The following is a 124,501-nucleotide window of genomic DNA, read 5'->3' on the forward strand; positions in this document are numbered from 1 at the left end:
TTGTGTTCATTACACAGACTTGCATCTCTACTCAGCCGTAGCACATTAAAGGCAAATAAAAGAGGAATAAGTTAAGCTGCAGTTCATCGCACAGCGCACGGTAGGGAAGCTCGCTCCGATTAGGGGCTCGCAGCAGCATTTCCCAGGAAAGGAGCCAAAGCTCCCCAACAGCCCTCAGTGCAAATTGCTAACCACTTCTGCAAAGCTCACTGCGCTTTGCCTTCTTTCCCTTTGTTTTGGGAGCCGTGAACAGAAGTCATGTGAATAATTGCTTCCCACATTAGCAAACATGCCGCAGAGCCAGTGTTGTCCACTTTTTTTTTTTACTTATGTCTGACAAATTAAACAAGGAACACAGGATATTAGCTATTAGCACTAGCCCTTTACAACACGCTGAACAGAGCTGTTTTGCAACACATCCAGCAGCAGAAAAACATGGCTTTAAGATACAGCATCCTAGGAAGCCAGCAGAGTAACATCCAGAAGCACAATGGTCCACAGAACTGGAGGAAGAGGGCCCGAGATATGGACAGATCTCTGCCACAAAGGCACAAAAGCTTGTAAACTGCTGTTGGGGCACCCATGGCAAGTGACTGCAAACTCAGTGTTCCTCAGTTACTTTTAACAGCAAGGCAAAAAGTTGGGCAGTCTGAGGCACTTCTGGCCTTTGCTGCTACCCATACAGGGCTTCACTAAGGCTAGGGAATATTTTTGGGCTGATAATGATGGAGGTGGAAACTGGACACCAAAGATGTTCTTAACACAATGGCTGCAGAAAGCCTCACTGCCCATGCAGGAGGGCATCATTCCATCCACAAGGTCCAGCCATCGCCTGGTGCCAGGTCTCATTCTCCTTCTGCCTCACCAGCCCACAGATACCACCCTCTGCTGCCCCAGTATTCCCAGTTCAGCAGTATTCGAAAATAGAACAGAAAAAAAAAAAAGGATTTGCAAATGCATCTGCATCTGTCCTCTCTATTTTGTGCTTGCTCTCTGTCCTGCAGTTATTTTTAATTATAATTCTCTCCAAAAATAATTTCCAAGACATTTATCTGCTGCACGCTGCCACGATTATCCAGCCCGTGCTGTACTGCAGAGCAGCAGCAGCAGCTGGCCCCGGAGCCCATCAGCCCTGCTCCGTGCCTGGTTCCGTCCGCAGGGCCAGATCCCCACCACCCCCACACTGGCCGGGCTCCTTTTCAATACAATTATTCAAAGGCAGCTTTGGCTTTGCAACGGATCTCGCTGTGGCACAGAGGCAGTTAAGAGGATCCGGCAACGGAGGCAAAGGGCGCGCATTACTCCTCGTTATTTCATTTGTAGTTCAAGGATACACGTATCTGTCAGAAGGCTTTTCCCCCTGCCCTCTTCTCCTGCCAGCTCTTTTATCACCAGCCTATAACCCCTCGCATGGACACAAAGCTGATCCAAGCACGGGAACCATCCGCAAGGCCAGCGGTCCGTGAGTCCAGCAGCTTGCCCAAAGCCACACTTGGATGGCAACTCTCCACACACCAAGGCAGATCCCATGTTTCTCCACCACCCCTCTCCTCCACATCCCTGTGGAACAGGAAAAGTAAATCCCCCACAGTTTACTAGCAGGTCACTCAGCCCAGGAACGCTCAGCTGGTCACACAGGGTGGCCAAGACCGCTGCTTGCCCCCCGTGGCCGGGTCAGCTCTGTGGAGAATGCAGCGAGAACTCCAATAAAAATTTTAAAAGTCTGAGGATTTTTAGCTTCAGGAGTAGTCTCCACTTTCAGGCTTCAGCAACTCAACTCTGACAGAATAAGAATACTGCAGCGCTCCATAATTATTTTATTTTAATTTTCCAGTTTAATATAGAATCAGGGAAATTTGCTTTCAAATGCTAATTTTCTTTTGTTTTGGTTTGGTTTTTTTATGGAAAGTACAATCCTCTGAGCTGGCTGACTCTGATTGTTTGAAGGTTTTGTTTTAAAATTAAACTTCCCCTCAAAGATTTCAATAGCTACAGCATTTCTGGGGCTCAGGTGAGCCAAGAGCAAACACGACCCCAAGGACCCGGTGCCAACTGAGCTGGGTTTTGCTTTGTGCACCTGAAAAAGCAAGAAAGAGCCCAGAACTAAGCTCAGGGAACAGAAGGCAGGACGGTGTGTCTGGCAGTGCTAAAAACTGCAACCGCACCAGGGAGGGCATCTTCTGCATAACTCAGCTGCCTCGGAGCATCAGCTCCGCAAGGAGAGCTGCCCATTGTTGAGGCCAGTATGCCACAGCAGCCAAAAGCAAGTAAGCTGGGGCAAAAATAAAGGATTTGAGGTGTCTCAGGTATCCCAGCTTATTTTTCTATTTCACCCAACAAAGGAATAACTTGGAAGGGCAACCAAGGTCCTTTCTACAAGTGCCCTCAGCACACAATTCAGACATCCACCAATGTTCCTGGGTTTAAATTTTCCCTCAGGCTGCTTAAACTCTTGCAGAGGCACTTTTTGGTACTGGGGTACCATCTACTCTACCCAAAAAAGGATGGTGAAAAACTAAAACTGCACGAACTGCTGCAGATGGAGGGTGTTCCATGTGTGGGAACCGAGTCCTGGCCGGGGGAATTTGGGCCCAGCCGTTTGGTATGATACAGATTGTGTGAGCATGAAGACACAAGACTAGTGAGAAATCACATATTCAAGCATTCAGTGGTGATCTTGGAGCCACAGACCCCACTAAGTAGCTTCAGAAAAGGCAAGCTGTGCTGAGATCTCATCAGCAAAAGAATAGGCTCAGCAATGATCAATCCTAACTCCCAGAAAAATCAGAGATGCTGTGCCCTGCAATTATCCTGAGGCATTCAGAGTGCTCAGAGTCATTTTAATATTGCTTATGCAAAGACACACAAATAGCTTGAAGTACCAGCTGTATAAAGCCAATAAGCCAACGCTTTTCCCCTTTTCTTGGTAAGTGCTATTCTTTGTAAAATCAGTTATGCTAAAAAAGTGTCACCCAGGTAAAAGCAAACATGGATCCCAGTGCTGCCAGCACACACCAGGACCGCGTTTCTTGGAATGAGAAAAAATAAATAATTTATATTTAAAAAGGAAATAAGCTCTTTCCTGCTGCTGGTTCAGTAGAAATCCATTGTACAGAACCCTTAAACAAGTATGGGGCCATTATAAGCCAAATTATTCCATTTTTCCCTACTTCCCAGTGGAGCTTTATGGGGAAGGCACATTTCTGTAAAAGAACCAACTGCATTTCAGTGACACTCGTCCCATTACATGAAATAATGCACATAGCTGCACACACTCCTGTGCTTGGTACAGCCCTGCATGGAGCCCAACGCCAGCACCGCAGTCAGAGATCAAGGATCACTCCTAACAGAGACAGCATGACAGAATTCATTTAATATTCTCCTTGGATTCCAAATAATAATATTGTCAACTAAATAAAAGGCAAACATTCATTTGTATGTAAAACAGTTGGTTATATCAGGGCCATTTATGTCTGCACTGCCTTCCAGCTACAAAGATTTATGACTGAACACCCAAAGGACCTTTATATATTCATCCAGATTCATGCATTTTTTTCATTAACCTGTGTACCAGCATCTTGTACAACATGGCATGAAACAATAATATATTTTTTTTTCTTGTTTTTCAAGCAAAAGCAGAAAAAGTTCCTGCCAACAACAGCAATAATAAATAAGCTCTCCAAGTTGGTTTGTCATTCATAAATACAGATCTGTATTTATATGTACATATGTGTATGTAAATGTATGCACACAGATACACGTTATGGACACATACATGTCCACACACAGTGTTTCTTGTCCTCCCTCTGTCCGTTCTTTTCCATCTCCCATCTCTGTTCTCCCTCAGCCTTCTCACCTTCTTGCAATGCCAGATGCGTTCTTCATTCAGTATCTCCCTGGTGACAGGACAGAACCAGCTGCAATAAATTACTCTGTGTACTTTTTCCATTAAATATATTTTTAAAAGTGAAAGTTTGAAAGACAGGAGTGTATCTGTAGAGTAAGAACAACTGCCTTTATAACCCCAGGAGAATCACTGCTGAATGAAAGAGCTGGAAATCTGGAGGACACGGAACAACACCCAGCTGCTGTTAGGACTGACAGAAACAAAAGGTTTCTTTCGCCTGACCACTTGTCTGGTTTTTCTAATTCTTACCATTTAGGTAGAATATATTACTTTCCTTGTTTATGTTTTCAGCCTAGCAAAGCTGTGTCACCAAAGAGACTTCACATCTGAAGTCATTGGCAGCTGGCTGTGCCCTGAGCCAGAGAAGGACCCCAAACCCATTTCATACTTGGGGACCCCAGGCACTGCTTGGCCAGAGCATCACTAGGGGCAGAGAAAGGGACAGCGAGAAAACAGAGGAACCATCCGGCTCTGGGTGATGGGTATAGCAGCAGGGCACGTCAGGAAAACTCCCAGGTGCCTTCCCCAAAACAATGCATCCATCAGCACCAGAAGCCTGGGGTCCCTGCTGCGCACAGGAGCCAACAGACCCACTGGGACCCCCTCGACACGCTGCAATTCCACCTTGAGAAAATGTCACTCTTCTGGCCAAATGCTCATTGGCAGTGCCAGGAGAGCAGCCAGGAGCCCTGCAGCAGCAAACACCCCATGTCCCAAGCCCCACAAAGTCCCCACTTCATCCCAAATCCACCTGTCACTAGCGGCCATCGCTAGCCAAGCGACCCTCCCTTCCTGCTGGCACCCCACACAGACACCCCCCAGGCTGAGGCACCGCAGGGGCACTTCTGCTCCTTGCGTGGGATTATTTTGTGGAGGAAAATGAGCCTACTGCCTTTCCCTGCAGGCTGCTGGGAAAACTGAGAACAGTTTTAAAGTAGCAAGAAATACACCAAAGCCAGGACACAGCTATAACTCAGATCCTACTGCCTATTGAATTGCATGAAAGTTGTATTTTTCTACTTTAAAAACCCAAACTCCCCAGGAGAGTCTTATTCCTCTTCCTTTTCCACTAGGAACTGCTAATGTTTGTTCTTTGAGGTTGGCAGGGGGGAGGCAGGCAGGAGGTTGAGGTCTTTTTGGAACAGCAGAGCATCCAAGTAGCAAGAGTTCGTATCCCACCCATCCTCACACCTAGGCTTCCATCCGCCACACAGCGCATTAACAGGGCTATTGCTGACATAGCACTGCCAAATTACTGCCACCCAAGCCAGCCCCTCTTCCTCTCCCCAGCAGCCAGGAGGCATTACACCTCCCTGAAGCACTGCGCCTTGTCATTTCAGTGACGGGTTTCCTCCCCACCCTCTGCCTCCCGCCTCCTCCAAGACATAATTGAGCCCCTTAAGTAAGCAGTAAAACAAACACAGAAGCCGGGTGGAAAAGCTCAAGCATAAATCTTTGCATTTTTATACTAGTTTATTCCCTTGCATCCTTGTATTTTTATGTTCAATAACACATGCTGAGGCAGAGCAATCAATCTGGAGTGAAAAGACCAGCCTTTCCAGGAGTAGCTGTGCCTGCATAGCACTTGTGCTCATGCCTGAGAATTTCAGGGTATCCTGGATTTTTTTTTTTACGAGAAGTGGTTCCTTGGGGTACAATTCGCAGCTAGGCTCCATCCCACACTCCTGTTACAGGGGTGCTGGCTAGCACCACAGCTTTATCCACAACCTGGTGCCAGCAAGGGAATAAAGATGAGAACCAGCATCTGGATTCAAGACTACATGAGTCAGACAATCAGGACAGCTACTCAGCTGTTCAGGAAAAGGACTTCTCATCCCCATGGAGTCTCCTAGGACCTTGGTTCCTGTACAGCCATCCAAATAGGGCCCTGACCCCCCATGTGTGTCTTTCTGAGCATCCACAGATGCCAGCAGATGCTTACAAGTGCTCAATGCACTGGATCTTTTAACAGGTCTAAGCAGCTCTCACAGAGCCTGGCCCAGGTTAAAGAGCAGCATGGAGGAATCTCACATTTATGCTGCCATCAGCCAACCCTCCTCTTCCTAAGGTCAAGACCTCACCCAATAAAACCATCTCAGGAATGATCAGCAGGACACTGCACTGCCTTTCCAGAGATGCTTGTGTATCTTTAGCTAATGAGACTATTGCCCAGAAGGCCAGGTAACCCACTTAAGTGATGAAAATTAAGTACTACAGCTTTCCTGCTCCCCATAGGTTACATTTGACAAAGTATTAAGCATAGGGAGCATTCACTCCCATGGGATTTAATGAGTTGGGAACGCAGTTGGCAAACCATTTCTCGTGAGGCATTCATCTCAAAAAAAGCAATGCCAAGGGTAGCACAACTCCCTACCCATTAAGAGAAGCCAGACCTGCTGCCTAGAAGACACTGGTGGTGATGGGAAGGAGCCAGCACACAAGGCTCAGAGCATCCATGTCCAACAAAAGCCAAGGTTAGCAGTTTACAAGTCACATTTGCAGCTTCCCCAGCTGCTCCTCATGTACAACATACCACTGAGACTTGATGATAAATGTGCTGAGCTGTTCTCTGGTGCAGCTTTCCAGGTATGCTGAAAACAGTGATTTTCATGACTAAATGGATGGAAGAGTTGCAGAACATGATGTCAGCTTGCTAAGTGCCTCATCTCAGAGTCACACACACAATTATTCTCTCTACAAAAAAAATCAAAGGCAATCCATCAATTACTGTCTTTTTACCCTACCTGCTTTTCTATTATTTTGTACTTCTAAAATATTGTATGTATTAACTACACTGAATTTACAGCACACACATTGATTTTCCATTAATTTTGCTTTAGCTAAGTCTAAAAAAAAAAAAAAAGCCGCTTTTCTGCCACAAGTCAGGCACATGCCGTCGTTAACAGGATAACTGAGCTCTGCGTAGACCACTTTCTGGCCACTGATGGCCGACAAACTTGTGAACAGAAGAGGCTTTAGATATTATGGGAGTGTGTCTATAGAAAACACTGGAAATATGCACTAAAGACCAGATTTTCAAGTGCAGACGCAAGCACTGCCATTGCATATACCCTTTCAAAGGAAAGCAACACTTTGGGCGGGGGGTGAAGCAAGCATTCAACGCCAGGGATTAGCAAAGGAGGGCCTGGCTTTCTGCTGGGCTGTGCAAACAGGGCTCCCTGCAACCCAGAGCCAAGGTGTTGCACGCACACACCGAGGAAGAGCAGGTTCATCGAGGCACACAGGAACGGGCCATGACCATCCCCGACAGCCAGGAACAGGCCATGGCCATCCCCAACAGCCGCTCATCACGCGGTGCGTGAACAGGCGCCCGCACCCCCGCAGCGATGCTCCGCACCCCCGGCACCATCACAGCAACGCAGCTCCTCCCCTCGCCCATTGCTTTGATGTTTCCAGATAAAAAGCTGTTAATGTAGGTTAACGCATAATTAAACATGTGATTTGCACACAGAAGCGACTTTGCATATCTCCCACTAATACGTAAATATTTTTAAATGGCCAAAGGAGAGAGAGGCAACACAAAAACCTGCTGCTCTCGAAGCTTCCCACCCAAGCCAACGCTGCTGCGTTCCCAGAGCCGCCGTGCAGCCTGGGACACGGCCGTGCCACGACTCAGGGCACAGTGCAGCAGCAAGACCACCCTGCCAGCAGTGGCCTGGACCAGGCTGAACAGGCTGCCAGTGACCGCTCGAGCACCGCATGTGCCAAAGGCTGAGTCAGGCTTGGGAAAGACTGCATCAGCCCCCATCAGATATTTTGCTTTTTTCTTTTTTTTTTTTTTTTTCCAGTTGTGGTTATTCTGTCCTTCGTTTTCCTGGTGTGCAATGTGCTTCCCCAACTGGGGCAGGGTTGACCAGGGCATGGAGCTCTCTGATGGTCCCTCAGCGGGCGCCCACCATCCCTGCTCACACTGGGAAGTCCAACAGCAGCGCGTACAACCATTACCCTGCCACACAGAGCTGTGAGCACACCTTCATAACGGCACAGGTGGATATCAAATGCTTTTTCTTGCAGTCCTATTATTCCACACCATCATTAGCACAAATGGGGACCAGGAGAAAGTCATGCAAGGTTGTGTCTTTTTGCTCCCCCGCACGCCGAAGATTAATTTAGAACATGTTAATTACATTTGCACGTGCCTGAAAGCTAGCAGAGGAGTGCGCAAGTGTCCTGAAGGTAACTGAGTACTACAACAAGAAAGTTATTTTGGCACTTTTCTTCACAGGGTGGGGTAAGGCAGAAGATGGGAAGAAGGCACAGCTCAGAGCATCCCTCCTGGATTCTGCAGCTCCAGGCTCATCCCCATGGCATTCAGCTGCTGCAGCAAAGGGACCCAGCCAACCCACAGCAGTAACCTGCCTCCTGAGGGCTGACAGGGGGATGCCTTCCAGTGTACCAAGGACATTCATCCTCAGGTGTCCTCTACCATACCAGCCTCTTCACTCTGTGATGAAGCTCAGCCCTTGTCCCAGCAGCCCTCCTGCTAAGCAGTGTCCAAGAAGAGACTTCAGTGCCCCTCTGCCCAGGGGACATCCCTTGGACCATCTCTCATTCAACTCTGGTGGGTATTTCAAGTGCTCCGCAGCAAACAGCCAACACGTGCCATATACTCCAAGTAATAATAGGTTGAAAAAAAAGATATCAAGTCTAGTTCCATTCTAGAGAGTTGGGGTTTTTTTGTTTTTGTTTGTTTGTTTGTTTTTTGTTTTAAGTGTAGGTTAAATTATAACTGTTCTAGCAGCTATAATAAGGAACCGGGGAGTCTGCTGTTCTTTAACTGTTGAATAACCACTCGGACTGAGGAACCCTCTCAGCCCGACCCTGCAGCTCAGGGGGTCGATTTGTCCAAGAGCAGTTTCAGCCCCTGATCTCTGCAGAAGAGCCAGGAACACACAAATCAACCTCCTGTTCTTTAAAAGTCATCTCTCACGATAGATACACAACCCATAACGCCTCATCACAGGCATCAAACAGTTAATTATAGTAATAGTTCAGCAGAATTGAGTTGGACCAGCTGAGATCCATCTAGCAGCACCTCTCACCCCTGTGCCAGAGGCCTAGGTGTCCTGCCCTCTCCTGCAGTCCCTTGCTGAGCAAGCCTGGTGTGTATTTTACAAGAGCAACGCCCCCAAATCCTAGCTCTTCCTTCAGGCAGCTTAGTGGTGTGTCTGGAGCTGCCGACGAACCCAACTCCCAGTGCTTCATTGTACTAAAACCCCTTCTGCCCCCAGTAACCCAGCACCGTATTAAGGCACCGCTGTCCGATCACGCGCCGTGTGCCAGCCTCGGCCCCCTTTGCAGGGCTGGCGTTCTCATCCCCGCTGGGACCACTTTGGAGGCCTTGATGGTGGCTGAGCAGGGCTGCTCACCACAGGCACTGTGCAGGCTCGCACCAGCCCCCCGCTCCTGTTCAAAAATGAGTGCAGGCACCCAAGAAAGTGTAGAAACCTGTGGCTGAGGCACAATTTTTATGTAAGTGTTCAAACTAGAAATCATTTTGGGAGAAAATAAAAATTAACTCCCTGCCCACCACACAACGAGCCTGCTCTTCAGGCAGAAACAAGCTTTGTGTTCCATAGCAACTTAGTCCTTGCCTGAGCTGTTCCAGTTTTCCAAAATTCTCTTGGATTTTGTACAAAAGAAAAAGTGCAAACTCTCCCTCATTTTTGACCCACATTCATTTATCAAATTGCAATTAAATTGAGCAAACTTTGCAGAAATTATTTAAACATTTTTGCATTTTCTGTCTTTTACCATCTATTTTAAGGCCGCTCTAGCACTCTTCAAAGCTATGGGTAAGGCAGACGAGGGCTACGGGGTGGATGGAGAACATTGCCATCACATCAGGGGGGCCGCTGGTGGCCAAGGCCATGGCTGCTCCTGCAGCCCAGAGCCCGGGCTCCAGCAAGAAGTGGATCAGCACGACTTCTGCTCGTATCCCAGAGACAGGCTCGATGCGAGCGCCTGCAGCTGGGAAGCGCTCACGTTCAGTTCAGATGGTGGCCCTGCTTCTCTCCTGGCTCAGCTTGGGCAGAAACAGCTCTCCACCCCTTGCCTACCTCAGGGGCAGGAGATGCCTGTTGTCACCTCAGCAACCTCGAGCAGACATCATTTCTCTCTCGCTGTCTTTCAGTGGCACAAAAGCCAGCAGCGAGTGACAGGAGGCAGGAATCTCTCTTAGGTCGCAGATCAAAGCAGCCCACAGCCCCAGCGACTTCGTACCATCTCCACCCACAGCCTGGACACCTCCTGAGCTCTTCATGATGGAACAACTTTTCCAGTGTAGAAACGGGTGTAACATAAGCTTTCCTCCACACTTAGTGAACTCACAGATGAAGCCCTTAGGAGCGTTTTTTCTGGATTTCAGGTGAAGGAGGAACCCTTTATGGTGCCTGCCCAGCTTTTGGAGGCCAACTTACAGTGCATTTGCAACTCAAGAGCAGCTCAGCTTGTCAACTATTTTCTGACAGGAGAAACCTGCATTATTTCCACACAGAAAATTAGCACTCTGGGAAGAACAGAAACAGGAGAATAACCGCTTGACCTTGCTCAGTGACGCAAAGCCAGTGAGTATTTGGCCACAACAGCTAGAGAGAAACTATCAAAAAAGTAGATTAAAAACCAAGAACTTTGCATGGAAAGAGTTGCACTTTTGAGCAAGGCAGAGGAGCCCCACCTGGTTCACAACTGGCCTCCCAGCTCCTGTCGCCCCTTACTTCTGCGGCTGGTGGCGGAGTGCAGGAGGATCTCAGCCTGCAGCTCATGTTCTTCTCTTCCAGAGATCCTTTCTTTGCGTTAATAGGAGGAGCAATAAAGCCTGGAATGATCTTACACTTGCACCGCAGCAAAGCACTCCGCATGCCTGTTGTCACAGCTGTGCAGCTGGGACTTTTAACCTTTTCCTTCGGTTTCAATCACCTGGCCACCATTCCCAGCTCTTTGTCTTCCTTGAGAGCTGCTCCAGAGGGAACCTGCCACCTCTGCAGGAAGGCATTTGCCCTGCCGTTATGCGCAGCTGCCTCAGCCTTTCTCAAGGCTGGTCACAGCACCTTGATGCATCCATAAAAACCCACAGCACATTTCACCAAAAAGCAGCTCAGCATCCCAGTTAAGAACACCAGCATCTCACCCAGAGGTCTAAACACGTGCTACGGAGTGGTGTCAGCCTTATTGCATGCTCATCCCCCCAGGTTTGATCGAACACCCTCAGCCCAGCCCTGCCCATCAAATTTTAATTTTCCTCCTCCTCTCCAGCCCCTCCCCAGACCAGTGAGAGCGGCATCCCAGGCTCCCACAGGTGCCCAGCCAGCGCAGAAAGCGGCCACAGCACCCACAGCAACCAGATTTGGTAACTAATCATCAGGCCAGCACAGGAGAGAAGGGATTAAAGTGGATTTCAGGTCAGCTCTAAGCTGATAAAAGCAACTGCGGGTATCATTCCAGGTAACACGCATCAGAGGCTGGATACTGGAGGGACCACCGCGCATCTGAGAGCAGCTCAGTGGGTTCTGCAGGGCACTGCCAGCTGAAACAGGGAGAGCTGGGGGGACTGAGCGCTCTGTTAGAGCGGTTCCCTGCATATTATTATTATAATATTTATTTAAAGAAACCAACCCTTTCCCTTAGCAGCATCTCATTAAACGTGTCAGGTTACCAGGTGCACCGAGCAGCTGCTGGTGTGTTAGCTTCTTGGCACCTTATTACACTCCTCCACCAGCTGCTTCCAGTTCTCATTCCTTCCCTTGGTGCGTCTTTATTTCCACACTCTGTGCTTCCTCAGCTCTTTTCCCCTGCTGTACCCATCCCTCCATGCCCCCATTGGTAGCTGTGCTGCAGAAAGCTTTAAATCTGGTGCTTTAAAACTCTGCCAGCAGCTGGAAGCGGAGCGGGATCTCGCTCTGAGCCCTTAAAATCAGCTCTAAATCCTGCAGCAGCCTGGCACATGCAACCCCTCAGCCTTCAGAGGCTGGGAACGGCAGGAAGAAAATACAAGGGAAAAGTTGAGGAAAAGCATTTCTTTACCCTGGGCAGCTTCCACCTGCCGCAGAGCGGAGCGCTGGCGAGCATTGCTCACCTGGACGTGATGCTGAGGACACAGGCAGCTGTAAGAGCTGTGGTAGGGACACATGGACCTTCCAACAACCCCTTCACCCCACACAGACTCCCACGGCTTCCCCCTCCTCTAGGTCTGCGCTGACATTTTCACTGCTGGGGGAGTGTTGCTTATCTGTCCAAGCAGCAGATGAGACAATTTCAGGGAGAAACCACACTGCACCTTGATGTCAGCTCTTCCCTTAATAAAAAAAAAACAAACATTTAACAAAAATAAAATAAAACAAAGTTGACCTACCTGGAGATAAAACGTCAGGAAGCAGCAAGAGGGGGCTGCTCTGCAAAGGAGGATGAGCCAGGAGCCAGGAGGAACAGCAACAAGGGGCTCAATATCAGAGCAAGGAGATCCAGTTTTGGGGCAGTGATTGCCACCACACAGGTCCGTAGCAACAAAGAAGGTCCAAGTGCAACCCCAAAGGACCAAGGAGCAAGGCAAGGTACAGCAGCCACCAAGACCAGCCAAAGGAAGGAAAAGTACTAAGAGCCTGAGCTTAAATGGAGCCCCGCCCAAGGGCTGGAGGTCAGTGGGTGAGAACAGGCCCCAGGTGAGGCTGGTTGGGGTGATTATAGCCTGGAGATGCATGCTGACCTCCAGGAGAGCTTTCCTCCGTGGTCCTGGGGGCTTGGCGCTACCCTATGAGCACTGGTGCTGGGGTGTCACCGCTGTCCTCCCAGACTAGCCCGAGGCACCCACCATGTGGGGTGTAACCTCACCTGTCCCGTTTTTGACCCTCTCCATAAAATGCGTTTGGAGGTGATCTTACAGAGGTCCCCCACAGCTGCATAGACAAGATGAGGTTTTACACCCATGCCTTCTCCAAGGAGCCGGGGTACCACAGCCACTGCTGTGGGAGACTCCAGGAGACTCCTAAGCTCCTCTTATACTTTGAGAGTTTGTGTGCCCGATCCCTGTGGTTAATTACAACCTACTTGCGCTAATTACCCCCCTAAATTCCAGGTTTGGGGGCTGAGTAGTTACCAACGTGTTCCCTGCACAAGCCCTGCTTGGACAGGAGCACGTTGCTCTGCTGCTCCCCAGCCACCAGCCTTTCCCAGCCAGGAGCCACAGACCAGCGCTGCTTTTGAACACCCCACGAACAGAGGGGATGGTCCCCAGGCACCTTTTTGGTCCCTGTGCCATCCTTGTGCGCTGTTGGAGCAACTGCTCTCCCTGCCCATGCACAGGCAGATGCAAAGCTACGCTTCTCCCAGACCCAGATGTCCTCTCCCAGCCCAGACGGGAGAGAGCACAGACCTAGGGGTGGTGTGAGGAGGGGAGGGATGAGCAGAGCATCTCCAGGGCCGGCAGCTACCTCAGCCCCCTGCAGCGGTTTGAGTGTCCCACCAGCAAAACTGGCCCAGTGTTGGGGGAGCAGGGTGAGGACCCCCGTCCCCACTTCCCACAGCCGTGCATCCTGCTCGGCAGGGCTCTACTGGCACGCTGCTGGGACCTCTCTCCTCTGGACACCTCTCCTCCAGCTGGTTTGTGTCTATGCTGATCATTTCCACTTGTTCCAGACTTCTCCCCTTCACATTTCTCCTCTCCTTTGCTTTCTGGGCCCCATGAAACTCATCCACAATAAGCAGCTGCTGATTTTCACGCTGCATGTTTGAAATAAAAAGTCCCAACTCTCCCTCCTCCCCTAACAGAAAATAACCAAATAAAAGGAAACCAAGCCCTCCAAGCACGGAACACAGCAGCTTTAATGGGAGCAGCAGGTTTCAGGCAGACCCAGAGAAACCACCCCATTCTCTCTCAGTGGGGAAAGGGGACGGGAGAGGGGCAGGGCTGGGGTCCCCACACTCACACCCACCACCCTTGGAACGATCCTGCGGCTCCTAACGACAGCGCGAGAATACCAGGCGTAGTGCTCAGAGAATCCTGTCTTTTAAAGCCCTCTGGGTGCTTTTAAGGGCTCTAATTCATTAACCTTTCCTTGGCTGCCGCCAGCAAGTGACATCCAGAAATACAAAAAGCAATTAGACAAAATCATGGGGAAAAAAAATAAAAGTCCATCAACATTATTAAACACAGCCTCTCAGGAAAGTGACAGGCGGGGAGAGCAGCTGCGAGCTGGGGAAGTGCAGCCGCTGTTTTCCTCTAATCCAGCCCATTCCCTTGGCCGCTTTTGGAGATGAGGGTGATGGGGTAAGATCGACCTTTGCTCTCACAGGTGACCACCATCCCCAAATTAATCTATTATTGATGGAAAAGCCCAGGGATGGCTGACCTTTCAGAGCCCTCACTTTATTTAAAAAAATACTAAAATTTTCATATGGCCACAAGACAGCTCCCACTGAGAGGGAGACCCGCTGGAGAAGGTCACTTTTGGGGTGGCTGGTCCAGCTCCTGCAGCAAAGCACAGACTGCACAAGGGCAGGCAGGGTTGCCTTCCGTGCTCATTCAGCATGTTCAGGCTGGGCCACTGTCCTCTTCGATACTGCAGAAATTCACGTCCATTAGGACGCAGCATCACATGAGCAGTTGCGAGCACGAAAGTCTAGGATGGCGCACGTGATGGTGACAGCACTGCTCCTGTCTGAATGAGCTCCCTCTAATGTCAACATCTGGTAAAAATCGATTCATTCGTGGAAAAAGGAAGAAATGAGCAATGCTGAACACAAACGTGAGCCCTCAGCCCAGACCCAGGGGATGAGACAGCACCAGGTTTGCATGAGTCCTCTGTCTTTCTAGAAAAAAATTAAACCACCTGTAAGTGCACAGCCTGCTCTGCCCAAGTAACTCAACCGTGATGGACCTGGGGCGTGTGAAGAGGAGTGGGAGTGAAAATAAGGTGGATTTCTAAGGCACTTTAGGAGTCTTTCCTGAAGCTTGTCTACATGTGATGGTCTCCAGGGAGACCAAGTTATTATTAAACCAGAACGTGGCCTCCTTCTTCCAGGATGCCCGGGTTTTGGCAACGCTGCATAAACCCGGGCTCTGGATACCGTTCCACATCTAGCAGGGAAAAAGTTCCCCGAGTCCAGAAACTCCACTGGCTCCCAGACTGGGACAAACTGAAAAAAAAAACAAGTAAAAGGAAACACAAGCTAGAAGGAGGAACAGCTATCAGAAGTCTTTAACAAATAACATCATTCATGGCCGCAGCGGGCTGTGTTTTCCATGTTTGATGGGCTGGGAACTCCTGGCACTCAGCACAATGTGGAGGGCATGAACATAGCAATCACAAAAATGGAAGCCATGAAAGCTCTGTCTTTAGCCAGTGTGAGGTGGAGATCCCAGCTAAGGTTTCTGGGCTGGCACCTACCACATTTGTCAGCTCTCTCGCACGGTGGGCGCTGACTCCTGCCAGCCAGGGCTCCCTGGTGCAGCCTCCCTGCGGAGGGGCTGGCCTGATCCTTCCCAAAGCCTCCTTCACTCCCTATTTCTATATTCCCTATTTCATTTGCATCGCCCTGCAGTTTTCGGGTGGCAGTACCAGACATTCAGCTGTTTCATCCAGATGATGAACACATTAGCAGGCACTTATGGATGTGAGTGGGAAACCACATCACTGGTTACCCCTGGAGAGTGCTTTGGGGGTTGCTAAAAGCTGGTCAGGAGATGTGGGTCTCTGCCAAAGGGTTTCTGGGGCAAAGACAATGGTTAATAGCCAGCTGGGAAAGAACTACCAGGTCCTTCAGATGAGTTACATCCATAGGGAGTCCAACGTAATCACAGCAGGGAGGCTGGTGGCCACCAAGGCTGGGGCTGCAGGAGATGTCTTTTGATTATGCTCTGCCCCAGCTGCCCAGCCCTGCTGGAGCACAGGGAGATGGGCACCTTCTCCTCCCGGCTGCCACCACCACCCAGCACGGGGCTGCAGGAACCAAGAGGAGGAGGAGGGCTGATTACACTCCGAAAAACAAGTAGAGAGCACTAGAAGGGCATTTTCTGACAGTGCTCGTGTCATTATTTAGCACACGCAGAAGAAATGAAATCAATCAAACTGAAAGCTCAAATTAAAACCTGCTTTGACATTGAAACAAATTTTTTTACAGTTGTACCAAAGAGGCACTCTAGGAAGGGGCACACGGCAGCGACAGCCTCTGCCACCCCTGCCCCTCGCCAGGCCCCGTCCCCGCGGCAGCAGCCCCGCTCTCACCCCTGCCAGGCTGGGGAGGGCAGGGAACAGGGTCACATCGCTGCCTGCGGCTGCAGAGTGCTCCAGCTTCGCTCAGAGCTCGCTCTCCGAGCGTTTCACCTCGTGGCTCAGCTCTGCTGCATCTTCGTTGTTTTTCTCTCTTCCTTCCCCATTCCCCACTTTACATCCCCCCACTTTGTAGCATTCTTCCCCCTATTTCCTATAAAAAAATGCATGAATTTAATTTCCCTCAGACGCCCTCTTTGTATCTTCGAAATTTCTTATTAGCCATTCAGCATCATGTGCGTCTGGGTGGTGCTCGGAGCTGATCTCCCTCGGCGCTCTCAGCAGCTGCTCTCTCTAGATACCTTTTTCCAAGTCGAGGCACATGCACGTACTGGGTGGGCTGGTGTTCTGGATGTTGGGGTTTTTTTTATCATCGTTTATGAAACATCTGCTGTTTATAAATTATTTCTTTTGAACATCATAATCTTTTCAGTTGTGTGAGCCAACAAACACCTCTGAGCAGCAGAACGGGGCTGCTGGTGCTTGGAATTGGCTCCTATTGCAAACGCGGCGCTTGGACAAGATGTGCAGACGCTTGTCCCCAGGCACACCCACACCCACACACCCCCCTCCATGGGAAACTCTTCAGAGTCACCTCCAATCCACAAGAAGCCCCAGAGACAAACCACCACATGGGCACAACCTCCAGCCTACACCATTCCTGGCACCCAAGTCCAATATCGACCTCCGCAGTGAGCCAATGCACAAACACACACACACACATGTTTTGGGAACTCATCAAAACGTAGCTAAGACCGTACCAGACAGACTTGTCCCAGAGGGATGACCCCAAAAGCAGATCCCCAAAAGCCTGCGACACAAGCGCTCCACCAAGAAACAAAACCACCCGTGCCCAGCTCGGGTCATGCTCTGCCGTGCAGGGCTGGAAATGCTCATGGGCTGCTGAGGAGCCCTGCCTGGTACTGGAATCCTGCCCGTGAAAAGTTAAGAATACAGGAAATTTATAAGGAAAAGAACCAAAACAAGCAACTGATGCATTGGAATATCAAAGCATTCTCAGCCAGCTCTACCCCATTATTTATGGTTTACTTACGACTTTAATCTTTCTGCTTTGCTTTTTTTTTTGTTTATTTGTTGTTATTTCCTTGAGAGAACGAGAGGAACAAGAGAACCCTCTGGGGGATCAGAAGATTTTCTCATTTTGCTTAGTGAAAAATTCTCAAATGATTGTAAAAACAAGGCAAAACTAATAGAGGATTATCATCTCCAGCGATTCAGCCACTCTCTACCTGAGTGACGGTTGCAGCTTTGCCAGACTGCTACCCCAACATCGGCTCCCAGCTCTAGCACCAAAGCCGAGAAGAAAGAGCAAGCACTCCTTTTTCACCAGGGAAGGTATATTTTAATTCACATTTAACTCTGGACGCAACCATGCTCATTTCAGCCCCAAATCAAAATTTAGACCAGCTCCCTGCACATCACTGCAGGTGAAGGATGCACCAGGTAGTAAAACCCAGCTGGAGCTTTCCCCAGCTGGTAAGAGCTAGCTGGAGCTAACTGGTGGGAGCTTACACCAGCTGGTAAGAGCTAGCTGGAGCTAACTGGTGGGAGCTTACACCAGCTGGTAAGAGCTAGCTGGAGCTAACTGGTGGGAGCTTACGCTGGGTAGTAAGCCTACAGCATGGAGGTCCTGCAGAGGACTCAGCAATTTGGCTGCTTCTTTAGAAGAACCTCTAAGTCCCTCTGCAAAGGCTGTTGGAACAAGAATCCATCCCCGCACTTCCAAACATATCCATCCCTGCACTTCCAAACGTATCCATTCATGATCACATAAGGCTGTTCTGTGGGCAATTTCCTTTTTGGTTTGCTTTTTTTTTTTTGGCGTCACCATTTGTGCCCTATGAACGAAGACCAGAGCGCTGGCACATAACCACTCCTGAGGCAGGAGCAGATTCTGTAAATGCACGTGCGTTCTTCAGAGGCAAGGACAAACTCAATTAGTTAAACACCCACTGAAGGAGAAAATTGCATTTATGCCCTAAGCCTAGAACTCCTGTCTAGGAGTTCTCTTACAGCAGCTTCTCGAGAGACGCATCCCTTTCGCCATGTGATGTTGTCTCAGAAGCCAGTCAGGCAAGGCAAACACAAGAACAAAAATGGATTAGAGGCCTTGAATGTAGGCAGGGGGGAGATGACACACCGTAAGGGCCACACCTCCCAGTCCTTGCTCTCAGGGAGGCTGAGGAGACCTTTGTGTCAGCAAACACCCTTCAGGAAAGAAATGCGTGCAAAAATACCCCAAAATAAGTCCCTTGAATGTCTTCAGATAGTAGTGACTAAAGATATTTTACAAATAAAACAATCAAACGGTGAATGAGGAGCAGGAGGAGAGGCGATATAATGAATAATTAGACAATTAGGCTAATCCTCAGGAAATTAGCTAATTCCCAGGTAGACAGCAGCTGGAGACTGATTAATTTTTATGCCCCAGGAGGTGCTATGCGGGAGATAAGACCTGCTTCAGATTTTCCATCACGAGCTGGCAATGCCCTGGGAAAAGTACATTCTGGGAGCTTCTCATTTTTCACACTGAGGGTGGTAGCACGCTGGCCCAGGCTGCCCAGAGATGTGGTGGATGCCCCATCCCTGGAAACATTCCAGGCCAGGTTGGCCGGGGCTCTGAGCAACCTTATCTGGTTGGAGATGTCCCTGCTCCTTGCAGGGGGGTTGGACTGGATGGCTTTAAAAGTTCCTTCCAACCCTAACTATTCTGTGATCCTATGATTCTCCTCATCTCTTCCCTCCTGGGAGCTAGGTGGCCCCTGGGGTCCTGCCAGGGCTCAGCCCTCCTGCACCGGGGGGTCGATGGAGGGTACGATGCTGCAGGAGGTCACCACGCGCCTCTAGGAGCAGAGAGTAGGATGTGACCTTACACAAATAACTCCACGCAGCTGGGGTGAGCTGAGCTTTAGTGGAGCTCAGTGGAAGTTATAGGATCAGAAAGCGCATGCCTGGCAGGGATGAGGCAATGCTTCCCATGGGCTAAGAGCCAGGAAAAACAGTGGGAGCACCATCTCGCCAGCAGGCATTATTTTTATCTCCTCGAGATGAAGATGAAACGTTATTATCGCATTTATCTTGCATCAATGGAGATGTATTATGGACATAATAGAAGTGGAGTCTGGCGCTCAGATATGAATTCACCACGTCAGATCTGTGTTGTGTTACTCTTCATCAACTTCTTGCATGACATGATTAAGCAACATTATTTTAGTCTTTTACCCTGAACGCTCTCTCTGGGATGGATTCTTTGAGCTCCTGTGATTTTTTTTCTGAGGGTCAACACAGGCACACACAGAATAGGCTGCCCAAGTCACTGGGAAATTTGGCAGCTGGGTCTTTTTCTCCATTAGTCCAATCGTGAACACACTGATTAAGGGCCCAGCCCACCTAACTGGTCATTTTGGATAAACAAAGAGAGAGCCAAGCATCTAGAGCAGTTCCTGCAAGTCCTGGCAGGCATTCCTCTGCTCCCAAGCGGAGGTACCGTAGCACACGGGAAAGCAGCAAAACGCACGATACAAGCACCAGGCTGAGGTTTTCTGTCCCTTCAGGCAGCCAACAGCTGCTGGTTGATGTGGCTCCTCGTTAAATCGCTCATTAACGTGCCAGGTCTGCGTGCTGCTCTAAATCCGGCTCAGGCTGAGGCTGTAGCAGCCCCTGTTCCTGCTCCAGCCAGACCTCCCAACTCTCCGTGCCCAGACAACTTCTAACCCTTTTTAACTTACCCCTCACCGATTTTCCCAGCAGATGAGCTTCCCTGTAGGCAAACTGAAGCTCCTGACTGTTGATCTGCTTTGCCATAGCTCTCAGCAAGCCCAGCCTCCGCCAGGCCAGAGCACGGTCTCAAAATCAGAGCCCCGCAGCCGAAGTGATGGTTCCTGTGACAGCGATGTCGGGTGCCACCGTGCTGCCGTCACGTCAGCAGACACGGTCAAAAGCTTCACCGAAGCTGGCCGTGCACCTGCAGCAGCCAAAACCTCAGCATGGCGAGATGTGCCCATTCTAAACTCATCCTCCGCAGGAGCTGCCAGCAGCTCAGCTCCTCACTAAACCAGAGAAGAAAGGGCTGCTATTTCTTTGCCCCATCCCTATGGCGAGGATTAATTCTAACTCTGATATAAGCTACCAAAAAAAAAAAAAAAGGAAATTGCCTGTTTGGAGGAGAGGAAGTGGTAAGGCTGAGGACACATTTGCTCATTGCACCTGCTTGGGGTGTACGATGGCACAAACATCCCAGAATGAGCTCCTGTGTTTGATGCAACCAAAACAGTTTGAGAGATAATGAACATATCTTTTCCAGGACATGGCCTCCTACATTTTTTATAGTGATGCTGTAACACTGATTGTTTTCCATTTTTCCCTCTCTCCCACTTGAACAGCTTTCCCTTGCACAGCTGCTGAAAGTCTGTCTTGGAAATCTCCAGATGCCCAGGGTTGAGAATCATGAGAGGAATGAGTTTGAGCTAATACCTGACAAGGCAGCCAACCCCATCAAGAAGGTAGGTCTTCTTGTATTTACATTCATTTGCATAAGGTTATCCAGAATGCCAAGCATGGGTCAGCATAGAATCATAGAGTGGTTTGGGTTGGAAGGGACCTTCAAAGGTCATCTAGTCCAACCCCCCTGCCAGGAGCAGGGACATCCCCAACCAGATCAGGTTGCTCAGAGCCTCATCCAGCCTGGCCTTGAACGTTTCCAGGGATGGGGCTTCCACCACCTCTCTGGGCAACCTGGGCCAGTGTTCTATAACTCGCATTGTAAAAATTTTTTTCCTAATATCTAATCTAAATCTACCCCCCTCTATTTTAAAACCATTACTCCTTGTCCTATCGCAACAGGCCCTACTGAACAGCCTCTACCCATCTTTCTTGTAGGCCTCCTTGAGGTACTGGAAGACCGCTATCAGGTCTCCCCGGAGCCTCCTCTTCTCCAGGCTGAACAGCCCCAACTCTCTCAGCCTGGCCTCATAAGAGAGGTGCTCCAGCCCTTTTATCATCTTCGTGGCCCTCCTCTGGACCCTCTCCAACTGGTCCATGTCCTTCTTAGGTTGGGGGCTCCAGAACTGGACACAGGACTCCAGGTGGGGAGTAATGGTGTTACCCCACAAGTGGCCAGCTGGAAGCCAGCCGGAGCCAGGTACCACGCTGCGGATGGCCTGGGAGGTGCATGAGCAGGGCTGCATAAACAGCCTGCTCCATGGCAGCAAGTGGGAATCTAAAAAAACCTCGCTGTGCCTCCACTGCTGGCTGATACGCCCATAAGGACAGTTGTGGTTGCTGTTGATGGGTGCGGAGCTGATGCAGGGAGGGTTTTCAGCTTTGCAAAGGAGCCAGCATGGAAGGATGCTGGGAAGGGAGAAGGATCTGGGATTTTGACACAATCACTGGTGCAAAAAGACCTGCTTAGGGAGCTAACTTTCACTGTAGAGAGCTCTTCCAGTTTGTATTCAAGTCATTCATTGTGTGGTCTCAACTTGACAAGAGACAACACAGTGCTAGGAAGGGAAAATCAGCATGTTCTTCAAATATGCAAAGACATCAGCACGCATTCTCCAGCAGCAGTGCCACCAGCTGTACTACTTGGGGCCATTACAGATAATGGTTTGATTAAGAATTTATACGCGTTCTACCTTGTTTCTACTGCTGCTGGCAGAAGCAGCCCTCTGCTGAAAGCTGAAACCTCACAGCAGAGAAAATTCAGGTTTCAGCTAAAGGTAAACTCACTTTGGATGGAAATCCCTCCACGCTGGAGTTGTTGGACCATCTCTTCGAGGGGAAGGGAGGTCTGCATGGTGAACACCTTGGGCTCCCGTGTTGGTGTGGGGACGGCAAAGGCTCTCACTGAGAACTTACCGTGATGTCCCAGGTGGGCAGTGGAGGTGGGATGTCCCCTTCCAGGGGCTACTGGGGACCCCAGAGGCCAGACTCTCCCTATCTTACCCCCCTCACCTCACCTGGACAGGGGAAAACCTGGCCCTGATCTGTGCCTGGGTGCAGCAAGGATGCAGCTGGAGAATCCAGAAGCCAAACACGTGGTTTGACAGTGTGCTTTGTCTTGCCAAGATGAAAAAGAACCAAACACAGACACATAGAAGAAAATTCAATAATTTTTTTTTCCTAATGAATGCCAGTAGGCTTGCTTTTATTTGGTACTTGAGGCATTTACATATAAATTGCTCTATAATGGCTCTGCCCTCCTTCTCTTCAGCAGTTGTTGTTAATGAGCTGTACAAAAGGTCAGGGGGCTGAGCTGAATGCTGTGGTGCCATCCTGCCCATCGAGCTGAGCTGCAGGTCCCTCCTTTCCCTCCCGTGCTCCCCACTGGCTTGCCCGGCACCCAAAAAAAAAGCACCCAGTCACCTCAGAGATGCAAGATGATTCGTGTCCCGGTAGCAGTTCGTTTTGCATCCCATTCCCAGTGAGATTTGGTCCCATCATGTAGATGATGCTGTGTTACAGTGGCATAGCTTGCAAAGGGAATTAATTCCGTTTCTAACAAGCCTCCTCCAGCCCAGCTTCTTGCTGCCAGCCTGACAAACCCCATCCCGACAGCGTCGCAGAGGCCAGCATCTCCCTGAATGAAGACATTTGCCCCAGGACATCTCAGGGCACCGTGAGATAAAAGGGAAAGAGCTGCCGGTCGGGCTCTAGCACTGGAGGACACAGGAGGCAGCAAGAGAAGGCTGATGGGTGGAGGACAAGCTCCTCACCTGGGCAGGACGGCTGGGGGGACCCTGGGTGCCTCCAAGGAGAGCCTTGCCCTGGGGGCTCCCCAAAGGCAGGAGGAGGGCAGCCGGCAGCCCCATGCTGGCAGGGGAGGTGGGGGTCGGCCCCGTCATCCTGACGCTGAACACTGCAGAGCTGACCTAATTTCTGACATCTCCCCAGGATGCGCTTGTCTCTGGGACTGGATAAGGCTCCCTCTGATCAAAGGAGATGTGTGCTAAAGTCAGCTTTTGTCCGTAAAGAACTAAGGCGGCAGGCACAGGAGGGAGGGGGATGCACCAGGATGGGAGAGGTGGGTGGGAATGGGCTGGAGAGAAACGCCATTATGGGTGACAGGCTTTGAAGTGACGGAGCAGGAAGGCCCGTGACACTCCTCAAATGCAGAAGTGCCTCCAAAGACAAGGCAAAAATAACAAAAGCAAAAAAAAAAAAAGTATAGCAGAGCAGCTTCACCTTTGGGACCGTGGTTCTAGCTGCAGGAGCGGGGACCTCCTGCTTCACCAGCACCTCCTCATCGAAGACTAGCTGGTGCCTACAGCATGCGGAGCCCCAACACCTGCCCCCTCATCGTCCACAGGCTCACGGCAAAGCCCCTTCTCTGCACCGCTTCCATGTGTCTTAACAAGAGGCAATAAGGAGCTGGCAGACTGGAGAGGAGTGACAGAGCACAGGACAGGATATATTTAGGAAAAGGTTGTGTTGTTACCCAGTATCTCCAGGACCCTGGTGCATTGGTGGGGTGTTCGTCCATGTCTCATCTTAGGTCTTGTAGGTGACCTACAACAAAGGAGGCAAGAGCTAGTGATAGGAAAACCCAAAGTTTTCAAATTATCCTAATGCTCCAGCTACTTCTATTTCTATGCCACCCAACCACATCTGCATGCCTGACACGGTCTGCACAGCCCCACCACTCATCCATGAGTCCCTGTCCATCCCAGGGAGGACCACGAAACACTGACAAACCCTCTGCCAAAGAAGAGGAAACAACCCCTCTGCCATGGGATGAAGAGGTTTCTGGGAAACTCCTGCATGGACAAAGTCAGACGGTTCACGTGCTTATTTGTGTCCCTCAAACACAAGGTGCTGCAATGCAATCACAAGATAGATAATCACATTGTATTGAGACTTTTTGCAGAGAATAAGGACTTTTTATCCCAATACTGGTTTAATCCAATGCCTGCATTTAGTAAAAAATACTTACCCCGTTCATTTAGATGAGTGAGTCTGAACTGCAGACAAAACCCTTAATGGCAAAGAAGCAAGGGAGAGAGAACATATATCCTCCACAGGGAACAACTGGCCAAACAACAAAAGTAAAAAAAGGCAGCAAATATCCCTCCTCCTCTGCTCTAAGCCTAACTTAAGCCCTTAGGGGATTTATGTAGGTGTTTCTGTAAAAACACATGCCAGAATGCTACTGGCCTCTGCTAGGGAGGCTGCTGGCAGCACAGCCAATGCTGCTTCTTAACGCTGCGAGGGTTGTATCAGATGAGTATGATGCTCTGTGAGTCTCAGGTTTAAGATCAGAACTACAGCAGTGAGTGAGACTGGGGCATATTTATCTGTAGAAAAATTTGGTTGTCACCCCAGTGTTTTCTCCAGGTCACCTGCACAATTCTCTTCTTCCCAAATTGAAAGATTTTTGCTTAGAGATATGCCCTTGTGGTTAACTGAGAAAAACAATATTCTGAATTCTTCCACGCCAGAATATCCAGCTTCAGTACTTATTGGCAAGAATAAAGAAAATCTCAAACTAAAAAAAAAAAAATGTGGCATTATAATATCAAACAGACAGTCACCCCCAAACTGAACAGACTCAACAAGGACATTCAAAATACCACTTATCTTTTAACAAGAAGACAGAACTAAAACTTATGCCAAAAAAAAAGCCTGAAGAGGTGAAAAATAAAAGAATGATTTCTTTTGTTTTTGGAGGGAAGACATACAACTGGGATAAATTTACAATGATAACCTGAAATTTCAGCCCAGTAGTGAATAAAGAAAAAAGGCAAGCAAGGGCAAAGGCACACGTTGGTGCTGAAGGCGCGCACTTGTCCAAGGCTCTGCCACTCATTTCCAAGCGAGAGAAATCTGCTGAGGTGGTAAGGGGGTGCCGAGGGATGTTTGCCCAATACCTGGGCTCTCCTTCCCACGCGGATGTGCCACGCACAGGGCTTCCTGCTCCTGATAGCTGCCTACAGCTATCCAAAGGGCAGCTTCGAATATGATTCTTCACCGCAGTGGCAGACTGTAAATATCAATACAGAAAATATAATGTCGGGCTAGATACTAGGGAAAAAAGTCTCCTGAGAGATCAGAGGTGGGCAAGTCTTGCAGGTCTCCAGGACACAGGCACACAGAGCCACGTCTGACCAGATCTAACTGTGGTGACAGTCCTTCTTTGAGCAGGAGACTGGGCTAGAGACTTCTAGGAGATGCTTTATAGAATCACAGAATAGAATCATAGTACCATTTAGGCTGGGAAAGACAGTTAAGATCATTGAGTCCAACCGTTAACCTAGCACTGCCAAGTCCACCACTAAACCAGGTCGCTCAGCACCACATCTACACATCTTTTGAATTCCTCCCAGAATGGTGACTCAACCACTTCCCTGGGCAGCCTGGTCCAGTGCTTGATAACCCTTTCCGTGAACAAAGTTTTCCTAATATCCAATCTAAACCTCCCCTGGTGCGACTTAAGGCCATTTCCTCTCATGCTATCACTTGTTAAATGGGAAAAAAGATCGACATCCACCTCACTACAACCTCCTTTCAGGCAGTTGTAGAGAGCAATAAGGTCTCCCCTCAGCCTCCTTTCCTCCCAACTAAACAACTTCGGTTCCCTCAGCTGCTCCTCACAGGACTTGTTCTCCAGACCCTTCACCAGCTTCATTGCTCTTCTCTGGAGAAAATATTAGGGTTTTTTTATTCTTTATCTTTTTTTTAATCTTTCGCCCAACTTGTCCATGAAATAAATCAACCAGGAGGTTAGTCAAAAAGTCTGGAAAAAAATAATTGCTGCAGTATTTAAACCAAGTGGTGCCAAGACATATTTCAGAGACCCAGTACTTCTTGCAGTGTTTACACAATGCTTTGGTAACTCCACTATGGGTAACTTGTGAGTTTAGGAAAATATGGCTGGCACGAATCAAAAAGAAGATGACTTAGAAGAGATACTTGCTCTTTCTTCCTTGCAAACAAACTGGAGATGCCAGAAGTAGAAGCTCCTCAAGACCCGCCGAGGAGCTGAACGCACTGAAGCAACACGGGGACAGCAGAGGTCAGGTCCTGGGAGCCTGGCCACCTCGAGGTACAGAGCCGAGGTTCTGGGCTTGCTCTAGTCCCTCCAGGACCACTCAGCCGCAGAGCTGAGCATCCCCAAAAGCAGTCTCCAGCAGAAGCATCTGTAAACAGCACATCGCTACTGTACGAAGTGAGAAATATTACAGAAATTACCACCAATTTAGTATAATTTAGAGGACAACCTTCCCCAAGGAGAAAATTAATCATTCCTCAGAACAAAAAGATAGGTAAACAGCCTGAACAATAGATTCCCAGAGCTGGTGAGACTGTGAAATCCCTCTTTTTATTAGTAGTATCACAGTACGGCAATTAAAATAATCGCCTGAAGGAAGGAAAGGGAAGTTTTAATCCAGCCTATTGGATGATCCCACCACAGCTCCAGCAGCACTTGGGGTCTCACTGGGAATCCAGACCCTTAAAAAGGCACCAATGGACACAAATGATGGTGATTTCCTTGGTGACCACAGGCAACCTGGCCCAGGTTACAGAAAACCCCAGGAGAAGCAGCCCGTGGTGGCCACGGACACCTCAGCCCTTCCCAGCAGCCAGGGCCCAGCTGGGGACCCACCAAGCTGAGCACAAGCATCCAAGCTAAAGGGGTGCTTTAGGTGACCAAGGACATGCTAGTGACATGCTGGTGGGGGACGCTCACGTCCCCAACCCTCCCACCTCTCCGCTGATGACCGCTCCAGGGACAAGGATGAGGTCCTCTCCCTGCTAAAAGGAACCGGTATGGGTCATAAATGCAAAATACCTTAATGGCCCCAGCATCCGGGCTGATATTTAGACAAACAGCGGTTTGTTTGTCCTTTAAGTTCCCAATAATCTGCATTTATTTTAATTGGCACTCATGGCAAGAGCATTTACAGACAGCAGCTGGGAAGGTGTAATTATGTTACTATCTTAGGCACAGGCACAACCTAAGGGTTTTCTGCTCACAGACGAAAACAAGAGAAAAAAAAAAAGAAAACAAAGAGGAAGAAAAGGGACAGCTATGAAACCACGGACTTCTCGTGATTCAGACCGGACCCAAGCCAGCACGGAGGGCTTTGCACATCGCAAAGACAGCGCACAAAGCCAGCCCTGTCCCCCTCCCAGAGGTGCGGGAAAATACTGACACCTCAGCCTTCTGCCGCTGTATTGTGTCTGCGTGCCGCTGGCTGGAGACCCTCCCAGCCTCCCACACAAACCATGTAAACTGGGCAGCTCGCTGGCGCGGCCGTGCACCGCCACCCCCACTGCTCACTGCAGAGGTGTGCTCTGGGGTTTTTCTAGTTATTTAGCTGGGAAAAAAAAATACATCTCCAAGCTTTCCAACTATTTTCCAAGATCTACACTGGGTGGACGCCCGACGACGTACAAAGGCGTTCTGGCCTGTCAGCGGGCTGCTCTTCACAGGATGAGTTCTCTTGCTGTAAATACAAGACAAAATGCGTTGACTTTAAACTTCAGGGAAGGCAACTTAAGCCAACACCTTGGGCTCATCTAAGAGCACGCACAGAGCCCGCAGGGCAACTCAGCACCACGAGCAGCAGCTCCTCGAGCTGCCGTTACCCAAACCACGTTTAATCACCTTCATACCTCTCATATCCCAAGAGCTGGGTTTTCTTTCCCCTCTCAGAAAATAAACAGCCTGTCTCTATCAGCTTAACTCTGTCCTAGAAAACTTTTTGCCTGTGAACAATAATTTTTTCCACAGATTGTTTTTAACAATATCGCAATACGCCTGAACAGCTGTCTCAAATCCTCTCTGGCCTGGATGTATTAACACTGCAGCTGGAAGCCAGCCTGGCCAGGGTGTTTAAAACTCAAGTGGAAAAAAGCCCCAGGTTAATCATCTGTAAAAAAAAAAAAAAAGACCACCCTGGACAAAAGCCACGGACCAAAAATAAACCGCCACTTGCCCAAATAAACGAGAAGCAAGTGCTAGAATATAAACAGAGGGGATTACCTGCATGAATTGCCACAGCCCCGAGGCTGGGGGGGCCAGCAGCGATGCCCCCCGCTCCCAGCCTCTCCCCCCAACCCTGCTCAGGCATCCTTGTGCCGTTATTACGCCGTCAGCCAGGCTGGATGGAGCTGACTTTTAAAGTATAATTTGTTATTCTGTTACGGTCATTTTCTATATTAATTTTATGCGGCATCAAAAGCCCCTTTCATATGTTAAACTCCATTTCATATGCTAATACCCAATTTATGCAAGGTAATTATTTTTTGTCACATTTTTTCTTCGGCATTCATTGAGGAAGGGAGAGGCGGGCAGCCGGGTGAATTTTGGCACTCTGCAGCGCGGACGGGCAGGACTGCACAGGTAACGCCCTCCCGCTTCCCGGGTGTAAGCCGGAGCGGGCCAAACACCACTGCCTCCGGCCCGCTACGGGCATCCCGGTGCCAGCTGTCTATTTCCTTACTGGCAGCATCTCTGGAGGAGAGCTGGTCCCTCCTCGGAGCAGCTCCTGGTGCTTGCAAGAGCCAGGGGATGCTCCCAGGCACCATGTGGGACCCTCCGCAGGGTAGCGGGTGGGCTGGCAGGCAGCGGGTGCAGGCAGGTGGGCGAAGGGGAACTCGTTGGCACCCAGCCGGCGTGCGAGCACGGGCACCCTCAGCAAGGAGCACCTGGACCAGGACACGCCATGGGGATGCGCTCATCGTTTGCATGGGAAAAATAGGAACAGCGCATCGGCCAGCTTGGAAAAGTCAGCCTCAAAGCTCTGAAACGGCCCCGCTTAGCGCTCTGAAGCCGTTCTCCCTGGGGGGCTCAGGGTAAGGGCCTGCCTAACTGCTCCAAATCATGTGCCAGGGAAGCGGGGATGGGAGATTTACTGAGATGGGATTTTCAAAAGATAAAGTGAGGAGTAATAGAGCAACCCAGGCGGAAATCAGACAAAAATAAAACAGCTCCCCAGCTGTGCTCACAACAGCTGCATTTTTGCCCCACGCTGCTTTGTAGAAGCACCATGGAAAAGTGGCTGTGGCTTGCCCTGAAAAACCGGCTCTCGGGGGATAGGGACACCTGAGGATGCCCCAGTCCCCGACCTGAGCGTGCAGCCCACGTGCAGCACATGGCTTTCTCCTCTCTCCCACCTCAGGAAGGGTTCTGCACCTCGGCGAGAGCACCCACACCTCCGCTACGAACCTGCGACCGGAGCTGCGTTCAACCAGACGCATGGGAGAGAGCTCCCATTTCGCAGCCTGCCATCACCACGTCCTGCCCCGGGTGGCATCGCCCACCCTGGCACTGCTCCGGGGGGCTTGTGGAAGCCGAGGGAGGAGAGGCGGGGAGGGGGCAGCGGAGAAGGGATGGGGAGCATATGCTAAACATAAAAACCACCACAGCAGTTTAGCCTTCACCAGGCTTTTTTAACAGTCTATTTTCTGCTTGAGGAAGCAGGTGCATTTCCCATCCTTGCAGCATCACCAGCCGACAGGCTGTCGGAGGTGTGATGGCTCCAGGACAGTTACGCTGCCTCGCCTTTCACATTCCTGACACATCCGATAATTATGCCAAATGAGCTCACCTCATCTTCAGCCTTCCGAGCCGCACATATTAAATTAAGCGAAAGCCGTTAATGTCGCAGTCGAGGAAGGCGGGAGGGGAGAGGTGCCCACCTGCTGTGCAGTATGGATGGGGCAGGGTCACCACGGGTCCCCCACCGCTGCCGCTTCGGCAGATGAGCCACCTAAAAGAGCGAGGACCAACATAACTCAAACCACCACCTCATACCCACCAGCGCTGCCCACAGCAGGGCTGGGGCCGGCTCCCGCAGCATCGCGCTGCCGCTCTGCCCCTTCCCCAGGTGCCCTGCAGCGTCACATCAGCTTCCCCCCATCTCCCCACCTCTCTTTTCAATTGACCCTTTTTCTCAGACTCTGCACTTCACACCCCAGCCCACCCAGGGGATCTTCCACATCTGTATTTCTGGTTCTCCATCTTACATTTTTAGCATAAAACCCCCCTACGATTCATTCCAATGACACGAACGAGCTCCGCTAGGCAAAATGAAGCTGTAACTTCCTCCAGCTAAACTCCAAATTCATTTCATAATCCTTAGATAAAACCTTATAAGTCAGAATATTCATTACCAACTCGGGCTCCGCGAGCAGCCGGGGTAGGAACGGAACGGAGTCGATTTGACACAGGGGATGTTGCTACAGAAATTAGCCTGTCATAAGATTACAGGGACTAAGTGTTATTGGGTGATAAGGTGTGATGTGTTAATATTAAATTATCTCACTAGTTAAAAAAAAAAAAAAAAGGCCCTGATGAAACTCACATTTATTAAAAGCCCTGAATATGATATTAAAAGATCTCAGATAAGCCAGTTTATTTCTGCGCTGGAGACCAAACTGAATGAATTCTCCAGGAGGGATTTCTTCGAATGGAGCATTACAACAATAAAACAACAATAATAAAAAAAAAAAAAGTCTTTAATAAATGTTGCAAGACTAAAGAAGCCTTGAAAATTCCAGACTAATCTCTCCGGGGAGAGTTCATTAACCCCTCCATTCCCTTTCCTGTTGCATCAAAACAGGGATTAACTAGAGAGTGCTTCCATACAAAACAACGCTCCGTACACCCAAATTCTCTCTCTAGAGCAAGAGGAGATTAACTCTGCCGCTCTGCGTGACAAGGCTGGGACAGAATGGTAATAAAGGTTTCTGGCAAAAAAAAATATAAACCACAAGGATGAAGCTTAAGTGATTTGTCCAAGTCACCGGGACCAGCAAGATAACAATAGGGCCATATAGTATCCAGAGTTTGCTTAAAATTTGATTTGTTGCCGTCAGACAGCAACAAATACGGCTGACACCCAGCCCACATTTGTTCGGAAGGCGCACGGTTACATCCATCATGCACCGTCCGTACCCGCATGCTCTCCAGTTTAAGCCGACACGGTGAAGTCCAGAGCGAAAGGATGAGAGCTAGAGCACGGCAGAATTAATGGGGGCATCGGGAACGGAGGGGAGTTACGAAGCAGCCACGGAGCAGACGTGTGTACACACCCCACAGCGAGTGCCGACGGGCTCTGCGGGGGGACCCCCTGCCCTCCAGACCACGCGGGGAGCTCCCGTGAGTGCCGGGGGGCACCAGCCTCGCCTCACCGGGGGCTTCAGCTGGAGTTACGTATAGGCTGGAAATTAAAAGAGGTTCTCTAATCTCTTGGAGCGACAGATCGAGAAATATAATTAGTGTTAAAAGGCTGCTAAGTTCATTAAAATAAAGCACGAGCCAGTACACTGGAGTAGGAGAGATGGCAGCTCCGCTGGCAGGGTCCCCCGGCCCCAGGTCCCCATGGGCACTTCCCCATCTCTCCTGCTAACAGCGAGTTGTTGATCCCAGGGCAGCCAAGGGATCTCTGGGAAGAGGCCAACAAGTGGAGTCCATAGTCCTAGACCCTCGAGATCTCCAAAGGGACCTGTAGGAAGGGGTCTATAGAGTCTATCGAGTCCTACATAACCACTTGTGGTGTTTGCTCAGATCCCAGCTGGTTTTCCTCATTAAAACCCAGCGTTATTTTCACTCGATGCTTGAGGAGGGCTCAGCAGGGTGGAGGTCATCCCTGTGAGCGGCACAAGGAGCAGCACCTTGCCTGGCAAGGGCAGAGGTGGGCAGAGAGAGGGCAGCCCCCTCCCTGCCCACTGCACACTGTTCCCACAGTGCAGGGTGCCCAGAGAAAGCTGATTTTCAGATCAGGGTCCAAATTATTACATCCACTTCAGTTCCTGAACCTCTAACTATTTTGTCTTCCTGACACCACCACCTGGTTGCTCCGTCTCGTCACATTGCCCCCTCTTCTTGTTCAATCCCTTACTGTGGTACAGAGTCAAACTGAAGGCACAGACCCCCACCTCCTGAGAGCTAAGGCACAGACCCCCACCTCCTGAGAGCTAAAACCACCTCAGGGACACCTCTGCCCCCTGCCCACACACACTGCAAGCTGGCAGCGGGGACCACAGTGGTGCCAGCATCCCTCTACGCAGCCAAAGGGAAGCCAAGGACCTTCCCCACCTTCTGCCCCGGGATGAATCGCAACCCTCAGGCATTAACACAGCTCCAGAGGTACCGCAAGCGGCACGTCCTGCCCGTGACCTGGCCCACTAAACTACCCAAATCTTTTAAAATCCAGCTGCGTTGCATCTCACTCCTCTTTGCTCTGATGCACTCCAGCTTCATGTGGAGCAGAGGAGCTGCGGAAATGAACTTGCGCTGCTCCCGTACCGACTTCTGACCCGCAGACTGGGCCATCCCGAGCTGGCTGAGAGCTGTCCTGAAATCAAACTGCTTGGAAAAAAGAGAATTTTTCTCCCTGGTTACAGCAAATTTTACAATAGTGGAGTGTTCTGTTCTTTCTGTACAAAGGATCACAGATTTTTAAAATATTCTTTCTGTGAAATCTTTTGTGACCTACGAGCAGTATCGAAATGCAACGCAGGGACGCTGAACGAGGCTATCTACCCACCGGGGGATGTGGGAGCGAGCACAGCGTCAGCACTTAACAAATAATAAATAACCATCGTTAATTATTGATCACAACCCCAGCTAATGACGTCTCACCCCTGTGGCTACCACGATATCAACAGGCCCCTTTGATACAGCCTGCCAACAGCTTGCAGCACGCGCTGAGCGGGGACTGGGGAGGGGGTGAGCTGCTGCCCCCCACACACAGCCCGGCTGGCTCCCAAAGGAGCTCTGCACATCCAGAGCACGCGGAGTTTCCAAGGAAGCGGAGCTGTCTACAGTAGCATCCCGGGGCTCGGCAGGGCTGTGACAGGGTGGGAAAGTCTGGAATTACCGTGGATGGTCTGCACTGCTGGGCTAAGCACCGAGGCAGCACCAGCTCTGGCTGTGCCGGGGGTTTTTGGTTGTACAGCCTGGGATCGTGTCCGGGAGCATCCTCTTGACGGCAGCATCGCGACCTCCAGGATGCACCGGCCTCGGCAAGGCTCTGCCTCATGGCCGGCCCCTGCCCTGGTGCCACGGCCCCATCCACACCAGCTCTTTTGGGTCAGAGCAACCCCCCACAACGGGTCAGACAGGGGCCCCTGACACCCACCGCAGCTGCCGCTTGCCCTCCGCACACGCATGGCAGCCAGTCCTGTTCTGGCCTGGAAGGGGGAAGGGATGGCATCGCGCTTCGCCGTCGCCTGCCCGTATTTCACAAGCAATTTGTGCAAGTGTAACACAAGAAAACTCTGTCTCACTGTTCTGACAGCGGGTGACTGCTGCTCCCTTCACGAGGATGTTAGATCCTGTTCGTAAGTGCCAGCCGTCTCCCGACAAAGCTCTATACCTGTGCAGACAGCTAGCCCATGTTTGCTTGTTTACTATTCATTATAAGTGCTCTGGATTGATTTTCCTCATCTTTATGTCTCTGTGGCTGGAGGATTCGTTTTCTCTGTGCGAGCCCAGGGCACTGGACCTTGCTCCCTCCTCCCCAGGGATGCGTCGGAATGCAGAACTCTGCCGTTGCCGTCCTGCCCCCAAAACCGCCTGGTATTTGGGCAGGCAGGCAAACCCACTGCTGCTGCTGAGCCCTTGGTTGCGCAGAATTGTGAGCTCACCATAGACTCCTGGTTGGTTCCAACCGATATTGAAGGGCACCTGGCACACCCTGCCCTGCAAGTACCTAAGCAGATTCACCACGTCAGGGGTGGTGGGACCACCCAGAGCACCATTGGAGGGGGCAAGAAAATAAGAAAATCTTGACTTTTTTCTCCTGAAACCTCATGACCATGTGCTTTTCTCTAGGGAGGAGAAAAGCCTTGAAAAAAAAATCAGAGCTGCAAGACAGGAGAGCAAACAGGGTCTTACCAGGACCAGAAGAGACCTGAGCTCCATGTTCCTGCGACGAGGGATGCAGCAAGCCCACCCACCCCTTTCCTTTCAGTTTCCCAAGCATGCCAACTTTTTAGCAAATAAAAGTCAGAAACATTTGCTGAAGGAAGAGTTAAATACATACTGCAAGTCCTAAAGCAACGCTTCTGGAGGCTTTGATAACTCTGCAAAAAGCAGACTGTGCGACTGTTCTACCCACATTTGTATTTCCCAGTAGAGGCGCTTGTCCCCTAGATAATTTATGAGCCCTCATCGCAACTAAACATCCATCTTTCTTTCAATGTCATTATGACTCTTCCCAAAATCTCCTTGAAAATGTGCATTTTGGTGATTCATTCTTTCGGGAAGCAACAGTGCCAGTTCCAGGAGCTTAAGAACCTGTCAGTCAGACCTTCCCAAAGTGCACGGGATGGGGTTCAAAACCATCTTTCACATGTCTTCCTCTTCGGGACAGCACAGGTTTAGTAGCAAGCGATTCCCAAGTGACGATTTAGCTTCAATAAATGCTCTGCCCCTGCCACCCCAGCCCCAGGCTCCCCTCTCGCCCCCAGCCCTGCCCCATCCTTACAGCAGGGCTGGTGCGAGGGCAGTGCCCGTACCTGCTGGGCAGGTGAGAACGCGCCAGTCCTCACTTTCCCTCCTACAGAAAGGGTAGAGGCATCTTGCAAGCCACATGCCGTTTTTAACCCTCCTTTACTGATTTTTGAGCACCCACCGCTGCTTCTCACGCTGGGGAGTCCTCCCGACACAACACCGACCGTGAGCACGGCCACGGGTTTAAATCTGCTTTTTCTCGGGTGCACTGGGGAAGTTGCTCCAGAGGCACATTCCGGCGAGGGACCCCGACACAGTGACACATCCACCTCTGAGAAATCAGGACAGTGAGGACAGCAGCCCCTGCAGTATACAAGTTTCCCAACCACGTTGTAATCCCTCCTGCTCAGACAAAACGCATTCACTAATTTGTGCTAGAAAGCAGGGAATTAAGTATTCCCCTCCCTCGTTGCGTGGGGAATAGCTCCAGTTTCCCAGAAATCTCCCCTGACTTGTCCCTTAACTAATGCTTAAATAATGCCGCACTGTCCTTTAGGCAGCTTGGGGGAGAATATTAAGAAATATGGACAAATACACACCCATACACAGACAAATATATACACAACACCTTCCGCCAAGCTGCCCAGCCAGTACAGCACGCAGTCCCACTGGTTTCCAGACACCTACAAGTGAGTATTGCGGGACAGGGCGTTTAACCCCGTGGTGGGAAAGGCGCATCCCGACACGTGCAGGAGAGGAGGGCGGCTCTGGGGGGCGCGGATGCCGCAGGGAGGAGATGGGATGGGGCCGCTCAGAGACCAGGCACTGTTTGCAATCCCGCTTCCCGCTCAAGCTGCAGCGTTTTGTCCTCCAAGCAGGAATGGGAATTTTTCCTCTCCTCTCTTCATGCCTTTGGTCCATGGTGCATCCCCAAGCTCCACAGATCTCACGTTGCTCAAGGGTTTAAGGCAGATTCTTGCCGCCTGACTCAAGGGATGTGGGAAATCAGCATAAAATGGGATTTAGAGAGCAGAGCTGTTACCAGGGATAACGGAGTGCAGAACAGGGGATGCCTCTCGAGGCCGAGGACCCTGCCCGGGATCAGACTGTGCTGCCGCCTTCCCGTGCAGGGGATTTCACATCGGCACAACGCAGACGTGGGGAAGGAAGAGGGCATCCAGGAGACCATTTCCCCCCAGTCCACAGCCAGCCCCCTCCTGCCCCGGTGTCCCCACTCAGCTCACAGCCGGGGCACGGACGCCCACCAAGCCCCAGCTCCCACAGGAGGAGATTGGGGAAGCACCCAGTGTGGACGGGCTCTTTTTTTCTCAATGGCATCGATTATTTCTGTACCCAGCACCTCGCTGCCGAAACTGAGCATCCGTTATTACAATATTCCAAAACAAAAATAACCAAAGCAGGGGAAAAAGATATAATTCAGAAACCATCCTGCTCCAAAGCCATGCGCGTTGGGTCAGTGCCATCTAGAGGCAGCAAACCAGCCAAAAGCACCCAAAGCACCCAAAAGCACCCACAGCCCAGGGTCACGCAGCACCCGGCGACTGCGTGGCCCCAGCGTGTTGGGGAGGGGACCCAAGAGGAGATGCTGCATCTCGCCCCGGCGACACAGAGCCACCGGCCCCGCTGGCCGCTGCCCCATGGGATACACCGATGGGGAGCCAGTTCGTGGTCTGGGAGCCCTGGGGAGCCGGCAGCACCCCATCCCACACCCCTGTCCTGTGCGGCATTGCAGTGAGGGCAGCCACGGCCCCGTGCCTGCAAGAGCGGGACCCATGCGCAGCCGAACACGCTCCCCGCTCGCGAGCGGCCCGGCTGTTAATGTGCATGCAGCTGTATTAACAGAGCTGGCTAAACACTGCCTCGGGCCAGAGGAATATTTCAGCATTTCGTTTTCATCCCAAATTAGACTGAAACAGCTAAACAGGAACATTATTTTTTTTTTTTTCACTGATGGAAAGTTCAGGAAAAATATCAAATGAGAAAATGAGAGATGCTGCAGCCACCCCCAGGGTTTATAGCCGGTCTGCAGACAAGGACGGGACAAAGCTCGCACCAAAGCCAGCCACAGCCAGGAAGGGTGACACCAGCTCCAAAACTGGGACCAGACACTGCACCATCACCAAGCCCCACGAAGCCCCCGGTACAGCCCCGCGGTCCCTGCCTCCATCCCCCCTGGAGCAGCGAGGGTCTCCAGGAGCATCTCCATGGTACAAACCTTCCCATTCACTTTTGTCCGCTTCTTTTTTCAAAAAAATAAAGATTTCTCTTCAACATATTTTAAGAGCGAGGAGCCTGCATAATGAAAGAATAAAATTGCCTTCCATCCCTGGAAACGCTGCCCTATTTTGCGATGATTAACTGACGGTATTTGCATACTGCCCATTCCTGGTTACAGGCTCTGGGGGACCATTCCCAAACACTTTCTAATCTCGCTCAGAGCCCGCACGCAGTGTTGTCATTTCCTGACAATCCCCAGCGTGCCTGCATCTGGCAGGCCCCACTTTTGCTTCCTTTTATTAATATTAGTTCATATTTCCGTTGCCGGCTTGCCCGCAGCCGAGCCCCTGCCGTGCCGGGTGCTGGACTAATGAGGAGGACAATGCCTTCCTCACCATGGAGCGTTGCTACATAAATCAAACTGCGTTTGCACAAGCAGCAAGCTGCTAAGCCCCAGGCCCGCACAGGCACACCAGAGCATCATGGTTTTTGCTGGGTTTTTGTGCCTGTGTTCCCAGTTGGGGTATTGGGGCTGCTGGGAATTGTTGCTGCTTTTCTTCTCCTGGGGTTTGTGGGTAAACGTTTCCCGGGACTGGGTCTCCCCGGATGCACCGGTGCCACTGAGCTCCTCGGAGCACCCCAACATCCCAAGGTGGCACCTATCTACCGGTACCTACTGATGAAGCAGCAAAGGGTCAGCCCACACAACCCCAAATTACGCGACACAAACCCTAGACCGTCCCTCGAGGGAAACCCTGAAACTCTGGAGACTTTGCGGCTGGGAACACAATCGGAAACCAAAAGGTTTGGGGGGTCGGTAATCGCCATAGCAGGGTTTTATTAAGCAAATTATTACCGAGCAAGTAAATAAAGCAGCGGGGTTCAAAGCGGCAATCAATAGCTCTGTTCGATCCACGGCGGCCTGAGCACGATCTCGTGTGCGATCCCACGGCTCTGCCAAAGCCGCGTGCCGCGGCCAGAGCCGAGGGGGGACGCCCCATCGCAGCGGTGCTGGACTGGGAGCCCAGTGGAGATAAAAAAAATAAACACCTCAAATAACAGCTAGGCACAGGAGTGGCTCACGGGCCCCTGCTCTCTTTTACATCCCTTTTTATACGCCGGCCCCAAGAGCGATGTCCTCTTCTGAGAACAGCACCAACGCAACCCCCCCTTGGGTTTATTTATGGGCCTGAAGGTGATCAAATCCCCAGTATTTGTTAATAAAGTGTGACAGCAGTGAGACGCCTCTCTGCCCCGGCAGGGATACATCATCGCTCCCTCCGACGCCTGGAATTTATGTGCTGGATTTGCACAGGTTGCATTACTCATCGGGGGCAACAGAAAAGCACGGCCGAGCCCGAGGAGATGAATCCGCACACTCAGGAAGGCTGTGCTGGACTGGCCCAGGCCCCCGGGGAGCAGCCCTGGCTGGGGACTTTGTCGTGGCAGGGGAACGCAAGCGCTGGCCGTGGACACCTTCACCCTTACAGCCACGTACCCATCGCCAGCCCAATGAGCGGGTGCTGTTCTTCCCATCTCTTTTTTTTCTCCACCTCCTTTTTCCTCCACTGCCTTTTGCAAAGGAGACCAGCACCCATGATCTCAAAGGGGAAGGGCCGCTGTTTGTCCCCCTCCATCCAAACACGGAGAAGAGCCCTCCCGGCCCCCGACACACACATAGAGCCCCGCGCTGCTCGATGCTGCTGGAAAGAGTCGGCGTCCAAGATGTCCCGAATTTCCCACGGCACCAGCCCAGCTCTAATCAGCTTTGGATTACCGTAGTCTTCTAAAGTACCAGACTCTGATAACATCCCTTCTGTTACCGACTCTCTAAATCTCCCCGGTCACGCAGACGGCTTCCCCTCAGCCACCCAGCACCAATTACCAAGAAGTGAAATGATATAATCGGGTGGAAGCCAGGCGCTCTCGCAACGAGAGCTGGGTTTTTGCAGCAGCAGCACAACTACAAGAGGACAGAGAGTGAAATCAGACAGCGGTGAACTGAAAACTGACCGCTTTCCCACAGCGTGTTATTAACCTCTGGAAGACACTGCCTCAAACAGCCTCCGAGGTTTTTGCGGTGCAGGGCTCGCGCTGATCGGACATTCAGGTCGATGGTGGGAAGAGCCACGGCCACCTGAAACACGAGAGAAAACATATGCCACGTGGGTTACAGAGGTTTATCCTTCAGGACATAGTGCTGTCTGAGCACATGAAGAATTTCCTTCTTCACCATTTTTTCGCCATCCTTCCCTCGAAGCTGCCAGCACGTGTGGCAGGAAGAACACCCTCCGCAGCAGCTGGTCCTGCCCCAGTGTTTTGAGCTGCCCGGGATGTACTGAGAATCCTAGAATGGTTTGGGTTGGCAGGGACCTTTAAAGCCCACCCAGTCCAACCCCCTGCAAGGAGCAGGGACATCTCCAACCAGATCAGGTTGCTCAGAGCCCCGGCCAACCTGGCCTGGAATGTTTCCAGGGATGGGGCATCCACCACCTCTCTGGGCAACCGGGCCAGTGTTCCACCACCCTCAGAGCAAGAAATTTTTCCTAATATCTAATCTGAATCTACCTCCTTCTATTTTAAAACCATGTCTGATTTTTCAACAAGTGCCCACAGGCTCCTCACTTGAGCTCCTTCCACAGCAGGATGTCCTTCTGTCTCCAGCTTTCCAGAAGGTCCCATTTTCTAAGCAGGGATGTGTTTGGTGAGGAGCTGCACCTACTCCAGCACAACCGCAGGGTTACGGCATGCCAGGGCCGGCTCTTCTCCTCATCATACATTGGAAAGTGGAGATCTTGAAAAGCAAAAATTGAAGCTTTTCATCAGCTCTCCTCATTCCACTTCACTTTGGGTTTTAACAACCTTGCAGAAGGGTTTTCATCAATCCCATTGCCTCGAGTGGTAAAACTCAGGTCACGTGGGAAAGAGACGGGGCCCAAAAATAACTGCTGCAGCCAGAAAACAGAAATAGGTTAATGAATATTTTTTTTGAAGTCTCTTTCTTCCTGCCAGCGTGGTGCCCGGGGTGCATCCCGCACCGCGGCCAGGGGCATGGGGCAGCTCTGCGCTGCGGCAGCCCCCAGAACAGAGCAGCACGAAAGCAGAGCCTGCCATCTCCCACCGACCCGGGTCGAGGGCCGTGACAATGGCCCCCAGTGACCACGTTCTGCAGCACTAACTGGTATTTAAAAGCCGCTATGTGCCTGAATCCCACTGCAATGCATTGGGAGACCAAGGTGCTGGTACAGCTCATTGTCTCCTTAGCAAAATACAGGCAACATCGGGACATTTTGGTACCCAGGGCTATAGAAAAGCTTCACCTCCTGGGTCACATCAGTGCCCGGGCAGCTCACAGCGAGCACCACAGCCTTCAGGGAGGGTCATGTGGCAGGGCCACCACTAATGAAGCGCGGTGTGCCCCAGGAAGGCTCCTCTGCTGACCCTGCGCTGGCCATTTCGCGTCCTCGCTGAGCACCGAGGGCAGAGGGCAGCCAGGAACAAAGAGGACTTTACAGCCCAGCTGAGCGCAAAGGAAATAAAGGAGAAGAAAGGACCTGACAGAGCGTGGCGAGAGAAACTTCATAGGGTCTCGCTTTCACCCCTTTCCTCCTGCCGTACGGTGAACGGGAAAGGACAAAGAGAAGAGCCCGGCGCCTCCGCGGAGACGCTGCGCGCTGGCTCTCGCTGCGACACGCAGGCGTCAGCGTTGCCACCACGCATCACCTCCCTCCGGGAAAGGCAGCCAGTGGTTTTAAACTCCTTAACATTTTCACAAGATTGCTAAGGCAGATCCCCCGGGCCCCCAGCCAGGCTCCCGCCAGACCCCGCAGGAGTTTTGCCTGAATACTGCAGGTTTGTTAGAACCAGAATGTTTCTGTGCGTTCACATCTGAGCCTTTTCATACACAGCCTGTAGCTGCAAGTTTTGTCAGTGAACGGCCCTGATGAAGCCTTCCTGATTTTACCCCCACTTTAATATAATTGGTATTTCTCTCCCTGTAACCCAGACAACTCCTTTTTTTTTTTTTTTTACGCCATTTCACACCAGCATTGAGGATTTACTTTTTTCTCCTCACAAAAGGGAAACATCAGTTTTTCCGCCTTGTGCCCCAGATGCTCCTTCTCCACCTGAACAAGCCCCACTGCTCTTAAGGTGACAAGATGGACCCAGAAATCCCAAAGCCAAGATGGGAAGAGACCAGAGACCCTCGTCCTGCTGCATCGCACTCACCAATCCCGCTCCCAATGGGCTGGGAAATGCAGCTGGAAAAAACAGGAGGGAGTTTTGTAGACACCATCCATGCATTAAATTGCTGCTTGACAGAGCCTGGCCACATCGATGGAGGTGTAGGGGCAGCCCTAGATGGGTTTGTGGGGTTGGGGTGACCCCAAGCTCTTTGCCAGGTCCTTCTGCAGGGCAAGGGGTGAGGACCAAGGGAATGACCAGCTGGAAGAGATGCTGAAGCAGCGTCTGAAGGAAGGAAATTCTTCTTTGTGGTCTCTTTTAGGTCATCAGCCATCCCAAAAGCCTGTGACTGGTTTTGAGTGGAAGAGGTGATTTGGGGCGGTTTGCAGGTACCCTTGGGGCACAGCAGAAACCAAGCAACTGAGCAGAAGCGCACCTCAACCACGCGGCCTCACGTGCCCTTTCCGAACACCTGTGTCTTAATCACTTCAGAGAACAAATTTCTGATGCTGGAGATGCAGCTAGACTAGCCGGGGTGTCTTTTGTGCCTTCCCAGCTCATTTTGCCACTGGCTCCTTCAAAGCAAACCGTAAAGCCCAAAACATTTCCTTTAATGCTCTTGATTGGAGTCTGATGTGAGTGGTGGGCTCTTTCATCTGCCGCTTCTTCAGAAAAGGATGTGGATGAAGAGATGAAAGGGAAAGGAAACCTCCTGTACGTACGTATTGCACCAGGAGATGTGCTTGTTCTGCACTTGCTCCAGCAGCGTGGCCCACGCACCACAGTTCCACCTCGCTGCGCTGAGCAAGGGGAGGCAGCACCCGTCCTGGTGGGGACCGGGCTGTTCAGACCCCAGGCCATCAAAGGTATGGCCAGGACGGTGGCAAGGCCAGCCAACCGGTCCCCAAGCAAAATCTCCTCTCCCCCTGCCCATGGCTGTGAGGGCTCCAAGCGTCCTCTTGTGCCGCTCTGCGCGCTCAGGGGCTGCTTCCCCACCCCAGCACCATGCGCCGGGCAGGATTTCAAGTGTTCACTCAGCAAATTCATCCTCGCCCTGGGCTGTGTGCATGCTGAGTGTCAGAGGAAAAGGGGCTCCTTATTTTCTCTGGCCTTCCCCAGCGTCAGAGAGCTGCCACCCTTCCACCAACCCCCGAGACTTGCTGCACAGAAAGCACCAGCCAGGGCCAGGCACGCGCATCTCCGTCCTAGGAACAGAACGGGGGAGGGAGAGGAACAAACCGGAGAGGAAAGAGCAGGATGAGAAGACTTGAGAAGACATGAGAGCTGGCAGCGCTCTCATCTATCACCGCAGGTCTCAGCCTCAGCGCTCGTTAAAGCCCTGGGTCTTCAAGTCATGCGAATGAGAAGTGGTAAAAAAATAAAAAAACCAACAAAAACAAAAAAAAACAAACCCAAACCAACCTCTAATGGAACGGTTTCTTGTAGAACAAAGAAACAGCACTTCTGTTGAAAAGTGAAAAAAAAAAAAAAATCTGGTTTGACTTGAAAATCTTTTGCTACAGTAAGTGAAACAGAGAGGTAAATACATTTCATTTAGGTTTTATCCCTACAACTCATTCTGACATTTACATTGTATTAAAGTTTTAATATTAATCCTGTGCTGCTATATAATATTTAATATGAAAATTAAATATATATATTTAAGTTAATATTTCATATGCTAAAATCCAAATGGTAAAATCCCTTTGCTCCATCAAAGATAACTTTTAATTAGTGCCAGGTACATTTATCTGAGGCTACTGAGGCTCAGGACCAAAACCAGCACCAAATAAAGTCCCAGTAATGTTTGCAAGAGCATCTGGGCAGCTCTTCACTGACCTGTATCGATGTGGCGACCAGGCAGAAGATGACCCTTCTTGCTCCTCACACCTTTGTGCATCGCACCCGCGAAAGCAGAGCAGGAGCGGCGCTGTGAGGAACACGTGGAGAAGCGGGACGAGGAGGGATGGGCGATGGTGTTTTGCAGGAGAAGCGTCAGCTGCGTAGGCAAGTCACCTCCAGCCGCGGCTCAGCCGCTCTGGGCCACCCATCGCAGAGGGTCGGCGCCCCCAAGAAGGGAGTTCTGCTGTGGGGCAGAGGGTTTGGATCGGACACCACTGCTGTCCCCATCATCTCCCCCAGCCCATCACCAAGATGCATTTCTTAACCGTGCCCATTAACGAGGCAAGCAGCCACGGAGCCCACACAAGAAATCGGGAAGAACCGTGCAGTCTTACAGAGAAATCGCTGCCGGGTCCCACGCACTCTGTCTGCCCCGCGCGCCGTCGTGGCCAGCAGAAGAGGCAAGCTCATGCTGAGGGCAGTGGTCTCAAACACCCCAATCACAGACCCCTGCCCATGCCACGCACAGCTCTTCGGGTCTTGGGAGACAGGCGAGTGCCCACGTTTCCTTGTAACCCACAGCTCGTTGGGCACCCAAACACCCTGGGGCCACCCAGGACTTACCTCCCAGACACACAACCACCCCACCCACGGCACAGCCCTTAGCCCTATCCAGGACCAAGGGGTTCAGGTGTTACAGCCCACTGACGCATCTCTGAAAGGCACAGAAAACTGAGGTTGGAGACAGGGTACGGCAATATTCCCACAGCCCCGAGTTGTTCCAGTGAGCATCACCTCCAAGCCTCTCCTGAAGCCTCGAGCCTCCAGTCTCCACCCTCCTGGAGACCACCCTGGCTTCCTTCATGCTGAAGGACTGATTTGGGGTGATTCACCGCGTGCAGGCAGGACCACGGGCATCCTGCCTGCCCCTGCCCAGAGGCTCATTCCCCCCAGATGCACGGAGCTGCCCCACAGGTCCCCTTCTCCCCACAAGCTCCAGTTTCTCCAGCCACCTCTGCTTAACTGGAGGCCAGCTTTGAACTGCCTGCGTTTCACAGGGCCTAATCTTCAAACGGAATGTATTTAACAGGGCCTGATCGTCACAACGGCTGTGTCTGAGGCCCTGGATTTCAAAGCAGCTCCACTTAATGGGACTTTGTCTGGAAGCTGCAACCATATAATTGGGCCTGGTTTTAAACCAGGAGTGTTTAATAGGATCTGATGTTTGAAGTGCACGTATCTAATTGGACCTAATCTTTATAATCCTTCTCTCCCCCCCCTTCTCTGGTGTCTCTTCTCCTCCTTTTCTGCTCTCCCTGCCTCCAGCACTGAGACCCCCATCCCTGCTGTAGCAGATCCCTGCCTCTCCGGCAAGGACTGGCCCAAAGCAACCACCAGTTTGAGGCATCCCCTTTGAAAACCCTCCAGGGCTTCCCAGACCAGCTCCTCATTCCCACAGCACTCTCTCTTCCATCACAATCTCCTCCTCAGGAGCCCACCCAGTCCCAGGGATACGGGCACAAGCCCATCGTTAAAGGCTTGTTTTAACAGGAACAGTAGCAAAAAACCCAAAAAACACAGGGGTTTTTCCATCCTGCTCTGCAAGAATCACCAGCCTCCGACTATTTTATTCCAGTATTGCCTTTCCCAGTGCTACGAGAGAAGATGCACACACTGGAAGGAAGGAAGGTCATCTCCGAGGAGTAGCCGCGTTGGTCGGTTTTAGAGTTGCAACTAGTTGTCTGAAGCAACAATTTCTTTTGCCTCCTCACAGGTCCATGGAAAAATACTATTTTAATTCTTTAAAATTAGCTTTCTTTCACAAAGTTCACGCACGAGGAACCAGCATCTCTTCCAGGCAAAGAAGCCATAAACGCACACATGCAGTGTCTGTACAGCAGCTCTGAACAGTGCCGTGCCCACCTCGAAGCACAGCAAAGCCCCTCGGCTTGCACCCCAGAAACCCCACACCTGCCAGCACCTCAAGGCACGCAAGTCGCCCCTACGCATCCATCTAGTTTCTGTCATGCGCAAATATTTCAAGACACTTTTCCCCAATGTGCTTAGAGTCCAAACCTTCAAAATAACACAAACCATGGGGCCAGGCTGGGATTTCTTCACCCTGATGGACGTGATGGGCTGTGCTCCTGGTGGGTACCAACCTGAGGAAGGGTCGCGTGCACTGCGCCAGCAGCTGCAGTGCCCTGCCCTCCCATTCCCTTTCTGCTGCTGGCACCCATTCCTAAAACACCCCTGAGGTCACAGTACCTTCAGCAGTCAATTTTAATACCTGCGTTGGCTGTGCTTTAAAATTGTACTGTCCACAGGTCGACTATTTTTTCAGCACACCTCACATCTGAGGAAGGACACCGTAACCAAACCATAAAGTTTATTGTCCCCAGAGCTCTCAGCCAGCTGGAGGTCACAGAGCACAAGGGACAAAGTCGGATCGGTTTTGTTCCCTGCCCTGCCTGATCTCTGCCACCAACACAACCGCTCTCTATGAAGATGGATTTATCCCCCCAAGTGCTGCTCCAGGTCCCACGGCGCAGGGGGAGAGGGGCTTTCCAGCTCACCCCGGGGGTCACAGCAGCCCACCCTGCACCTTCCCTGGCACCCAGCAGCTCGTTAGCAACTGCAGAACTAACCAAGCTGGCGTCCAGCATGGCCTCATCGCCTTCTCTGTTGACCCCTGGAACTCGCACTGATGCCCAGAGAGCACAAATTGCCCACATGGGGCAGGGACCCCAGGGCAGGGACCTGTGCCTCAGTTTCCCCTGCCCACCCTCTCTGCAGCACCGGGAGGGGACAAGCCACAGGAGGTATTTGCACTTCATGGCTCAATGCTCCTCAGAACCATCAACCTGCAACGTGGAGAAAACAAAGAGAAAAATATTCTTGACCCCAGCTGACCAAAGGGAATTGAAGCAGAGAGGAACTGGGGGTGGTTCGAAGGGCGAGGAGGGATGGAGCATGCAGCAGCTCTCCTCGCACATCTGCACATGAGGACATCTCACACCTCTGGTCCCTCAGGTGATGAGCAAATCCTTCCTTAGAAATACGCATCACTCCTGCCTCCCAGTGCCAGCCCCAGCACCTTGAGCCACCCCATGGGGTTAGGCACCCACGTCCGCCCCGCGCTTGCACCACGGCCGTCGTTCGCCGCTGCCGGGTACTCCTGCAGAATTAATTCCCTACATTTTATTCACAGCTGAATCGAGCCCTGGCACTGCCCTAAGATTTCGGCTCCACGCAAGCCTTACTGACAGACAGCGGGGTTGGGAGGTTAGAGAAGCAATATTTCCAGAATTTGCATAAAACAAGGGCATTTCATAATTTAGCTGATGCAGATTTGGATAAGATGAAATTGTTGGCCATTTTATAATTAGATGGCTAATCATAAAATAACCTTTGCAAGTCATCAAAAACCATTATTATACAAATGAATTCCTGCTCGGTACTAAACTTTCTGTACCCTCGTCCTTGAGGACCAGAGGCAGTAAAAGACGACCTTTTTGGTAAATCCATCCCACAGCCAGCCCCAGGTTGTTACTATGTTTTATGGATCACAAATGCTTAATCAATAACGCAGCGCTTTCGGGAACGATGTTCTTTCTCGTGGCTTTTGGTGGCTGGGATTGTTTGGCTGGCCACTCAAAAATCTTCTGACATGGATTCATTGTTTTGGAGATACCCTCCTCTGCATCTCAGGGCAGGTCCATCAGCTGAGCTTTGAGTACAACCTTTGAGTGCAACCAGGGCAAATGGGCCAGTACCCACCAGAGCATCAGCACTCCCCAACCCTCTGCTCACTTTGCCTTCTGAGAGAAGCAGACCTGAAAAGGCGGACAGGCACCTTAGAAAGCGGGGAGCAGAGTGCAAAGTTTTTTTTTCTCTAGCTGGAAGTCACATATGTAGAAACAAAAGCCTTTAGAAAAGCAGTGGAGTTTTGAAGCTGAAGTGTGAATCAGAAAAATACGTACACCGCAGCAGCATCTACAGCTTGTCCAGGATCTGTCCCGTGACAGAGGCACCACGACATCGTAGGTTTCCTGAACTACAGCTCATACGTGGAGCTCCACCAACTCCTGAGTCTCAGCAACCCTCTGTTGGTCTGGTGGGACGTGAGATGCCACCAACACCTCAGCTACCAACTGGCCCCTGCGACACGCCAAGGAGGCAACTCATAAAATAATGTGACCTTTAGGGTGCAGGGCCACCTCAACCTCACCCACAAGCCGTCATTTACCTGATAAATCAAAAGCCTTTGTTTGTCCTAAATATGAGGGATTGAGTAAATTGGGGCAGGTGGAGAAGAAGTGGATTAAGTCTTCAACCTTTTTTTAACAAAAAAAAAAACAACAAAAAAAAACCAAACAAAAAACCAACAACCTACTTTAAAATGTGGGTCATCTATCATTTACCACAACCTACCTGCCCACGTTTGCACCCTGCAGCTCAGACAGGCGTGTGATCCTCCCCTAAACCTGCTGCTAATCCTAAAAGCCTAAAAACTGTTGACCCATCATTATTAATTAGCTTGCTGGTACCAAAATACACAAAAAAGATGATCACGTTATTAATTTCTGTGCAACCTGCTGTGAGGCCGTCTCAGGCAGGGGGAGCCTGACCGAACGACTGCCAAAGGATTTCCCTCCCACACCTCGCCAGCAGCCCGGGAATCAGCTGCTCGCCCGGAGCAGAATTCCAGCTTGGCTGCAGTCTCATCGGCGGTGTGGGATAGTTTGTCACCATAGCAAGTGTGTAATAAACATAATTATAGAAGAAACTTATGACTATTCAGAAGCGTGTGTGGGCAGAAGCAAGCACTAAGTGATGTAAAAGCGTTTTGGTAACTGCAGCAGCGCTTTCGGAATCTCCTAGTTCCATATTTTAGCAGAACAATGGGGAGGAGACATCAGTGGAGGATCTGATAGATCTTCAACCTCAATACTGCCACCAAAAGCTTGGTTGGGTTTGCTCACAGGTGACCACACTCAGCTCTTTACTCCCAAATTTGCTTCCAGAAATTGTACCTCCTCCTTCCAAGAAGATGACGCACTGACCCCTTTCTACTTTGCTTTGCCTCTCCCACCACCCAACGGAAAAGGCCCAGTGGAGAGCAGGACAAGCAGAGCCAGTGGCAGCAGGCAGACATCCTAGGAAAGCTCTCCTGGGAGGGTGTCCTGCCTGCGGGGACACCGGGTTGTCACATAGCCACAGCCTTCACTGGGAGCCCACTGGGCACACTGGACCGCTTTCTGGCCATGGCCTGAGGCTGCCTGTGAGCCCGGCGCGTTCCATTTGATTCTCATTATTTACGGCGCGGGTGATGCGAAGCATTAGCAGCCAGACGCTCTGCGGCACCCAGAGCTGACGTGCGACGCCTGGGGCGTTTCCTAACAGAGCTGTTACGGATTTAAACGATAGCATTTTCCAAGCGCTTGCACCAAGATGCTTTCAAAAGCCCTGTGCGTTACGCCTCAGCTGAATGATCTCTTGCAGAGATGGGGACACAGAAAGGAGAAATTTAGTTGATTCCTTATCAGTAACACTCCAAATAGCTTTCTTTTTTTTTTTTTAGGAGGACTTATCCTCAGAAACAGCAGCTTTGCCTTCCTTGCCTTTGCTGCCTGATGCAGAGTTGGAGCTCTTTATCATAGAATCATAGAACCACAGAATGGTTTGGGTGGGAAGTGACCTTCAAAGCCCACCCAGTTTGACCAACCTGCAAGGAGCAGGGACATCTCCAACCACATCAGGTTGCTCAGAGCCCCGTCCAACTTGGCCTGGAATGTTTCCAGGGATGGGGCATCCACCACCTCTCTAGGCAACCTGTTCCAGTGCTCTGCAACCCTTCCTGAGTTTCCTGCTGCATCCTCACCATCTCCCACCCCGACCTGTCTCCTGGTCATCTCCACCTCTCAATGTGATTCTGATGTCCTGGCATCGCCCTTGTCCCAGGGATGTGGCCCCAGGGGCGGGAGGGGAAAGCAGCCATCCCAGAGTCAGATGGACACCAAAAAAAAACTCCAACTAAAATCTTAAACAAGGTAAGGGAGAAAGATGGGGGAAGTTTTGTATTTCATTGTGGGTTGTTCCTGAAAACAGAGAAAAACTTACCAGGTCTCCAGAATGCTCCAGAACACCCACAACAGACACAGCGTGGCTTTCTATCAAGCAGAAAAAGGGGTCACCTCCCCTTACTTTAAAAATACCTCTTGAGGTCACGTACTCAGAAAAAGCAACAGAAGGAAGAACACAAACATCTTATGCTTAAGCATGCCTTTTCTAACAGAAACACCACACGTAAATTCCCTACCTGATGCAGAACCAGGGCAAATTGCTTGGGGACGACTGGCACAGATCACCCAGAGAGCATCTCATGGGCCACCAACATTTGCAGCCCAACGTCTCAAGGCAAACCAGAATCAGCACATGGGCAGTTGATCAGCCAACTGCCCTGGCACGAGCCATCTTCCCCAGGGCCACAGTCTCTGCTCCGGCAGATCGAGAGCCAATGCAGCGCTGGATCGGCCTTTTTCCTTGGGATTTCACAGTCCTCCATCCTACTGCCTGTGGGTGAGGAGGAGGAGGACAGGGAAGAAATAGGATCTCACTGCCTTCTGTGCATCACACAAAACAAATCCATGATGGACTGGTGACCTACTTCATCCAAGAGGCAGTAAATAACATGTAGTGCAACCGATTGCCTTTCAGACCCACCAGCTACGCATAACAGATGAATCTACCTGGGCAAAGGGAGCTTTCCCACTGCTGGAGCACTGCCCTGGTCCCAGAGAGCCCCCAGGAACAGGCCCATGAGAGGTACATGCCAGAGACACCCAAAGCTGGGGATGCTCAGCAGGTCCAGGGTCCACCAACAGGAACGGGGAGAAGGGGAAAGTGGGCTGGATGGAGGCACCTGCCACACAGGCATGGAACCAGCTCACGGGGAAGCTCAGCTGATCTGAGGCGTTGGTATGAGGACTGCAGTGCTTGTGCACCACTGCCTGACTTCTAAATAAGGTCTGTCAAGATGGAAGAGCTTTTGGCAGAGGACGTAGGGTATCAACGTGTAACAGATCTCACACTGCCTGGGTAACGCACGGGAAGGCACCAGCTCCATCGCGAGGGCCACCCCAAGCCCCATGCCCCAGCACACTGGATGGGCATCTGCTGAAGCCAACCAAAAAGCCTTTTTGGGTCAAATCAGTCCCTTGCCATCTGCGTGATGCTGGTCCCTGACTGGAGCCACAGGGACTGGCCACCTCACTCACCCACAGCCAGGAACTGTGCCCCGAGCACCCGCACGGGGGTTATCCCTGCTCCCAAAGCTGAGCTAAGGCGACGCTCTGATCCCTGGCTGCCTCTCCCACCTACCTAGGGCAAGCACTCAGAGCCGCTGCTCTCCTCCCACTCGAACGCGTCACGTCTGCACTGAATTGCGGGTCCTGTCGTTTTTTTGCAGGGATGTGTGTGCACGGCAGGGGAAGATTCAGTTTCCAAAGCATAACAAGCACAATTCAGCCACTGTTTTGCAGTCTGGAAGAGGCAGAGCAGGCAGGGAGAGCCCCAGATCCCTGGCAGACCTGGACGGGGCTGCCACCAAGCGAGACCTCCGGGGCTGGAGGAGCTCCCTGCTGCGGGATGAGAGGTGCTGGGCTACAGGACACTCACTTCCATCAACTTGCAAGACAAAATCCTCATGTATAAACAGATGTGTGCCCTCACCAAGTAACACCACACCTTCCGCAAAGCCCTTCCAAATAACCCCTGGCAGAGCTTACCTCTCCGGTGGAGGAAGCGGCAGAAACATGTTTCACAGAGCCGGCAGATTTTCTAACCCGCCGTGTTCTCCTGCCCTCGGGCTGTGCTCCCGTTTACCCACTTGCGGGATGGATACGGCAGCTCCTTCCCGTGCGGAGTGCGCAGCGCGGGAGGAAGAGCCCTGGGATCAGCAGACAAGTATTTACAAGATGTTTGTGCTGGAGCCCGTGCTTCACCTCCCTGTTTTATTTTTAATCTTCATTTCACAGAGCTCACGCAATTCTTTCAAGGTTCCCGTAAAAGATCTTCATCCCTTTTGCAGCTCATTCCAATTCTGTGAATAAAATCCCTAGGTGGCCCTGGAAGAAGAAGAGAAGAAGGATGACATTTGAAATGAAGTAAGAAACTGAAAACAGAACATGTTTTTAAATAAAACTCACAAGTCTAACTCCAGCAAGCTGTAAGCAATTGTGTTTGGCATCTGTAGATCCCAAAACCCTTTGTAGAGGGAAAAAAAACAGATGAATGGGGTTATCTGCATTTCATAGGCAAAGGGACTGGGGTCCTAACGAGGGAAAGGGCTGAATTGCACGTACATCACTTGTATCTCACAGGGCAGGGGAATCACCTTGAGGACAATCGAGCACATAAATTATGGCATGAGCACCAGGCCATGTGAAAGAGCCCAGAAGCAGAGCTGCTGAACTGCCCTGCCCTAACAAGTGACTGCGCCCCATTTTTTCCAGGTGGGGAGGGGACCCCTTCCACAGCAGCCTTCGGAGCAGTTCTTCTCTTTTTGATCCAGTTGTTTCTGCAGCAGGAAAGCCCATTTCACCAGACTATTGAGCGTCCACCCACCCACCCATCTGCACCCCCATCGTGCTCTCCCTCCTTGCTCTTCATCAGCATCGTCCTCCTCCAGCCTCAGAGGGCTTCGGGGGTCAACCAAACCCATCTGGTTCTCCGAGAAGGATGATGGATGCCCTTGTAGTCCAAGAAAAGTCCGAAATTCGTGTCACTCCCCACTTCGACCTAAAGCAGGAGGGTGTTTGCCCTCTCCAGGTGATGCTGTGGGGCGTCCTTCACCTCTCCCACCGCTCCCGGAGGAAGAGGAGGCTGCGAGGAGGGAAGGGATCTGCTTCGGCCCCGGCACGGCTCTGCGGCGTGGCAACACCCCCCCTTAGCGGCGGGAGCCGGGAACGAGCCTTCGGACCCCAAACAGCCCTCAGAAGGGACAAAACAGGCTCAACGTGGGGCCGGCGCGTAAATCTGGGTATTAATCCGGCTGCACTTCCACAGCGTGGTACTTACCATCGCCTTTTAGAAAAAGATGCCTGACAGCAAGAGGGAAAAAAAAAAAAATATCCCCTCCTGCAACGGAAGGATGCTGCACGCTTCCCAAAGGCAGAGCAGGGCTGGTTTTGCAGGACAGGACAGATTCAAGCAGCAGCCCTGGTCCTGGGGCTAAAGCAGGATTTTCACACCTCCCCGCTGCCACGGCAGCCCAGGAGCTCCAACTGGGGTAGGGCCCTGTGGGAGGGAGGGCTCTGCACCCGCAGGGCTTAATCTATAAAGGAAACAGCAACAGTTAAAGAAAATATCGATTTTGCGTTTGTCTGCTTCTGCAAGGCCTGAGAAATGGCAGATTTAGACATTAACTGGGGCTGGTTTGGCTTAATTCTACCCTCGATTTACGCGACCCCTGGGAAGAGGGGAGTACATCAGCGGAATTGAATCTAGAATTCTTACCTTTTTCCCCTCCTTCCCCTTATCTAGTCTTTTTGTGCAGATCTGACAGCCACTTTGGCACCCGTCACCTGCTGCACAACTGCAGATAACAGGCTTTATTCTTACAGGGCTGCAGATTCTCATTTGGTAGCGGAGATTTTAGACCAGCAGTCTCCCCGGACGGAGGCACTTGGCAGCGTCGGCCCCAGCGCCGGCGCTGCAATACCTCTGCAAAGGCAGGAGGGTAAAAACACGGCTCGGTGCCCCGGGCTTTGCATCCGAGCTCCAGCTCGATGGGATGTAAGGCATCCCAGGCATCCCTCCCCCTGGGCTGGCTGCCTCACTCCACGCCAAAGCTTCGGGTTAGAGTTCCAAAAACCAACCAAAAAAAATACCTAGGGGAGTTAGGAATGCAATTTCTATTTATTTTCCTACAACACCAATCTAGTATTTTGGAAAAAAAAATACAAAACTTGAATAAATTTACAAATAAAAACCCCAACAAGTATTAAATTTGCCTTTCACAAGCTAGTACGTCACCAGGTCACAGCCGCAGGTGACGGCTTTGACTGCTGCCAGCTACGCACCAGACGCTGCCCGTGGCACGGGGAGCTGAGCCTGGGCTCATCCCCCGGGCAGTTCTGCTGAGTCTTTTCAAAATAGGGGGGTTTAACTCCCTGAATTTTCTCTTTTCTAACATCTTTCCAAATGGAAATATTCATTTCCTCACTCCGAAACCTTCAATTTTCACAGCAAACTGTTTTCCCCGACCTCATGCCATATTTTAATCTTTTATTATTCCACACTAGTGGAGATGAAGAATTGCAGTTTCCTCACTCCAGAAACAGAGGGGAAAAAAAAAAAAAAAAAAAAAAGAAAAATTGACGTTTCCAAAGCACAACTAGTGTCCTCTCCAGCTGCAGCCAGTCCTTTACCTGAGTGGTCACCACCTCTTGCAATATCCAGGAGCTGCTCAGCTGATCCTCAGTGTGTGTCTACCAGGCTAAAACTGTCCTTTTAACTCCCTAAACCTCTAAACCCACCGGTTAAGAGTGTCACAAAAAGCACACGGGAACTTTTACGAGGTTATTGCTTAGCAACTGCTCAATAAATACCATAAGCAAAGGCGGGAGAGGAGGCACTTTGCTGCTCTGAGTAATCCCCAGGGTCAAGGCGTTTTTTGGCAAAGCAGAAGCCCCGGCCGCTCACCCCGACCTCAGCATCCCCTCCCATCACAGGGTCCCTTCCTGCGCCGAGCTGCGATAAAGCTCGTGAGACACTATCGAAGTGTAACCAACTCAAACTTAGCCACCCATGGGAAATCGGGTGCAGCCGGAGTTCTCGCTTCACCAGGGCTGATTTCGCGGGTGAGCCGCAAACAGGGTGCATCACTTCGGTTGCCTTTTATTTCCTTTAGTTACAGGAAATGCCCAAAATAGGAAAAAAAAAAAAAATACTGGATTCACTGTTTGCCTCCCTCCACGGCCACGTGCAGGGACAGCTCTCCCCATGGATGCCGTGCCAAAAAAAAAAATCCCCCTGTGAGCAAGCTGCTCTTAGCACAGCGTTTCAGCAGAATTAGCTGTGAAAACAAGATAAAAAGGCTGCGAAATCCCTCCAACCAGCAGGAACGAGCCCAGCAGCCAAGAACACTTTGAGGGACACGTAGCGGCTCGCAGGATGCTGGCTGCGGAGCTGTGCAGGCTCAGCACCACTCTGCCCCACCACTGCCCACCCAGGCACCATCTGGAAGAAACCCTACCAGTAAAAAAAAAAAAAAAAAAAAAACCCTGGATGTCCTCTCCTTTTTTTCCCCCCCCCCCTACCCCAGTATTTTTGCATTCCCCAGGTTTTCCAAGGCTTCTCCCAGCTGGAAGCAACATCCCACTTGCAGTCTGGGCACTGCCATGACCCAGGAGCTCCAGCTCTGCTATTCCCCTCTCATCTCTGCCAAATATCCATCCTTTTTCCATGTCTGGATTCAAACAAGGGGTCGCCTGCTCCGTTGTGGAATGCAAAATACCAAAAGCAAATACAAAGTTTAAAATAAAGCAGCAAACTGGGGTTTTTGCAGCTTTCCAGTAAGGCTGGGCCATGGGAGGGGACTCCCCTCCCACACAGCAGAGCCTGCTGGGACTCTCTCATCCCGGTCTTTCATTTAAAGCGAAATTAAATTTCCAGGTTTGTTTTTGTGAATGAGGGTTGTGCAGGTCGAGAGGGCTGGGTTACTGCAGAGGCTCTGAAGGGACAACGGTCACGGCACAGCCAGGGACACAGAGGAGCCCCCAGCTCCAGCCAGGAGCTCCACAGCCACTGGGAAGTTCAACCTCTACGAGGTTTTTACCAGAAATAAAGCAGAACATCCAAATTAACAGAAAAACAAAGCAAGTGGGGCCTTTTTTCCCCACACCTGCCTATTCCCAAGCCCCAGGACAGCCGAGCCAGGCTGGTAACATCCACAGCAGAAGGAGCTCTATTTTCCAATTAAAAGCTAATTGTCTTTTTACTCATTAACCATGCCAGGCCTTACTCATTCTCCTCAGTATTTTTCTGCACCTTGATCTTTCTTCATAAGCGCTCTGCAATGCAGGACACCCAGCGCTATCTGGATTTACAGCATCAGAGCAGCAATTAATACTTCTCAGCCTCGTAATCCTCTAATTTAGAGGCAGCTCCCAAACACGCGTGCCAGGCTCACGCACCGATTTATTCTCCAGCAAGCCAGCCTGCTCCCAGCTCCCAGCTCACGTCAGCTCCAGGAAGGAAAGGCAATTCTGGGCTTGGTTTTGTAGCCACCTAGCACAGGAACGGCCGAGTCAACTAAAACCTGAGCAGAGAGGGATGGTTTTATGATTATTTCTCTTAAAATAACAACAGAATGGATGCAGTGAAAGCCAGGCTGTAGACAAGTGGTCCCAGCAGTCTTTCCAAAGTAAACATTGCAGCACTGAGAAACAGAAATAAAAATGACTTCATGGACTTGCTTCAGCCCTGAGCTTGTAGAAATGAAAAACGAGCTGGGTTTCTAAAACTCCCTCTTTTCCCAGGATCCAAGGTTTTATTAACAAGTTTGTCAGTAAGGACTTGGACTCCTATTTCCAATGTAAGCCACCACCTGAAGTGAGGTTTTACACAGCCCTGCTCTGTTTTTCCACCAGGCAAAGGGACTGGGGACAGCGATCCTGTTAAGAGGCACAGGGGTGAATTCTTATTGCACTGAAACAGCTACACGGATGCAGCTTTAGCTCCAAAGGAACGGGTCAGAAGAGGCTCTGCTACACCACCCACCCCTGCTGCTGTTCTCCAGGCCACGGCTCTCTGCAGCTTCCATCCACTCCCGCAGTTTCGCAGAGATCCCAGCCACGCTAAGATCCCATCCTCCCACAAGGGAATCAAAGTAATTTCTAAACAGCTGACGAAACAACTAAGGGGGAAGGCAGGACACCATCCCTTCTCGCCCACACTGAGAGGCTAACAGTTCAGCCATTTCCCAGGAAAGGAAAGATCCCACAGGAAAACTGGCGCTTCGCTGCATCTCGCCACCCCGGCACAGCGCTGCCTCCCTCCAAGCACCGTGAGGCTGCGGGCAGAGTCAGAGTCCGCGCGACAGGGTGATGTTAGCACCATCGTTTATTTGAAGAGAGAGCACAGCCCTGGGGAGAGGCGCCCGCCGCTCCCCTTTGGTGGCTCGGCAGTACAGAACAGCCCCGCGGGGAGCAGGGGGCCAGGTCACCCCAAAGCACGTCTCCCACGAGCACGCAACACTCCCTCCTCCTCCTAGAGCGAGGGGGGAGCACTCCAGCCCTTGGGGAGAGCTGGAAGGGGAAACCAAGATGTGCAGGAACTTTCGCAAAAGCCATTCCTGAGGTACCAGAGCAGCCAGCACAAAATCCAGGGAGGCACGGCCGGTCTCCACCACCCGCGGCACACGCTGCTCCAAGGCGGAACAAGGCTGCGTGCTTCTACTTTTGCAGAACCCAGGTCTTGCAGAGAGAGGTCTTGCTCTTAGCTCTCCACCCTCCCTCGTTTGCTTTTCTGTAATGGTCCCAAAACGTGCATCCCACACATTAGCCAGCAGTTAGCCCGAAGTATTACAATACAGATCTACCTGGGAACAGAAGGGGAAAATCCCCACACACACACTATGGCCTGGCAGAGGCAACATATTCCTGTGGTTCTCCCTCCCCTCCATTTATAAAAAAAAAATTTAAAAATAATAAAATTAAAAAGCAAAACAATCCTTCATGATAAGATTAAGGTCCTTGATGTGTGACTCTGCTTCAACATGCCCAAAAACTGTCGAGCTTTCTCCTGCATGAAGAGTTGGTCTCGGGTTCCACCACAGGCCACTGCTTTCCAAGCCCTGGTCATCTACAGAGGGAAAGACAGCATGTGTATGACAGTTAGAGGAGAGGACAAACATAATGTCGACATCCTGTTTTAAAAAGACTGCAAAAATAAATAAAGCTTACAACTATCTGCTACCCAAGGGAAACAGCATTTCAGACTTAGGAGCACCTGTCTTGTAACCGAGAGGAACTTGCACACCGAGGTCACTTCTAGCAGAGGGGAGTTGCTTTCAGCAGTTTCCCAGGTGAGTGCTCCATTTCAGGACAGCCCAAACGCCTTCTCAGGGCTTTCCCTTACTTGGGCTTGGACAAAAAACCCCAAAGCACAAACCCACTAAGGCTCCTTGTGCTGAAGGGACTCCAGAGGGATGGAAGGAATTGAAGAACAGCTTTGGGGTTTATTCCCAACCAGTTCAATTCCTACACGACCAGCCAGCCCCAGGTCTAGATTGGTCAGACCATCCTTCACAGCAGCTTGGTGCCTGTAGTTTCCGCAGGGCCCTGTGGCACACAGGAAGAGCTGAAAAATCAGGTGTGCCACTGCTGGCAACACCAGTCGGGCACAATCAATCCCGAGAGCCCAGCAACATCGCAGGCAGCTCTACTGTCTTTGGGCATGAGGATTTCGCTGCACACCTGCACTCTTTCACCATGCAAGCTGCCTTACTGCCTCCTTCAAGTCACTCCCAAAGCTTTATTTATATGGATCTATTAGCTCTCGAAGCAACACGACCCTGCCTGGGACAGGAGGAGAAATGGATGTGTTTAAGTAGGGTTTATTTTGAGAAGGGGAAGGAATTACTCTGGCTGAAGCAACTTGTCAGAGAAAGAGCTCTCACAGCAGACAGCTCTAACCCAGGGATGGCTGCAATCCTCCTTGCTGCAGCGTTCAGGGAAGGCTGAGCCAAGGCTGCTCAGTGAAGACACCACCGTACCTAGGCTCTAAAAACACCCCCACACTCACGCCCAGTTGCAGTTTCACCCCCTGCCAAGGAGAACACGTATTTCCATCCTCATTCAAGCTATCAGACCACTCCCACAACTTGGTCCAAGCAGATGCCTGCAAAATCACAGTCCAAATCCCCTTATTTAAGCCACGCTGCCTAACAGAGCAGGGATACTCCTCTACTAGAGCGCTCTGCCCGCAAACACACCAAGTGGTGAAGATTTTAAGGAGAGCACGTCTATGCCTCAGAGCGTATTTGTTCTCTAGTGCCAGGTATTCTGGCAGTATAAAGCCAGCCTATGCTGCCTATGGCACAGTCTTCATCACAACCTAGAAACACCCTAAAATCAGAGAGACAGGAAAAGTCTTTTTGTTTGGCATTTATACAGCACTTCACACACTTGCTATGCACAGAGAGGCAAAATGATGAGCCTGCTTTGCTCACTGAAGGAGTGCTCACTGGAAAAAAGCTAAGTTTACTTCACTGCTGGGTCAACCCTCTCAATTCCCTGATGGACTGGGACAGGATGTGGATTCCCATGAGGAAATCTGGGGCCAAACAAGCAGGCCACGGCTCTGATCAGCCCCAGGGCTTTGGGCTCTGGCAGAAGGACAGGTTTGCAAAGAGCCTGGAGGGAGCTGTAGCGTGGCACTTCTGGCCCAAGCAGCTCCAAACCTGGGTGCAAACCTGACAGAAAAAAGGATGCCTATGCAGGAGTGTGCAGATCTTCATCCCCTCCCTCCTCCTCCTGAGGAGCATGGACAAGGGCTGCACTACCAGCTAAACTCCTGACTAGGAGGGCAGTGGCTGCAGGGCTTACCAGTGCTGGTGGTCTGAAATGGCTCGGCATCTTCCTGTAGGACATTTTCTCTGGCTGCACTTGCACGAAGGCTCTGTTGAGCAAACCACTGTCGTTCTTCCTGCTCGAGGAGGAAAGGTTCAGGGACCTCGACAGGAAATTCACAGGCTGCAAAGGGGAAAAAAAAAAAAAAAGAAAGATATAAGGAAACAAGTTAATTTGCCCTAACAGTGCTGATATTTGGCCAGGCCAAAAGGCCAGCTAACAAATTCAGCCCTTTATCTACATTCGCATGTACTGTCCAAAGGCAGCTGCAGGCAGCAGAGCTGCCACCACTGCTCTGCATCGGGTTTCTCTGGAGCAGAAGCCAGCTCTGCTCCTGCTCCGAGCACAGCACCTCTCACCTGGGCTCTTTTGAAACACAGAGTCTTGGGGAGGGCAGGCATATTTTGCGTCATATCTTCATCCACAATATCCAGGGCCAGAGATTTCCGGACCTTCTTGATAGGACTCCTGCGCAACTGTGGGACACAGAAAAACAAGCGTCAGCGTGAATCAACCCAGTGAACTGCCATCTTGAGGGGCTAGGGCGCACATCAAGCCCCTGTCGCCTCAGGTCTGCATTGTATCAGCACCTCAGAACACATGCTGAAGCCTCCAGTGCTCTCTTCCTGGCACGAAGAGCCACTGATGTACAAGAGGAAGCCCCTTTCAGTAGGAAAGGAAGGCCACCAAAGAACCAAGCCAATAGCCCACAGCCTTTTGGGAGCCCAACTTGCCACAGATGCTCCCAGTGTGCAATGGGTCTCTCCTGTGAGTTAGGGACACGGCATCTTCTAGCACGCCCTGTATTTAGCATGAGCTAGGATACAGTCAGCAGTATTTTAAGAAGGCCTTAGCCTCAGGCACCTCTTGTGGATTAAAAGACAGCAGCTACGGGCCAAAAACTTTTTGGCATCAATAGCAGGATGAACAAAGCCAGCCAAAGCACCCTTTAACAGCACAGGGCAGCTCAGCAGCAGGTACTAGATGCAAAATCAGCTCACCCCTTGTTTCCTCTTCTGTTTTTCAGGCTTCACATCATCCTCTATGATAAGTTCGATGCCAGCTTCACTTCGGAGCACCTCTTTCAAGTCTTCTTCCAGGTGAGGAGTCTGGGGCTGGTGTGAAAATGCAGAAAGAGAGCACAAGGCAGTCAAAATCTGTATGCTGGGCAGACTCATGAGTATGTCTCACAAGGGATAATGGGGTTGGGGCGCCCACACATAAAGATGACTTATTTACTTCCCAGCTGGAAAAGATACGACAAGATCTCTGCTAGCCTGACAGATTTATAGGATCTCCAGGCATGAGCAACTGCTACCAGCTGAACCTCAAATGTGCCATCAAGAGACCAGCATGCACAGAAGGCCCAGGATACCAGAAACTGCCATCCCCAAAACACCCACGCTAAGAGACCCAGTTCCCCAGGCATGCCTAGGCAGATTGTTTCCTTGCTTTTCCTCAAGGTCATCAGTAGCCAAGCACTGCAGCCCAATTCAAGGGGAGTTTTTGGCATTTTTAGCTGGTTTACAGAGGAGTTAAAAGTCCTGTTGCTACTTACTATGACTTGTTCACCATGACTTAGTGGTGAACTTCTTGGTGGTCCTTTTCATCCCTCCCATCTCAGCCTGGCACTACCAAACTGTAGTTTATGGCACAGTTGGCTCACAGCTCTGCTGAAACCTACCCCACCTCGTGTTTGCGTTTGTTATGTTTCTGCCATCAGCAAGCAGAAGACCTGCCCAGTACTTACCAGAGGTCTAATTGGTCCATATTTCTCCAGGGCGTTTTTGAAAGGTGTTGGGGTGTGAGGTGTGTTGTCCACCACATACTTCTGATCTGGTGTGACAAACCTGGCAGCAGAGAGCGGGAAAGACAAAGGATCAGACATGCTGTAACCCATGCAAAGTAACCCCTGTCCTTCCGAGCCCTCTCGTTACACGAGCCACCTGCAGAGTCTGAAGTGGCAGCAGCAGAAGCCACCTGCGTGGCTGGACTGTTCCTGGGGTGCAGGCATGACAAACTGGCATGGAGGAGCCTTTAGTGAGGAAAGCATCCCTCAGACGTGCCAGCTAAACTGCTCCACTCTGCCAGCTACCAAGCACCCTTGTCAGAAAGCAGCACAGGACCCTGACAGGCAACACCCAGCTCTGCGGGCCAGCGCTACTCTGCAATGCTTCTGCTGGCAGATCTGCTCAGGCTCAGCCTGGGCTTGTGACAGTCATAGCTGGACCAGGAGAAGTGCAAATGCACTTAGAGCGGCCAAGCCAGCTCACATCACCTGGAGAGGGGAGTTGCTTTGGACCATGCCAGCCACAGAGCAGCTTTGCTAGCACAGCCAGCACCTCCCCAGTCCACCCCTTCTCACCCGCCTGGGTGCCTTAGGTAACCATCGTCCTGGAGCACCCCCCTCAGGTCAGGCAAAGCAGAGCGTGCAGAGCTGAAGGGATGGATCTGAACAGCTCTTGCTGAGGAAATCAAATTCCTTCCCTGCTGGCACAGAGCTCACAGCACGGCAACATTTCCCAAAGACGTGCACAGAAGGCAACAGCCCACCCAGCAGCTGAGCACAATGGTGGTCGCTTGGCTGTGGCCCCAGTCAGCCTGGACAGTTGTTCCCTGCAGCTCAGGGAGGAGCTGTCTTTGGGAGGAAACACCAATTTAAGGAAATCCTCAGCCTGCCCTGCTCCTCTCCCAGTAGTGCCAGTAGAAGGACTGAGGGAAGTATGTCTGAATTGCATCAGACTCCTGTGTGGAAAAGGAAAAAAGCTCAGGTGGGGATGGGGAGGACGAGGAGGAAAGGACTTACGCTGAGTTCTTCTGGAGCAGAGGGGTCTTGTCCCTGTGCAGAGGGGTGGTGACAATCACCTTCTGACTGCACACAGGCGTGGAGGTCAGAGAGGGGTTCTCCAGTTCTAGTGTATCCTGTTTGGTCCAAAAGTTTAAGAACTGCACAGCACAGGAAAGAAAGAGAAGACATTCAGTCTCAAGCATCCCAACATAGTACCACAAGATATTACTTTTTCCTAAATCCGGCGGAAAACCTGAAGTAGGGACAATCCTCCCAGAGTAAGTGGCACAAGAGGGATCTGTCCCAGTGTAAACCAGGATGACTCTTACAGACCCATATATGAACACACACATGAAAGTTGCCAGGAGGTGCCTCACACCTGTAGGATCATTCACTTCCCAAAAGGGATGAGCTGATATGACTACAAGCAGCTACAGGATGGGAGAGAAGTCTCTCCTTGCACTGGAGGCCAAGGAAAATGGTGAAGAAGGTGTGATGCCACCATGTAACACGACAGCATACAAATTAGCAGATTTTGCATTGAGCTGTCTTCAGCCTAAACTGTGAGAAAATGACAAATTGTCTCTCTCTGCTAGGATTTTACCTCACGACAGCTGTAAGTGACAACTTCACTCCTGTAAGGAACAAGGTTTGTACTCAAGGATTTATCAGGAGAAAAGGAGTGGTGCGTGTTACAGTCACTGATGGTTGAAGCTCAGCCTGAAAGGCAGGACATGCCATTCGCCTTCTTACATTCACTCCAGGCGTTCCAGCCTTTTACACTCTGCAGAGCCGCCCATTTCAGATCGCACTCTGATTTCCCAGTTCTTACTGGCCTTGCATTCAAGGTCTACCTGAACCTGAGTGTCAGACTATCCTGTGGTGCTCTCCCACGTGCAACGTAACAGCAGAAATAAAGGCCTGGAATGCCAGGATAGACACTGTCTGATCAGCTGGGAACTGTGCTGCAGAACACAGCAATGCAGCAGCCTTTGCTCTGTTTTTACAGACAGAACTCCACCACACCAGTGCACAAGACAACAGTAGGTTTGAACACAACAGTGCTCCAAGATGATGCGCGTTTGTGCTGGAGACCATATGTGCACACGCATGCGCACACTGTAGGAGTCATGACAAAGGCTGAAAGATCCTGAGCCCCTTTTGCAAAGGCAAGCCCAGCAGCATTTTCCTAAGCACAGCAGCTCAGAGACGCGCACAAGGCAAGTGCTGCTGAGTCTGCCCGCGTCCCGCATGACTGGAAATGAACAGGGTAAGCCCCTTTTCACTGCTGCCGCTCTGCTACCCACAGCTGGGGCAGCAACACCCTGGGGACAGAAGCACCGTGCTCTCCAGCAATCCTGGAGCTGGCAGGCATGTACACCTGCACAGTGGTGCTCCTTCCTAACAAACAGCACATACCCTGCCCTTCACACAGGGCAGCTGGGCTTCGCCGACACTGCAAGCGCTCCCAGGGGCAGACACAGGCTGCTGCTCCCACATGAAGGGCAGCACTGAAGACAAGCAGTGCCAGAAGCCAGCTCTGTGCCTTGGTTTGGCAGAGACACACCTTGTGCGCTGGCACTGCCTCATTCAGGGGAGGAGAAACACAAAGCTGGCAGCGCTGATGGGAATACATGGCATTAAGGCAAGTAGCCAGAACGCTAAGATGCTTATTTGCTCACAACCAAGCCCAAGCAGAGGAGCACAGACCAGGCTCTGCCGTTGCTCCGTACCTGAGATGGAGAGAAGGGCAGCGTCTTGACAGGGGTGCTCTTGGGCGTCATGCTGTTGCAGGAATCAAGGAAGGAATGGCTTGTGCTGGTGGCATTCTCCGTCACGGGGGAGAGAGAGATCTTCCTCTTCTTCTGCCTCTTCAGCACAGAGGGCGGCGTGCCAAAGCTCACCTCTGCGTGCGGAGAGATGGGGATGAGCTCCCCCTTGCTGCTCTTGCTCAGGTCAGAGATGGTGTGGCCATCCAGGCGGTACTCGGTCACGTTGGGCAGGGACGTGGTTGGCTTGCTGGGGGTTTGCCTCACGGGGCTGTTGCTGCTGCTGCTGCTGCCAGCGGAGGGTTCCTCAGGCAGGTCAAACTGGGTCAGGTCACACCACCCATCTGGGTCCTGCACACAAGAAAAACCATCAGAGGCAGCCCAGGAAAGAAAGCTGGTGCAGATGTGGGGATAACTGGGAGGTGAAATAAGTGAGTGTGTGAGATTGCACCGGCTTTTTCAAGAAGCCTGCCTAGAAGAGAGCCCAAGCCCTCCTCCTCCTCCTCTCTGCTGCCAGCACAGCTGAGAACCACACCAGGGAAGTGACCCAGCTGAAAGCTGCTGCTTGTGTTTAGGGCAGATTTTTCTATTTACACAAGGTTGGTTTTCCAGTTCAGTTCACAGCACAGCTGCACAAACAGCTGCACCCCCACACAGAGGGGACAAAACAAGCAGCTGGGGACAGGGGCTGGCTGAAGCGCCTGTCTCCCAAACCAAAGCACAGCCTTGGGCACGGCAATATAGCCGGACACACGGCTCTGCTGTAACGCCCAGTACTGGAAGCGGATTAAAAATAACTAGACCAGTTCAGAGACCAGCTGCCTCACAGCTCAACCCACCCATACTCAAAGTACCACACAAGCAGGCCCCTAAGGGCCGGATGGGCCCTTAAACCCTGGGCACAGACTCTCTGCCCCCTATACACATGCAAAGTGGATACTTCACAGATAATCAGCTCGTAGCCTCCTCAGGCAGGGCGGGGGCTGCGGTGACATTGCCCTCTGATGGCAAAGTGCTCTGTCCATGAGCACGGGCCTGAACTGTTAAGAAAGGGAGAGCTGAGGACTCTCTGGCTGATAAAGGAGGGCTTGAGATCAGGTTTGCCAGCATCCACAGCCTCCCACACCCGCAGAGCCCATCCATAGGGACACTGACCCGGGGGAACGTGCAAGCCCAGAGCAATACAGGCAGGTGTGGAAAGACGGGATTGCCCACAGTGATGAGCACAGTGATTCCCAAAGTTCACTCAAGGGACAAGCATGGGGATCAGTCTCCCTACATTAGCTAGAGCGGCAAGAGTCTGTTACTTACAGATTCAATCATGTCCAGAGCTTCATTGAAGGCTGGCACAGATGTTGGGTACAAATAGTTGGCAGATTCAACAACCCATTTGTACGGTGATGTGACAAATGAAGAGGGATCCTCAGGCACCGCATCATCTGAGGTCCCCTCAGCATTATGCTCTGGCAGTTCGACGGCTGGCAGCTCCGAGGGTAACTCCTGCACACCCGTCACTTCCTCATCGCTGACATCCTCTTCCTTTATTTCAGAAATATTGGCTGGCCCATTCGGCAGGACGGTCTTTGCGCATAAAACAAAGAAAGTCCAGCCGTTAGTAGAAACCAAGGGAACAAAGTCAGGTCCTGGGGACAAAAAGCAAGGGTGCCTAGACACATTCAGCTCTGCCTGCTCTGCTACCTGGCATTCAGTTTGTTTCACATCCCCATTCTTCCTCTCTGCTCTGTCCCACACATCATCTGAGCAGGAGTCCACGCAACACGAGCACAGGACTCTTTAACTGAAGATTTCACTTAACCATGTCCCAGGAGAAGGCTGAGCAGGTAGCACTATTCTGCATTTCCTACTTTCCAAGAGCCTGCCTTTGAAGACTATGTTTTCTTCAAAAAAAAAAAAAAAAAGGAAAGGAACACAACACAACACCTTTTCACCACACCCTGCACACTATCTGAAGCAGCCTCCTTCTCTCACCAGCAACAGCACAACAGAGCCAAAAAAAAAAAAGCTTCAGTCTCCAAGCCAGACCTGATGCTGGGATTGGCAAGACAGCAGCACTAGCAGGCCACTGTCCTTCACCCGGATAACACACTCGAGCTCACATTACACCTCTGTCTCCTGGAGGGAGACTTCCCAAGAGTCAGTCTCTTGGAGAAGGCACAGACTGTCTAAGTAGGCACAAGGCTGTAGCAAAGGCACCATGAGAGGCAGCAGAAGGGTAGATGAGCAGCTCTGAGATACATTAGCAGAGCAGGAGACTGACCCAGCTGCCTACTGCAAACGTGCTGGTGCAGTACCTGGCTCTCAGCTCTTGTTTGGCTCTGGCTCTCCTTGTCATCCACCTCCACAAGCAAGTACAACAACTTGGACTCCTTAGTTTCATTGAGAAAGCCTCCTGTGTCCACCTTCCGCTTGATGGTGGAGTTCCAGTGATTCTTCACAGCATTGTCGGTCCTGCAGAGAAGCAGAAGGAAACACAAATCACCATTTACAGCAGCTTTAAAGCACAGCTAACAGCTCCTACATGCTCTCCAGCTCTGTCCTGTGAGCCCAACACATGGATCTCCACAGGCCACCCAGCTGTGAAGGCAACAGTGAGCAAAGAGCTCCTACCTCCCAGGCAGCAGCTTGGCAATCTCCGCCCAACGATTCCCCAGGACCTTGTGGGCCTCAAAAATGATGCGATCCTCCTCCTCTGTCCACGAGGACTTCTTCACCTCAGGGTTCAGGTGGTTATGCCAGCGTTCCCGGCACTGCTTCCCTAACCGCCCTTTCAGGTGCTTGGCTATCAGGGTCCATTGTTTGGTGCCATATTTTTTTACCAGTTCAATTACCTTTGAAGAGAGCGAGAGAGAAATAAGGAAATGGAATAAAGGAGGGCAAGGTCAATACAGTCATGTTCAGGCTTTGTTCTTCACCTCTCTTGGAACCAGGTAAGGGAAGACAGAGAAACTCTCCTACAAGAAAAAGCTGAAGGGATCCAGAACTGACAATCAGGTGTACCAACACTCGTGAGAGCAACAATTCAGCTGTTTCCATGCAGAAATTTTGCCACATGGCATCTCTGAATGCAGATAACCAGTCACAGAAGATGGGGTGGCAATGGCAGGTGGACCGGGGAAGAAGGGCTCAGATTTAGAAACACATGCCCATTCCTGAGCAAGGGCCAGGTCCCACATGCTCCAAGGCTCCTCTGCCCTCCCTCCCGCCTGTGGAGGACCTGGCCGCATGACAGCAGTCCCCATCAGCTCTGCACTGTCTGCCCACTGGTTCAGAGGCACAACTTTTTGGTGTGCTACACACACTAAGAACGTGCCAGGACTGCCACTCCAGGCCCCACTAGCACAGTGAGATGTCCATGGCATAAACGAGCCAGATTCACTTAAGAGCCATCCACTTTGCCACCTCCCCTTCACCCAGGTCTTTGTCCTTTCCACCTGAGGCTCAATACAAATGCTTCTGGGCACGGAATCTGTTCCAAGTCCCTGCGATATGTTCATGGCATGGTCAGGACGAAACAATCTACTGCCTGAAACGTTCAGCCCGTCAAAATCTTAGGAGGCTGGAGAATTCTCAAAGAGCATTTCCAACCTGGCCACCTGCGCTCAGATGAAAGGTGCAGGTGCAGTGATGCTCACAGCGCTCTTAGCCCATAACAAACGTCCCTACTGCAGAGTCTTGACCATCAAGCACAGAAAAATGGACCAAAGACACCAAGCAGGCACAGGCCAAGGAGCAATGTGCAGTATCAGCAAGAGAAAGCTGGAGCCCAGCCTGGCCAGCACAGGTAGGCTTGCAGAGTCAGGGCATGTAAAGGGAAGGGGAAAGCAGGCACAACTGCTCTGCTGTAGGAAGGTGGAAGGACATAATGAGGAGCTTCCTCAGGACATGCTTGACTTAACACACAGCTGAGAGGCAAAAGGGACTGCAAGTCTGTACTGGGACCAAAATAGAAAAAAAAAATAATGAGGTAGCAGAAGTGTTACATAGAATCTGACAAACTAGGACATTTTGTATCAGAAAAATCTTCACAGAAGTTGGAATTTGTTCCAGCTTTTCTTAAGCACATCAAGATGATGAGTCTGAGCCAGCCCATCTCAGCTCACTCTGGAATCAGCAGAGAAACAGGCTCACAGAAGTCATGATTCAACTAGCCAGCCTCAGACACCCACTTCGGGCTGTCCACTGCACAGGAAATGTCAGTTTTATTTTCTCTTGGGTCCAACATGGCCAGGTCAAGCGGAGATCTGTCAAATCCCTTTTCTGCTCTCTCCTTTGGCAGCCAAATGTAGAAGTGCTGTATGAAAGGGAGGTGGTGTGTAGTTGAGGAGGCCTAGACTTGCTTCTGTTCCTCATGACCACAGCTGCATTAGCCTGCTCAAAACAGGTCAGAGTGCTGCTCTCACAGGTATCCACCACGGGAAAGAATTACCCACAGTTTAGAAAAAGATCCAAGAGTCTGAAATCTCCATCCTCTCGGCAGAGTCACAGTCCAACACTCCTGGCCCTGACTTACCTTTTGGTCTTCCTCTTTGGTCCAAGGGCCCTTAACCAAGTCTGGATTCAACACTCTCAGCCACCGGTACTGACACTGCTGATCGCTGCGGTTCTAGGAAAAGGAATGAGAACAGCCACGCGTTAGACCAGAGGCTCCAGAAGCCCCAACAACAACAGCGGTCTGCACACAACCAAGCTGTCCCACAGAAAATCCACAGAAGCACATGGAGAATATAGACTATGACTGGGGCACTGGGCGTGGAAAAAGGGAACAGGAACCTCAGTTCCTCATCCCAGCTCCAACAGACTCGCCCGTTAAAGTCCTCTATCCAAGAAGGATGTCGCCCTGCCCTGAAGGAGCACCGTTTCACAGCCTGGAGCTGCAGCCACAGAACAGAATCCCACAGTGCAAGGTGCTGCACACACAGACAATCAGTGCAGTGAGCACAAGAAGCAACATGCAAACACCATGATTCCCAGCTGGGCAAGGGGTCACTTACAGGAAAGTGACTGGCCAGGAACTTCCAGTCATTCTGCCCGTAATGTCTTACTAACATCTTCAGCTGCTCATCCTGCAAAGAACAAAGACATCCACGCTGAGAGAACACGTGCCACAGGCACCGCTGGGCTGACAGCATCAAGAAAACAAGCTAGATATTTTGAACTGTCACATTTTTTTTGGCATTCTGCGTTCAGGGGAGGAAGGCAGCTCACACTATCTCTTAGCAGCACTCCAGTGGATGGAGCCCAACTGCAACAGACCATTTGGTTCTGGAGTCTGTACTAGGGTGAGCTCATACAGTGAGTACAAAACAAGAGCTCAGCTCTGTCCTAGTATGGTCTGCTTCAAACCCTGTGGTCAAGGCTACCTGCTTGTCCAGCCCCAGTACACCCTGACCAGACAGCCCACCTCCCAGCTCAGCCACCACTTTGGCCTGGCCAAGAAAGCTGACCGGATAGTGTATCACCACCAGCCCAGTGGTCTACTGGCCTTTGGTGCTACTGGGATCTACAGCATTTCTTTCATGAACTCTGCTGTAGTCTAGGTTTGACGACTTTTACAGATCACAAAAAGCCAACTACAGGTGTCCTTGCCGGTGCACTCTGGCTGGGCAAACAGAGGCAGGAAATAATTCCCTGTCCAATACAAGCCCAAGGCTTTGATCTCTGCACAAAGCCATCTTTCTCAGTGTTCAGATCCCAGGGGAGACAGAACATCTTGTAGTTTTCAAACAGAAAAAAAAGATGATGGAGGAACTGGGAGGAGGGAAGAGAATATCCCAACTAATTTCAGGCTCTCAGCCAGGATGACTAAGACATGATACCAGTAGTCTCAATGCTCCCTGCTTTTGCCACAGAAAAGGGAGGACATTTCCACTGCATGATTCAGCTTGCTGGAGGCCTCAGCCATCCTCTGGAACCCCTCTTTGCTCACAATAGTGTTGCAGGCTGCAGATGCCTCACATGCTTAAGCTAAAGTGGACATAGCTCTTGCTCTCCAGGCTACACTTCAAACTCCCCTGAACCTCCGAACCTCATTAAGACTTCAAATCACACCAGCAAAACAGACACAAGGTTTTCTCTAGCAGCAAGACAGGAGGAGGTGGTGTCATGGCCACTGGGAGATGGCTGGGGCGGAGCCACCCAAGCCCCAGGTGCCATGCCAGAGGTTACTCCAAAGCACCTGCTCTCAGCAAGCACCAGGCTCTCACTCACCTCTTCTTGTGTCCACTTGACTTTACACCTGCCATCCCGCTGCTCCGGCACATCTGAGTCCGTATCCTGGCAATGCAGCTCATCCTGGTCCTCACTAAAGGGATGGATAAAGAAAGGTAATTTCTACCTCTGAAACGCAGCAGAAGGAGGAACTTTCCCCGCACAGGGCAGAGCTCCAGACCTAGTCTCTCCCAGCACCAAACCCTGACACCCCACAGCCATTCACTCAGACACCCCAGGTTTAAAGGGGTCCCTGGCATGTCCTAGCAATTTTTACGCTGCAGAGAGCAGGGGAAGGAGCATTCCTCTTGATTTCTGCTCCCTTCAGACCCTCTGGGAGGGCTTTGTGCCTCGGGACCGGCACCATTTCCCCTCGTTACAGCTCACCGGCCTCCCGATCGCCGGGGACAAGAGAAGGGACGCGAGAAGCAGCCAGCCAGCGCGGGAGAGCGGCAGCAAAGGGCTCCGCACTTCACCCACCCGGACCCCCAGTCCTGCCCTCTCACCCCCCTCCTCCCGAGCGGGCAAAGCCAGGCCCGCGCCCAGCTCCCGGGGGAGCCGAGCGGGGCCCGCCGAGCCCGGCCCCGCCGGAGAGCGGGAACGGCCAGAGCGGGAACCGGCCGTGCGGCGGAGAGGAGCCCCCGAGGGGTCCCCGCACTCCCCCTTCCCCCCGCACCGCCCCGGCGGGGCCGGCACGGCGAGCCCGGCGGCGGCGGGGGCCGCACTCACCCGCGGCTGCGGCGCGCCATGGCGGGGCCGGGCGGCGGCACTTTCCTATCTCGCGCCAACGGCGGGCACCCCCCGCGCGGGGCCGGGCCGCGCATGCGCGCTGCCTCCTCCCGCCCGCACAAAGAGGCGCGCGCGCGCGGGAGGGCGCCCGCCGGGCCGGGCCGCCCCGCCCCCGGGGAAGTCCCCCCTTCCCCACCTCGGGTCACCTCTACCCGTCCCCAAACCACTGCAGCCCCTCCTGGGTACGCTGCTCTGGGCGGGTTTGGGGTGCGCCGAGACCCGCTCCCCCCCCCCCTTCCCCCCCAGGAAGGAGCTGGCTTCTGCCGTGTCACCGCTGTGGTCACCTCAGGCCACAGGCGGCCATGGGGCACGGGACCCCCGGCAGCCGCCTCCTATCAAAATGGGGAGAGGAAAAAAAAAAAAAAAAGAAGCACATTACGCTCAGCCACCTTCCCCAGGTTGCTTTTGCAGCGCCCCTGGCTCCAGGGGTGTGCTACGGGGTCCCCGGAGCACAGGGGACATGGCACTTCCAGGGGTCCACGGGGTCTGGCGCTTCCTAAAAGAGAAGGAAAATCGGTCAGGAGAGGAGAGAAATCGCTGAAGAGAAGGGAAAGTGCTGAAGCTCGTCAGCATGGAAAAGCTCAGCTCTTCCCCGCGGCCGGGCAGTGGCAGTGTCACACCGCGCACGAAAAGCGGGACAGAAGAATCAGCAGGAGCAGCCAGCGCGGTGACAGGCGCAGCCAGCGCGGTGACAGGCGCAGCCAGCGCGGTGACAGCTGTGCTGACCACCCCGGGACACTGTACACCCGCACCCCGCGCTCCTCCTGTCCTCCACACACACCTGCCGCTGCCCACACCTCTGTAGCACCCGCCTTCAGCCCACGCGTGCTCAGGGTCATCGTTTCACCGCAAACACCACGAAACTCAAGAGATGTCACCGTGTTGGGGACCCTCCCTGAGCGCTGTGTCCAGGCAGGAAGGCTCCGTGCCTCATCATCCTCCTGCAGCAGAGGAGCACGGCTCCCGCAAACACCCCTCTGCTCTCCGGGGCTGCCCGCTGACGGGCTACAAACACAGCCCACCCCTCGCAGGACCCAGTTTACCTTCACTCACTGCCCCACGCTTAAAGAGAAGCAAACAAAAACCCCTCCCTCTCCCAAACTAGCTTAATTAGGAAATTAGCCTGCTAATTAATTACCGCAGCTATAAAACTGCTGTAAGTAATACCGGCAAAAAAAAAGGATCAAGATCTTGAGGGAGGTCTCTTGAGGAGCTGAAGGTAAGTAGTGCTTTTTAGTCTATCCCTCTAAATATGTATTTTCTATTTCCCTAGTATTTTTCACACACTAATTTACACAAATTGTCTTTAAGGAAAAAGTACTTCAGCCTCTTAAGGACTTTCCTCCTAGACTGACCACCTAGGCCCTCTTTACAGTAAATTCAGGAGCTTTTTAGCTTTATTTTTAATGCATTCAGTGTAAAAATGGTTTCAGACCACAACAGCTGCCTTCCCTGACCTGATCCCTCTGCCCGAGGAGTAGAAGGCAGGGACACGCAGGACGAGACCTGCGAGGAGGGCCTGTCCCTGAGGACCCTTCCTTGGTGCCCTGTGTGGGCTGTGGGACCCCACAAGTCTGCGAGTGGGGGTTACCCTGTGATGGACTAAAGATGAGAACTGCTCCTCAGCCTCTCCCATCCTAACCTAGCCTGGTTTTAGTGCCTCCCTCACAAAGGACTCAATTCTAACTGGGGTTAGTGGCCCTCTGACTTGAGGAACAAGGATAAAGTGTCTTATCTCTGGGGAAAACCAGCTCCATCTCAGTACCACTAGCAGATGGAGAGGTTCAGGGAGACTCTACGCCCTGTACAAAGCCAAGAGTGGTGGTATGCAGGCAGAGGCTGAATAAATACAAGTCTAGGGAGGGTCCATGATGACCTCCAAGCAATAAACAGCCTGTGGTGCAATTACATTGCTCTAGAAGACAATGAGAGGGTGGATGCCCACCTACCTGCCCTGCACCCCGCTCAGCTCCTCACTCCCCTGAGCAAGCCTGAGGCAGGATTTTGCAGAGAGCAGCACTGCTACTCTAACTCCACAACTTGCTAGCGAGCAGTAATTAACAGTAACACGTTTATTCTGACAGGGACGTCCTGGTCTCCATAAGCCTGACAGCGGTGGGATTCTGCACCATGCTGTCCACCAAGACACACAGTACCAGCATCCTGACCATAAAGGAAATCCTAGAAAATGGGTTTGTTGCCGGGGCCTCCAGCCATACCCATCCTTCTCCTGTCCGCAGCTATTACATGGACTCTAGCAGTGCCTCCAAAACAGACACCTGGGAGCTTCTCATGGACTTGGACAACGCAACAAAAGGCAGTTCTCTGTGTGTTGTCAAGCAGTCAGAGTCTCTGAGCAGCTGTGTGAAGACTGACCTGCACAACCTGACCCAGGGCATCTCTGACCTCAGTCTTGTCTGCTTCTGCAAGGCCCACCACGGTCAGGCTGCCTTTGATGTGTCCAGTTTTCCGTCTGAGCACCTCAGCAGAGCTGGCTGCCTGATGGACATGGCATCGCAGAACACCTCAACGCCATGCAAGAAAGAAAAGCACCCCACGCTGCTGGAGAGCCTGCTCTCCAAGAGCACTGAGCTCATGGGCGACCTCTCAACCCTTGGGAAGACACCAGCACCTAGATGGGAGATCTCGGCAATAAAAGCCCCCCTGGACACCAGCCTGTCCCTTGATGTGAGCACCGAGGAGTTAAGGTTACTGGGATGCTCCAAACCTGACACATCATCCCTGGAGACCTCTGTAGCCGTTCCTCTGGCTTGGCCCGGCACCTTCAAGAGGCACCCCACGCTGATCCACAGGTCTGCCACCGTGGAGACCCAGCCGAGCGATCCGGAGCCCGGCCCTGTGTTTCTGCACCAGGCTCTGTGATGCTGCTGCCCGGGGATCTTCTGTGCCCGAGCACCGTGCAGAGCCACCCTCTGTGCTGCAGCATGGAAGCTGATGGAGCTTCCCGGTGGACGACGCCGAGGCTGTGGATGCAGCCCCTGAAAGCAAACACCGGCTCAGCAGCAGCCCTCCTGGCTCTCCCCCTCCTCCCCGATCTCTGTCTTTTGTATCGATGTAATAAAGATATCAATTTCACTCTGCCTCTGGTCTCTGATGCTCGCTGCCGGCCAGGCCTGTGCCCGAGCTCCGCCGGGCCCGGCTCCAGCCGCTCTCAGGCCCGGCTGCCGGTGAAACGCAACCGGCAGCAGCCGCCTCCAGCCCTTCCCCGCTCGCGAACACGGAACCCCCCTCCCACGCCCGCTGCGGGGCCGCCACGGAGCTCCGCGGCCCGGCTGAGGAAGCGGCGAGACGCCGAGACAAGATGGCCGAGCCCCGGGCCGCGACCTCGCGGCAGCCGCCGCCCCAGCCCCGTTACCTGGCAGAGGGGCGCGGGGAGGTCCCGGTGAAAGAGGGGCGGCGGAGCGCGGCCCCGGCACCCGCTGTCGGGCCATGGCGGAGGCTCCGGGGCTGGCGGCGCGGGCAGGGAGGCGGCGGCGGAGCAGGGGATCCCTCTTCTGGCACGGTGGGAGAAAAACAGCCGGGGAGCGGCGGCGGAGGAAAGCGGCTTCCCGGGAGCGCCCGCCGGCCTCCCGAGCCCCTCCCGCCGGGAGCGTTAGGCAGGATTTTACTCCTCGTCCCAGCGGGAGGAATTCCGCACCGCCAGCATTTGCCGACGCACAGAACCGCAGCGAGAGTGGACTCCCCAACTTCCACAGCCTGATCCGCCGAAAATGAAACGAGCCCACCCCAAACGCACCCCACCCCGTTAGAAATTTTCTTGCTCTCCTATTAAAGCTTCCAGCCTTACACAGCTGCTTGCTCTCCTTCCCTTTTTTCCTCTCGCATCACTGCTTACAGCTGCCACAAAGACACGGAGGGTTACTTCGTAAAACCAGCTTTCCAGGGCATTTACTGCTGAAGAACCAATATCCCTCTTTAGGGACAGATGAAGCGACAAGAAGTCATGCTGGGTTGCATGAGAGGACAAAGAGAAAAAAAAGGGAAAGCTGCAAGAATTGCTTGGAACCACTTTTTGTGAACTGCAGCAATAATTTCATTGAAATATAAACTCCACGTCTAGCCGTGTGCCTAACCTTCCAGTGTCCCAGCCTCACTTCTTGAAAACCCTCACCCTTAAAAATTCTGTCAGTCAGCCATATACTTTGTGCGTACCATATTCCATGACCAAAGCAAGCACTTCTGTTTACAAAAAGTTTAAACACCAAAGGGAGAGCTTTGAAAGAGAGAAGAAAGCTACTGCCTCTGCATGCATTTCACACTAGAGCTTCTGGCCAAAAAAACAAAACATCCATTCAGTGAAAAATCTGTTATTTCACTTCAGCTGTCAGCATGGCCCTGCAGACAAACAGCAAACAGGGAGCTGCTTGTATTCTCTGGCTGCTCAGATGACTTTTTTCTAAACCATGTTACAACATCAGGAACAGGTGACAAAACAACCCAGAAAAAGGGCCCCCAAAGTATTTACAGTTTGAAGTATAAACAGCAGAGAACAGTACAAACCAGATCTACAATCAGGAAGAGGATCACACGCTTGTTTGGTTCAACTGCAGTCTGTGCCGGTTGAGTGATTGGTATTGATACTGCAGAGGAAAGATTAAGCTTATTGTGTAAATCTGAAGCTGGAATGTACGAAGTACTCTGTGTGACAAACACAACCATGCCATTAAACAAAAATAAATAAAAGAGCAAGAAATGAAAAATTTCAAACATGCTGCTATGAAAAAGGAACGTCTGTAGAGAAAGAAGAGATGCAACCACTTCTGCTAACGTTGTATTAGCACATCTCGGCTGGCCAGTATCTTAGCAGGAGCTTTGGGGCACCTCCTTTAGAAAAACCTGTGCCAAGTTGGCATCCAAAGCATGAAACAATGCAAAATGAAAGGATTTTTTTTTTTTGGTAGGATAAAAGATGAACAGATCTTTTGGAAAAAGCAGCTCTGATGTTAAAAAAACCACGTCAGAGCAAGATAAAGCACAGGTGGCACAAAAGCTGCAGAGAAGGCTTGAGTGGGGGAAGAATGTAAGTTTCACAGTTTGGGTGTCAGATTAAATACAAAGTTTTCTGGATGTCAAAATGCAATCTGAGTGTTGGTATAAAAAAAAGTCCTTGCAACACAGACACGCAGTATCTCACCACGCCTATCTTTGGCTCTATTTTTGCTGTGCATTGAGCTTCAACATTTCATGGTCAATGAATTTCACTTGAATTCCTGTTCTTGTACTTTACCTAGCTCACTATCTCTGGGAATAGGCTAAATATCAAATAAGTGTAAGTAAGAACATTCCCGAGTTTCTGCACAGTATCACGTTTTCTTAATAACGATCCATTACATTTTCTTCATCCAAATGCTGTCCCTTCTTTTCAAAATTACCTGTTTCCAGTCTTACACGAGGTAGCGATCTGCAACAATGTCAGGATTGCTTTATTTCACTCCTTCCCCTCCCCTGGAAGAAATGTTTTCCTTCTACAGGAACAAACCCACCTCTCCTCCATTCACTTCGGCAGAGAGACAAAAGGAGACTGTCTCAGGGTGACATACTAGCATATTTTCAGCAGCTGCTGTTATTTATGGCTGTATTTTCTTTTCTGCAGTTCACAAACTAAAATAACAACCTTTCCCACAATGCAATTAAAGCCTACACGTACACCAAGAGAACCCACAGTAAACCTTACTACAAGAAAATAAGTACTGGAGCCAGAAAGAAGGACCAAAACCACATTTTCTTAGTTTAAGATTTTTTTTTCATATATTACAAAATTGCAATTTCAATAAAGAAGTAGAAAAATAGGAAATTATTTGGAAAGTGCTTGCAAAACACAAGCACTTCCTCAAAAGGCATTAATTATCCAAACTCCTACACTTAAATGAGCTGAACATTCGGTGAACTGCTGAGACAGTCCCAACCAATATACTGAACACAGAGGCTGAAAAAAAATGGAAAAGTGTGTTTGATGAGAAGGTTCATCTCAAACTGGGGAAAGCCAGACCTCAGTTACCGTTCTGGAATCCAGCTTCACTTGTGTCAGTGTCATGTTCCTTAGGTGAGGAAAGAAAGGGGAAAAAAAAAAAAAAAGAAAGAAAGAAAAGAAAAATAATTTTAACGATAGGGTAGAAATGTCAGATTTTTGTCTTAACTAGACTATCTGAGAAACAGTGAATACTTGTTAGTAGAAACAGCTGATCTGCCAATATGCTTCAACCAGACTTTGAAGCATCAAATTTACTATAAAGAATTATTTCAACACAGAGCTGCTTGTGAGTAACAATGCTGGTTTCACATCTACACTGTAGCATTAGCAAGCACTGTGAACATTCACGAGGGCACACTGCTGTTACACAATGCACCATTAATGAACTGTATTTAGCTGAAATTACCGAAATTATGCTTGCAGATATGAATCCCCCGATTAAAATAAATGAGAGACTTAATAAATTGAACACTACACATTCTAAGAGTCATAAGTGTTCTGGATCACACTTCACTGGTTAATTTATCGTACAACAAACGTCTCAACACATCACTGTACCGCTTGCCTGTGACAAATGTAGCTGCTACGAAGACACATCAACCTCAGTGCTGATACCATCCACTATTTACTTGTAATTCTGTTATTAAAAATACCTGATTCAGTTTCTTAAACTCAACCACTTGGAAGAAGATGTGCTCCAGGATATATCTGGCATCTTGCTTCTCCTTTGGGAGTTTACTTGTTACTCCTAGGATATCGCCACATTTCCGTACGTAGAACTCCAGGTCATCATCAGTACCTAAACCAGCATCCCAAGGAAGAAGGGAGTTGAGTATCACATATATCCGTATCAGCTGGGCAAAAATGTACTACAAATCTCACTTGTTGCTAGCATTCTGGAAGGTTAAGTCCTGTAACTAAGTTCAGTGGACTAGCCATGATGTATTCCTGAAGCTAGTACCTTCTCATCTCATTTAGACTTCAGGCGTTCAGAATAATCTTAACATTTTAACTTCAAAGCATAAGAAAATGTCAAATAAATCAGCAAGAGTGCACAAAGCAATTTATGCACAATATAGGAAATAGCAGCAGAAATATAATAAAATGTCATGTAACAAACAAAATGTCATGGTACATAAAGTTACGTTATCAATTTCCAAGGCCTTCCAATTGCTTGACCCAGGATGAGAGCAGTGGATTTTCATAAATGAGGCCCCTGTTTTAAAACTAAGTAGAACAACAAATTTCCTCTAAAAATTTTTACTTCATATAAATGGACAATACATAAATGCGTAATTTATCAGTCTGCTCCGCTTACATTTGTTTGTAATCTCTGCAAGTCGAGCTTTCTCAGACGAAAAAGTTTCATCCAAGTCAAACAGCTCCAGAGGAGGAGGAGGCAATTCTCTGAAAGCAGGTGGAAAAACCTTGAAGAGAAGGATTAGCATGGTTTACTGCCACATATTTTTCTTACACTTTACAGATCTCCAAGAGAACAGTTTTGGACTTAGACTGGACTTGAAGAAACCTTTTATAAAGTCAAAAGCAACTCCAAAGCCCACAGTACAAAGATGCACCTTTTTAAAAATTATGCTTACATTTTGTAAAAATAACTGAATACTCCAAAAGAGCTTAATCACAAATATGCTAGAATTAATCACCTCACATCACAACTAGACATACTGCATTTGCAGTTTGTTTTTAGTTTTGCTCTATAAGATCCAGGTGATAGCTGAGGTACTAAGCTCACCATAACAGCTCACCTTGGAAACATTCACACTAATTCTGGTAAGAGTATTTTCTTTTTCATGCAGTCACCACTTATGCCACAAGTTGGACTTGTTTTTTTAAAGAGCAGTGCATGAGACACTACTTTCAGTTGCAACCTTGCAGCTATAAGGATCCCAGTAATGCTTTCTCAGCATCTAGGGTAAAGAAGGATGGAGCCACGATGGCAAAACTCAAAGATACTCAAAGATACCTGCTTTTCAAAATAAGTTTGACACCACCATAGCTTGTGTTGTTGCTGCCAGCCTAAATTTCTGCTGGTAAAAGTCTGGCCAGCCCTTGCTGTAAAAGACCAACACTCCACTTTCTACTTCCCCAAAGTATATGGGAGATGGAAGGAGAGTGGAATAGACTGGCTCCTCCCCTGGCAGCAGTCAGTATTTTACTCACACCATCACTGCTTTCTGAAATACCTCATTCTTTTTCACAATAAAGGCTGAACCACCACCTCAAAGGACTGGGAGCAGCTATTCAGCTGAAGGCTTATATACACAAGGCATTCTGCAGCAGTACCTGATGCTACATTTTCAAGCTCTGTAGATGAAAATTAGAAGCATAAGTAAATGTTCTTTCCTCCCTGCAATGTATTCAACTCCCAAGTGATTAATTATTACAACAGCATTTCTCACTTTTTTTTTTTTTTTTAAATGACACACAGGGGTTTTACATTAAACAGGATTCTCTGTGCGCTGCATTAGGAAGGAGATTACTCACAGCCGGCTGGAGGGCAGGTAGTGGAGTCTCAAATTGAGGCTGAATGAGTTGGAGGGGTTCATGTTTCACATTCAGCTGTTCATAAGCTCTGCAGCACAGAAAAAGGCAAAGTATGAGAGAAGAAATGATACAGCACCCATTTCCACTTGCAGGCTGTAGAGATGAATTTTTACGAAGACACCAGGGTCAACATTACGCATAGTCACAGCATTAAAAAAAATCCGATGTCTAATTTTAGGATGATCCCCGAGAACTGCATATCAGTAACAACTGAATTCTACAGCAAGCAAATTAGTTAAATTTAAGACAGAGAAGAAGATAATGATAGGTGGATGTTTAAGACAACAAAAAAAGAAGTCACACCTCAATTCTTCAAGCAACTTGTAAAGGGATGAACATGCACAAGGAAAAAATCATACAGTTCAAAAAGAGCAGACTTGGGATTTCATTAAGGTTTCTCAGGAAGTCCACAACAAAAGCTATTTGAAAAAAATTATCTGTTATGGGATGAGAAGGGAGATCCCACTATGAATTCATATCTAGTGAAAAATATAAGAAATACAGAGTAAGAAGAAAGAGTGTCCACAACAGAGTGGAATTTCATGGCATCTGTGTTAAGCCTGCTACTATTCCACATGTTCATTCATGATCTGGGTAATGAGTTACGAGGGACAAAACTGCTGGAGATACAAAACTGATAAAACTGAGCAGCAGATAAATCTCAAAACAGAATTATTGGGAAATGCAAAGATGAATGAAATTCAGCTTCAGAAAATGCCAAGCCATTCTTACAGCTCTCAGTTATCACTCCAGAAAGCACCTGACATCACTGTAGACAGTTCTACTAAAAATACCAGTTCATTGAATCAGCAGCAGTCAGAAAAAAGGAAAAAAACAATGTCAGACACTACAGCTAAGACAAGAATCAAGAGAAACCATCACTGTCACGCTGTACAAATCAATGTTCTGGCCTATCCATATTCAGAATGCTGCCTAGAGCTCAGTTCCTTCTGCTTTTAAGCAGACACAGTTAAGCACAAACAGAAAATGCAGAATACACAATGGAAATATAAATAAATCACAGCTGCTGACTTGATAACTGAAGGGAGGGCAGTTGTATCCAGCTGATAAAGGGATGTATCAAACAGCTTTGTGAAGTCTCTTGGGTTCTCATCTCCTTCTTGTAGACAGACTCGCAGTTGCTCAGACAGTGCTGCTGTATCTGGGAGCACGGTATAGTCTGAAATCTGAACACACACACACCCACACACCTATGATTTAAGAACCTACTTACATAGTCTTTTTCTAGTTTATATCTTACCTAAAAATCTCATCTAGAAAGAACTATTTCTTTCCAGGTATGACCATTTGCAGTGCAGCTCACTAGAATAGCAGACTGTGCAAACTCTGTTCTCTTAGCTGTAAAGCTACTCGCCACATGGAGGTTGTATCTGGATTTCTGTTACTTCTTTAAAATTAAGAGACAGCTTACTCATCAACCATGCAAGACTGTTGTTCTTTTTATGCACACAGAGTATATAATTTTATCACATACGAGATTTCCAAATAAAAATAGCATTTGCATACACGTTAAAAAGACAGTAAAACTGATAGACGGGTTGACCCCTACTCATATACAGAAATCTACCTTCACTTCATGCACGTTCCTCTTGTCTGAAAACTCAGAGTGAAATGCAAACTTATTCAGCTGGAGCAGCAAGTGACCTCATAAACATGGGCAAATTGGGAAGAGACTCTCACAAATGAAGTCTGATAACGAACAGCAATCCAAGTCTGACAGAGATATAATGCCATCATTTTTTTATGCCTAGTCCATCTGTCTACTCAATCTCGGACCCTGAATAAAGGGTCTGCAACAACAACAGCCACTTTGTGCTAAATACAAGGTTTGCCAGAACTAGCGCTGCTGGATCACACTATTATTTACTTCCTTGTGATGGATCTCTCTTACCTCAGGGTCTTCCATATCCATCTGGTTTAAATGGATATCTGACGTAGTGAGCCACTGGAAAAGCACATCCTGGAGAAGGGTAAAACTTATTTAGTTTCTGGAGGCTCCAAGTAACCTTATACTATGCTTAAACATTCATATTAAACCAACTAAATCACATAGCATTAAAAAGAAGGGGGGAAAAAGTAATAAATCAAAGAATATCTGTGGAGAAAATACAAGCTTCATTTGCATTTATATCTGGAAGCAATGAGCCGTATGAGGGGCAGACTTTCAGGAACACATCAGCAGGAAACTCCCTTCCTTACACACAACAACGTCACATACCCCACTTCGGAAAATGCATTACAATTTCCAGGTATCAGGAGCTATAGATGGAAAGGTTTATTACTAATCATGTAGCCATAATCAAGCACTAAGGAAGCTATGAGAAAGTAGTAAACAAAAACCTCCCTTACTGAGTATTTAAATATTAATAACAATAAAGTGGCAAACAGAAGTAGGAAAAGCTTTTCAGAATCCTATAACATAAATAACAAACTATATCTTTAAAAACCTCTTCCTGTTACTTGTACTCTAACAAATTCCTCAGGATTTCAGTATCAGGTTAGAATCTCCACACTGAATCCATTTCACAGCTGTCTTGCTCTAAAATGAAGCCAGGGAGCTTGGATTGCTTTGTAAATGCTGTAGATAGCCACTAAGAGAATTTTTTTTTTAAAAAAAAAAAGCCCCAACAAACAACTTACCATGATCTTACCATTTTCTTCCTTATCTAAATATTGATCACTGAACATGTGGGAAGATCCCAGCGCTGCCATCTTTCCACCTTGACTCTATCAACAAAAAATACAATATAGCAAATACTGTTCCAAATCATGGTTTTAGAGGCAATTCTTAATGCTGTGTAATTACAAAGTGATTTAAAGAAATAGGAAATTTTGGAATAAGGAGTAGCAAAAGCAGTTGCAAACTTGGCAAGCTCACAAGAACACAGCATTATTATAAGAGCATATGCTCCTAAGGCTCAGAAATTCATTAAAAATACTGATCTGCATTTCATAAGAGTAGAGAGAGAATTGGCTGGCAATCAAAAAAAAAATAAAATGACAACAGAACAGAGAATATCATCAAAACCAGCTGCACTTAGGCTATTTTTGCAGAAAAAGCACACTTCTTTTCATTCAAGTAAAAAAGAATTAAGTTAAATGTATGCATTATTAACTTCCTGCTACCCATTCTTCAGTGTTCAGAATGTAAACCTAAAGGCCAGTGACATGCATGCATGTCAATACAGCACATATTCTTGTCAGATAATGAGAGAAGAGTTTGGTAGTTTTATTATCTGTAAGATAAAATGCAAAATATGCAGGACATTATATTTTAATTTAGCTAAATTAAACATGCATGAAAATGCATTCATGAAACATCTTCGGAATTCCTGTATGATTACCCCTTAATCCTTCCACAAGGACATACATAGGAAATATAAATTTTTTAACAGAAAGAGAAACCCTGTAATGCTCCCTGCACCAACTCTGAAACTCATAACATAATATAACAATACTGCTGTAAGGGATTTGAAGATACATTGAACAAAGATCCAGTTTGTTTAACAGATTGCTGATGTTTCATACTCTGGTGTTTTGCATGGTTTCAACCTGAGTTCTACCTACTTTACCCACAACAGCATGATCGGCTAGCATCCCTGCTCTTACTTTCCATTCCTTTACTTTCTGCTGCTGCCCCATCTCTTTTTCACTCCAAGAGACCTTGTTTTCCTTCTACCAAATTTTTGCTGCTCTGCTTGAGAGACAACATTTGTCTCTGGCTTCATCTCCTACCCTTGTGTCTACGATTTCCTTGAGCTAGACAAGAAAAATTATGCCATCTGTTTGACATTCACGTCACGATACAACATCAAAGGAAGAACTATCACCATGATTGAGAGCAGCCCTGAGGAGAAGGACTTGGGAGTGCTGGTGGATGAGAAGCTCAACATGAGCTGGCGATGAGCCCTTGCGGCCCAGAAGGCCAACCGCATCCTGGGCTGCATCAAGAGGAGCGTGGCCAGCAGGTCGAGGGAGGTGATTCTCCTCCTCTGCTCTGCCCTGGTGAGACCCCACCTGGAGTACCTGTCCAGTTCTGGAGCCCCCAACACAAGAAGGACATGGACCAGTTGGAGAAGGTCCAGAGGAGGGCCACAAAGATGATAAAAGGGCTGGAGCACCTCTCTTATGAGGCCAGGCTGAGAGAGTTGGGGCTGTTCAGCCTGGAGAAGAGGAGGCTCCGGGGAGACCTGATAGCGGTCTTCCAGTACCTCAAGGGGGCCTACAGGAAAGATGGGGAAAGGCTGTTCAGTAGGGCCTGTTGTGATAGGACAAGGAGTAATGGTTTTAAAATAGAGGGGGGTAGATTTAGATTGGATATTAGGAAAAAATTTTTTACAATGAGAGTTGTAGAACACTGGAACAGGTTGCCCAGAGAGGTGGTTGAAGCCCTATCCCTGGAAACGTTCAAGGCCAGGCTGGATGAGGCTCTGAGCAACCTGATCCAGTTGGAGATGTCCCTGCTCCTTGCAGGGGGGTTGGACTAGATGACCTTTGAAGGTCCCTTCCAACCCAAACCATTCTATGATTCTACGATTCTATGATAATGGTTTCCACTGCACAAACCTATTACACTTCAGTGGTCAACCCATGCAAAACACTTCACGGAGGTGCAAGCAAATTATACGGATTTCACTTAGAGCACAATTTAGTTGTTAGAATTCTTAGAATAAAACACTCCTCTCCACGCTCAACACGTGAAGCACATGAGAATCCACACAAACAGGCAGAGTCTTGAAACAAGAAGAGCAACCAGCAAGGCTATATACCCAGCACAGTTAAGGCTTTTCATAACTTAGATGACTTATGTTACAAAAAGACAGCTCTTATCATCAATGCAAATCATTTCAGTATTAGCATGGGTGCAAAATTAGGCATGAGTCTAAGGGTCCATTAGATCTATGTGCAGGTATTGTGTGGCTGAAGGGATTTTATTATATCTTACTCTGACATCTGCAGATAAAACGCAAGCAGTAAGTGTACTTTTAAGTTCACTTCATGCTGCTGTATTGTCTTTGATTTATGGGGTTTATTTCAGCTGCAACATGTGGGGATGAAGTTGGGCATCCTCAGAAAAAACATCAGCTTCCTACCAAAGTTATAAAAAACCCACAGTAGTGTTAGAAACTCATCTACATGGTAAAAAAATGTGTTAATGTGTTTATGTTCACTAACAATATTAATTCTTTCTGTGTTCCCATCAACTACTGCTAGATTTCTGAAACTTTTTTTAACAATTAAAAGGGCTGAATGAATAAGATAACATAAAAGTCTACTGGTTCCAAGGTGACAGTCCTCTTCCTTAACTCAATATGGCATATTTATGAAGCTAGCAATAACCTTACTTACTAAATGATCACTAAAACAGTGGAAAAAACCCCAAACAATGAAACTTTAAAGAACTAAAAATATCCATCTGTGAACCAAACATATAATCTTTGCCAACCATGGAATTAACTCTCCTCTGAACCTCAGGCAAAGAAGTTTTCCATAAGGTGAAGCAGAAGTCACTAGGCTCACCTGGAGTTTGCAGGTGCATCAAAAATAGAACTGGGTTGGTAAGTACTCCCATAAAATAAATTCTCAATTTTTGTGGGAGGCAGGGGGGAAATACATGGTTTGTTACACACAGAATCATACCTCATGCTGATAGAAAGCAAGGATAGGTCTGTTGAGCGGGAAGCAGACGGATCCTGTTGACAGAATAGCCACTGCTGGTTTCATCACATTCAGTGTGGCACCAAATGGATACACGAACGAGAGCGCTCTGCAGGAAATACAGAAACTCCATAATTACCTGCACGTATCAGGTAGGCTGGACATAGTTACAGAACTCTGTCTGTCTGCCTAAACTGCAAACTGCAATTGTGCACTGGTGGTGGAATGCCAAGAGGCACAATTTTGAACATTCAGATCATTATAATGACATTTTAGTCTCTTTCTACAGATTTTTCCAAGTTGACAATTTGTCTTAAATAAGGAACAAAGAAAGAACACTTTTGATTTCCTTCTGCACATTCCTGTATCTGAGAAGGGTACTTAACTCACAGACGAATTCTGGAACAAAACTAAATAAAATGTTTTTACACTTAGATTTTTTTCTTGTAATCAACCACATGGTCATTTATTAGTCTAAAAACTAGCTGCAAGGAAGAACAGAAACTTACAGAAAATCTGTGTTCTTCTCAATGCCTTTTCACTCTGAAGCACAGAGGGATGGAAAGCTAAAAACTGCAATAAATGTCTGTCTTACCCCGGATTGAGACTTTTTAAAAAGACGTAGCGTCACTCATGCCTGCAGCCAGAGCACTCTCTGTCTAGAGATTATTCATATTCACGTTGTTTAATCAAATAAAAATCCAGACAAGGGACAAAAAAAAGATCACAGAATCATTACAGAATAGTTTGGGTTAGAAGAGACCTTTAAAGGTCATCTAGATCTGGTCAGGAGAGCAGTAATTCCCTTTAAAGCCTATCACTCCTGCTCCTTCATTGGCTATCAAGCAGTACTACACAGATTCTTCTTTCCAGATATAACCTTGAGAAGCAAGAAGTTGACCTAAGAAATACAGTAGAAAACCTCAACACAAGCGCAACATACTCCTGCTAGATTACAAACTTGTTAATTCTGAGTTATTCTAAATATTTTTACATAAGCTCCCTCAAAGGAACATGCTTACTGTGAGTCACGTCCATTTCCATCTTCATCTGTTGTCTCAAGCACTGTTTTTCTTGCAGCTTTACTGATTCCCCTACAAGATGTTGGAAACCAAAGCTTACTGAGAACAATACGGACTATAAGAGTTTGCTGTAAAGATTTCTATACCCCAAGTATTTACCTATTCAAAACTCCATCAGAGATGAGTGCTTCTTTTGGGTGGTGGTACTTGTAATATACATTTCGTACTACAGCATCTTGAAGAAAAGGAAAAAAAAAAGACATTTACATCTTAGCCGATCAGTGTGCTAGATATAGCAACAAATAATGAGCTTGGCTCTTGGATTCCCTTGGTGTTTGTTTCTACTGCCACAAAGCTGGCATGTGCCTCCCAAAAGGATTCAAGTCAGCCTTCAGTACTGTTTCCTTTTGGATATACAGATTTAGAACAGGAATATATTTGCAAGTTCAAATAAAAATGTGAAAAATAAGCACATCTCCAAGCCTTCTGCAAAGTAGAAGAGGCAAAAGGATGATCCAGTTAAGAGAATATGTACCAAGCTTTACAAGTTCAAATTCTTTTTCAGTACATCTTCCAAAAGCATGATGAATCTAATACTGTTGATGCAAAAAAAAGGCATAGTCTACAAATGCCACCAAAGACCCCAAAAATACTTTATATACACTGAGAGACATCTGGTTTGGGTTGTTTTTTTTTTCCACATTGACAGTACAGAACCTAATGCATGGCATTTTATTGGACTGCTAAAAAGAAGTGCCACTGTTTGTTGAGGGTATGAAGTTACTCAAGTCATTAAAACACGTGGAACAAAAACGTTTGAAATTAAAGGCTTTTTAACCAAGAAATGTCACTTGAATTAATTTTTGCTAGTAAATCCCATTAAAACAAACAACTACAGCAAAGGAATGGAGATGGCTCAGTTGTTATCAAGGTACTCTGCCCATGGAAAGCCCTCGGTGTGCTCCAGTATTACACTGTCATGTACACGTAGATTTCAAGCAAAAAAACACCTCTTCGACCAAAAGGTACTTTGTGAGAGGGATGTGCTTGGCTTTTATCTACAAAGATTGAACCTGCTCTTTAGATTTTGTGGAAAACAGATGAATTCCATTACCATTATTGAAAACGATCCCGTACTCTTCTAACAAGAAGTTAATATTTGTGCCACACTGAGACTCTCCGCCTTCTCTGAGCATAACCAGGATGGCTCCACCATCCTCCAGGAATTTCTTCAGAACTGAAAACTAGAGGATAACAAAGATTCACAATAAATACATGTGAAAAAAAGCTACACACAAGACTGTAGGAATCTACCCTGAGATGAGGGAAGGTAAATGATTCTTACTACTTGCAATTAACTTGATCCTATAAGAAAAGCATTCAAATTTCAATTTGTGTAAATTCATTTAAAGCAGTATTATTGCAAAGTCTTCTGTGTTGTTCTTTTCTATTTCACATGATGCAAATCTTAAAGCATAATGAATTTGCAAACAATTATTGACTTCTTACCTCAGCAGCACTGAACTTTTCTCTTGGCCCTGCTGTAATCCACAATTTTACCCCAAACAGTTTCTCAGATGTGATCTCATCTTTTAGGCTGCAAATAGATTAATAAAGACACATTATTTTTGGATATAGTCCTGAACCACAACTTTTTTCTCTTTTTTTTTTTTTTAAGACTGGCAAATAAACACAAAGCAAATCACTTCAGTTACTTCGCATCCTTTTATCTGGGTTTAAGGTTGACAACTCGAGCAAAAATAATCCTTACAAATGTCAACCCATTAAGTAGTAAAGCCGCTGTAACGAGGTGTTCTGGCAGATCCAGAACTGGTATGAACTGTCATAGCTGCTATTAAGCTTTGCACCTGATGAGCTTCCTCTTATTCTTTTTTCCTTTTGGCTCTGGGCACATTTTGTAGTGGACAGATAGGCATTATCATAGGCACCAGGGCTGTTGTCTTTTCTATCCCCAACTCTGAATCAAGATAGACTCAAAAACTTGTATCTGGAGTTTCATCCATACAACTTACACTCTATGTCTTCCATAGATAAGATAGGAAAGCTCCAAAGACAACTCTGCACAGCATCCGACAGTGAAAATACAGCTAATGCCACAAAAACACCAAAAAAAAAAAGAGGTTCAGCTTACGATACACATTCCCAAAGACAATTTGGGTATCCAATGCAGACCACACACAAATTTTAGGATCTCCCTATGGACTGTGGGTGCCCCAACCCCTGGGGGGGTGCACAGTGGGGAGGGTGAGCCATCCTGGCCTCTTCACTCAGGAGCGGTCGGTCTCTGCCTCGGAGATGAGGTGACCCCACACAACCTGGGCAGGCTGGGAGAAGACTCCGCTCCAAAAGCTGCAAGAAACCCAAGCGTACTTTCGGCCCTGCCTGTAAAGGACCCTCACACCACAGAAACACGGCTTCTCTCCCACGCCAGCTCTGAAAAAAAACCTGCCAAGAGTTACTGAGAAAGCCGCCCTCACCTCTGTATCTTCCAGTTACCGCGAAGCCTTTTGCGCAGGGATTTGTAGCTGCTGGCGAGAGTGAAAGCCTCCCCTTTGGAGGCGTTGAAGACTATGGCATTCCGCAGGCCTTTCTCCATAGGCTTACCCGGGGCTGCCGCAGGACGCCAGCTCCCGGGACGCGAAGAAGCGAACCTCCACTGCCACTGCCACCGCCACTGCCACTGCCACCGCCCCCACTCCCCGGCGGGATCCCCGCAGCGGGGCCCGGGGCCTGCCCGCCGCGGCGGCGGGGCACAGCGCGGACGGCGGCCGTTACCAGGCCCGCTCCCCTAGCAACAGCGCCGGCCGCTGAGGCGCATGCGCGAAGGCCGCCGCAGCGACCTCTGCGCTCGGGGCGGCGGCCTGCTCCATTCCCGGGCGGAGCGGGAAACGGCGGGAGGGGCGGGCGGGATCGTACCACTGCGGCGGGCTGGGGGGCGCGGGGGGCTCGGCGCAGCGCCCCGCTGGTACCGAAGCCAGAGCCGGGCCGGTCGGACTCCGCTCTGCCCGGTCGGACTCCGCTCTGCCCGGACCCGCGGCGGCAGGCACCGCCTGCTCGGCCTCCAGCTGCGGCAGTGTAGGCCTGGCTCCGGGCAAGGCCGGCGCTCGGGCAGTGACCGCCGAGCCCTGCGCCGGGCGAGCCCTCGTCTGTCAGTGGGCCAGGGCGGGCTGCTGCCCTCCTGCGACCAGATTTCTCGACCTTAGGGATAGATAAAAACAAAAACACCAGTTCTACTATTAGCCCGAAGTAGGGATTTTCTATTTAATTAAAAAAAAAAAAGTTTCGGTGACTTCCTGCATGCAGCCAGGTGTTGGCAGACAGCCCCTCGCAGGCACAGCATAGCCCCGCCTTGCTCCCCTGACCCCCAGCACCCCCTCACACACAGGAAAGAGCTGCAAGCACGTCAGTGTATGCACTTTAATATAAACCATGGCATATTTTTTATTACTTTGGCACGTACAAGAAAGTCTGATAAAAAAAAAAATTGGTTCCAGCATATTATCATACAACTTTTAGAAATGCCCTCGTTTATCCCTGTGTTGCAGTTACAAGCTGTCAGCCACTTTTCTCCTCCCCACAGCAACACAACAAAACAACTTAAAAAAAAAAAAAAAAAGTGGTAAGTGACATTCAGTGAGCATACCAGCATTTAAATTAAGGCAGAATAAATAACCGTTCTATATCAGTGATGGGAAGTTTCAGGTGGGTGCTGGAGCCCAGGGGCCTACTGCTGCTCCCCCTCTCCTGCGTGCGAGGGCTCAGCGCTGATGGCCACCCCAGCGCACGGTGTGGAGCTGGCCTCTGCTCCCCTCGCTGTGAGCTCTCCCGGGCTCCGCGCCGCTCCAAATCGTGCTCGTTACAGTAGTGTTGGTGTGCCCCAGGCAAGTCAAGCACATGCTGTGAAAGGATCTCCCCCACCCCAAGCAGGGTTTGGCCATAACATTTCTATTTTGCCAAGCAACTCAGATTCTTCCCCACCCATTTTATCTGGGATTGCCCCTGTGCGCACAGGCTCCTCCGTAACAGCCTCCTTGTTGCTTCAGCAGCATCCCAATCCTGGACCAGAGAGAGATGACCCGCTCACTTTGGGGAGGGACTGGCTGGTGTGAAAGGCTGCAGTGTGGTTCAGGATTTACAAACCTGAAGCTACTTTTGGAGCTATGACTGAGGAACAGTGTTTCAGCCCAGGATGAGAGGCTTAAGTGGCACAGTCCGCTTAAAGAAAAGAAGCCACTGCTCTTGGTAGTGTGAATAGTTTCCCCTCTCTACTGGGGGGGCAGAGCAGTTAAGAGTAGCTGGCAGTTAGCTCCACCAAAGGAAGAAAAGGAAAAAAAAAAAAAAAAAAAAAAAAAAGAAAAAGAGAATGGCCAGTTACAGGGACATGGCTGGTGCTGTGAATGGTAGTACATACCTTAACCATAAATGCAACCACAGAGTGAATACAATTCTGCCAAGTAGCACAAGACACTCAGGGGAAAGTAATAATAATCTGTGTCCCACTTCCCCTGCCAGGGGAACAGTCATTTGGGGGAGAAATCCACCAAACAGCAAAAGTTAAGAGCTCTGTTCCATCCCAGCCAGTTAGCATGTTAGTCCCAATTTCCTTAAACTATGAGCAAAAGGACAGTACCAATCCTTTAAAAAAACCAAGCAAACAAACAAACCCACAAAGCCACCCCAAACATAAAACCCATTAAGTTAAAATCTGGCTTCTCAAAGCCTTTGTAAAACCTAGATGCCCTCTTCAGTTGGTGCGTAAGAAAATCCTAAAAATGCATCCGAGGCACTGGAGCTGCTGGCTGCTAGGTCAGGTGTGTGGGTGATGGAGGTGGAGATCGCTTCTTGGGTGAATTCTGGGTCAAAGTGTCGCAGATCAGCTGGACCAGCCTAAGCCAAGGAGCAGAGAGACAGACAGACAGTCATTTTGAGTGAGCAGACCCCAACCAACTGCTTCTGTTCAGACAGCGACACAGCTGCTCTTCCAAAAGCATCATCCCCACCGCATTTGCGGTTCCTAGGCTGTACTTCAGCATCCCCGAGTGTCAGCATAGGAGATATGGGGAGGATTCCTTTTGCACTACTGCATAATAGATACCAACAGATACTCACCACATTGGGGTTAAACGGAGGAGTAATCCTCTTGCTATACAAGTCGTCCCAGTTTATTGGGCTGAAGAATACATGGTTCTTTATCTCAAGCTGCATAGAAAGGGGGGGGGGAAAAAAAAAAAAAAAAAAAAAGAGTCATTTTTCTGCAAGCCTCCCCTTTTCTATCACCTGCCAGCTGGTTTCATAGCATTAAGTGGTTGAAGTAAGACTTGGAGCTACCACATATCCATGTAGGGGCCATGTAGCAGACCCTTAATACATGAGGGTCATGGTCCAGTAATCTCCTGAAGGGAGATGACACCGCTACACATTGATTCAAGGTGTGGTGGCAAGCTAGGACACCAATGTTTCCCTTTGGAAATCCAAGTCAACCCCATATGCCCCTTTTAGGGGGCTGGAGAGACATCAGCTTGCATGGAAAGCTTTTTCCAAGGCAGTGCTGTTATCATAAAAGAAAGGCTCAGAATAGAAAGTTTTCCTATCCAGCCTCCTTCCTAATCCTAACAGAGTGAACCTACAAAGTCTGTCTTGGCACCCAGCCTCCTCTTCTGATCCTTGTGGAGAAGTCCCTGGAGGATGTCACAAGCTGCCACGGTCTTGCTTCCTTGGATCTGGAGTGGCTTGTGCAGAATGTTGTCATACATCTGAGACACATCCCGGCTGTAAAAAGGAGGCTAATTTGAAAGAGAGGAGAAGCAGCCAGATTAAACATGAGCTACTGTAAGGAACCACACATTGCAGGTCAAAATGGGTCCTGCAGCAAGTAGATGGGGGAGACCTGCCATACATCTGTTTAAAAGGGCAACGGTATGATTGAACCGGGTCATCTAATTCAGTATTCAGCTGTCTGTGTCAGGTACCACGTGAACGCCAGACCAACTTCACACCACAGCTTTTGAAAATAAATTCTCCACTGTGTCAAGTAAAGCAAACAGCTTCCAAACTTACCAGTCCAAAGAGCATTTCATAGAGGACAGCTCCTAGGCACCACCAGTCTACTGTCCTGTCATACGGCTGCTTCTTCAGCACCTCAGGAGCTAAGTACTGGGAAGAGTCAGAAGTATTTGAGTCAAATATAAAGGAAGGGCTTTGTGCTCATAAGTATGCAAACGTGGCTGCAGTTCAAGCTGAGCAGATGCATTAGTAAGCACGCAGATGCAGTTCCTACTATGTTTTGATAGACTCTCAACTTGCTTCAGAGCAGCGGGTTTAAAAGACACCTACCAAAACCCCCAAAGTGTTTTTCTGGGCTACAGAAGTTTCTCATCCTATAGAGGACTTGCACAAGGATTTGCCACCCACCACAACTTAGCCAACAATCCTGTCCTGTACTGACACGACACCTCTAAGAGGCTCCTGTAGTTTTGAGAAAGCTGTAGTTTTCCATCCCAGCAAGTCTGTCCAAAGCAGCAAAACTACCAATAACCACCACCAAAGAGCAACAGGCAAGAATTCAGGCAACCTACAGAACAAACAGCACATCGAGCCTGGTCTCACACAGGATTATCTTTGTGTACTATCAGGCTCCCTGTCTAGGGCAGGAAAAAAAAAAGAAAAAAAAAAGAACCAAAAAAACCCCAGCACAACAAAAACTACAAAACAAAGCTCAAACATTCCTGCTTGGTTCATGCTGTACTATTACGCAAGTGGATCCCCAAGGAAAGTTGAGAGCTACCACCAGGAAGTTCCTGCCCACTTCTATTGAGCTTGAACTCTGAAAGGTATCTTGTTTACAGACTGTCCTTCAAGCTATCTGAGGAAGGGCAGCAGGACATTACCTAGGCCAACGTGCTACCAAAAGCCCCAGCTCAGTAAGAAGAAGGAAAAAAGTTTCCAAGAAGCCAAATTTGAGATAGATTTTGCTAAAAATCTATGTGAGGTGCATGGGAGACCAGGCATTTTCTCCCCTCTAAGCAGCGTTCACATTCCCGAGGAGAGCCTGGTCCTCTCCTCTGCGCAGGGTGTTTTACAGCTCCTGTGTACCAAGGACATGCAGAATCGCACAGCGGGGTCCTGTGTATGTCAGTACCAGCAGAGCAGGTAAACAGCCTGCTCACAGGCTTGCTGGTGGCTCCCAGGGTCAAGGTTGTCTCCACAGCCACCTGGAGCAGCCCCAGTTTCACAAGACTGGCTATTTCTGAGTGCAGGGATTCTGCCCCTGAGAGCACAGCAAATGTAGAGTTCCAGACAGGTCTTACAGGTAGGACTGTCTCTGCTGAGCAGGAAAGGCCTTACCTGAACACCAGCTTCAGGCTGACAGCCTCAAAGAGCTGATCTAACTGACAGAGCCCATATTTTGGGATGCTGAGCACCCACACAAGTCTGAGACCCAGAGCAGCAAGCCTCTGAAGACTTTCAGCCCCCAGGTCACAGTGAAACCCCAGCATGTGCTGTACCTCAGGAGTGCCGCAAAATGTAGAAGTTGTCTCCTCTTGCTCCATTCCTTCTTTGCAGAGTCCAAAGTCTGTCAATACTATGTGTCCCTAAAAAAGAGAGGGAAATTTCACCTTAGCCTAGTCTTTCTAGAGAGGAGAAGGGAGGATTTCCAAGCATTAGCCTTCACATTGCCTCTCTCAGTTTCCCACTGCTCATCTGCTTCCCCTCCCTCACCTTCTGGGCACCCTATAGTACAAGTACAGGAGCCTATAGAGAAAGAGTCTAGAATTATTTCTTTTTCTACAACTGCATAGCTATGAAAAGATCCAGCACTACTGTGCTTTGCCACCGCTTTATCCCAGAACCAGTTTGTATAGCAGTCACCACCACAGTAGCAGCAGTTACTTGCTCTTAGCACTCTTAATCCCTGCCTAAAAGTCTGGTCCCAGCTTTTGGGAATGAGCCGAGAGGGCCTCGGGTGTGCAGTTCTGCAGAGGGCAGGCTCACTCCCTCCCGCAGGCTCTGCGCAGCAATGCAGTGGTGCATACATACAAAAATCTGGGCAATGAAGCGAGCCATAGCCCAGCCTGCAGAACCATAGCCCTCTGGTTATGGTCCCGATGCTTTTAAAGCCAGAAGGAAGGCAGCATGAGCTGTGAATATACCTGGCAATCCAGGAGGATGTTCTCAGGTTTTAAGTCCCTGCAAGACAAAAAGTGCTGTTTGAGCAGATTTGTCCAGATATTTAGAAAAACCCTGATCTGAAACAGCATCAGCTAAGAACAGGAGCTAGCAAGAGTTCCCGATCCAGTTCGCCAAGACCTTCCCAAAGCACAGATTCCCATCACTGTTGGGTATCAACATACACTGGATGCGTGCACATAAAGACTGCTCTCACACAGAATCAGATACCAGCCTGCATACCCCTGCATGTAAGTCAGGACTGAGAGGAAATTTCTTCCTTCTCGTGCCAGGTTTATTTTACATCTTTTCACCCAACCATTCTCCTTCCCACTATCAGGGTCAGGAATATTTATTGCTCATCAGGTCCTGTGCAGACAGCGCTCCTCTCGCAGGGTAAAACACCAGCACTTGCTCTCCGCAGCAGGACACGTGCCTTACCTGTAGATGATGTTTAAGGAATGCAGGTACCCAATTGCACTAGCGACTTCTGCAGCGTAGAATCGGGCCCGGGGCTCACGGAAGCAGCGCTCCCTTTGCAAGTGGAAGAAGAGCTACAAGCAAATAATGAGGTTGATTTTTTCTTCTCTTATTAATTGAGGGATATCTGGAGCAAGCCTGAAAGCCAGCTACTCTCTGATTTGCAGCAAGTGGCACATGAACAGCACCAAGTAAGCCCTAACCAAGTGACTTCAATAAATCTAAACACCTTTCCAAAAATTGCTTCATTTGTCCTCCTATGTCACCATCTCCCTTAATTAATTGCCCCCAAACTGGTCACCTGCTGATGTAGTTAAGCTTTCCAGCTTGCTGCAACCCACAGGCCAATTGTAGCCGTAGTATGGCCATGAAGAGCAGCCATGCACAGAGCTGAACCCGCTAAGATCCCCAATATGACTCAGACTTGGACAAGACATCCATGTTAACAGGATCTCCCAGCCCGTTTCAGATAGCACAGAGAGAGACAGCTGAAGAAAGAGGAGCTTCTACAGGACAGAAAAAGAAGTCTAACACGCTGCAGTGGAATCACCCAAGCACTAGACTGGAATCCAGAGCTGGCCCACAAGCGCATTTTGCCTGAAGTTCACCAACATCACCATTTCCCCATGTTCTCCATGGGATTTTAAAATGCCTCTAGCACATGTTTTTCTCAGTGTCCTTGCCTTGAGAATCACCTGGCACAGCAGATACCCAGCAAGTTCTTCACTCGATTTACAGGCGAGATAGCATGCCAGCCACTCCTAGCTGGTCCTTGCCAGCAGTCAAGGCCATGTTATACTGCAACACCATTACCTTCTGACAAGCAGCAATTTTAGGCAATAAAGCAGCATATTTGGGAAGGATCACGCAGAGGATTAAAATAAAGCTTGTATGTGCACTCACCTCTCCTCCGTTTACGTAGTCAAGCACAAAATAAAGCTTCTCTGAAGTCTGGAAGGAGTAATGGAGTCCCACAAGGAAGGGGTGCTTGACATTTTTCAGGAGCACATTGCGCTCTGCCATGATGTGGTTTTGCTGTCAAAAAGCAGGCAAGACGCTAGCATTTCAGGCAGGTGTCCAGTGCAGTCTGCCATATGGGCTCATTGCTCTTTTGAAAATAAGTAGAAGCTGGGAGTTCTAGGGGGTCATCTCCAGCCCCAAAAAGGGAACCACTCTCCTCTCTAACTTGATTCGTCCCAGCTCTTCTCCATTTTCCCGTTACACCAAGAAATCCATGTTTGACACGTGACTTGTCTGTGCAAATGCTCACTCTGCCACAAGACACCTCCACTGCATTACCAGGATTGCTCATACACTGACCATTATTTGCAGAAGTAGCCAAGGAGAGCAAACGTACCTCCTTTTTCTTTAGAATTGTTTTCTTATGCAAGACTTTCACAGCATAAAAAGTCCCATCACACTTGCGTTTAGCCAGGAGAACCTGCAACAGAAGGTCCTGGTCACAGGTTTCATCTCACCTCATGCTGTTTGGTGCGTTTCCATAATGGATGAGTTATGAGGAAAAAAACTGCTGGAGATAGATTAGCTCAGCACTCTTGTGAGTGATTATACACAGAGTAGCGCTTCAGAGGGTCAGGTACAAAGTTTTAAAGACCAAGCTCCAGCCCTCTAACTTCCCAGCACTTTCTTATTGCTGGAAAACAGCACACAACATCTCTACCTACATCTGTTACACCCAACAGAAAATCATTTTGGAGCATTTGGGGACAGTTCCATTTGAAGTCGATGCTTGCTGTCTCATGAGGTCTGGAGATTTTTGCTAGCTGAACAAGCCTGAAGCTTATTTTGAATCAGGTACTGCTCCTCACCATCACCAGCCTGAGGAGAAAACACCTCACACTTCTGTCCTTAGAGAGGCTGCAGAATAGCTCAAGGTAAGAATGGTCTGTGAAAACCGTATCTCAGGTCTCATCAGGCACGCTCAGACCAAACCCCTCAGGAGAGGTGCAAGCAAAGGATTCAGCTAGAAACTCCTTCAGCAAGAAAGTCTCTTTCCAAGAAGCCTCTAAAGAGTTACATCCCACTTCTACAAGTCCACTTACTTTTCCAAAGCTTCCTTTGCCAATGACCTTCAGGAAGTCAAAGTCTGTTGGCTTGGCACTGTTGGGCAAGAACAAAGCAAGTTAATGTTTCTGGGAGAGAAACATGCAAGAGCAACACTGCCATCAAAGCAGAGTTCCTTCTTGGAAACACAAGTGCTTGTGAAAGGGATTAAAGGGCACTGGACGGGTGACCCTCGCTGCCAGGAGACTGACAGCAGGCAGAGGATTCGCACTGTGCATGCCAGTGCACCCAGCAGAGGATGAGCAATCCCTCAGCAACACATCTGCTGAACACAGCAGCAAGTGAAGGCACCTGTCGGGACCAAGCAGCACCTTCACTTGGGGACAGTTTGTCCTCATTTCTAGGCAGAAAGATAGTCAGGGAGCCAGCAGCAAAGAGGAAGATCTTCCCTTAGTACCTCTCAAAAGAGATGGGACAAGGGGCTGCAGACATGGACAGGAGAGGATGATTATGATAACAGGGACCAGCTATAGCTGATTGTCTTGAGGCTGGTGCATTAGTGATACACATGGTATTAAAGGCCAAGTCACGTAATTGTTAAGACTTTTGTAGACACCACCCATGCAAGACACGGGGAGGCCAACTGCATCCCCCTCCCAGATCTCTTCCCTGCATGCTTCACACCCTACCTGGCTTTTGCAGGGAGCTTACTTTGGGTTAGCAGAAGGTCCGAGGTTGATGTTGTCAGTTGGTGTTGGAGGCTAGGAAGGAGAACAATAACATTAGTTACAAGGACCTCACCACAGGTTATGCTTTCTCTTTCCCAATACAGCATCCCTTCCATGGAGTCTTTGAGAAACACTCATCAGAAGAAGACACAGTGGATGCTTTGATTAACTAAGTGATGGAGAAAGGGAGAACAGAGCTACATATGCACACACAGGGCCTTCCTCCTGTTCCTGCTCCCCAGGACTCTGGGAGCATTATGCCTTGTCTAAAAGGCTACTCAGGGTCCCTCTGTTCTCCTTTTCCCCACCCAGCATCACTCATAGGGACAAACAGTAAGATTCCCAGCAGGCTAACACAGGCTCTCCTCCTGGCCTTTCTCCTACAGGCACCACCCCTCTCCATCCCAAAGGTGAGGACTTGCTGTCTCAGAGCCATGATCTCACCTGGGTGCTTTTGTCCGGGCTCCGAGAACGATCCATTAAAAAAGCAACTCGTTCAGCACTTTGGAAAAGAAGAACCCAGTGTTGAAAACAAAATCCAAGACAGAAACAGCTTCACACCGTTAACCTGCCAGGAACCTGCACGGAACCCAGTGTGTGCTCCCCTCCAGGCTGTTCCCCAGGTCAGGGCAATCTGGGGCTGTTGACGTTGCAGGAGAGAAGGGCTGGCCGTGGCAGCCAGGGTGGGCTTGGTGAGCAGAGACATTAAAGCCCAGGGCTGTCGTCTACCCAGCACAGCTGCTGCAGCTGGATAAGTGGGACTGGAACAGCACTTGTTGGTTCGGACCCACCCTGCTCGAGCATCACTGGGGAGAGATGGGTCCTGCCACCCCAGGGATCCCTCCCTTGGGTTTTAAGGGTTCCCTCATGCTCCTTGCAAAAGCCAGGATTAAATAGATAGAAGAAGACGACCCGAGGGGGAGAGGGAGGGGGGGCAGGAAGAAGAAAAAAAAAAAAAAAGCAGAAAGAAAAAAAGGCTCTGTACCCTTCCCCCCTGCCCCAAACTCCCATACACCACAGGGAGGCTCTGACAGCTCCTGTCCCCCCCAGCCACCCTCCACCCTCCCCAAAAAGGGGGCCTGAACTTCCCACCAGCCTCCCCCAGCTCTCACCTATGGGTGCTCCCCCTCTCTACCCCCATGCACCGCCCGGCGCAGACCCACGGCCATCCCAGCACCGCCCTGCTCCACGGCCAGGCTGACCATGGCGGGAGATGCCGGGTGCTGGCGGCCGGCCCACATCTGGCCGGTGCCAGCCAGCTCCATTCACCGCCCAGCCAGCTCAGGGTTATCGGGATGAGATTTTAAAGGGCTCTCATCCCACTGGGAGTCTTTCATACTCACTACGAGCAGAGCCGGGAGCCAGAGGCCTTGATGGATTGTCCTATCCTCTCACGGCCGTGCTTGATGAGTTCTGCGAGGAAAAAGTTGGAGCACCGACAGCAATTAGCTGGCGGCACGATCACAAGTGCACAGAGGCACGTTTGTTCTTCACTGACCTTGCTCTTCCCTCCACAGCTGCCCTCCTCCCCCTTCCACCCACATACCAAAATAACCGGGAAAATATAGGAACCAGGACAGCTCCTCTCCCAGCCCAGCCACCAGCCCTCGATAACGCACAGGACGGGGGATAAGTACGACAAAACAGACACTCTCTCCCATGGCAGAAGGGACTCGGGCTAAAGCACCACCATCACGCCTCCCTGAGCCACCCCTGGGTCCCCAGGAGGGACAAGGAGGGCACTCACAAGGACGATGTTGTACAGGAATACGTCACGCACTTGGCACATCCACTGGCCCTTTCATTCAGGACTCTGCGCGTAATTAGGGACGTGAATGAAACCTTTCAGGGCCCCGCAGGAGGTAAGCCAGCACGCACACGTCGCACGACTAAGTGACTTGCCCAAGGACACACAGCCAGTGCCAGAAGCTGGGATTCCCACCACAGAGCATCCCTGCTGCTCAGCTGTGCAGGTGAGTTGCCACCACCCATCATCATCATCATCATCATCATCACCACCACCTCTCCCTTTGCAGAGAGGCAAAGTCCTGAGCCTGCTCCCTGCTGCACAGGCTGAGCAAGAGAAAAGATTGAGAAGGGCAACCTGTATGGTGGAGTTCCTTGTTTTGCTTAGGAGTAGATAACAAAAATATTTCAAGATGCAGTTTTACTCCCTGGCTTTTCTCTAGTTTTGCTACTGGAGGAAAATAGAAGAGAAAAAAAAATAAAATAAAATCAAAACATTCACTTCCCACCCCACTGCCGCCACCCCCCCCGCCACCGATGAGGAGCCAAAAAACAGGCTGTGGGTTTAGACTGGATAAGAATGGGAAAGTAGGAATTTACAGGAGGAAAAAAAACCAAACAAACCCAAACAAACAAAAAAAAAAAAACCACACACGCACAAAAAAAAAAAAAACCACAAACCATTCAGTGACTGAGCTTACGACATCAGGCTGGTCTGAGACCCTGACCTTGCCCAATACTTTGCCCTGCAGCAGATAGAAGCGCTTGTCCCAGCAGGCGCCCACCAGTAGGGACAGCATGCAGGCAGCGCCCAGACGGATCCATCCCCACCTCCTCCCACCGGGCATAGTCCTTATTTTCCTGACAGTCTGGCTCTCCCTGGCTCGCTGAGGTCTACAGAAGGTCATCGAACGCCTGCCTACGAGCTGTGTTTGTCCCACAGGCTGCTCGACAGCTATCACAGTCACGGCAGAGGGACATCAGCCCTGCCGTCTCAGAGCAGGCCGTGCTCACGCCAGACGCAGTGCCAGGGGGGAGGTCGGGGGCACACCTGTGTGTGGAACAAGCCCCAGGCTACAAATGGCAGCAGTAGAGAGAGGAGCAGGGCTCACATGCCCTCTTACCAGAGCAACCCAACCAAGGTTTAACACCTCACTCCCACTCCACACGTGCTGCTCCAGCTGATGCCAGCTGTTCCCTCCAAGAAGGGAGGGAACAAGCGTGGGTTTGGCCCCAGGGCCAGCTTGCTGCCACTGACACCATTTCTGATCCCAGATGCAGAGGTAAAGTCATGAATGAGGCACAGGTGGGCATGTCACAGCTTGGGCATCTTGAGGAGCACATGGGCAAGCCATGGAAACACATCCATCTGGCTTGGAGGTATTTGCCAGCAGCGCAGGATGCAGGACAAGTTCCTGACTTGGTCTGAGGGGCTCGGACAAGGCTGCTTTAGCAAGGTCCCCACAGCCTGCGGTTCAGCAGGAGCATTGAAAGGCTGCGCAGCTCTTCCAGGGCCACAGCCTGGCAGTTCGTTCACACTTCCCCCCACCAGCCCCTTTCTGCTCCACTGCTGCTTTGCTGGCAGTGCAGCTACTCAACAAGTCCCTGCTGACCAAGGGCAGCATTTCCAGCAAAGCTATTTCATTAAACGTGCTTGCTCTGAGGCAAGAATCTCTTTTTCTGCACCAAGGTACCATACACATTTTCAGGATACGTAGATCCTCAATCCGTGTCACTTCTTGTTCAGGCTCTGAGCCACCTTCCCCAGCCTGAGTCCAACTCCAAAGCCAGGTTAGTTTCTGGTTTCAGTCTCCTGAGCAGTCAAACAGGCTTTTCCTTATCACTGACAAACCCTGCTCCCCCTAAAGCACAAAGATTTCCTGAGAGCGCACACACGCCGAACAACAGAATCGGAAATAGGTCAGGAAAATACGCTGGAATCCTCAGTTATACATGCCCAGCTGCATCCCTCCGCGTGCCTGCTGGGGCAGCAGGGATGCTCCCGGCACAGCCAGGCCACAGAGAGCATCAGCAAGCAAGTCAAAGAATTTCCTGATGTGACGTGGCTGTTACACACTAGGAACACAAAGCCCACACCCCCCTCCTCAAAGACCGTTTCACCCCAACACCTGGGCCAGAGACATCCCCCAGGCAGCCGGCACCCACTCGCACAACACCGAGCTGCTCCTTACAAGTTGGAGCGGTTACCGCAGCTAAGCCTCCCCCCACCCAACATCCCCCGGTAACATACGTTTTCTTCCCAGCGCAGCACGAGCAGCTCCCTCTTCCTTCGACAGTTCTGCCGGCGCTGACCCACATTCCCATGCTAGCCCAGCGTTATTTGCTACAAACACATTACTAATGCAACGCGTACCTTGCACGGAGAGGCAACCTCATCCACTCGTCATCCGCAGGCTGCCTCCCACCCTCTTCCCTGATGTCACCGCTCGCGGCATCCTTCCCTACCTAACCTAGATTGCAAACCCCTCGTCCTCTTCCCGCTCTGGGAAGGGCTTGTTGCCAGCGCGGAGAGGTGAGGAGGCCTGGCAGGCTGTCGCTGGGACGGCAGGCGATGTTTTGGAAGAAGCACAGGGTTTGGAGGGGTAGGGTTGAGAGAGGGGCACCTAAGGCAGCCCAAAGCTTCCATCCAGCAGCATAAGGGGGAGATGCCCCAGTTTCAGCTCAGAGAAGGTGCATAGGGGGATGTGGGAAGGAGGACTCCTGCAAACACATGCTGTTACTAGAGAGAAAAAAAAAAAAAAAAAAAAGCAGCCCAAGCTTTCCTCTACTGCAGATCTAAGAGATAGCTCCAGGCCAGCACTGAGCTCCACTTCCATTCCCACTAAGACACTTCAGCACACAGCCAGTCCAGGAAGAGGTTAGGACAGACTTTAAAGGACTTCTTCACTTGGGGAACCTTTCTCTGCTGCCCTCTGCAGAGCTCCTGTCTTGCCCAATTTTCTCTTGGGGATCTTTTCCCCTACACCCCAGGGACACTGCAAACCAGAGCAGGAACCCCAGCCAAGCAGCCCTGGCTCTGAGCGAGCTGGAACCCACAAACAACCCTCCAGATTTTAGAGAAAAGCAATGTAAAAACCAAGGGAGGGGAAAAAAAAAAAAAAAAAAAAGCAGGTGGCTAAAGCTTGCAGCATTTAGAAAAAAAAAAAATAATAATCCCATGAAAATAAAGAACAAAGCATCAAACACACCTGGGAGCACATCTGCCAGCAGAGGCCGTGTCCTGAAGCAGGGGAAGCAGTCCACAGCTGGTGAGCACAGAGATCCCTCACTCCCCATGCCTACACCAGCCCACCCTGCCAGAGCAGAAGCCCGAGCCCAAAGCTTTTTCCTAGAGCTCAGAGGGGAACAGCCACATTTCCTGCAGCAGCTCATTCAGCCCATGAACACAAACACCTTCTCAGAGTGATCATGCCTCCACTGCTGGCTCTCTGCAGCCCTTTAAAGGGAGAAGGAAAAGCTGATCAGCTGCAAAAAAACCATGAAGAAACACCTGCTAGATATACCCGAGGAGAACTGAGGTGGGGTCGTAGTTTTGGATGAGGAGGGAGGGGTGCAGGTGCTGGGCAGGAGCCAGTTACACCCCCACTGGCATCTCAGGTGTTCAGAATGATTTTCTACACCTTAGTAAACTGGAAATTTGTCCACTCTCCTGTGGTTTGGAGGAAGGTCAAAACTGTCATTTGTTTCAGGTCAAACCCAGAAGAAGCCGCTCCTTCCAGCGTCCCCCACCAGCCCAGGGCAGCCAGACCGGCACTTCGCAGGACCATTAATGCAAACATGAATGTGTGGAGGGGAAAACCTGGAGTGGGGGGCACGCAGTGATCTGAGAGAACAGGGGCTAAGCTCTGAGCAAAGGGAGACGTTAGAGGAGGTCTGCTGTCTTCCCTCTCTCTTCATTAAAAACAAAGCAGTTGGGTTTTGCTTCTGTTGTCGTTTCCTATAAAATCTCCCTGCGCACGGTTGTAGCAGGAGAAAAGCTGGCTCACAGAGCAAATTAAGCGGTGGGTGCAAGGCAGTGAAGGCAGAGGTCTCAGCAGCCTTTCCTGGGGGGAACAGAGGGGCTGGTCCCTTCCCCCAAACTACAGCTACCGGGGGAAATAATCTCCAACACCTGATGTGCTCATCCCCATGTGTAAGGAGAGAGGGGAAGCAGTGTGATGCTTGAAATGCTGTTCTCTCTCGGGTCAAAGCCTGAATATTTTGCTCAGCCAACATCCTCAAGCTATTAGCATTGTCAGTTTTTGAAAAGATCTCCTATTGTGTTTTTATTTTCTCTGATTTTTCCTCTACTTGCATTGAAATGGTCAAGTCTCAGAATACTTGCAGCAGCTAACTTCCCTTTTCAAACCAATATCTTCTGCTTTTCTTTCTTTCAATAAAATCCTCGGTATTATCGACAAAATCTACTTGATTTTATTTTCCACAGAAAGGCATCTTTAATTAAAAACCTATTTTTTAGCCAAAGAAGACAAAGCTGAAGTATCCTGGAAGGAAAAGTTTTTACCAGCTGGAATACATAAAATATCTAATCTGGAGTGTGGCCAGTCATGGTAATAGTTGCTGGTGTCCAAAGCAGTGGTTGGGTGGTTTTGCCCATCCTGCCTGCTCCGTTTCTGAGGGTGGTCTGTGCCAACCCTGGATGTTTCTCAGGGCCAGGCGTGCGATGCGAAGCTGCCACCCCCCTTGCACACAACCACCTCCTGCGTCCCCCCCGTATCCCACGGGAGCCGGGCTCCGTGCAGCCCTCGCTAGGAAGGGTGAGCCCGCGCTGTCCGCGCCTGCGAGGCTGGGCGTGCAATGGGGTTCTGCCCTCTGCCAGTTGCTCCCCACCCCACCGCTGCCAGGAGACCTCCGTGGGGAAGCCTCCTCCATGGCCTCACCATCCCCGGGGGTTTAGTGCCATCATACCAGCCAGGAGCATTACCCTTTGTCTTTCCCAGGGCAGTGGAAGAGGGCTCCATCCAGGCCACGTACATAAAGCCAGCCGAAATAGTTCCCTCTCCTGGGGCAGGAGCTCAGCGAGCGGCAGCAGGCGTCCTCGGGAAGCGGAGTGTGCGGATGTTTCTCCGGCTGCAAAGGCAAAGGGCACAGGAGTGAGAGGAGAAACCGGCCCTGGGGCGCAGCGCTGGCTGCCCGCCAGCCGAGCACGGCTCTGGGACGCGGGGCCGGCTCCCTGACCCTCGTCAAGGTCACCCGCTGGTGCTGGGTCCGGTGGGGATCGGGGTGCTCGGGTCGCTCCAGGCCGCAGCGGGACAGCCTGGAAAAGCTGCTCACTTCTGCGCAGTGCCCCTCTCTTTGCACTCCTCCAGAAAGTGCTTTGGGACTGGCAGATGGAGGGCACTGGGAGAGAGCTGGGTGGTACTGGTTGGCTGCTTGACTTCTGTACAACAGAAGAAGTTTACCCTAAAGCTGTTAAATTCACAGATTTCTGCTCTCAGGAAAGGATTTTGTTGTTTGATGCTTTTGAGGCATTGAGACCCAGTTTGTCCTCCCTGAGCCGGAGGAGACTGCCCTGGGTCTGACGGCTCCCTGGCACAGGAGAAGACATTTCCTGGGAGCACGGTGACGCATGAACCACCAGTAAATCCCCAGCATAGGGCAGGTCCTCACCTGGGGATTGAATGTCAGATGCCACCAGATACCTGGGGCAGCTGTGAGGGCTTTGCCCGGGAGAGCCCCGTGCTCTCCCTGGAGAGGTGTCCCACCGAGCGGTTGTCCCGTGACGAGGGACATGAGTGGGACAGGTAGATGTGAGCAGGGCTGGCCTCCAGCGTGCTGCCCATCCCCACGTGCAAGAGGTGAGCCTTTCCCCCTCGCCCTGGCCCTGTGCGCCCACAGCCACGTCCAGGAACAGCCTGCAGCGGCTCTCGCCCCTTGCCCATGATGGGACACGTTAGTGCCACGCTGAAAGGGCTGCTGGTTATGGGAGCACTTGCAAGGCATGCTCCTAAACAAAACCAAACAATTCTTGTAAAGCCTTGGGCGGCTTGTGTTGGGTTTTGCCACCATTGCCATCTTCTGCGTGGGGTGGTGTTCCTCTGCTCTTCAGAGAGCACGACTGTGCTCTGGCTGGACTTGGGCCTAGAGGTGATGGGCAGCTTTTGGGTGATTTAACCCCTTCTGTGCATGTCTCCTGCCTGGGCTGGATTTGGTCAGATGTGGTGTCAGAGTCAACTTCTCCAGGGCAGGACATGTCCAGGGGACAACAGGTCCAGCCCGTTGTCTCTCCAAGCAGAGAAGCACCTCTCTCTCTCTCATAGTATTTTATATGCTATGCATATATGCTGTTTTGTAGGGAAAAGTGCACTGTCTTAATCTCCCTGTCTAGCAATACCCATAACAATAATAATGAAAGTATCACTGAAGTGGAACCTCACGGTCCTGAGCAATCGGAATTGCAGGGAACGGTCCAGATAAGGGTAAAACAAACATTTATCTGGAAAGCACAAAGCAAGTTTCCATCGACCTGCAGTGAAAGGTGACCTGAAATGTTTGGCTACTTGGTTATCTCTGTTGGGTAAGGAATAGGATTGGGACAGGGACAGGGACAGGGACAGGGATAGGGACAGGGACAGGGACAGGGACAGGGACAGGGACAGGGGAGGATATTCTTTAAAAGGTCAGAGCCTATTTCTTCATCTTAAGCTGATTCAAGAACTACTGAATAGACTTTTGGTGACCAGTGGGGTTCTTTAAAATCTTTTTTTTTTCCTTCTGTATATGTTATTTTTCTTTTAGCTCCAAAAAGCCAGAGCTCTGCCTGAGGCATTGCCCTTGATTTCGCCAGGGAGTCCGACATGGGTGCTGGGCAGTTTCCCATATTTTGCTGAAAGGAGCCGAGAGGCGGCCACGCGGGATCAGGTTTTTATTCTGAAGGGCGGCTAACGTGCATTTGAGCAATGCTTGCAACTGTCTGTGCCTCTGTTTCTACAAATATGAACGTGGCAGAATATTACTGATGTCTTTTAAAGCCTTTACATCTTCAGAGGAATAAATGTCTGATCCTGATCTTATTATTGCCATTAAGTGAGTTGGCTAGGATTTTCTTGCTCCCAAGTGTTTTTTAAGTGTAGGCACAGTCTCGGTGAATAAATAACATGGAGTTGGACACAGCCTGACTCGAAGCAACCCTTTCTCTCCTGGCTGGCCAGCCTTGTCCTGGGGAAAGGGGCAATTCTCCTGCTTGCTGTCCTCTCCTCTCCTGCCCAGCAGGACTTCAGGTCACATTACAGCCTATTTTTTAGAGCCTTTCTTAAAAAAAGAAACCAAACACAAAACCAACCAAATAATTTTGGGGGATGAGCACCTCTTTTCTCCTGCAGCGCAGTCAGTCTGGTGCAGGGCGCACGCTCCGGGCCACCACCCGCAGCTGAAGCCCTGAGCGTGGCCAGCCTGGTGGGGACAAGGGCAGAGAGGCCGTTTCCCAGCCGGATTGAGCAGGGCTTAACAGCTCGGAGACGGCTCAGGGAGCCCGAAACCAGGCCCCTCGCTGCTGGCGCAGCGCTGGGCTCATTAGGAGAGCTCGCGGGCAAAGTGTCCCTGAGAATGCGTCCCCTCTGCCCCGCTCCGTCCCCATCCCAATCCCCAAGAGCTGCCGACTCCAGCATCCATGGGATGCACATTTTCACCCTTTTTTATCCACATGTAAAACCTGGGAAGCAGCTGGTGCTGGCACTGCCACCGACTGCCTCCAGTAGAGCTCTAGATACTGGGTGCAGTGGGCAGCCCAGTCCAAGCTGGGCCAAGCGCTGCTCGGAGCAGCACAGGGGCTCACGCGTCGGGGACAAGGGGTTGGGGATGCCCCATTAGAGGGATGCCGGACACAGCATCCCTGAGCTTTGGCCAGGCCCAGCATGCGGACATGCAGCCCTGGAGACCACAGCCAAAATGAACTGGAATTTCTGTGCAAACCTCACCCTTCTTGTGCCGGCTGCAAAATCCCAGTGCAGCCCAGCCTTCTTTCCCTGTGCAGGTGGCTCGGGGACACCAGCTACCTCTGCTGATCTGCCAGCTCCTGAAATTACCCCGAGTCAGAAACACTTGTGGCTGCTCCCCACAGGAGCTCACCCAGGGAGGTGATGGAAGCTCCTGGTGAGTGCTGCCCTGCGGAAGGCACAGTTAATGGAAGAAACCTTTCCACCTCATACAATATTTCCAGGAGGAGCAAGCAGGCAGCTTATCTCGTCTCTGGATTTCTCCACAGCTTGGAAACAACCCCACTGCTGGAACTCAAAACTTCCAGCTGCTGTCCCTGAGCCAGATCCGCGCAGAGCAGCCCTCACACGGGCCAGCCAGGTCCCTGGCAGCAAGGGACCTGGGTAAAAACCTCTGCCTCTCCCAAGCAAGTTCAGGACCTCATTAAGAAAAGGGAAAGTCTCCATCACCCCAGAGAAAGTAAATCGGCGTTACCTGCGGGGAGCGAGGCGCAGGGAATGGGGCTCCTGGGCTCCGGCAGCGGGGCCGACGGGCACTGTCACGCTCCGGCTGCGGAAAGCAGCCTGTGCCGCTCGCCCTCCCGTTGTTTTTATTTTGGTGATTCGGTCTGAAGGTCGAAGGAAAAGTCCGAAGGAGTGGCTTGTGGCAGGAAGTAAATTATTACCCTGCTCCCGCTCTCCGAGGGAGCCGGGGTGGGAGAGGAAAATCCCTCCTCGGTGGGGATTAGAGGGCAGCTGGGCGGCAGGGAAGTGCCAAGGGCTGGAACAAAGCGCTCTGTTCGCCAGAGGTTGCGCCGGGTCACACACAAGCAGAGGTAACGAGGCATGGGTCACCTCGCAAACACCAGAGAGGCCTCCTGGATGTGGACACAACCCGTTGGCGACCCACCAGCGATCCATGGGCGATCGAGGTGGAGCCTTGTACCCTGGCAGCACTGCATCCGGGGAGGGAGATCCAGGGACTTTTACATGCTTGAACTTTGCCGGTGCGGCAGTCCCACAACTTCACTCCTGCCTCCTGTGTGACCCGGCTCCACGCTCCCCGTCCTGGGCCAAACAGACGCAGGAACAAGTGCCTGAACAGCCAGTGAGGACAGAACCCCATGGGAGCCTCCGAGCTGAGCCCAGAGAAGCCCTCTTGGAGCCAAAATCTGCTGCCCTCCATTCACACCCTCCACAATTTGCTCCCTGTTCTTCTCCCTTCCCCTCTGCCGGTGCCCAGCACCGGTGTTCACCACATCCCTGCATGGGTGAGTGCCCAAATAACAGTTCGATGGCTCAGGAGGTTGCTGGTCACTGGTGGAGCCTCCAGCTCCTCACCCAAAATACAAATTTCATATGCAAGAGGCATTTTCTGACTGCCCAGGTGAGGTTTCGATCACCCTCGAAAGCCCCTCGGTGCCTGCCCTTCTCGTGGGAGTGCACCGTGGTGGAGTTGGTCGATAGGTCCCACAGCTCTGAGAAAACGTGGATGGCGGCACAATTCCCAGAGCGTTTGTCAAACTACTGACCTCTTGCCGTTGGCACGTGCCCATCCCAGCTGGGCCTGTGAATCCCAGAGCAGAGAGGAGAAAGGAAGAGGGTCGCTGGACAGGCAGGCCACGGCAGCAGCAAAAGGCTGAGCTGAGGTGGGGTTTGGATACACAGATGGGGTCAGAGGTGATGGAAACGTTGAGATGATGGAAACATTGGTGCTGCCATTCAAAACAAGCATTTTCTGAAACAGTCTGGAATACGTGACTTGGGGCATCCAAGGTTCATGAGGCCAAGACAGCCAACTGCCACCACAGACAAGGTCTCTGGCTCCAAGCACGTGGGGAGAAGGCAGAGCCGTACCTGCCCCTCTGTGAGCAGTGGCAGCACGCGGAGAGGAGCAGGCTCGGCCCTCGCCTCGCTCCCGCTCCCAACGATGGTCCCGTCCGGCAGCATGGCTGTGTGGGTGCATGAGGACAACAGAGATTTGGTATTACCCTCATGTCTCGGGGACAAACCCAAATAGAGGTCCCTATTGTACTGGAGAAACCGTAAAGACACAGAGGGAGGAATAAATCCTTTCCCTGCTAGTGCAGAGAGGGCCTTTGTTTGTCTCGTTTTCAGAATGAGAAGGTTTAGAGGATTGCTGCAGCACATGACCAGAAGCTACGAAGCTGCGGACAAAAGCCATTTGGAACAGAGATCATTTGCCATTGCGCTGGCTTTTCAGAAGGTTTCTGCATTGTCCAAGTTAAACCTGCTGCTATTTTGGGTTTGGTTTTGCTCACTCTGCTGCATCCCCAGCTTTAAAAGCTGTGCATCTCCCACAGCACCAGGCTCGCGTACCCTTTCATAGCATCAGCGCAGCATCAAAATGTCCTCTGCGGTAGGCTGGAGGGGGCTGCCTGCCTTTCACGCCCAACTCACAAGGGTTGCACCAACAGCCACACTCGTTCCAGCCACGGACAAGTTTAGAGGACAAAGCCTCGGCTTATCGCTCCAGCTTGCTGAGCGGGCTCGTTTCGCAAGCTCGTCGCACGTCAACCACGAGCGTGCGGCGGCACCCGGCAGAAACACGGAGGAAAGCGCTTGAGCGGAACTGACAGCCAGATAAAGCCCGTTGGGGCTCTCCGGACAATCGCTGGCTTTGCCACAGCTGAAAACAACAGCGAACCAGCCGCTGAGATGCTCTCCCAGACCTGGGACGCACGCAGCCTGCTGCCAGGCACTGCAGGGGAGGCAGAAATGCTTCGCAGAGTCCCTCTGGCCAGGCAATACCTCCGCTCCCCGGGAAGCAGGGGCTTGGGGGGGGCTCTGCCTAGGCAGGACGCGGGATTTGAGGTGCCCTTGAAGGACACTCTGCTTCTGCTCCCCTGCTCTGCACCCTGAGGGACAGGAGCAAGGAGCCCTCAGCTGCTCCGACTTTCCCCCCACTGTCACCAAAAAAAAAGCACAAATCATCTTGCAGCCCCAAATACACTCAAAGCAGGAGCCATTTCTGTTCACAAGGGGAAAAAAAATAATGCTGCATGAGGTTTAAAACCTCTGCAAAGTTAAAGCTTCATGAAACAGTTTCCATCATCTTGTGCCCTGAACCAGAGAACCTTTGACCCCCGAAAAACACAAAGAAGACACAGGACAGGTTAGTCTGCGAGCATCCCGCAGAGAGGCGAGCGAGCTGCGCTACCGTTGCGGCGTGGCAGCTGGCCTGGCTGCGTCTCTGCCTCCTGCCATCCAAACCGGGGAAGGCAGAGAGAAAAGGACCCTAAAACCACCGCCTGCAAAGCAGACGCACACCACGGGTGCGCAGGGGAGCGTGTTAACCTGCCAGGGCTCCTCAGCTCGCCGCTTAATCCCGGGATCTGAGGGGTTGTCTCAGCACCCTAGGGAGAAAACAGAGCTGGAGCAGAGCTCAGGGCGGAAGAGAAGGCAGCAGGCACCCGTGAAGGAGCTGCTGGCCCAGCTCTGCTGACCAAGCAGTCTCCCACCCCCGTCCTCACTGCTGCTGAGGATGAAGATGATGAAGATGGGGATGAGGATGGGGTTGGGATTGGGGATGGGGCTGAAGATGGGGATGGGAATAAGAATGGGATGGCAATGAAGATGGGGATGGGGATGAAGATGGGGATGCAAACAAAGAAGGGAATGGGGATAAGGATGGGGATGAGGATGAGGATGGGGCACAGCTGCATCCGCTCAAAAAAGGGGGCTGGCAAGTAGAGAAATGTGATTCATCCGGGGGGGGGGGGCAGGACCCCCACCACAGTGCCCCTACACCCTATCCCCATGCAGAATAAACCCCACTGCTCCCCTGCGCTTTTCTTTTCTTTTGGAATCTGCCCGGGAAAACGCCCAAAATGCGGTTTGGTTTTTTTTTTTTCTTTCCTCCGGGAAAGAGCATCACCCACCCCCCCCCCAGCTCCGCATCCTTCCCGCAGCCAACCCCCTCCCGGGTACCGCATTGCGGTGGGGGGGCAGCTCCGCCAGCTCCCGCCGGGCAAAAAGTGGAGGGGGGACCCCAACCTGTATCAGTGGCTCGACGTGATTTTGGGGAGGGGGAGGGCAAAAAGAGGAGCCCCACAGAAATCTCTGCTGTGACCGAGAGCGCTGCCGGTGGGTGTCCGTCCTCCCCATCGTCATCCTCGCTGTGCAGCAGCAACGGAGGGAACAAGGGGTTAATTGTTGTGGTTTTTAAATTGGTGTAATTCGAGGTGGTTTCGGTCACGGGTGCGGAGCGTGGGGCTGATCCCCGCGGCGGGGGCGACCGCCCCCGCCGCAGGGATCAGCCCCACGCTCCGCACCCATGGGCAAGGGCGGAGTGAGTTTAATCCAAGCCAGGGGATCCCCCTCAGCCCATAACTTCGTTTATTTCCTCCCCTCCGCTGCATTTATTTGTTGGTAAATTGATTTTTTAATTTTTTTTTTTCGCTCTCCTTCACAAGAAGAAAAATCTCGGCGTACGTCTGCAAACTCCATCCATCCCCAGGGACCGAGCTCTACGGGATAAAGCAAAGCTGGGAAGGAGGGTGGGATGAATATTCCCAAAATATAAGCTTCCTACCGCTGGCAAACTGCTTAATCCCACCGTCGGGGACAACCACCGAGGATGGGGGGTACCCTCCCTCTGCCCCAGCTCCTCCGAGCACCCCACGAACCAGGCCAGCCTCATCAGCTATGTTTTCTCTTTATTGTTTGATATATTTATGTACCACATTATATGTTAAAGATAGATTATTTTTTTTCATCTGATACACATTTTTCATCTTATTTACCACAATGACACCACACGTACATTGGAAACAGCTCCACGGATCTGGTAGATTGCACAGAATGAATTGTGTCGTAGTTTTGTTCCCGTATCCTGAACGACGTCAAATCCAACAATATATATATTTTTTTTTCCTAGCTTTTCATAATTTGGAAATAACAATTGTTAAAACAAAACAAAACGAAAGTCACCGAGAAGTGGACTCCAGGTCTGCGATTTCAACCAGAGGCGAAATACTGCGATCGATGGGAAGCGCCGTTCCTCGGTATGAATTTGGGTGGAAGAATTAAGCAGTCCTGGCGTCTGTGTGACTACGGTGTAAACATTGCAGGTAACTGGCATCGCTGGTCATCAGCCACTTGCTTGGACGTACAATCTAGGTCTCACCTACATCCATCTCCCACAGTGTGAAACGAAGGTCCCTGCTCCCAGCACCCACGGCTGGTTTGCTTCGGTCTGTGGGCACGATAATCCCGTCCCGTCTGATCGGCACCTGTGTTTCGGCTCCTGAAACACTGAATTGCATATCTGTAAGGAGCGCTGAGAACTGCCGCTGCTTCCCAACAGGTCATTCACGGGGGGGCCAAGCTTCAGGCAACGAGTGAGGAGATAGAGGTGGGGCACTGGTAAATTTCCTTCAAAAATTTCTAAATAACCAAAAAAATATATTTAAATCTTAGCTTATTTAAAAAGGCGGCAGGGCAAACACTTTCATCTCTTCTTATTTCCTTTAATTTGCAGATTCTATGACATAGAATTTGTTGGATGCATGTAACGAAAATAATGACTCTTTCCATCAAAGGGATGCAGAATTATTTGGCTATGCGGATGTTCGATGCGATTCTCTTACTGCAACCGGCTCTGGCCCCTCCTTAGTCTTCAGCGTTGGTTCTGAAGGCCTCTATGAGGCCTTCTAAAGAGTGGATGAACCCTGAGACGCTGCAGATACCACCTATAACGAAAATGGCGACATCAAAGAAGACATGATGCCACAAGAGCTTCCTCCACAAGAGTTTGAGGTGGAAAAGACTGGGGAGCAGGAAACAGAGCCCTGCGCCTGTGAGGCTCCCAGTAAGACCCATCAAGAGGGCAAAGTGCGGGACATAGATTGCCATGAGCAGGGTGAAAACTACCAGGGCACATCTGAGGGTGAGGCCCCAGGATTTGAGCCGCCCGTCACCCCCGTAGCAGTTGGGGAAGAACGCCCTGTTTCCGTCTTGGAAAAGGGATCGCTCCAGGACTTCCACAGCCGCAAAGAACGGCAAAGGGTAGGAGAGCAAGGCTTTGGCCACCAAGAAAATGTTGACTACTGCCCTAATTGTGGATGGCAAGTTGTCTGTAATTACTTCCTTGGTCTCATCAGCCCAGGTCAGATAGGCGACCAAGGCAAAGAGTCCCTTAAGGATGCAAGCTGCTATGTGAGTCCAGTTCATCATGCAATGAAACTCCTTGGGGTTCTGCATGTTCCCCTCCAAGGAAGGCAGAAAGATCTGAGAGGTGTAGCTGAAGACAATGATGCCAATGGAGATGGGAAACTTCTTCACATCAATGTAAAACTTGACTTTGTCCCAGGCCCAGTCGCGTGCCCTGGAGAGGCAGTAGGCGATCACCAAGATGTTGATCACAAAGTGGGCTAACGTGCAGAGCAAGCTGAACTTGGAGACTGCCTTGAGGTTCTTCAAGAACGCACAAGGCAGGAGCACTGCTGTGGCAATGATGGACCACGACTTCTGGGAGACGGGCAGGTTGGGGAAGCTGTTGTACATCAGGTTCCCACTGACCACCACATAGAGAATGCAGGTCATGACCAGTTCAATGATCTGAGCCACGTTCACAATTCTGCCGCCGAGGGTGGGGAAGCGGGGCGCGCAGCACGCATTGGCTATGTCCACGTAGGAGTCTCTCACCCTGACTATCTCCCCATCCTCATTCTCTTCGTAAAGACAGGCAATAAGGATTTTCCCAGTGTAGCAGCACACCACTGCAGCGAAAATTATTAAAAAGAGTCCTAGGTATCCGCCATGAAGGATGGCGTAGGGCAGGCCCAGAACAAACATCCCCTAGAAGGAGACAAAATGGAAACCGTGTTGCTCGTCGCACGGAGGGGACCAGGCAGGCGTGGGTACGCGGGCACACGCAGCCGCACAGTCGCAGTCACATGCACGCTCGCTGTCTCGCTCGCACACCATCACACCCACGCAGTCGGTCACACAGTCACGCCACGCTGTCGCGGCCACACACGGTTACACACCGCCCCCCTTTCTCTCTGACGTAGCACCCCCACAATCACACCCCCACAATCACGCCCGCACACCCACGCAGACCCGCGTACCCTCACCCCGGGGCACCCAGAACAAGCCAGCACAGTTTCGGCGCCCAGGCTTTGCCCTCTCTGTCCCCAGCCCCTCTCAGTGCTCCAAGACCCCCAGAGACGGAGACCCCCGGAGGGACCGACCCAGGCCCACCTCGGCGCAGCCCCACCGCCGGCCTGGGCACTCCGCGGGTCCCCCCTCACCCCCGGCCCCTGTGCTGGGGCAGCCGGCCGGGACACCGGCCAGCCCGGCCCCGCGGGGGTGCAGCGGGAGGGGGCTTGGGGCCTGGCCCCCCCCTCCCCGGCTCTGCGCCGTGTTCCGCCCCCCCCGTCCCTCCCCCCCACACCCGCAAAGCAGAGATCCGGTGGGTTTTTTTCCTTTTCTTTAAAAAAATATTTTTTTTTATTTTTTCCTATTTCTCCTCAATCTTTCTCCAATTTTTTCTTTCTTTTTTTCTTTTTTTTTCTCTTCCCCCTCTATTTTTTCCCAAATTAGCCTCTATTTTTTCCTTTCTTTTTTCCTTTCTTTCCAATTTTTTCTCAGTCTTTCCCCTATTTTTTTCTTTCGTTTTTCTCTTTTTTCCCCTATTTTTCCTCAGTCTTTCCCTTATCTTTTTTCTTTCTCCCCCCGATTTTTCCTCAATCTTTCCCCTGTCTTTTTTCTTTCTTTTTCCCCCTTTTCCCCTCTTCCCCCCCTCTATTTTTCCTGAATCTTTCCTGTTTTTCCTTTTTTTCTCTTTATTTCTCATTTTCCCCAATATTTAATCTATTTTAATTTTTTCTCTTTTTTTCCAAAATCTTTCCCCTTTTTTCTTTTTTCCCCTCTTTCCCTCCCTATTTTTCCTCAGTCTTTCCCATATTATTTCTTTCTTTTTTCCTTTTTCTCTTTTTCCTCCTTTTTTTTTCTCAAACTGTCCCCATTTTCTTCTTTCTTTTTCCCCCCTTTTCTCTTTTTTATCTTTTCTGTTCCACAATCTTTCCTCTATTCTTTTTTTTTTTTCTCTTTTTTCCCTCCCAATCTTACCTGTATCTTTTTGCTTGCTTTTTTTTTTTTTCCCCTCTTCTTCCCTCCAATTTTTCTTTAATCTTTCCTCTATTTTTTTTTTCTTTGTTTTCCTTCCCCCCTACCTCTCTCCCTTTTTCCCGAATTGCGTTTCCTCAGCCCGGCGCTACCGGCGAGCCGTGCCCGGTGCCCGGCGGTACCCGACGGTGCGGGCCGTACCTGGATGGCGTTGGTGACATTCCATCCCGCCTCCCAGGCCGTGATTTTGGGCTTGCCCTGCCCGGACAGCTCCGAGCAGGCGTCCCCCTCCTTGGGGACGGGCGGCGGGGGCCCGGTGCCGTCCCGCTGGTAGTGGATGTCTCCTTCCAGGGGGGGCTCGACCCCCTCCTCGCCGCCCTCGGGCTTGAGGATGTCCATCTGCAGCCCCTGCCGATGCTCCATGTCCAGATCGTCGCAGTGGGCGAACCCCACCGCCTCCTCGTCGGTGGCCGCCTGGAAGCCCATCCTGGCGAACATGCCGCTCATCTTCGCCTGGGACTTGTTGGACACCGAGGTGGCCACGTTGGAGAGCTTGCTGCGGAGCAGGGTGGCCATGGCGGCTGCTCGCCCGGCTCGGGGACCCCCGGGGACGGCGAGACCCGACGGGGTGGGAGAGCGGCGGGGCGGCGGGCAGGACCGCAGCGCCCGGAGCTGGGGGTCGGGGTTGGGGTGGGGTGGAGCGGGGGGAGCTGCTGCGAGCCGCTACCTCCGCGTCCCCGCGCAGGGCTCGGGGCTGGGCGCCGGGGTGCCCAGGGGCATGACACCGCCGGGGGGGCTCGCTCGCCCCGCTGCCCGCTCCGCGCCGCTTCTCCCGCGGGGGGGGTCGGGGGTCGAGGGGACAACACCGCAGAGGGGGGCTGTCAGCAGCCGGCGGCTGTCACCGGGCGGGCAGCGCAAGCCCCTGGCAGCGCTCGTCGAGTTTCCATCGCAGTGCGCGGAGCGCAGGGGGCGAGGGGAGAGAGTTGCTGCATTTCTGGGGGAGGTACCAGCCTCCCCGCCAAGCCCAGCCCCCCCTCCCCCCCGCCCCACCCACCCCCGCCGGGCCCCGCCATCAGCGCCGCAGCGACCCCCCCCTCCGCAGCCCCCTCCGGCTCCGCAGCCCCTTGCACTGCCCGCCCGGCCCCGCGCCCGGCCCCGCACCCGGTCCCCGGCCCCTTTCCCACAGCGAAGCGAGAGCCCACATCGAAGGGGCGGACAAACGGCTCTCCGCCGGTGTTTAACGGAATTTTCCTCCCCGCACCCCCTCCTTTTTCTTTTTTCTCCCCCCAAAAACGTGCGGCCCCTTCGGATGCTGGGGACACCGCGGGCAGCGCGTCCGGCCACGCGTGCGTGGGGATCCCCGCACGGGGAGCGGAGGCTCGGGGGTCCCTAACGACTCCTGGGACCCGTGTGCTCCGAATGCGGAGGGAAAAGGGTTCTCGCCCCACCCCGGGAGTCGCGCCCCGGCGGCAGCGGCTCTGTCCTGGGGAGCGCAGCGGGGCCGCCCGGCAGCCGCGGGGATGGGCGACTGCGTCCCCACGTCCTTCTCCCCGTCCCCACGGTCTAACGCACAGATCTTCCTTTCTTTAAAAAAAAAAAAACACACAGATATTTTCGTTTTGCTTCCAAACCCTTGTACTTATTTGTAATTTATTTTTTCCTTTATTTATTTTTTCCCTTTATTTAAAATATTCCCGACGTAAGCAAACAACGGCAAGGAGAAATCCCTATCCTGTGCCGTGGCAAAGACAAGCGGAAGGTGGCCGGGGGAGCGCTGGCATTTTGGAGGTGGAGTTGTGAGACCACGGCCCCCTCTGCCGCGGGGGGAGCGTTTGGATGGCTGTTTTATGAAAAAAATAGATATTCATTGAAAGGCCAGGATGGGAATCTGTATTTCGTTTGCTGCTTTGGAACGTAAAAAAGAATAATTTTTTACTACAGATGGGCGGAAAAGTCACCTTTAAATTCGTTCCTAATTTTGTTGTTGCGGGAGCGCTGGGGCTGCTGTTGCAGCTGGGATGCGGCACGAAGCAGAGGTGGGGAACGAAACCCCCCCACCCCCGGCTCCTAGGAAAAAACCCTTAAGCACTCTTTTTTTTTTTTCGTTCCCTGCCACAATCCAAAAGGAAATTGGGTGCAAAGAGACTGAAATGCGTCGAAATATTTTTTTTTTAAAAAAAATTAAATCCCCGGTGAGGGTTTTACCCCCGTTACCCCCAAGGGGGTCTCTCGGCCGCTGCTCCCAGCTGGCAGACGCCCCCTCTCCCCCAACCCCCCCCAAAATGGGGCTGTTTTATAGCGCCCGCTCCTCCGTGAGGGGAGGCGGGCGACCGAGCGCCGCACATCCTTGACTGTGCGGAGGGATTATCACATCTCAGTGCACAAATAGGTCGGGAAAGCCGAGCGGGGCACGCTCTCGGCCCGGGTTTAACCGCGGCGGGGTCCGGCTGGCTGGGATTTAACCGGGGACAATCAAAATTTAACCGGAGGAGGAGGCGGGGGGCTCGGGCCGTTGCCGCCGCCGCAGCATCGGTTTCGCCTCTTCCCAGTCCTGGAAAACGACTGCTACGGTGAGCACCTCGGGGGTTGATTCAACGATTTTTTTTTCTTTCCTTTTTTATTTTATTTTATTTTATTTTTCCAATTTAGCCTAAGACATGTTCGTTGCGAAAGAAGACGCGAAGGAGCCCTATTTCTGGAGGCTGCAGGGGTCATCAGGGAGGAAGGAACGAAAATTCACCCAAACCGCCTTCTGGTGCGTGGCTATTTCCTAAAATCACACTGGCACAACCCCTCCCCTGCCCCGGCACCCGCAAACCTTGGCCCTATCCCGGCTGGGAGGCGGCGAGCACAGCCCCAGCCCCAGCCCGGCATCGCCCCCCCCAGCACCCTTCGATGCTGGGTGGGGGGAAGAGGGTCCTGGCCACCGGTATCACGGCTCGGGGGGAGGATGCATTCGGCTGCGCGTTCAGCATCCGGCGTGTTAGGGGTGCGCCGGGCTCGGGAGAGACCTCTTATGGACCAAAAAAAACCCAACAAACCCACAAAAACAAAAACCCACCCCAAACCAAATTTAAAAGCCCCACAAAACCGAACTAACACAGCAATAAAAACAAACCCCAGAACTACAAGGGGATTGAAAATTTCTCGGGGCAGGGAACCTTTTTTTTTTTTCCGCTGCTCCTTGCTCGAGGGACCACTCACCTTAAACTCCCCCCCCCTCACCACGGCGAACAACGAGGTGAGGAGGGATCGGGGATGCGGGGGGATGCGGGGAAGTTCAGGGGCTGCAGGGGGTCCGAGGGACATAGGAGCTGGGGGTGCCTCTGTGCCCACTCGCTAATCCCTCCGCCCCCTCCTGCGCTTGTGGGGCTCATCCCGAACCCCCCTCGCCCTCCCGGCAGCACCCTGTCTTGCTGCCTGGCTGAACCCCCTCGCACCCCGAGGATGCTTCTGCCCCAGGGAAGGCGGATCCTCCTCCAGAGGAGGGAGAAAGAGACTTTCTGCAGCAGAGGCAGGGTGGCGGGGAAGAAAAAAAAAAAACCCCAAACAAACAAACAAACAAAACCACAAGACCCCCTGAACTTCTACCGGAGGCTAAAACCGGGGATGAAGCATCCAGCAAAGAGAAGGGCGGGGGGGTGGGGGAACAGAGGAAAGAGGCAGAGGAAGAGAGGAAAGCGAAGCCCGGCGAGATGGAGGGGAGGATCGGGACGTTTACCTCTGCTTCTCTGCCCATTGCCGCGCTCCGGGGTGCAGCGAGCGGGGAGCGGATGGAGGGATGGAGAGTGGGATGCAGGAGGGATGAAGGCAACCGCGTCACTCCTGGGCTCCCCCTGACTCCTAATTAACCCAAGCAGGATAACAGTGCCAAACCTTCTCCAAAGGTTAGCGGCTCTCGGGGGGGCGTTTGAGCTGCGAATCATTTCGGGTGAAGTTCAAAGCAGAGAGCGAGCCCACAAACGAGCCGTAGCGCCCCCCCCCCCAGCCCCCCGCCTCCGCCCAGGGGGCTCTGGTGCTAGCTGCTTGCTCTGCAGCCGCTCCCCGGGGAGGGTTGAGGGTCTCGACTCCCCCCCCGCTCCCCCGGGCAGCCCTGGCAGGTCTGGTGGGGTGCAGCTCCTGCCGGGAAGAGCTCGCCCAGACCTTCCCCATCTTCCCCAGGCACCGGTAAATCCAAGCCAGGGGAGGGACCCTGCCTTATCTCCGCAGCGCAGGCTCGGGGGTGGGGGGCAGCCAGGCTGTGGCTGGGTCTTCTGATTGATAAACCGAGGGAAAAGAGCTATTCACACTCAAAAATCATTTAAGGAAAGCAGGAAAGGCCAACCCCAGTGGGTTGCTTTTCTACAGCCGTCACCGCCAGCCCAAGGCAGCACAGTTGGATGAAGGTGCGATTATTTGGGAGCAGGACGAGCATCACTCCTACTTCACTGCTCAGCCAGGCTCCCGCACCCCAAAGGGTTTGATTCTCATGGGTTTGGTGGGCTGTGAACCACCTCAACTGCACTGTACTGCAAACCATCTCCGCATGAAAAGGGGACTTGACATTTCTGCACGCTCAGCTTCACCCTCCTCTGTAATACTCACGAAATGTGTGGGCGTCCAAACACAGGCGTGTGACCCTCCGATTGCTGCTCAGCCTCCTTGCTTACACCCCAGTATCTCCCCACACCCTTAAAACCCGCTGCTGGGCGTTGTCAGCAGAGCCGTCAGCTGCAGAGACAAGAAGACCAGGGGGTCATCTTCTGCTCAAACAGCTGAGAAGCTTCCTCAGCCACGTCTGCCCAAGGACCAGCCTGCCCAGAGCAGACCTAAGACTGGCTCTTGGAGAAGCAGCCACCCTCCCGAGATGTACGTGTGTACCTAGAGATGCGATCGCAGGAGTCAGAAGCAGTCCACCTTGCCTCCAGCCGTTGCTAAAAATCACCTCTTGGGTTTGTCGACCAGGCCGTTACCATCCCCGCAGCGTCGGAGATGCGCAAGCTCATCCTTTGCTCTCCACCACGAGCGGCTGCGCAGCGGTGAGCTTCATCCCAGCTCTGCCTCCCTGTCCCCCCTCCGGCACTGCGCAGGGGGGACTCTGACAGGATAATAAAGAGTTGCACAATGTACTATAAAAAGGCAATTAGAGAAAGCGCTGGATTGGGACCAGCTCCCGTGACCTAGTTAATAGCTCTGGGAATTTCAGTGGGGTAGGGAAGGAAACGGCATCGGTTGTCAGCACGCGGTGCAGGTCGAGGGGGTGTTGAAGGGCTGGAGTCTGCAGCACCCACCCCTGGAAACACCCCAAAAAAGCAGCTCCAGCATAGCGTACCGAACACGTCCTGTCCATGTTCAGCATTTGCTGTCAGCGATCAGGACGCAAAGCGACAACGCTGGGCGCAGAACTGGTTCTGGCGCAGGCTGCTCTTCGGTTTGTGCTGCGGATCTCGAGGCTGAATTTATGCGGAGTGTGGTGTTTGAGACAAAGGCAGTTGTAGTCAGTGACGGATTCTTTGCAGTAAGGTAACCATTGCAGAGTAAAATCCAAAAGCAAAATCTCCAGGAGAAAGCCCGCGATGGATGTCCTCTCTTTAGTTAATTTTTTCCCCTGAACATAAAATGGCTGCCTAAATTGTAGAGACATAAAACAAAGACAGAGCATGTAAGGGGCTGGGAATATCACAGTTTTAGACTAACGTGGGTTGCAATGAGAAAATTCTCCTGAAGAATACATGAAAACTAAATGAAGACTTCTCTATTTAACCTCACTATTCCTAAAACAGACGACTTCTGATCTGTACTTTGGGAGACAGTTTGTATATGAATTTTTATGATTTTAATTTCCCAGAAGGGAAAAGCCCTGATGAACCATTATCACCCACAAACTAAAAATTCATTTGCAATTTGACCGTGATATGTTCTCAAAGGTACTTCCAGTAAGTTGAATTAAATTTAACTCGTGGTTTTTCTTTACTGTTGACAGAAAAATTAAGTGATAGCCATTGGTTACTTGTGGTGCCGAATTCCCAGCTCACTACGCAAGTAGTATTGTTCCCACGAGCTTAACCAGCATTTTCATTGACTTCATATATAAAGCTTCATAGCTGTCAAATTAGATATTTATACGTGTACATGCTCTTGTATTTCACAGGAAATGATTATGGGCTAGGAGAGGAATGTGCATACTTCATACATGCCAAGCATTTTAAGGTCAACTTGCAAATAAAAAGCCCTTCTCTCCTGCTGCGGTTGTAGAGTCTAAATGCTGTTTTTCAAAATTATCTTATCTTGCTCCTCAGTCCTAGATTGGCTGTTTTCCTCCAACATAAAGCTATTTTTTGGGTTTGGGTATTTTTTCTTTGTGATTTTCAACAAAATTGGGGCCAACTTGCAATGAGAGCGCAAGTTGCAGAGAGCTGAGCATTACCTGCAGCTGCAGGCTACCCGGCGGTGATGGCACGGGCAGCATCCCTGCCTGTCTCACCCAGCCCAGCCCGGCGTATTCCCGGGCAGCGCAGGAACAAGGAGCCTGTCTGGGAGGGCGCGTGTTCGGCCGCTCAGCCCGGTCAAGGGGCAAACACTTTCTATGTCCCTTGCTTGCTCTGCTGACCCCAGTCCCGCTCCCTGCGGAGTGCTCCGCTCCTTGCACAGCAGCCTCCGGACTCAGCAACCACTGCCTGCATCCAGCCCACCTCCTCCTGGTCCCGTACCTGGTCGTATCCTGGCTGGTAAATGATGCTTCAAAGCATGGAACAAGAGCTGCCGTAACGAACAGTGACTGGTCTGCACAGGAAATTTCTCCCTACGCAGCCTGTGGTCTGATGATGCCCTGGTACAGGAGTTTTTATATCATCTGTATTTTTTCCTTATGTTTTTTCTTGTTTTTTAAAAACTTTTTTTTTTTTTTTAAATGGGAGCAGGCTGTGAGGAAGGGCCTCTCAGAGCAGAGGGATGGCGCTGGCAGCCAGCTCACCTTTGGGTTGTTTCTTGTCAGGAGGGCTCAGCCTCAGCCAGCGCCATCCCCCATCTGACCCTTTTCCTTCCCCAGTTTGTGTCCATTTCTGATAAAGACAAAATCCAAGAGAAGCACATTGGGAAAACCACCCCCACTTTGGGATATTCACAGCAATTCAGTCGCAGCTGGCAAGGGAAGGCAGCAGGCACAGGCTTGTGTCTTCGTTGAGCGGGACTGCTCAATATTTCGGAGCAGCACAGGCAGGGTACGCCTAAGCCAGGGACCGGTGCTAGCGGCAAAATTGCAGTCGGGTCTCTGAACCCGGCCCCGCGTCTTCTCTGTGCAGCCTCACGCACGGAGGCTGCTGTTTCCAGAGGCAGGATTGGGATGCGCAGCCTCTGCACGTTGGTATCAGCAATTAGCTTGGTTTTTTTTTTTTTTTTTGCCAGAGGCCAAAAACAAAAGCCGCGTAAAGGATAGAGTCAAAATCTGGGCTGAGAAAAAAGCTGCGTGAGGCTGTTACCACGTCAGAAGTAAAATTAGAGGGCAAAGCAAGGTATATCATTGCTTGATCCGAAGGGAAAGGCAGCTCAGCCCACAGCAATACGTCCAGCGCTGCTGAGTCTGCTGCTGGAGAGGATGAGGCAGAAAACCTCACCTTGGTGAGGTGTTTGTGAGTCGTCTGCATGCCCACTGCTATCTACTGAGGTATGGTGCTCGTGGGCGACAACCGGATGCTGCGCTCCAGTCGGCTTCCTTTGCTCTGCAGTGCGGGTAGAGTCCTGCTCTTAAAAAAAAAAAAAATAAAAAAAATAATAAAAAAAAGGCAAAGTTAAAAAAAGAAAAAACAACCCATCATCTTTTTTGTAGAGAGGCTCCACACGCGTCGTTCTCCACCCCACACAAACCAGTGCGAGCACCGCAACGCGCAGTGCTGGGAAAACTCGCTACAGCCCAGGGAGAGCGAGAGCACCGGGCTTTCTGCCGCCAGAAAGGCGCTCAGCGTGGGGCAGAGCCAGCCCTCCTGGGACTACTGGCGTAACCGAGGGAAAATGCCAGGAAATGCAGTTTACCTGTGTCTAAGGCAAGCAGTAGGGATCCTGCTAATTTCTCACACGGCTCAAAGAGGTCCGCTCATCTCCACGCCATAGTGTGTGCTGTGGCACCCTGCCTCTGCCAGGCGCCCGATCCTTGATGCACCGGAGCAGGGGATCGTCACAGCTCCTGCGTGCAGCTCCCGTCACGGGGACAGCACGTGTTCATTACAGTCTAAATGTAGCATTTCTATACAGTTTATCAAACACCCTGACCTGGAAAGCTTTCCTGTCAGCACTTCAGATTAGGAAAACTGGGATGGGGTCATAGTTACTGTCCTCATGAAGAGGTGAGCAGTGAGCCCTGCTGCAGGAGCAGCTCCCCGCGGAGGGGCACAAAAAGAGTCCAGCCAGCCCCGGAGGGGTCTCGGCATCCACCTCATGCAGGGAAGACCAGATCATGGCAGAGCAGCTTTTCTTCTTCCGTCTCATGTAATGTACAGAGAGAAAGAAGATTAAAATTTGGAAGATTGGCACCTTCCCCCCCCACCATGTAAAGAACACCGTATATGCATATATACATAAACCACAGAATCACAGAATCTGTGGGAAGGGACCATTAAAGCCCACCCTGTCCAACACCCCTGCAAGGAGCAGGGACATCTCCAACCAGATCAGGTTGCTCAGAGCCCCGGCCAACCTGGCCTTGAATGTTTCCAGGGATGGGGCATCCACCACCTCCTTGAGCAACCTGGGCCAGTGTTCCATCACCCTCAGTAAAAATTTTTTCCTAATATCTAATCTGAATGTACCTCCCTCTATTTTAAAACCATTACCCGTCGTCCTGTCACAACAGACCCTGCTGAAGAGTTTCTCCCCATCATCCCCAAATGCATGTACATATACATACATGTACTCACAGATCATAGAAGACCTTGGGTTGGACCTCCTTGCCCATCAAAACCGGGCAAAAATCCTCCTCTTTCTCATTGAGAGGAACCAAGAGCTCTCACCTGGGGGATGCTAGATCCCAGCTCCCTGGCCCCCGTCCCGTGCTTGCTCTGCCCAGAGGTGTTTTCAGGGCCACCACCCCAGCAGTGCCCCGGGCGTTTCGGAGGGAAGGCATCGTGCTCCTGGCACTGCTGTGTGAGTGGGAAGCACCATCATTCTGCCTTTCAGACACAGTAAATGGAGCCACGAAGAGACAGGTACAACAGGTACGTACATATCTAAAACTCCCACATCATCCCCTGTAGAAAAGTGCGGTTAACCACTTCATTACGTTTTGGCCTAGATGACTGGAACAAACAAAGGATTTTTTTGCCCAACACCAGACATCACGCTAATAATGTCTGAATGCCAGATCTGTACCTTTGTCACAGGAGCATCCTCTTTATGCTTTAGCCATTGGCTCTGATTCTGTTTTATATGCCATGCTCTTCCAGCCTGAAAAACCTTCTTTAAAAAAAAAAAAATTCTGACTTTTTGCATTTTCTTTTTATGGTGTTGACCCTATTTTGGCCTTAAAAACCCACCACAGCAAACAGCCTGACAGCCATGAAACTTTAGGGGTGAAAGGGGCTTAGGTTCACTCTCAGAGCATGCTTTAGAGGACCATGGGGTTGATCACCCTGAATTCATTTGAATGCTGCCAATGCTCAGGTGATCAAACTGGTTTGTGTGGTTTCCTTGGAATGGTCCCTGGAGAAGGAAACAATTCACCAGCCCCTTCGAGTCCTCAGTTCTGCTGGCAACCCCCAAGGGAAGGAAGGGTAGGAACTTATGGATTGTTCCATCTCTGTGAACTCTTAAATGATGTCTCCATCATAAGATAGAACGAAGGGCAGAAATCCCCAAGTACTAAAGACCCAAAGCCGTAAGTCCCAGACTCAGAGCTTTGACTTACCAATGAGCACCGCTGTGGTCTAACCAAACCAAACCACCTTAGAACCATGTCTCACTGGCTTGGGTGTTGTGCTGGGCTAGCATGGA

At 50.7% G+C, this 124,501-nt stretch overlaps 5 protein-coding genes and 2 long non-coding RNA genes across 10 annotated transcripts; 2 read left to right on the forward strand and 5 right to left on the reverse strand.

Moving 5' to 3' along the window:
* Window positions 1-55,990: 55,990 nt before the first annotated feature.
* MYBL2 (MYB proto-oncogene like 2) lies at window positions 55,991-74,275 on the reverse strand. Its single transcript, XM_086761068.1, has 15 exons — window positions 74,266-74,275; window positions 73,469-73,607; window positions 69,304-69,397; window positions 68,088-68,159; window positions 67,607-67,699; window positions 65,704-65,924; window positions 65,388-65,544; window positions 64,387-64,656; window positions 63,040-63,426; window positions 61,325-61,464; window positions 60,269-60,368; window positions 59,520-59,633; window positions 58,878-58,994; window positions 58,495-58,641; window positions 55,991-56,749 (listed from the first exon to the last, which is right to left on the reverse strand). The coding sequence occupies exons 1-15, from the start codon at window positions 74,273-74,275 to the stop codon at window positions 56,621-56,623; spliced, it is 2,190 nt and encodes a 729-aa protein (XP_086617194.1). The 3' UTR covers window positions 55,991-56,620.
* LOC147598691 (uncharacterized) lies at window positions 72,223-72,975 on the forward strand. The gene has a single exon (XM_086760318.1). It carries the CDS (start codon window positions 72,223-72,225, stop codon window positions 72,973-72,975), a length of 753 nt encoding a protein of 250 aa, XP_086616444.1.
* A 1,541-nt stretch (window positions 74,276-75,816) lies between the features above and the next one.
* On the reverse strand, window positions 75,817-88,150 carry IFT52 (intraflagellar transport 52). 2 transcript variants are annotated; one of them, XM_086761039.1, is made up of 13 exons: window positions 87,846-88,150; window positions 86,857-86,944; window positions 86,462-86,591; window positions 85,507-85,582; window positions 85,348-85,419; window positions 84,308-84,434; window positions 81,308-81,394; window positions 80,559-80,627; window positions 79,679-79,833; window positions 78,587-78,674; window positions 77,403-77,511; window positions 76,738-76,883; window positions 75,817-76,151 (listed from the first exon to the last, which is right to left on the reverse strand). In XM_086761039.1, exons 1-13 carry the CDS (start codon window positions 87,962-87,964, stop codon window positions 76,104-76,106), a joined length of 1,314 nt encoding a protein of 437 aa, XP_086617165.1. In that variant the 5' UTR covers window positions 87,965-88,150; the 3' UTR covers window positions 75,817-76,103. The 2 variants fall into 2 exon arrangements, with proteins under 2 accessions (XP_086617165.1, XP_086617166.1); XM_086761040.1 differs by lacking the exon at window positions 87,846-88,150 and adding an exon at window positions 87,381-87,426.
* Window positions 88,151-88,771: 621 nt separating this feature from the next.
* On the reverse strand, window positions 88,772-103,563 carry SGK2 (serum/glucocorticoid regulated kinase 2). Of its 2 annotated transcripts, none has more exons than XM_086760493.1 (14): window positions 103,459-103,563; window positions 98,111-98,180; window positions 97,212-97,269; window positions 96,751-96,800; window positions 96,078-96,135; window positions 95,372-95,455; window positions 94,918-95,049; window positions 93,976-94,088; window positions 93,519-93,555; window positions 92,874-92,960; window positions 91,426-91,521; window positions 90,996-91,151; window positions 90,478-90,567; window positions 88,772-90,255 (listed from the first exon to the last, which is right to left on the reverse strand). In XM_086760493.1, the coding sequence occupies exons 1-14, from the start codon at window positions 103,508-103,510 to the stop codon at window positions 90,100-90,102; spliced, it is 1,239 nt and encodes a 412-aa protein (XP_086616619.1). In that variant the 5' UTR covers window positions 103,511-103,563; the 3' UTR covers window positions 88,772-90,099. The 2 variants fall into 2 exon arrangements, with proteins under 2 accessions (XP_086616619.1, XP_086616620.1); XM_086760494.1 differs by lacking the exon at window positions 103,459-103,563 and adding an exon at window positions 98,417-98,434.
* A 7,546-nt stretch (window positions 103,564-111,109) lies between these two features.
* SLC32A1 (solute carrier family 32 member 1) lies at window positions 111,110-115,386 on the reverse strand. The gene is made up of 2 exons (XM_086760693.1): window positions 114,743-115,386; window positions 111,110-113,269 (listed from the first exon to the last, which is right to left on the reverse strand). The coding sequence occupies exons 1-2, from the start codon at window positions 115,115-115,117 to the stop codon at window positions 112,082-112,084; spliced, it is 1,563 nt and encodes a 520-aa protein (XP_086616819.1). The 5' UTR covers window positions 115,118-115,386; the 3' UTR covers window positions 111,110-112,081.
* Window positions 115,387-116,218: 832 nt separating this feature from the next.
* LOC147598692 (uncharacterized) lies at window positions 116,219-118,477 on the reverse strand. Its single transcript, XR_015260336.1, has 2 exons — window positions 118,263-118,477; window positions 116,219-117,092 (listed from the first exon to the last, which is right to left on the reverse strand). It is a non-coding gene; the product is annotated as an uncharacterized LOC147598692 (long non-coding RNA).
* Window positions 116,834-120,764, forward strand: LOC147598693 (uncharacterized). Of its 2 annotated transcripts, XR_015260335.1 has the most exons (3): window positions 116,834-116,930; window positions 117,191-117,296; window positions 118,847-120,764. It is a non-coding gene; the product is annotated as an uncharacterized LOC147598693 (long non-coding RNA). The 2 variants fall into 2 exon arrangements; XR_015260334.1 differs by lacking the exon at window positions 116,834-116,930 and having other exon boundaries at window positions 117,076-117,296.
* The last annotated feature ends 3,737 nt before the right edge of the window (window positions 120,765-124,501 follow it).

Source organism: Chlamydotis macqueenii, chromosome 16 (genome assembly GCF_036417535.1).
Source record: "Chlamydotis macqueenii isolate bChlMac1 chromosome 16, bChlMac1.mat, whole genome shotgun sequence".
In the NCBI taxonomy this organism is placed as follows: domain Eukaryota; kingdom Metazoa; phylum Chordata; class Aves; order Otidiformes; family Otididae; genus Chlamydotis; species Chlamydotis macqueenii.

Coding starts and splice junctions, on each gene's coding strand:
- LOC147598691 (XM_086760318.1), top strand. CDS start 72,223: ATGCTGTCCACCAAGACACACAGTACCAGCATCCTGACCATAAAGGAA.
- SGK2 (XM_086760493.1), bottom strand. CDS start 103,510: ATGTACGTGGCCTGGATGGAGCCCTCTTCCACTGCCCTGGGAAAGACA. Junction 91,152..91,425: donor ATGAAATGCTCTTTGGACTG/GTAAGTTTGGAA, acceptor CTTTCAAATTAG/CCTCCTTTTTACAGCCGGGA. Junction 90,568..90,995: donor TGGGTGCCAAGACAGACTTT/GTAGGTTCACTC, acceptor CTTTCTATGCAG/CTTGAGATAAAGAACCATGT.
- MYBL2 (XM_086761068.1), bottom strand. Junction 69,398..73,468: donor TCCCCGCGCCCCTCTGCCAG/GTAACGGGGCTG, acceptor CCATCCCTTTAG/TGAGGACCAGGATGAGCTGC. Junction 60,369..61,324: donor CTGCTCCAGAAGAACTCAGC/GTAAGTCCTTTC, acceptor CTCTGCTGCCAG/GTTTGTCACACCAGATCAGA.
- SLC32A1 (XM_086760693.1), bottom strand. CDS start 115,117: ATGGCCACCCTGCTCCGCAGCAAGCTCTCCAACGTGGCCACCTCGGTG. Junction 113,270..114,742: donor ATGTCACCAACGCCATCCAG/GTACGGCCCGCA, acceptor GTCTCCTTCTAG/GGGATGTTTGTTCTGGGCCT.
- IFT52 (XM_086761039.1), bottom strand. CDS start 87,964: ATGGAGAAAGGCCTGCGGAATGCCATAGTCTTCAACGCCTCCAAAGGG. Junction 81,395..84,307: donor TTGCTTTCTATCAGCATGAG/GTATGATTCTGT, acceptor TTTTGTTGATAG/AGTCAAGGTGGAAAGATGGC. Junction 77,512..78,586: donor TACCTGCCCTCCAGCCGGCT/GTGAGTAATCTC, acceptor CTTCTCTTCAAG/GTTTTTCCACCTGCTTTCAG.